The sequence below is a fragment of the Emys orbicularis genome, chromosome 19 (genome assembly GCF_028017835.1).
Source record: "Emys orbicularis isolate rEmyOrb1 chromosome 19, rEmyOrb1.hap1, whole genome shotgun sequence".
NCBI lineage: Eukaryota > Metazoa > Chordata > Testudines > Emydidae > Emys > Emys orbicularis.
In genome coordinates this window covers 19673154-19811007 of record NC_088701.1, presented here as the reverse complement: position 1 = coordinate 19811007, position 137854 = coordinate 19673154, and the positions used below count along the sequence as shown (strand labels likewise).

At 60.4% G+C, this 137854-nt stretch overlaps 4 protein-coding genes across 4 annotated transcripts; 3 read left to right on the top strand and 1 right to left on the bottom strand.

Moving 5' to 3' along the window:
- The first annotated feature begins 8995 nt into the window (after nt 1-8995).
- TNS2 (tensin 2) lies at nt 8996-65979 on the top strand. Its single transcript, XM_065419778.1, has 29 exons — nt 8996-9091; nt 30109-30220; nt 38196-38233; nt 44493-44531; nt 47830-47868; nt 49578-49627; nt 49899-50070; nt 50593-50643; nt 50804-50926; nt 51130-51194; nt 51557-51640; nt 51775-51887; nt 52572-52632; nt 52731-52806; nt 53488-53617; nt 54162-54227; nt 54600-54716; nt 56649-58079; nt 58381-58537; nt 59007-59851; nt 60496-60582; nt 61370-61501; nt 61932-62024; nt 62459-62536; nt 63212-63289; nt 63731-63899; nt 64239-64307; nt 64829-64858; nt 65838-65979. The coding sequence occupies exons 1-29, from the start codon at nt 8996-8998 to the stop codon at nt 65977-65979; spliced, it is 4743 nt and encodes a 1580-aa protein (XP_065275850.1).
- An 8420-nt stretch (nt 65980-74399) lies between these two features.
- On the bottom strand, nt 74400-105043 carry SPRYD3 (SPRY domain containing 3). Its single transcript, XM_065419610.1, has 10 exons — nt 104916-105043; nt 103737-103812; nt 102807-102931; nt 101393-101528; nt 100852-101040; nt 86904-87053; nt 82874-82931; nt 76441-76560; nt 75723-75880; nt 74400-74534 (listed from the first exon to the last, which is right to left on the bottom strand). Exons 1-10 carry the CDS (start codon nt 105041-105043, stop codon nt 74400-74402), a joined length of 1275 nt encoding a protein of 424 aa, XP_065275682.1.
- A 12926-nt stretch (nt 105044-117969) lies between these two features.
- Nucleotides 117970-122597, top strand: IGFBP6 (insulin like growth factor binding protein 6). The gene is made up of 4 exons (XM_065419065.1): nt 117970-118351; nt 120902-121053; nt 121505-121624; nt 122475-122597. Exons 1-4 carry the CDS (start codon nt 117970-117972, stop codon nt 122595-122597), a joined length of 777 nt encoding a protein of 258 aa, XP_065275137.1.
- A 3421-nt stretch (nt 122598-126018) lies between these two features.
- Nucleotides 126019-136163, top strand: SOAT2 (sterol O-acyltransferase 2). The gene is made up of 15 exons (XM_065419534.1): nt 126019-126112; nt 127084-127142; nt 127524-127651; nt 128624-128683; nt 129572-129679; nt 130868-131150; nt 131638-131713; nt 131868-131949; nt 132146-132191; nt 133492-133621; nt 134066-134163; nt 134603-134701; nt 135220-135355; nt 135622-135767; nt 136113-136163. Exons 1-15 carry the CDS (start codon nt 126019-126021, stop codon nt 136161-136163), a joined length of 1596 nt encoding a protein of 531 aa, XP_065275606.1.
- Nucleotides 136164-137854: the final 1691 nt, after the last annotated feature.

Genomic DNA, 137854 nt, shown 5'->3' with positions numbered 1-137854 from the left:
GGAACAAATGCTAGTAACAATAATAGGGCTCAGATTTTCCTAGACGTGCTAGCAGATGAATTCCTTCATCAAGTAGTAGCTGAACCGACGAGGGGGGATGCCATTTTAGATTTGGTGCTGGTGAGTAGTGAGGACCTCGTTGAGGAAATGGTTGTAGGGGACAACCTTGGCTCGAGTGACCATGAGCTAATTCGGTTTAAACTAAATGGAAGGATTAACACAAATAAAACTGTGACTAAGGTTTACGATTTCAAAAAGGCCAACTTTAATAAATTAAGGCGACTACTTAGGGAAGTGGATTGGGCTAACATACTTAGAGAGCTAAAGGCAGATGAGGCCTGGGATTATTTCAAGCTGAAGTTGCACGAGCTGTCCGAGGCCTGTATCCCGAGAAAGGGGAAACGGTTAGTAGGCAGGAGAATTAGACCTAGCTGGATGAGCGGGCGTCTCAAAGGGGCGATTAAGAAAAAACAGAAAGCGTACAAAGAATGGAAGAGAGGAGAGATCGGCAAGGAAACATACCTTATTGAGGTCAGAGCATGTAGGGATGCGGTGAGAAAGGCCAAAAGCCGTGTAGAGTTGGACCTCGCGAGGGGAATTAAATCCAATAGTAAGAGGTTTTATAGCCATATAAATAGGAAGAAAACAAAGAAAGAGGAAGTGGGACCGCTGAAGCATGTAGATGGAGTGGAGATTAAGGATAATCTAGGCATGGCACAATATCTAAATGAATATTTTGCGTCGGTGTTTAATAAGGCTAATGAAGGGCTTAGGAATAGAGGGAGCGGGACAGAGGGGAATAAAGGAGGGGCGATTGACATTACAGTATCTGAGGTGGAAGCCAAACTTGACCAGCTAAATGGGACTAAATCAGGCGGACCGGATGATCTTCATCCTAGAATATTGAAGGAGATGGCGCGAGAAATTGCAAGCCCCTTGGCGATAATTTTTAATAAATCTGTAAACTCGGGGGTGGTACCAATGGACTGGAAAATAGCTAATGTGGTTCCTATTTTTAAGAAGGGGAAAAAAAGTGACCCGGGTAACTACAGGCCTGTTAGTTTAACTTCTGTAGTATGCAAGGTCTTGGAAAAAATTTTGAAGGAAAAAGTAGTTGAGGACCTTGAGGTGAATGGCAATTGGGACAAATTACAACATGGGTTTACGAAAGGCAGATCGTGCCAAACCAACTTGATCTCCTTCTTTGAGAAAGTAACAGACCTTCTAGATAAAGGAAATGCGGTGGATCTAATTTACCTCGATTTTAGTAAAGCGTTTGATACTGTGCCACACGAGGAATTATTGGTTAAATTAGAAAAGATGGGGATCGATATGAAAATCCAGAGGTGGATAAAGAACTGGTTAAAGGGGAGAATGCAGCGGGTAGTACTGAAGGGTGAACTGTCGGGTTGGAGGGAGGTCACCAGTGGGGTTCCTCAAGGTTCGGTTTTGGGTCCGATTTTATTCAATCTATTCATTACTGACCTCGGAACCGAATGTAGGAGTGGGCTGATAAAGTTTGCGGATGACACAAAGTTGGGAGGTATTGCCAATTCGGAGAAAGATCGGGATATTCTGCAGGGAGACTTGGATGACCTTGTAAATTGGAGTAACAATAATAGGATGAGATTTAATAGTGAGAAGTGTAAGGTGATGCATTTAGGGATGACTAACAAGAATTTTAGTTATAAGTTAGGGACGCATAGGTTGGAAGTGACGGAGGAGGAGAAGGACCTCGGAGTCCTGGTTGATCGCAGGATGACTATGAGTCGGCAATGTGACGTGGCTGTGAAAAAAGCTAATGCGATTTTGGGATGCGTTAGGCGAGGTATTTCTAGTAGGGACAAGGAGGTGCTGCTTCTGTTATACAAGGCGCTGGTGAGACCTCATTTGGAGTACTGTGTGCAGTTCTGGTCTCCTATGTTTAAAAAGGATGAACTCAAACTGGAACGGGTACAGAGAAGGGCCACTAGGATGATCCGAGGAATGGAAAACCTTTCCTATGAAAGGAGACTCGAGGAGCTCGGTTTGTTTAGCCTAACCAAAAGAAGGCTGAGGGGGGATATGATTGCTCTCTTTAAATATATCAAAGGGATTAATACCAAGGAGGGAGAGGAATTATTTCAGCTCAGTAGTAATGTGGACACGAGAACGAATGGATATAAACTGGCCGTGGGGAAGTTTAGGCTTGAAATTAGACGAAGGTTTCTAACCGTCAGAGGGGTGAAATTTTGGAACAGCCTTCCGAGGGAAACGGTGGGGGCGAAAGACCTCTCTGGCTTCAAGATTAGGCTTGATAAGTTTATGGAGGGAATGGTTTGATGGGATAACGTGATTTTAGTCAATTAGGCATTAACGTGCCATCGCGGGTAAAATGAGGGTCCGGCTGTAGAATCTTGCCTGTATGCTCGGGGTTCTGCTGATCGCCATATTTGGGGTCGGGAAGGAATTTTCCTCCAGGGTAGATTGGCAGAGGCCCTGGAGGTTTTTCGCCTTCCTCCGCAGCATAGGGCAGGGGTCGCAGGCTGGAAGATTCTGTTGTGGGTGGGTCAGCTTTTGTGGCCTGCATCATGCGGGAGGTCAGACTAGATGACCATATTGGTCCCTTCTGACCTTAAAGTCTATGAGTCTATGAGCACCGGAGCAGCTCACAATCTTTAATAGCGTTGTTCTCACGCTCCTGCTGTGCGGTAGGGCAGTGCTGTTACCCTGGGGAACAGAGGTACAGGCTGTATCTACATTGTACTCACAGGGTGTGACCGCAGTACATGTAGATGTATCAGAGCTCGCTTAGCTTTAATCTTGCGACCAGCAGCAATGCCGCCAGCCACACAAGTCATCACCCAGGGTTCCCGGTGGGCACGTACAGCTCCCAATACTGCAGCTTCACCTCTTTAGTACTCGTGTGAGCTAGGATTACATCCTGTGACGGCAGTGTAGACATATCCCAAATCACATGGGCCGCCTGGAGCAGAGCAACCTGGGTCTCCTAAATCCTAAACTAACCCCTAGCCACGAAGCCATCCTGCAGTCAACCTACAGACTTGGAGCCAGGGGGCAGGAGCTCTTTGGAAGATCATGATCAGATACTGTGGAGGAATACCCAATTGCTAAAGTAGCTGATGCCTGGCCCGTTCCTGGCTTTGCAGATCAGGACCAACCCCCCTGACCTGCCAGCAGAAGCAGGTTGGGAGCTGGCGGAGGGAGCTAGATGTTGAGGGCTGATTTTTATCCTGACACCATTCCAAGCCCTTCCAGTCCTGAGTTCCTCCGAGACGCTTCGGGGCCTGCGGGATATTGAGTTTCTGTCTCTGTTATTAAAATGCCCCGGGATCCATTCGCCACTAACCGCGCATAGCTACCAGCTGGAACACAAGGCAGGGGCGGGCGCTGCGACCTTGCCAAATGCGTGGGCCTCTGTGACAAAGTGGGAATGTTCTTAATGTTTTCTCTGAATACTGTGTGGGTGCCTCAGTTTCCCCTATGCCTTTCTTAAGTATCTAGGTGGTGGGATAAGGGTGTGTGATTTTTGCAGAGCCCTGGACAGGTGTGATGCTGTCTGCACAGAGAACGGCCGACACCCTGTCTCCTGGCAACTGATGGCCTGGGCCCCTCCCCTGAAAAGGTGCCAACTGAGGGTGTTGGAGAACAAAGAGATCAGGTGGCCTCCTTGCCCGGGGGAAAGAGACAAAGGCCAGAGGAGGGGCTGGAGGGGGCTTCAGTTTGGAGCTGGCTGGGGAAACGGAGGGAGGCCCAGAACCAGGCTCTGGGCTCCCTATCCCCCAAGATGGACCTGACTGAGGGGTCCTGTTCTCTGTTCCTACAAGCTCTGGTTTAGACTGTGTTCCTGTCATCTAATAAACCTTCTGTGTTACTGGCTGGCTGAGAGTCACGTCTGACTGCAGAGTTGGGGTGCAGGTCCCTCTGGCTTTCCCAGGACCCCGCCTGGGCGGACTCACTGTGGGAAGCGCACGGAGGGGCAGAGGAAGCTGAATACTCCGAGGTCAGACCCAGGAAGGGCGAAGCTGTGTAAGCTGCTTGCCCTGGAGACAGTCTGCTCCGAGAGAGGAGGCTCCCCCAGAGTCCTGACCGGCTTCGTAGGGAGCAGTTCCAGAGCATTGCCCGGTGACTCCGTGACAGCCTGGTGGTGATTTTTGTCACTGCCCAGATACTGAGGGGATGGGCCCTTTGTAAAGACAGAGTGAGGTTAGCTGCAGGTAGGGAGTTGCGGAGAGATGAGTGGGTTAGCTAGGGATTCTGCTACATAGCCAGCCTGGGAGCTGAGATGGGAGGTGTCAGACCCCCGGTGACTCGCAGTGCTGGGGCCTGTTCTCAAGTCAGCGCTTTGACTAGGTGTAATTGCGTGTCTGTCCCACTAGCTGTGCCCCCCACCCGCCCCTCATCCCCACAGCAGAGATCTAAACCAGGGGGCCTGGCCAGTGGCCCACGGAGGGGGTCTCCCAATCAGCAGAGACGGTAGGGGCCGAGCCGAGCTCCTCTTAGCTTGATGGGGAAGAGTCCCGCAGGGGTTAGCGCCTTGATACACCTGGGTTCAATTCCCTGCTTTATCGTCTATGCCCTTCCGCAATCTGTGCCTCAGTTTCCCATCGATACGAGGGGAATAATAGCCCTGCCCTGTCTCACAGGGGGGTCGTGAGGGGAAATCCATTACTGATGGCGATGTGCTTTGAGAGCTAGTGAGGGAAGGTGCTGCCTGTTCTGATTTCTCTCCCTGGCCCTGCTTCCAACACCCCCCTCTCCGGTATATCTTCTTCCCCTGGGAAATCCCCAGGGGCAGCTCCATCAGTAGTTCAGACCCACGGTCTCCTCCCCCTCAGCCCTCAACATCTCCCCATCTCCCTTTTCCCAGTCATGGGAAGAGTCAAATCTCCAGAGAGAGACAGAGCTTGTTTAAGAGACTAGATAAGTTCATGGAGGATCGGTCCATCAATGGCGATTAGCCAGGATGGGCAGGGATGGTGTCCCTAGCCTCTGTTTGCCAGAAGCTGGGAATGGGCAACAGGAGATGGATCACTTGCTGATTCCCTGTTCTGTTCATTCCCTTTGGGGCACCTGGCATTGGCCAGGATACTGGGCTAGCTGGACCTTTGGTCTGACCCAGTCTGGCCGTTCTTAGAAAGAAACTCCTTAGAAAGAAGGAAGGAGTTAGTCTGGGGATTGGCAGGGGGCGGTTGGCTGGTTCAGAGCTTCTCCTGCAGAGACATTAAACCCCAGCCCTTGGTTAATTCTCTCTCTTTATGGCACCAGCTAACGTGATCAAGGGCCATGAAAGGGATGTTGCTGGGGTGGGGGGTTAGAGGATTCCATGGAAGGCTTAAAAGGGCTTTTGCTGACATTGATTTCAGCTGCTCCTTTGCCCTTGTTCCTAATGAATTAATCCCGGCTTGGCCAAGAAGAGGGAGTGGCTGACGGAACCCAGGTACAATGACGCAAAAAGGATTCCCGCGGTGCGCTCTGCTTGCCGAAGATAAGCTCCCACCGTTCCAGCTGTGACGCTGGGCCGGGCCCCTCACGGGCTGGGAGCTGGGCTCAAGCCCTCAGCCTACGTTACGCAAGGCACGAGGTGTTTTGGCAGGAGCTAGAAGGCTGGGCCACTGCATTAATGGCCCATTGGCCCAGCCACTAGACCGCACGGAAGAGCCGAGCGTTCCCAGGGCGGGTCTGGCGCCGCTCCAGCTGGGCATGACGTCACGACTGCAAAGTGAATCAACGAGGCCGATTCCAGCTGGGAAGAGTCAGCCGCAGCCTTGGAAGTGAAGGAAGAAGGCACCAGGTTCCCCAGGTGGCAGGAGAACCCCCCCCTCTTTGGGGAGGCTAACCTGCCAGCCCGCCCACCCACCAGAGCCCCGAGCGTGCCCCCCGCCACGACTGGAGGAGCCCCAGCCCTCCCGAGCACCGAGCCGGCCCCAGCTCCGGGCCAAGCTGCCGCCCCACCCCAGCCATGCACAGGGTCTGACGTGGGCCAGGAGGCTAAAGCCTCAGAGAGGGCGAAGCGACTGGCAGGGAAGAATCAGGCAGATAAATACGTAAGCGGTTTGTTTTGAAACAACCTCCATATCCAGCAGCCAAGAAATGTGCTATTTTTAAGGCTGAACTCTGGATAACCTTCAACCTGACCTCTTCCACCCAACCACGCAGGCTCCCAGCCCCTCCCCGCCTGCCACAGCCCCGGGCTCGGGGTGTTTTCAGCAGGCCCAAAAGGGGCACGTTGTGCCATCTTGTTTTGCTGGGACCGATCTCCCCAGATTCCCCCCCTCCCCGCCCCCACTGCGTCAATGAAACAAAGCAGCTGGAGGCTGGAATTCAGTGATGGTTTTCCATCCGTATTAGCAGCCTCTGCCCAGCCCGTCGCTAAGCCCAGTCATCGAACCGGGACTCACTTCCGCCCCCGGCAACGCTCAGCTTTGGACAATGCCTGGGAGCTGAGCGCCATTCAGATCGTCTCTTCCCGCAGCCTCGGAAGTGAGATCCGGAGGCTAGCACCGGGGATCCCTGACTGAGATCAGGGGCCGGGATGTTGTACAGATCCCGGCGGATTTGTGTGCATCAGGGAAATTCCCACCCGGGTAACTGGGATATTAATGCACGGTTGATTTCCCCGGACAAGGCCTGAGTGAGAAGCAGCCCCCGAGCCCTGAAGGAGCCTAGAATGGCTCAAGGTCACATAGCAGGTTGCGAGCAGAGCAGTGATTAGAACCCAGGTGTCCTGACCCCTAGGCCGGTACCTGAGCCACTAGCCAATACTGCCCCCCCTCTGCTGAAGACCCATCTTGTGAGGGCAGAGATGATGGACAGAAATGCCTCTGCCCCACACCCCGGGGGCGGGCACTAAGCGCCATCTGTTTGTCTCCCCCTTGGGCAGGTTTGGGGAGGCGGGTTAACCATGGATTTGCGACCCAGCAGCGTTGGCTTCAGAGTTCGGGATCAGCTGGGAAAGGAAACCCAGGGAAAACAGGTCCCAAAGAAGTCACTGAGAGATAGCTGAGGCCACGTCGGGTGCCTGGGCTGGGAGCTCGGGGGATCAGAATGAACGTAGGGTCTAGGGCCAGATGTGTTGCTGCCGCTGGCGGCAGATGTTGCTGCAGTGACTCATTGCCAATGTGCCCGCCTAGGCTCACCCATTGATTTCACCTGGAGTGGCACGCCCTCGGGCCAGAGGGGGCTCGGCGCTGGGAGAGTAACCCCCCCTCCGTGGAGTGTTGAGATGAGGATCCTGCGGTACTCCAAAGCCAGACATCAGAATCCTGGCCAGGGCATGGACCCTGCTCCACACAGTGCCCGGGAGCTGCCACGGCTGGGCTTGCAAACAGGCCTGGCCCCGAGCAGAGCGGCTGAAAACCCCGGCAGATCTTACAGCAAAGAAGCTGGTTGCAAAACGGGCCCGTCTTGCCCTGGAATATCTTCTCCAGAGGGCTCTGCCATTCCAGCATTCTGCCCCCCCTCCCCGGCCAGTGCTCCCAGTTCAGTCCTGGGAATGATCGCTGGACCCCACCCTCTGCCCATTGCCAGTGGGAGCTCTTTGATCACGGGAGCAGCCAGGGGCACAAGACACAAAGAGCTCCCAGTCCGACCAGGCAAGATGGATGCAGGGTGGGAGGGGGACTAGGGGCCCAGAGGGGACTGAGTGACTTGCCCCATCAGAGCAGGGAATAGCCCACACGTCTCCTGATCTCTGATCCAGAGCATCAGCCATGAGGCCACTGCCTAGAGCCGCGCACATCCCCTCCAGCCCGCCCCCCCGCCCCCCCGCCTCCTGGCCGTAACCCAGCCCTGTCACAGCTGCGCTGCCTAGTGGGACTCGGCTTCCTCCCGGCAGCAGGAAGGAATTTGTCACCCACCGGCTCTGGGATGCTCCGTGTCGACACTGGTCCTTCACATCGGGGCAACGGTTCTGACCCGCTGACCCCTAGGGACGGGGCGGGGACCCCGCGAGCTGCATCTGTGGTGCTGCTGGCACGCCGGCCCCCGACCCCAGCCCACGCCTTCCGCACGCAAGAGACTAAATCCACCTTCATCCCAGCCCTGGCTCCATCCACGTACAGCTGCTCCAGTGCCCCACCCCCCAGGCACAGCACGGAGGGGCACCTCCACACACCAGGCCCGGACTCCTGGGTTCTAGCCCCGGCTCTGTTGCCAGGAGGCCTCAGACCAGCCCCTTCCCCTCTGCTGACCCCTGTATGTGGAAAGCTCCATCAAGCCCTCGGCATCATTATCAGTTAATTAACGAGCACGTGGCTGGCAGAGGCAAGCTGCAGAGGCCCCTACCCACACCTACGACCTTGGGGGGGGGGGGGGGCTCTAAAACAGGGGACTGCCTCTAGCCCCCCTCCTGCCGGCTTTCCCAGACCTCCATCCGCACCGCGCAGCTAGTGCGGTGGCACAGGGGCGGGGCGGATGCCTTGTTCCTCCATTTCTCTCCTTATCTGATCTGATTCCTGGCCATGTGGGAGAGATGGGAACCAAAGTAATTCCTCCTCTTGTGAGCTGGGCTGAGGGTCGGAAGGCTGGAAGGAAGTAGACGCACACATAGACACACACACACATATATATATACACACAGCACATATATTTGCTCTGGAGGGGTTTCAGAGCAGGAATATGTTTCCAATTAGCCACTTCCACGGCTTGGAATCATGCACTGAAACTAGGATCCCTTCACCCTTAAAATCTATCTCCCCCACGCACATCATTAGCCCCAAAGGTTAAGACCCCTTCCCCGTCAGCTCCTGGCCTGGCTGCATCTCGGAGATCTTCCGTCTCCACCTGTTGACGGGCCCCAGCGGCGTGAGATCGCAGCTCACCCTGGCACGGCTGACTTTGCTTTGGCACCAGAAGGAATATTATTAAGCGACTGTGTGTCAGAGCAGGGGGGGAGAAGGGCAGGAGGTGGAGTTTTCAAGGCAGTTTCAAAGAGCCAGAGGAAGAAAACAGCAGCGTAGGCAGAGGAAAAGCCGGAGGGAGCGGTGGGGACCTCATGGGCTGGGGTAGTGGCTCCGAGTGCTGGGGACACGACTGCTGTCAGCCACCCCGGGGGAGCAAAGGCAGCAGAACAAGAATGCAACTGACCAAGGTGTGTTACCAAAATCTGCGCAGCAAGGGGAGGGGGGGCGGGGGGGAGAAGGGAAGGGTCAGATCATGTGACGAACAGCTTTTGGGAGGGAGGAAGCGCTGCAGGGGGGGGGGCAGAAGTGCGTGTGGCTGCGGGGGGTTCGCCGTCAGGAGATGGGAGCCGTTGTTTTGCAAAAGGTGAAGCGATCTAGTGGGTTAAATGGGAAACAGGAGCCGGGAACTCCCCGGATTGGCCTCCGATTCCCAGCATGAATCACTTCCCCTACGGTGCCTGGCCTCCCGTCTGCACAGTGAGGGTCCCAGCTCAGAAACCCCCCTCCAACAGCTCCTGAGGAGAGGGGACCCAGGGACCATCGTAATAGAGCAGAGCAGGGCCCAGCCAGTCCTGTGGCCAGCACCAGCTGATTCAAAGGCAGGGGCAGCACTCCCCAGTATGGACAATTATGCAATAACCATTGCACCAGGGAAGAGCCTTCGTGACCCCCTGGGACTGGCATGTGCCCTGAATTAAATCCGTGGATTAACATCCTTGCTAATAACAAATACCAGCTAGGGCTGGCGCACGTTCCCCCACAAACAGCCAATCCTTTTTTTTAACCCTAAATTTCATGAGGCGGTGAGTTCCGCAGGCAGATTAGGATGGAAGGATGCACTAGCCAATGTGCGGAGGACAAGAAGTGCTAAGTGTGTTCAAAGAGGAGAGGACCTTGCTTTCCTCCAGCCTCCTGGGCTGCCAGAGAGGTTTGAGCCACCCCTCCCACGGACCACGTGATGGGGGGGGCCGCCGTAGCAAGGAGGCAGCTGTGTCAGGGCTCCCCGTTTCACCCGACGTGATGGGTTTAAGCGCCGAGCTGCGTCAGGGAGGTGAGAGAGCTGCTGAACCAGGGACTTTTCCAGCTGGGAAAATAAAGCCCCTTTCTGTGCTGTTTGCTTGTTCCCCAGGCACGGGGCCTACCCAGGGTTTGTGTTCCCCTGCCTGCATATTTTAATTCCTCCCCAGGCTGGGAGCTCTCGCTTTCCCTTTCTCCAAGCCTCTTTCTCTGGCCTTCTTGGCGCCCTCTGATTTGGAGGACGTTCTTTGCATTTTTTGAGGTTAAAACCTGATTTGAGGGGATTTTGTGTGTTTGTGTTTGGCCGGAGCAAGGGGAGCGGAGTGCACATGGGTGAGATCCGGTCGGGGATCCTCACAGACGTCTAATTTACGATGAGGGGGGGAGCAGGGGTCGCTGATGGGGGGGCTAGGAGAGGGAGCGTGGAGAGAAGTGTGGACTCCAGGGCTGGTGGAACAAGTAGCTACTAGGAATCTACTCTGCTAGCAGGAAGCTACTGAATTCAGTGGGACCAGCTGATGGAATCAACGGGCCAGAACTGCCCCTGGAGATGACGGGGAAGCAGCGTGGGCTAGCAAAGGCGGTGTGATATATTGGCTAGGGCATTGCACTGGGAGTCAGAACCCTCTGGGTTCTCTTCCGAGCTTCGCCCCTCATGTTAGATGAGTCGCTTCCCTGCTCTGATTGCCTCAGTTTCCCCTCCCCTACTCTCTGTCTGCTTGGCTGGTAAGCTCTCTGGGGCAGGCACTGCCTCGTGGGCTGTGATCTCTGCTGAGCGGAATGCAAATCACGAGTGAACGGTGCTTTGGTTTACGCAGAAAGTTGACTAGATTTGCCGTCTGCAAATGGATCACGGAGCGTTGGGTATATGGACGGGAGATCCCTCAGTATAGCTGAAAATGTCACTGGCCTGAGCACAGCTGCTGGGCGGAACACGAGTTGCAACAATGTGTCATTTCATCTCTTCTAAGCCAATCGAAACAGCACCTGCCTGGGGTTCTAATGAAGTCACATCCCTTTGGGGGCAGGGATAGCTCAGTGGTTTGAGCATTGGCCTACTAAACTCAGGGTTGTGAGTTCAATCCTTGAGGGGGCCACTTAGGGATCTGGGGCCAAATCAGTACTTGGTCCTGCTAGTGAAGGCAGGGGGCTGGACTCGATGACCTTTAAGAGTCTCTTCCAGCTCTGTGAGATTGGAATATCTCCATATGTTTAGTGACTGGGCAGAAGTGGCAGCACGAGAGGAAAACAGCCCTTCCCTGCCTACTCTGTCCCCACTCTCTTGCGTCCTTGACGTGAGCTCCAGCTCTGTGATGTGGGGCAGAAAGCTGAGGAGACCTGTTCCCGGAGCTGCCGCTGGCCCGCTGGGTGACGTTAGCCAAATCGCTTGTGGTGTCTTCCCCTTTGCTACCCTGCGGGGCAGGGACTGTGTCTGTGGGGCCCTGATCTTGTCCCTGGGGCTACTGCCAGCAGCTTGTTCTCCCATTGCAGGGAGCTGGAGGGCAGGAGAGTGGGGCTTGTGGGGGTAGAAGCAGCGGCTCGGATGCCCAGGGAGCAGGCCGACCCGATCAGCAGGGAGTGGCTTTGCAGAGTCACCCTTCTGCAGAAGGGAAAGTTTGCAGGAGAATTTCAAAGGCCTTGTTTATACTTGGGACTAAGCCATCAGAGGCCAGGAACGACGCAGCAGACAATGGATCTCGCCTGCTGCACGGGGTTAGCCGCACCAGGGCAAGCCGCGGCTTGGTCTGCGTCGGGATCTGTCACACCCCATCCCTTACTGAGCACTTCCTGCAGCAGAGCCCTCCACCGGCCGTAAGGCGGGGCAGTACTATTAGCCCCATTGCACAAAAGGGGGAAACTGAGGCACGGCAAAGTGACTTGCCCAAGGGCACACAAGACGTCTGCGGCAGAGCAGGGAATGGAACCTGGGTCGCCCGAGTCGATGGCTGGTGCCCAGCCATAGCGCCTGCCCACGCTGGCTGCTGGCCACTGTCTAAATTGGGCTAATCCCCAGTCTAGACATGGATTTCGGGGGCAGCCTGGGGTGTGTGCGTCAAACCCAGGTGAGGTCTCCCAAAGCCCTGTTACCGTGGCGTAGCCCCATGTCATTTGATTTCATCTCACAGCAGACTTTGTCTAGCTGCCAGGCAGGGGCACGAGGCGGGAGCTGCCAGGGGAAAAGATCTCACGGATGTCGCAGCAGTCGTAGGGTAAGGCTGGCTGGCTAGGTGCTTTCCACGGGCCCATCACCACAGCATCTGGGCGTTTTACAATCATGAATGGATTTTATCTTCACAATCTACCCTGCGAGTAGGACAGGACGATTACCCCATTCAGAGTGGGTGAAACTGAGGCCCGGAGAGGGGAAGAGAGAGATCTTGAGATTTTTCCAAAAGCCTGACGGATAGAGCCCTCGGCTGGGACTCAGGAGACCCAGGTTCTACCCCTGGCTCTGCCAGTGATTGTGGGCAAGTCACTTTGCCGCTCTGTGCCTCAGTTTCCCCCTCTGAAAAAATGGACAGTAATTCTCTTTGCGCTCCCCTCCCGCCCACCTCTCAGCTGCAAGAGGCTGTCCATGCAAAGCAGTGTCGCCACGTGTCTTCTGTTTCTGAGAACGAGCTGCTGGTGTCGTGTCCCTCAGAGCCTGTCTGCCCGGAGGGCGGGAGGAGGCTTGAGGGAGGAAACTGCTTGGGGGGCAGAGGGACGTATAGGCCCAGCTCCTGTGTGCAGTGGCACATGCACTGAGTCCAAGCCAGAACTTTGCGCAAGGCAGCTGGGCCAGAGGGAACCGCAGGGTCTGTCTAGGCCAGTGGTGGGCAAACTATGGCCCACGGGCCACATCCGGCCCACGGGACCGTTCTGCCCGGCCCCTGAGCTCCTGTCCCGGGAGGCTCGCCCCCGGGCCCTCCCCTGCTGTCCCCCCTCCCCGGCAGCCTCAGCTCACTGCGGCGCCAGCGCAAGGCTCTGGGCTGTGGGCTGCAAGCTCCCGGGGTAGCACAGCTGCAGAGCCCGGCCTGACCCGGTGCTCTGTGCTGCGCGGTGTATGGCTGGCTCCAGCCGGGCAGCGCGGCAGCCTGTCCTGGTGCAGCCACGTCGCCAGCCACTGGTGCTCCAGGCAGCGCGGTAAGGGGGCAGGGAGCTGGGGGGGGAGGGATTGGATAGAGGGCAGGGGAGTTCTGGGGGTGGTCAGGGGCCGGGGGTGTGGATAGAGGTGGGGGTGGTCAGAGGGTGGGGAACAGGGGGGTTGAATGGGGGCAGGGGTTCGGGGGGCGGTCAGGGAGAAGGGGTGGTTGGATGGGGCGGTGGGGGGCAGTCAGGGGCAGGGGTTCCTGGGGCGGTCAGGGAGAAGAGGTGGTTGGATGGGGCAGGAGTCCCGGGGGGCAGTCAGGAAGGAGGGGGGGTTGGATCAGGCGGCAGTTAGGGGCAGTTAGGGGCGGGGGGTCCGGGGGCAGTCAGGGGACAGACAGCAGGGGGGGTAGATGGGGCAGGGGTCCCAGGGAGGCTGTCAGGGGGCGAGAAGCAGGGGGGTCAGATAGGGGGCACGGGCTGGGCCATGCCTGGCTGTTTGGGGAGGCACAGCCTCCCTTAACCGGCCCTCCATACAATTTCTAAAACCTGATGTGCCCCTCAGCCCAAAAAGTTTGCCCACCCCTGGTCTAGGCCCAGCAGCCTCCATAACAAATTATCCAGCCCAGCCGAGCCTCTGTCCCTTGCCTACAACCAGGGTCTCCGTAGGGCCGTGCCGGAGAGCTGTGTCTATCGAAGGGTTAATGCTGAGCCCCCGTTGGTTCCAACCCGGAGACTTAACCTCTCCTTGCCCCCATGGGAGCTGAGGGGCTGTGTGGGGGAGCCTACACCGTGGGCTGGACACAAGCTCAACTGGCTGCCCCCCAAGCCCAGCCAGGCCCCCAAGGCTGCGAAGCAGTCGGGGAGTTTTTTTTGGGGGGGGGTCAGGATTTTCCACCCCAGACGTTGTCATGGAGGAGGAGAAAGACAGAGCGTGGGTGGGGGGCAGGGGCCGTGCTGACGAGGGGGTGACGGGCTGGAGGCCGCGGGGGCTCCCCCGTACGGCTCCCGGGGTGGGCAAGGCAGCCTCTGAAGGGGGACAGACAGAGTCTGGGCCCAAGGGAGAGAGGAGACCCCTCGCAGCTGAAGAATGGGGGGGGGGTCCCCAGCCCATGCCCACCCCCTACCCCTAGACCCCACTCCACCCTCCCATCCCCGGCCCTGTCCTGCCCACCCCCAGGCCTTCCAGCTCCCTCCCCAACCCTTCCCCCTCCCAGCCCCACCTCGTTCCCAGGCATCGCCCTGCCCCCCATGGCTCCCAATGCCCCTGCCCCATTTCCACCCACAGCCCCCCTGCTCCATTCCCAGCTCCTCCAGTCCCACATGGAAGTGTATGCCTGGGGGTAAACCCAGCCGGTGCCCACCCTGCCGTGAGCCGGGCCGGGCCCAGCAGCTGCTCTGACAACGGCCTGGCGCTGCCAGCACGTCCTGGAGCCGGGCCACGGGCCTGGCAAAGCCAGAACCCCCTGCTCAGGTTACTGATCCCAGCCACCCCCTTCCTCTGCCCCTTGCCCCCCACCCAACCCTTCGGCACAGCCGTGTGGGCAGCGGAGTGAAGGGAGCCGGCAGGGACCCTCGTGAGTTGGACTCCACAGACGGCTGCACTGACAGGGCCGGCAAAGGGTTAATTAAGGACATTCCCCCCCCAGCTGCCCCCAGGCTCTCCATACAGGAGCAGAGAGGAGACTGGCTAGGAACTGGTACCCGGGGTCAAGGGCTCAGCGGGCAGATCCGGGGGCATCGTGCTAGCCCAGCTTCTGGGGCAGGTTGCACCAATTGCGGATGCCGGGACCGGTGGGCCTGGCTGGCCCCTTCACCGAGGGGCCTGGGGCAGGTTACAGCGGCCCGGGCAGGGGGGTTTAGAGCTTTCCCCCTGCAGCATTCACCTTGGGATCACCCCAGGCAACCAAGCAGCCATGAACCCTCCTCTCTCTCTCCACAAGCCCCTCATCCAGCCCTGCCCCCTGTGTGCCCAGCTGGCATGGAGGGCAGAGTCTAGGCCCAGGGGGGAGCAGAGACCCTCCCCCCCCAGCTGGAGAATGGGGTGGGGAGTCACCAGCCCGGGCCAACTACCATACCCCTAAGTCCCAGTGGGCCAGTTAGGGCCCAACTGAGACCCAGCAAACTCATCTCATCATGTCACACACACACCCCCTCCAGTGTTCCCAGTCTGCAGAGCAGACTCGGGGCACTGGGCTGCGACCCGGGCATGGATCTGTCTCTGTCTGCACTCCCCCAGCTGGGAACGTGAATTGGGAGAGGGTGGGGAAACCCCTTCCTAAGCCAGCCTCAATCCCTGGAGCCCGTGCCCTGCTCTCGGGCACTGCAGCCCCCTGGGCATGGCTCCTAACCCCCCCGGGCCCTGGGGAAGCTGGATCCAGGCCTGAATCCCAGCAGCCAGCACAGAAAGGCTGGCCCCGCTCCAGCTCTGATAACAGCCTTCCCCTCCTCGGAGCAGGAGCGTTACCCTGACAGGGAGCCTGGCGTGATGGAGTGACAGTGGCCAGGACACCGGATGCAGGCGGTTCAGCCAGGCCCTGCTCAGCGAGGGGGTTGGCCATGATAGGGCTAATCGCCTGTGATGAGCCCATGAAGGAGGCTGGGATCGGCAGCCAATTCCCGCCCCCCTCCCATTTCCTCTCCTCTGATATTTAGCCCCAAGGGAACTGCTGCCAAGATAATAAATAGGTTCAAAAATCCCCCTGAATTGGCAACCGGCCCTGCTCGATCACAGCAGCACAACAGCGACCGGGGCCCTGGTGTACCGGAGGCTACACAGCCCCAGCCCCAGCTGGTGAGTGGGGAAACTGAGGCACAGAGCGAGGCAGGGCCTTGCCCAAGGTCATGCTCTGGGGCTGTGGCAGACCCAAGCCCAGAGCCCGCATCCCCTCCGGTCTACTCCAGCGCTCTGCCCACTGCGCCACGCTGTCTTCCCCTCTGCTTGGCCGTTGCGCACATCTCTGAGCGCCCGGGCACCTTCCGAAGACGTGGCCTCCTGAATCGCAGGCGGGCAGCCTCTGGTTCCTGCCACCGATCGCCAAGCGCTTTGCGAACGGGAAGCCCCGCCCTGCCTTAGGGAGGGGTGGACACTAAGGCCCAAGCTTAGGTCGAGGACCTGGCCAAGGTCACGCAGTGAGGCATTTGCAGAGCATCAGAATCCTGAACTTCCAGTGTCCCCCGCTCCAATCACTAGACCCCACTCCCCTCCTCGATCTGGGATGAGAACCCAGGAGGCCTGACTTCCCGCCCCCTGCTCCAATCACTAGACCCCGCTCCCCTCCTTGAGCTGGGATAAGAACCCAGGCATCCTGATTCCCCACCCCCTGCTCCAATCACTAGACCTCTCTGCCCTCCTAGAGCTGGGATGAGAACCCAGGAGTCCTGACTCGAAGCCCCCTGCTCCAATCACTAGACCCCACTCCCCTCTCAGAGCCAGGAATAGAACCCAGGCGTCCTAATCCCCCACCCCCTGCTCTAATCACTAAAGCCCACTCGTCAGTGCCAAACCTGGTGAGACACAAACAGCTGATGTGCTCTGATGCTGTTCATTCACCTTTAGCCTTTGGCTGCATTCGGGGCAGCAGAACCAGACGGGGGTTGTTTCACGCCCTCTCCCGGCTAGCAGCCCCTGGTTAGAAAGGCAGGTACGGAGACTGGCAGCTCTTTGGGGCAGGAGCTGTGTTTGTGCAGCCCCTGGCGCACTGGGGTCTTAGGCCGAGACTGGGGGGCGCCGATAATCCGAATAATAATAATAAAACCTGAGCCCCTTTGCCAGCTGCGGCTCGCCCCATGCAGTTTGGTGCCTGCCCACAAGGTGGCGCCCCGTGACCTGCGCACAGATCCCAGGGGCTGCACGGAATTTGCTTCCCTGAGGACTTGCACGGGTGATGCCCTGGTGAGCCTGGCTCCGAGCCGTGGAGGTCACGGGAAGCCGGCAGAGTTCCTCCCAAGCCCGGCTCCTGAGTGCTCTGGGCCCTGCCTCCGCCTGGGGGAGCGGGTCAGCGTCAGGCCGGGCCTGGGAATGGGACGGCGTCTCTGGGGACGGGGCCGAGATTTGGGAGTCAGCAGGCAGAACGGGGCATGGGCGCAGCTCGAATGCCGACTTGGGGGCGTTAAAAGGGGGCGGGGGGCAGCACGGAGCACCTGGCTGCTCGGGCAACTGCAGCTACAGAACTATATCAGACCAAGTGACAGTGTGGTCTAGTGGGCAGAGCACTGGGGTCTATTTCTGGCTCTGTCGGTGACGTGGGCAAATCCCTTCCCCCCGCTCTGTGCCTCAGTTTCCCCTCCCATCCCATTTGGATGGCGAGCCCTTTGGGGCAGGGGCTGTCTATACAGCACCCAGCGCAAGGGGCCCCTGGCCTCAGCCCATAGTGCAGATGAAAGTGGGTAAAGGAGCGAGGCCCTAAATCTGTTATACGGCCTGGCCCCTCGCGTCCTTCGTTACCGTACTGCCCCCTAGCTGGGAGCGTTCTGGGGCCAGAAGAGGGACGGGGTCCCTGCCTCCCCACTGGAACAGAGATTTCATGAAATCTCCCCTGCAGGGAAGAAGCTGCCATTAGCACCTTGGTCCAGCGAAGACGCCCTGTTGCCCCTGCTCCCCGGCCAGACCTGCGTCCTCAGCCCTGTGGGGGCTGCCCCAGAGAGTGGATGGAATGAAAGGAAAACACGAGGCCGGGGAGGGTCGGAAACGTTCCCGGGTCTCGGACTCGAGTCTCTGGGGAGCAGCCGGGTTTCAAGGGGGCTTCAGGCGCCGTTTGGGGCCAGCTGTGGACTATGTTTGGACCCGGTCCGGCCCAGCAGGGGTATAGGGGCCATGTGCTGAGCACGGGGGGCAAGCATTGACCCCAGCCGAGCCACTCTGCCCAGCCTCTGACCCCCATAAATCCAGGGGCCACCAGCGCCAGGATTCCTTAGGGCTGAGAGGCCAAGCAATTGATCCCTTGACATTAACGCTTTCTGCGCCTTGCAAGGGAGGTCCCAGTGCTGAGCTGTGTGAGCCGTTATATTAACGCTCCCGCGGCTGCTGGGCTGCCTCTGTCCGAGGGCTAACACCCCCCCCCCACCCCCCCCCGGCCCGTAGATGATTTCATTTCTGTGGCAGGAAGCCAGCACGTTCAGCCTCCCTGCAAGGAGGGTGGGAAAGGGGGCCGGGAAAAGCGGCGGAGGGAGGAGAGGGTGTGTTTTCCTCGCTGCTGCTCCGGGTTAAGGGAAGCCGGGGCTGCATTCCGGAGGACTCGCTCTGACCCAGAGGCCCAGGAGTTTCCCCTAAGCAAGAGCGCGGCTGGAATAAGACAGAGGAGACGCCGCTGTGTCCGGTCAAGGGGGGACGGCTATGCCCGAGCCAGCGGCTGGGCAGCAAGATCAGCATGAAGGTAGGGACCGGCGGGCAGCTGGCAGCCCCGTCATGGGGCGACGGGGCGGGGAGGGTGGAGCGATGTTGGTTCTCTAGGCAGCCGTGCGGGTCCTGGGAATGGGACATAGGATTTAAGGCCGGACGGGATCACCAGGTCATCGGGTCTGACCTCCTGTGCCTCCCAGGCCAGGAAACCCTCTCCTCCCCGCATGCCACACCCCACAGCTGAGTGCAGACATTCCCTGGGGCAGTGGGAGTGGGGGTGGGGGAAGCCCCTGGCCCTCTCTGCTGGGGGAGGAAGGGTGTGTCCGATGCGAGCAGCTGGTCCTTAGCGTAGGGTTTAAATCAATGCAAGAGCTGCAGGGCGCTGGGATTCGTGGGGGAGAAACGGATCCCAGACTCGTCATTAGAGAGAGCTGGAGATTGGGGCAATCATTCATTCTTTCTTTCTTTCTTTCTCCTGAGCCCCAGTGCTGTATTCACTAGGCCACACGGCCTCCCTATAGTACTGCCAGATTCTGATCGTTGTTATCCCCAGTGTAAATGCAACGCAATGTGAATGGAGTGACTCCAGATTGACACCGGTCTAACTGAGACCGGAATCTGGGCCAAGGAGGAGAACTGAGCTCCAGTTTTATTAGAAAGCAGCGTCATTCAGGGGTTGAACGCTGCCGGCCGCGGCGTAGGGGTTTGCGGTCACTTCCGCTCTCTCTCCAACCGGCCGGCCTCTGTGTTTATTTAATCGGTGCAGCCTATTCTGCCCCTTCATCGTAAAAGGGAACGGGCCAAATTCACCACTGGCATAAACACAGGCAACTCCACTGTTACAGCAGGGAGGCCTTTGAGCCCAGACGTCTCTCTCCCAGACCAGGATGGGCCAGGTTTGCCAGCAGCAGGGCTGGGTTTGCCAGTGCCCCGCACGCTGCGCCTCTCTGCAGAGCTGGCGGTTTGTTTTGGTGCCTGGTCAGGAGCTGAGGGTGTGTGAAAATCTAGTCCGGAGTGGTCCGTTCCGTCGCCACAGCTTGCTGGGTTTGAGCTGGGCTGTGGCACCGCATGCCTCGGGCGTGTGTGCGTGTGAGACCACGTGCGAGGAGGCGCTGGCGGGTGAATCGATCGGCGTGCTGTTGCACGAAAGCCGCTGTGCCAGTTGCAACCCCTAGTGTGAACGTGCTGCATGAGCCCTCGTGCAAGGCCTCCGCACCAGGGTGTGCAGCTCCGCGCGTGCAAAAACACCCAGCGGGGGAAAGCCTTTAGGCTTGACTTTCGCCTCCCTAGGTCTTCACACCACACACAGTCAACCTGTGGAACTCATTGCCAGGTGATGTCGTGAAGGCCAAAAGTGTAACTGGGGCCCAAAAAGAATGAGATATGTTGATGGAGGATAGGTCCATCAATGGCTATTAGCCAAGATGCTCAGGGACACGATCCCCATGCTCTGGGTGCCTCATAACCTCCGCCTGGACACCAGGGGATGGGTCGCTTGATGGTTGCCCGTTCTGTTCACTCCCTCTGAAGCATCTGGCCCCGGCCACTGTCGGAAGACAGGATCCTGGGCTAGCTGGAGCCCAGTGTGGACTCAAGACCTGTCAGATCTCAGTATTTGCCTCCTTTTGCTCTACTTGACAGCTGGTTCCCCGGCCAGCTCTGGGCTGAGTCACTCCCCCCACGGCTGTTCCCAGTAGGAACAAGCAGGCAAAGAGAACCGTTTTCCAGCTCTGGAAACCACATGGGTGCTGTGGAGGCGAGGGGACGCCCACGCCCCCATCTTAAAGGGGCAGCTGCGCTCCGGCCGCAGATCACTTCCCTGGGCTGGGAGGAGCTGGAAGCCAGGCTGGGGGGATGACGCTGGGGGGGGGGGGGGGGGGATCCCTGCTGAAAACCACGCCCCTCCAGGCTTCGGTGGGAGACTGCAAGTGGAAAGACCCTTCCCCCCGCAAAGCCTCTCGCCCTGGCAATGCCACTTCAGCTCTGCAGACACAAGAGGAGTGGGATGGTTCTGTGGAGTGCTCCGGATGGCTGCAGCCCCCCGAAATCATGGTGCTCCCCCACACCTGGGCTCTGTGCATTCTTGGCCTCAGGGCGAAGCTTAACGGGTGCATGTTTCAATGCTGTCCTGCCCCCAGGGCAATGGGGAGCAAGGAGCCTGCCTGCAAAAGGGATGCCAGCAGCCCAGGGAGGAGTCAAGGCTGCTTGGATCTAACTAGTCTGGTAGTCAGAGCAGGAAATTGGCCGGCAGGACTCCTGGGTTCTATTCCTGGCTCTTCTGCGGGCAGGTTATTGCATAACCCACTGCAGGGTGTCGCACCCCTTCCTCCTCTGTGGCCAGGGCCGCTGTTGGAGGCAGAGTGGTGCCCCAGAGAGCTCACAGTCTAGCCTGAGGATGGGAGGGGAAACTGAGGCACAGAAAGGGGCCATGACTCGCCCCAGGTCACCCAGCGGGAGAGGTGGAGCCGGGCCTAGACCCCAGCTGTCCTGAGCCGCAGGCCAGTCCCCTGACCTCTAGAGCAGGCCGGTCTCAAAGCGCAGGGGGGTCCTGCAGGCCCCCGGAGCTCTTTGCAGGGCACGTGCAGGGGGTTCTCCAGGGGACGGGCAGCAGGACTGACCTGAGGGGAGCGTTGGAGAAACTCAGGGCCGGGGGAACTTGGGTCTGCACGAGAGCTCCACTCCCCCGCAGAGTAGTTAACCCAGGGCCAGGGCGGCAGGGAAGAGCAGCGGGAATTTGTCAGGGGCTGGTTAATTAGCAGGTCACAAGACTCCAGTGGCAGCCCCTTGGCACCCTCCCAAGGTGCCTGCGGCCCCGGCGAAGCGGAGAGACACAGCAGAGGCGTCAGGCCGGGAGCAGGGGGACAAGCGCGGAGCAGGGAAGGGGGAGGATGGCAGAGAGCAATTGGGGTCCGTCTCCAGGGAGGCAGGGCAGAATTGTGCCCTGCAATTCATTCTCCAGAGCTGTGTCCACTCTGGCTTGGAAGAGGGAGCCGTGCGGGGAGACGGTTCCCCCTGGGGGCCCTTCCCGGTCAGTTTGCCCCGAGATCGTCCTGGTTACCCAGGAAGGAGTCCCCCTTCCCGTGCTGCCTGCCACCCCTTTGCCGTGATCTGCCCCCGTCCCTCCTCTCTGCTTTGGCCTGTGCATTGGGCCATGTGGACTCTCAGCCTTGGGGGCAGGAGCCTGGTTTGTTCCATGTCTGTATAGCGCCTGGCACGCGGTGGGTGCTATCGGCCCAAACTTGCCTGATCCGCCCCCTTGCCCGAGCCAGGATCCCCAGCTCTGAGCCAGCACACGGTGACCAGAGGGGGATGCTTGTTTAGGAGCAGTGGAGGGCCCTGTGGCTGGTTGCCTCTTCCTCAGTGGCTCTGCATCCCTGGAGGGGCAACTGAATGGGTGAGAAAAGAAAACAGGGTGTTCAGGATTCACCCCCCACCCTCCCGTCCACTCTCGCAGGGCTGCGCCGTGCTCCTCGAGTGGGCCAACCCCCCCGAGGCTGAGGAACTGGCGATAGCCCCTGTGCTAGGAGAACTGTCCCATGAGCACGTGCAGTAGGATGGGCTACTTTGACATCCAGCGGCCCTGGGTTCGAATCCCACCATGATCCACCCACGGGTGTGTCCTTACAGGGGGCTGAATTCCACTTTCGGGTGGAAGGGAGAAGTGAAAGCGGGAATCCCAGGCCAGGGGGTCTCTGAGTGGGGCTGGGAGCTCTTGGCCTGGGGGGATGGGATCTGTTGCTGGGGGGAGGGGGGAGAGGAATGAATTATTCCTGTGCGTGGGGAGGGAGAAGGTGTCAGGCCCTGACTCTCAGGCTCTCTCTGCTGCCTTGAGCGGGAGTGAGAGAAAGTGGGGTCTGGGGGCTCCCGTCGATGCTTGGGGCCTGCCCGCCCCAGTTGACAGCCGCGTTGCCAACCCCTCTAGGCCTGACACTGAAAACCCTGGAGATAAAGCCCGGGGCGGGGCCAGAAGGCATTTCCTGGCTGCCTCTGGGAAGGGGCCAGCAGCGGCATGGGTGTCACAAGTGCATCGGCGCTCAGCCCTGCCTGGCCCACGGCGCCGCGTGCGAGCCTCGCCGATGACATGCTACGAGCCATGTGGGGTCGCCGGGCCAGAGCCAGGCCCAGCCGTGTCCTGGCGGGCAGGGCCCCGCCTGCGGTGGCCTTCGCCGTGACCTCAGCGCGAAGGGAAGCGGCTATTGTGAGTCAGGAAACACCAGCTCGTCCCTTCGTCCTGATCCCAGCCCCTGGGCCGGCTTCTGGCTCATTGTTTCCAGCCTCACATCCTATCCCACGCGCCCTGGCCCCCTCCGGCTCTGACCGGGCTGGGCTGCCGGGGGAGTTAGACCTCTGGGGCTGGGACGGGCTGAGCCCACCGTGCCGTCTGGTGCCACCCTGGATGGGGCTGCGTCGGCGCGGGCGGGCGCACTCTCCGGCCGGGCCGGGCCTCTGAGCCAAGAAGGGGACGGGGGCTCAGCCTCTCTGGCCAGCCCAACACCGCGCCTGCGGCCATGAAGCCCAGGCACACAGTGGAGATGCTGCTTAGGGCGCTGGGGAGGCGAGAGAGCACCCGGGTGCCAGGTTCCAGCAGGGTAGGTGTGACCCCCCCTTACCCCCACCCCCCCAACTCAGCTGACAGCCCCACCAGTCCATGGAAGGTGGGGGTGGCATGGGGTGGAGAAAGAAGGATCAGCTCCTCTGCAGTGGGGGTGGGGGGTGTCAGCAACATAGGGCTCACTTGGGGGTCAAGCCCCTCTCATAGGATCTAGGTAGGGTGACCAGATGTCCTGATTTTATAGGGACAGTCCTGATTTTTGGGTCTTTTTCTTAGATAGGCTCCTATTACCCCCCTACCCCGTCCCAATTTTTCATATTTGCTGTCTGGTCACCCTAGATCTAGGGGGGTTAGACATGGGGCTCACTTGGGGGTCAAGCCCCTCTCATAGGATCTAGGGGGGTTAGACATGGGGCTCACTTGGGGGTCAAGCCCCTCTCATAGGATCAGGGGGGATTAGACATGGGGTGCAGGTGTGGGGAGGTCTAGGTCTAGCCCCATGGGGGGCACCTGTGGGTCCGACTCTCCATTGGTAACCAGGGTAACATGGATATGGGGTGGGGGGGCGCTAAGGGAGGCCAAGCCCCAGCCAGCGGGAGGCGCTGTCCCCAGCCGGTGCAGCGGGAAGGATGTTGAGGGTGGGGGCCACAGGCAGGTCCCGGGGCCATCCGAAGGTCCCGCGTCCGGCTGACTCATAAATAGCTTCTAGGAGGGCCCGGCCTTGTGACGGGGCTGTCAGGGCGCCAGGGCTGTGCTAATCGGCGGGGCCCTGGAGCACGGCCCAGCCGGAGCCGTTCCAGGCTCGGAGCAGCAGGAGGAGAGGCTGGAATGTGGGGCCCCTGCTTCCCCGGGCACAGTCCGGCCCGGAGGCTCCAGCTAGTCCCCGGGGCCAGAGCGCGGCCCTTCAGTAAAGAGTGCGGCATGGCCCTGAGCCCTAACGGGCGGTGATGAGCAGAGATGGGGGGGGGTGTGTATAGCAGGGACGCTGGGCGGAAAGGGTTAACCAGGCAGGGCCCGGCACTGGCACTGGGAGGAAAGGATTAACCAGGAAAGGCCTGGCACTGGGAGGGAAGGGTTAACCGGCACTGGCACTGACTGGCACTGGGAGGGAAGGGTTAACCAGGAAAGGCCTGGCACTGGGAGGGAAGGGTTAACCGGCACTGGCACTGGTTGGCACTGGGAGGGAAGGGTTAACCAGGAAAGGCCTGGCACTGGGAGGGAAGGGTTAACCGGCACTGGCACTGACTGGCACTGGGAGGGAAGGGTTAACCGGCACTGGCACTGACTGGCACTGGGAGGGAAGGGTTAACCGGCACTGGCACTGGCTGGCACTGGGAGGGAAGGGTTAACCGGCACTGGCACTGGCTGGCACTGGGAGGGAAGGGTTAACTGGCACTGGCACTGGTTGGCACTGGGATGGAAGGGTTAACCAGGCAGGGCTCGGCACTAGCACTGGATGGCACTGGGAGGGAAGGGTTAACCAGGCAGGGCCCGACACTGGGACTAGGTGGCACTGGAGGGAAGGGTTAACTAGGCAGGGCTCGGCACTGGGACTGGATGGCACTGGAGGGAAGGGTTAACTAGACAAGGCCTGGCACTGGCTGGCACTGGGAGGGAAGGGTTAACCGGCACTGGCACTGGCACTGGATGGCACTGGGAGGGAAGGGTTAACTAGGCAGGGCTCGGCACTAGCACTGGATGGCACTGGGAGGGAAGGGTTAACCAGGCAAGGCCTGGCACTGGCACTGGCTGGCACTGGGAGGGAAGGGTTAATTAGGCAGGGCTCGGCACTAGCACTGGCTGGCACTGGGAGGGAAGGGTTAACTAGGCAGGGCTCGGCACTAGCACTGGATGGCACTGGGAGGGAAGGGTTAACCAGGCAAGGCCTGGCACTGGCACTGGCTGGCACTGGGAGGGAAGGGTTAACCGGCACTGGCACTGGCACTGGATGGCACTGGGAGGGAAGGGTTAACCAGGCAAGGCCTGGCACTGGCACTGGCTGGCACTGGGAGGGAAGGGTTAACCGGCACTGGCACTGGCACTGGCTGGCACTGGGAGGGAAGGGTTAACCGGCACTGGCACTGGCACTGGATGGCACTGGGAGGGAAGGGTTAACTAGGCAGGGCTCGGCACTAGCACTGGATGGCACTGGGAGGGAAGGGTTAACCGGCACTGGCACTGGCACTGGCTGGCACTGGGAGGGAAGGGTTAACCGGCACTGGCACTGGATGGCACTGGGAGGGAAGGGTTAACTAGGCAGGGCTCGGCACTAGCACTGGATGGCACTGGGAGGGAAGGGTTAACCAGGCAAGGCCTGGCACTGGCACTGGCTGGCACTGGGAGGGAAGGGTTAACCGGCACTGGCACTGGCTGGCACTGGGAGGGAAGGGTTAACTGGCACTGGCACTGGATGGCACTGGGAGGGACGGTTTCTCCTGGCCCATCCAGTGGCTTGTAGAGCTCGAAGTTCCCGTGCTGACCCCTCCAAGCCAAGCCTGGCAAAGGCGAGTGGTTAGGGTGCTTGGGAGGAGCTTGGCAGCTACCACCGACCCTTTGGCTGCTTCTCCGATCCCTTCCGCATGCTGGCGGGTCTAAAGCTGGGGTCTGGGTGCTGCTCCCCAGGCCCGGCCCTGCACATCTCTGGCCAGTGCACAGAGCACAGGGCACCGGCCTCCTCTCTGCCACCTTGCTGGGCGATGCCCACGGCTCTCCCACGTCCGCCCCGCCTGCCTCTCGGGGAATATTTGGGGGGCTGATCTGGAGCCAGTGCGCCCCCCTCCTGGAGCTGCATTTTCAGACAAGCTGCACTGGGGGAACCTCAAGCCTCTTTCTCTCACTGGCCGTCCCCATCCAGCGGGCCCCTGCGTGAAACGAGTTTGCTGGGTCTCAGCCCAGATCCTAGCCAGGGGGTGTTGCCAGGCTGCACAGCGGGCTGAGCCCATAGCCAGGGTCCGTGCCAGGTTTGCCCCCTTTCCTCCCCCCACGGCGCTGCGCTCGCTTCACGGCTGTGCTTACCCATGCCAGCTGGATTCCAGCGCGCTCGGGCCGGGCTAGCCTCAGGCACCGCTTTTGCTGTGCAGACAGACCCACCGTTTATACCCTCCCAGCCTGGGCGCTTCGGGGATTATAAAACACTCTCACGGGCGGTTCTGGCACCGGCGTGGGCGGCTGCGATCGGGCGACGGTGGCGCGGGCACCGGGGGATGGGAATTACAGAGACATTCTCGGGCTGGCCGGGGGCCGTGGCTGAGGCTTGGTGCACACAGAGGGTTTTACCAACCCGGTAATTTTCGTGGAATTGGTTTCCAAACGAGAAGCGAGATCCCCGGATTCCGGGCAAGACGTTCCCAGCTTCCCTCCCTCCTGGGGACCTGACCCCACATGGGAACCAGGAAGTGAAACTGACTATGCTGCGGGGAGGGGAGTGAAACTGACCAGCGTGGTTTTGGGATCCCGTGCAAAGGGATTGACTGGGAGGGAGGTCTCTTTGGACCGTTCAGTTCTGGCCTGATCCGTGGCCCAGGGGAAGAGAGGCTAGTTCTCACATTGATCGTTTGACAGGGCCTATTTTAAGGCCGGGCACCCTCCCTACCCGCTCCCTGCCAGCCATTCTCTGAGCACGGGCGTGTTTCCTGAGCAGGGAACACGGAGCTCAGCTTTAGGGGAACCTCCCATCCCGTGTATATCTAGACTGAACTGCAAGGGCCGGTGTCTCTGCTGTGGCCTGGTGTGGGTGCCCGTGGGCATCGGCACACGCTCTTAAGGGGTGCAACAGGGCATCCCCTGCCCGTCTACTGGACACCAGGAGCAACCGGAGAGGGGCGGCAGGGCAGAGACTGTCTATGGGACACCAGGAGCAGCCGTTCTCTGCCAGCACCCTGGGAGGGGGGGGTGAATCTCTAGAGGGAGGGGGGAACGCACACTCCTGCCCAAGGGACATAGCATGGCTCCTTTGCCTTTGATCCACCCTTAGGGTGGCACTAACAGGGGCGCTACACCGGAGGAGGTGCTGGGCACACCTGGCTGCTGCGTGTCTTGTCCCCCCCGCTAAGGGCAGGGCGAGGGGGGTAGAGCAGGGATGGGCCAGGGAGGGATGCCAGCTTGGGCAAGGGAGGGTGTCTCTCATGTTATAGGGAACCCTCCTCCCTCACCGCTCTGCCAGCTGCCCGGCCTCCCTCAGGCGACGGGGAAGTCAGCACTGCGTGGGCCCAGGCTGAGGAGGCCTGAATCTCCCCTTTCCCGAGTTGAGTGGGGGCTGGATCTGGGTCCTGACCCCTCCCTCTGCATTTCTCCTCATCCTTCCTCCCTCTAGCCTAGCTCACAACATCCCCCCTCAAACCACGGTGAACGGGCCCCGGGCACTGAACACTGCCTGCAAGTGGGTGCCCTGCTGGGGGCCAGCCTGGGGCATGTGGATGGGATGGGGTATGCCCATGCCCTGGGTGATGCCTAGAGGCCTGCTGGCCCGGGGACGAGGGCCCAGCCGCGGGTATGACCCAGAGATGCTGGTACGCTGCCCGAGGCGCGGGCACTCAGCAGGCAGCATCGTGACCCGAGCCAGTGAGTAAACATGTTGTTCTCCCGCCCGGTTCCTGGCCTCGGCTGGGAGCGGGGAAGGGCTGGCGGGGGGGGGAGCCTGGCTGTGTCGCAGCTCCCCACGGGCAACGATTGCGAAAGGCAGCCAGAGCCGAGCCAGATCCCTGCTGTCTTTCGCCGCCGGCCTGGGCAGAGAGCAGCCCGCCCCGAAGGGAAAGGACGCAGGGTGGGAGGGCCCTCTGCCCGCCCCCACGCCGGCGCGTCTTGAACAGGATGCCGGTAAGCGATGCCGGCGCGCTGTGGGTCAGCCTGGCTGGGCGGCACCGCCCACGGCCTACGCTGCCAGGGGTCGGGGCTGCAGGCTGGTGGGGCTTGAGGATGCGGGGGGGGGGGGCAGGGAGTGGTGCATGGGTGGGGGCTGCACCATGTGCGGGCCGGCAGGTGTTTCTGATCCTGCCCCGCTCAGCGCCCGCCACCGTGCAAAGACGCTGCCGTTCTCCTACGCCCGCCTGATGGCACGAGGAACGGGGGACAGGATACTCCAGCCAAGCGACCGGTCTACTCGGGTGTCCGTCGGAGACCTGGTGCACTAGAGCCGAGCCGGCTGCACAGCCGTGGTGCCCATCTAGCGCGGGGTCTGGTTTTGTACCGTGCCCATCGCTGGCGTATCTGAGCCCCTCCGAGCACCTGTCTGGAGCCAGAGGCTCGGCTGGGCGCTCTCTGTTGGACACGTGCCCGTGGGTGACTGCGGCGGGTCCTGTGCCAGGCATGCAGTTCAGAGTGAGGAGGGGGCATTTTAGCACTGCAGGGTTTACCCCCCACCACTTCCCCCGCCCCCCAGATCTTGCTGGGCCTTGTCCGCCTTCTCCACATCTCGCTGGGCCCACCCTCGATCCTGCCCTTGAAGAAAGAGCCTTGTTTTCGCAAAACACGCCGGGCAACAAAGCGGGCGATTCATGGCTATTTATAGCGCGGGCGGCCATGCCCGAGCCGGCGTGAATGGCCCATTCAGCGGGGTTTATACAGGCGCAGTCACCCCTTCCCTTCCCTTCCTCCCCAGGGACGAACTACATGTCCCAGGAGCCTCCTGCCCTGCTCGGGAGGGGCGGGGGGGAGTGGAGGATGCCTGGCTGATTTCAGGCATCATTAACCAGATGGAGGGGGAACCAGGCTGGAACCAGTTTGGTGCCGCTCCTGCCAGCCTGGATCGGGTGGCTTGGCTACCAGGGTGCAGGAGGGGGGGTAGTTGGCTCCAGTGTCCGCTGGATGGTGTGAGAGAAGAGAAAAAAGGGGGGGGGGCTTTGGGGGCACCCCTGTGTCTGTCCTGAACTGGTGACCACCCCCGGAGTGGGGTTAAAGGTGGGGTGAGGGTCTCAGCCCCCCCCCCCATCACTTTCATACGCAAAACCCAAAGGGGAGCGTGGCCAGACCATGCAATGGGGCAGGGAGGGTGGTTTGAGCATTGGCCTGCTAAACCCAGGGTTGTGAGTTCAATCCTTGAGGGGGCCATTTAGGGATCTAGGGCAAAAATCTGTCTGGGGATTGGTCCTGCTTTGAGTAGGGCGTTGGACTAGATGACCTCCTGAGATCCCTTCCAACCCTGATAGTCTATGACAGGGCTCTGGAAGCAGCAATAAACAGCCTCTACCCTTAGGGGGCAGCACTGGGGCACTGGCAGGGCTGTTCTCTCAGTGGGGCAGGGGCCGTCCCAGTTTTGAGGGCTTTCAGGGCTAGCCCCAACGAGGCCTGTTAACTCGGCCCGCCTTCTAAACCCACCCACCCCCCGCTGCAAAGGCGGGGGCATCGCTGCTGTTACTGCAGCAGGCCCTGAGAACAGTGCCCTGTTGCGCCAGACGCTGTACGTACGTACACAAAACAAAGCTGTCCTGCCCCGAAAAGCTCATGGGCCAAACAGACCAAGGGTCGGAGGGGAAACCGAGGCACAGGGTGAGTAAGTGACTTGCTCAAGACCACTGGTAGAACTGGGGGTAGAACCCAGGTGTCCTGGCTCCCAGTCTAACACTAGCAGGGAGCATTCCTACCCCTGGTGGTGGGCTCAGGCCAGTGGAATTTGGCCCTGTGTAACTGAGGCCTCCCCAGCAGAGGGCCGGTGCGTGGGGGCAGGGACAGAGACTCTGCGGGGAATCCATGGCATTTCAGACCAAGCCCCCCCCCACACACACACACATACCCCAGCCACACGGCTGGAATCCGGCCCCTCGAGAGGCTGCGTTTCCGGCCGGCCAGCTGTTGCGTTTCTGGCTAATTGGTGCTGCGCTGTGGGGCTGGGAAGCCAGGAGGGGGATGGGGGTCAGCGTGGGGGAGGCGGTTGGGAAAGGCCCCCCGCAGCTGGCAGGACACATTCCTGACACAGTCATTGGCCCTAACTGGCGCTCGGAGGGGCTGGGAGAGTGAAACTTGGCAGTAGTGCCCTGGGGCGTAGGGCCTGCTGTGCCCGGGGACTGGGGCATGGAGTGGGCTGTAGAGACCGAGCGCCCCCTGCAGGTGGGTGTCCAGTGCCCTGTCGCTCTCTCCAGAGAGGCAGCATGGTCTGGCTGAAGCACGGACCTAGCGCTCAGGAGACCTGGTGTCTCTCCCTGGGCCCGCCACTGCCCTGCTGGGTGAGCTACACACTGCTCTCCCCACGCTTTAGTGACCCCGGTACCAATTCTGCCCTGTGTTTGCCTCCGTAGCCGGAGAAGGGGCCCAAGCTGCACAGCTTCAAGGAGAAGGCCTTTAAGAAGAAGAAGAGAGCGTGTGTGGTGTGTAAGGAATCCATCGAGGCGCTGGGCCTCGTCTGCCAAGGTACCAGCCCCCATCGCCCTTGCCCTCCTCAAACCCGGGGCGGGGGCGGGCGGTCCGAGGGATCCCAGCCTGGCGACCCACAGCCTCAGCAGCACAGTACCCAGGGCACTAGCACCAGGACTCACACTCCCAGCCCTGGGGCTCACCAGGAGCCGAGCCCTAGTGCACTAGCACCAGGACTCACACTCCCAGCCCCGCGGCTCACCAGGAGCCAAGCCCTAGTGCACTAGCACCAGGAGTCACACTCCCAGCCCCGCGGCTCACCAGGAGCCAAGCCCTAGTGCACTAGCACCAGGACTCACACTCCCAGCCCCGGGGCTCACCAGGAGCCAAGCCCTAGTGCACTAGCACCAGGAGTCACACTCCCAGCCCCGCGGCTCACCAGGAGCCAAGCCCTAGTGCACTAGCACCAGGAGTCACACTCCCAGCCCCGCGGCTCACCAGGAGCCAAGCCCTAGTGCACTAGCACCAGGACTCACACTCCCAGCCCCGGGGCTCACCAGGAGCCAGGCCCTAGTGCACTAGCACCAGGACTCACACTCCCAGCCAGGGGCACACCAGGAGCCAGGCCCTAGTGCACTAGCACCAGGAGTCACACTCCCAGCCCGGGGCTCACCAGGAGCCAGGCCCTAGTGCACTAGCACCAGGAGTCACACTCCCAGCCCGGGGCTCACCAGGAGCCAAGCCCTAGTGCACTAGCACCAGGACTCACACTCCCAGCCCAGGGCACACCAAGAGCCAGGCCCTAGTGCACTAGCACCAGGAGTCACACTCCCAGCCTGGGGCACACCAAGAGCCAGGCCCTAGTGCACTAGCAACAGGACTCACACTCCCAGCCCGGGGCACACCAAGAGCCAGGCCCTAGTGCACTAGCACCAGGACTCACACTCCCAGCCCCGGGGCTCACCAGGAGCCAAGCCCTAGTGCACTAGCACCAGGACTCACACTCCCAGCCCTGGGGCTCACCAGGAGCCAAGCCCTAGTGCACTAGCACCAGGAGTCACACTCCCAGCCCGGGGCACACCAAGAGCCAGGCCCTAGTGCACTAGCACCAGGAGTCACACTCCCAGCCTGGGGCTCACCAGGAGCCAAGCCCTAGTGCACTAGCACCAGGAGTCACACTCCCAGCCCGGGGCACACCAAGAGCCAAGCCCTAGTGCACTAGCAACAGGACTCACACTCCCAGCCCGGGGCACACCAAGAGCCAGGCCCTAGTGCACTAGCACCAGGACTCACACTCCCAGCCCCGGGGCTCACCAGGAGCCAAGCCCTAGTGCACTAGCACCAGGACTCACACTCCCAGCCCTGGGGCTCACCAGGAGCCAAGCCCTAGTGCACTAGCACCAGGAGTCACACTCCCAGCCCGGGGCACACCAAGAGCCAGGCCCTAGTGCACTAGCACCAGGAGTCACACTCCCAGCCTGGGGCACACCAAGAGCCAGGCCCTAGTGCACTAGCACCAGGAGTCACACTCCCAGCCTGGGGCACACCAAGAGCCAGGCCCTAGTGCACTAGCAACAGGACTCACACTCCCAGCCCGGGGCACACCAAGAGCCAGGCCCTAGTGCACTAGCACCAGGACTCACACTCCCAGCCCCGGGGCTCACCAGGAGCCAAGCCCTAGTGCACTAGCACCAGGACTCACACTCCCAGCCCTGGGGCTCACCAGGAGCCAAGCCCTAGTGCACTAGCACCAGGAGTCACACTCCCAGCCCGGGGCACACCAAGAGCCAGGCCCTAGTGCACTAGCACCAGGAGTCACACTCCCAGCCTGGGGCTCACCAGGAGCCAAGCCCTAGTGCACTAGCACCAGGAGTCACACTCCCAGCCCGGGGCACACCAAGAGCCAAGCCCTAGTGCACTAGCAACAGGACTCACACTCCCAGCCCGGGGCACACCAAGAGCCAGGCCCTAGTGCACTAGCACCAGGACTCACACTCCCAGCCCCGGGGCTCACCAGGAGCCAAGCCCTAGTGCACTAGCACCAGGACTCACACTCCCAGCCCTGGGGCTCACCAGGAGCCAAGCCCTAGTGCACTAGCACCAGGAGTCACACTCCCAGCCCGGGGCACACCAAGAGCCAGGCCCTAGTGCACTAGCACCAGGAGTCACACTCCCAGCCTGGGGCACACCAAGAGCCAGGCCCTAGTGCACTAGCACCAGGACTCACACTCCCAGCCCGGGGCACACCAAGAGCCAGGCCCTAGTGCACTAGCACCAGGACTCACACTCCCAGCCCCGGGGCACACCAAGAGCTGAGCCCTAGTGCACTAGCACCAGGAGTCACACTCCCAGCCCGGGGCACACCAAGAGCCGAGCCCTAGTGCACTAGCAACAGGAGTCACACTCCCAGCCCGGGGCACACCAGGAGCCAGGCCCTAGTGCACTAGCACCAGGACTCACACTCCCAGCCCGGGGCTCACCAAGAGCCGAGCCCTAGTGCACTAGCACCAGAAGTCACACTCCCAGCCCGGGGCACACCAGGAGCCAGGCCCTAGTGCACTAGCACCAGGACTCACACTCCCAGCCCGGGGCTCACCAAGAGCCGAGCCCTAGTGCACTAGCACCAGAAGTCACACTCCCAGCCTGGGGCTCACCAGGAGCCAAGCCCTAGTGCACTAGCACCAGGACTCACACTCCCAGCCCGGGGCTCACCAAGAGCCGAGCCCTAGTGCACTAGCACCAGGACTCACACTCCCAGCCCTGGGGCTCACCAGGAGCCAAGCCCTAGTGCACTAGCACCAGGAGTCACACTCCCAGCCCGGGGCACACCAAGAGCCGAGCCCTAGTGCACTAGCACCAGGAGTCACACTCCCAGCCTGGGGCACACCAAGAGCCAGGCCCTAGTGCACTAGCACCAGGAGTCACACTCCCAGCCTGGGGCACACCAAGAGCCAGGCCCTAGTGCACTAGCACCAGGACTCACACTCCCAGCCCGGGGCACACCAAGAGCCAGGCCCTAGTGCACTAGCACCAGGAGTCACACTCCCAGCCCGGGGCACACCAAGAGCCGAGCCCTAGTGCACTAGCACCAGGAGTCACACTCCCAGCCTGGGGCACACCAAGAGCCAGGCCCTAGTGCACTAGCACCAGGAGTCACACTCCCAGCCCCGGGGCTCACCAAGAGCCAGGCCCTAGTGCACTAGCACCAGGAGTCACACTCCCAGCCCCGGGGCTCACCAAGAGCCAGGCCCTAGTGCACTAGCACCAGGAGTCACACTCCCAGCCTGGGGCACACCAGGAGCCGAGCCCTAGTGCACTAGCACCAGGAGTCACACTCCCAGCCTGGGGCACACCAGGAGCCGAGCCCTAGTGCACTAGCACCAGGAGTCACACTCCCAGCCCGGGGCACACCAAGAGCCGAGCCCTAGTGCACTAGCACCAGGAGTCACACTCCCAGCCTGGGGCACACCAAGAGCCAGGCCCTAGTGCACTAGCACCAGGAGTCACACTCCCAGCCCGGGGCACACCAAGAGCCGAGCCCTAGTGCACTAGCACCAGGAGTCACACTCCCAGCCTGGGGCACACCAGGAGCCGAGCCCTAGTGCACTAGCACCAGGAGTCACACTCCCAGCCCGGGGCACACCAAGAGCCAAGCCCTAGTGCACTAGCAACAGGACTCACACTCCCAGCCCGGGGCACACCAAGAGCCAGGCCCTAGTGCACTAGCACCAGGACTCACACTCCCAGCCCCGGGGCTCACCAGGAGCCAAGCCCTAGTGCACTAGCACCAGGACTCACACTCCCAGCCCTGGGGCTCACCAGGAGCCAAGCCCTAGTGCACTAGCACCAGGAGTCACACTCCCAGCCCGGGGCACACCAAGAGCCAGGCCCTAGTGCACTAGCACCAGGAGTCACACTCCCAGCCTGGGGCACACCAAGAGCCAGGCCCTAGTGCACTAGCACCAGGACTCACACTCCCAGCCCGGGGCACACCAAGAGCCAGGCCCTAGTGCACTAGCACCAGGACTCACACTCCCAGCCCCGGGGCACACCAAGAGCCGAGCCCTAGTGCACTAGCACCAGGAGTCACACTCCCAGCCCGGGGCACACCAAGAGCCGAGCCCTAGTGCACTAGCAACAGGAGTCACACTCCCAGCCCGGGGCACACCAGGAGCCAGGCCCTAGTGCACTAGCACCAGGACTCACACTCCCAGCCCGGGGCTCACCAAGAGCCGAGCCCTAGTGCACTAGCACCAGAAGTCACACTCCCAGCCCGGGGCACACCAGGAGCCAGGCCCTAGTGCACTAGCACCAGGACTCACACTCCCAGCCCGGGGCTCACCAAGAGCCGAGCCCTAGTGCACTAGCACCAGAAGTCACACTCCCAGCCTGGGGCTCACCAGGAGCCAAGCCCTAGTGCACTAGCACCAGGACTCACACTCCCAGCCCGGGGCTCACCAAGAGCCGAGCCCTAGTGCACTAGCACCAGGACTCACACTCCCAGCCCTGGGGCTCACCAGGAGCCAAGCCCTAGTGCACTAGCACCAGGAGTCACACTCCCAGCCCGGGGCACACCAAGAGCCGAGCCCTAGTGCACTAGCACCAGGAGTCACACTCCCAGCCTGGGGCACACCAAGAGCCAGGCCCTAGTGCACTAGCACCAGGAGTCACACTCCCAGCCTGGGGCACACCAAGAGCCAGGCCCTAGTGCACTAGCACCAGGACTCACACTCCCAGCCCGGGGCACACCAAGAGCCAGGCCCTAGTGCACTAGCACCAGGACTCACACTCCCAGCCCGGGGCACACCAAGAGCCGAGCCCTAGTGCACTAGCACCAGGAGTCACACTCCCAGCCTGGGGCACACCAAGAGCCAGGCCCTAGTGCACTAGCACCAGGAGTCACACTCCCAGCCCCGGGGCTCACCAAGAGCCAGGCCCTAGTGCACTAGCACCAGGAGTCACACTCCCAGCCCCGGGGCTCACCAAGAGCCAGGCCCTAGTGCACTAGCACCAGGAGTCACACTCCCAGCCTGGGGCACACCAGGAGCCGAGCCCTAGTGCACTAGCACCAGGAGTCACACTCCCAGCCTGGGGCACACCAGGAGCCGAGCCCTAGTGCACTAGCACCAGGAGTCACACTCCCAGCCCGGGGCACACCAAGAGCCGAGCCCTAGTGCACTAGCACCAGGAGTCACACTCCCAGCCTGGGGCACACCAAGAGCCAGGCCCTAGTGCACTAGCACCAGGAGTCACACTCCCAGCCCGGGGCACACCAAGAGCCGAGCCCTAGTGCACTAGCACCAGGAGTCACACTCCCAGCCTGGGGCACACCAAGAGCCGAGCCCTAGTGCACTAGCACCAGGAGTCACACTCCCAGCCCCGGGGCTCACCAAGAGCCGAGCCCTAGTGCACTAGCACCAGGAGTCACACTCCCAGCCCGGGGCTCACCAAGAGCCGAGCCCTAGTGCACTAGCACCAGGAGTCACACTCCCAGCCCGGGGCACACCAAGAGCCAGGCCCTAGTGCACTAGCACCAGGAGTCACACTCCCAGCCTGGGGCTCACCAGGAGCCAAGCCCTAGTGCACTAGCACCAGGAGTCACACTCCCAGCCCGGGGCACACCAAGAGCCAAGCCCTAGTGCACTAGCAACAGGACTCACACTCCCAGCCCGGGGCACACCAAGAGCCAGGCCCTAGTGCACTAGCACCAGGACTCACACTCCCAGCCCCGGGGCTCACCAGGAGCCAAGCCCTAGTGCACTAGCACCAGGACTCACACTCCCAGCCCTGGGGCTCACCAGGAGCCAAGCCCTAGTGCACTAGCACCAGGAGTCACACTCCCAGCCCGGGGCACACCAAGAGCCGAGCCCTAGTGCACTAGCAACAGGAGTCACACTCCCAGCCCGGGGCACACCAGGAGCCAGGCCCTAGTGCACTAGCACCAGGACTCACACTCCCAGCCCGGGGCTCACCAAGAGCCGAGCCCTAGTGCACTAGCACCAGAAGTCACACTCCCAGCCCGGGGCACACCAGGAGCCAGGCCCTAGTGCACTAGCACCAGGACTCACACTCCCAGCCCGGGGCTCACCAAGAGCCGAGCCCTAGTGCACTAGCACCAGAAGTCACACTCCCAGCCTGGGGCTCACCAGGAGCCAAGCCCTAGTGCACTAGCACCAGGAGTCACACTCCCAGCCTGGGGCTCACCAAGAGCCGAGCCCTAGTGCACTAGCACCAGGACTCACACTCCCAGCCCTGGGGCTCACCAGGAGCCAAGCCCTAGTGCACTAGCACCAGGACTCACACTCCCAGCCCGGGGCACACCAAGAGCCGAGCCCTAGTGCACTAGCACCAGGAGTCACACTCCCAGCCTGGGGCACACCAAGAGCCAGGCCCTAGTGCACTAGCACCAGGAGTCACACTCCCAGCCCCGGGGCTCACCAAGAGCCAGGCCCTAGTGCACTAGCACCAGGAGTCACACTCCCAGCCCCGGGGCTCACCAAGAGCCAGGCCCTAGTGCACTAGCACCAGGAGTCACACTCCCAGCCTGGGGCACACCAGGAGCCGAGCCCTAGTGCACTAGCACCAGGAGTCACACTCCCAGCCTGGGGCACACCAGGAGCCGAGCCCTAGTGCACTAGCACCAGGAGTCACACTCCCAGCCCGGGGCACACCAAGAGCCGAGCCCTAGTGCACTAGCACCAGGAGTCACACTCCCAGCCTGGGGCACACCAAGAGCCAGGCCCTAGTGCACTAGCACCAGGAGTCACACTCCCAGCCCGGGGCACACCAAGAGCCGAGCCCTAGTGCACTAGCACCAGGAGTCACACTCCCAGCCTGGGGCACACCAAGAGCCGAGCCCTAGTGCACTAGCACCAGGAGTCACACTCCCAGCCCCGGGGCTCACCAAGAGCCGAGCCCTAGTGCACTAGCACCAGGAGTCACACTCCCAGCCCGGGGCTCACCAAGAGCCGAGCCCTAGTGCACTAGCACCAGGAGTCACACTCCCAGCCCGGGGCTCACCAGGAGCCAAGCCCTAGTGCACTAGCACCAGGAGTCACACTCCCAGCCCCGGGGCTCACCAAGAGCCGAGCCCTAGTGCACTAGCACCAGGAGTCACACTCCCAGCCTGGGGCACACCAAGAGCCGAGCCCTAGTGCACTAGCACCAGGAGTCACACTCCCAGCCTGGGGCTCACCAAGAGCCGAGCCCTAGTGCACTAGCACCAGGAGTCACACTCCCAGCCTGGGGCACACCAAGAGCCGAGCCCTAGTGCACTAGCACCAGGAGTCACACTCCCAGCCTGGGGCACACCAAGAGCCGAGCCCTAGTGCACTAGCACCAGGAGTCACACTCCCAGCCTGGGGCACACCAAGAGACAGGCCCTAGTGCACTAGCACCAGGAGTCACACTCCCAGCCCGGGGCACACCAAGAGCCGAGCCCTAGTGCACTAGCACCAGGAGTCACACTCCCAGCCCGGGGCACACCAAGAGCCGAGCCCTAGTGCACTAGCACCAGGAGTCACACTCCCAGCCTGGGGCACACCAAGAGCCGAGCCCTAGTGCACTAGCACCAGAAGTCACACTCCCAGCCTGGGGCACACCAAGAGCCGAGCCCTAGTGCACTAGCACCAGAAGTCACACTCCCAGCCTGGGGCACACCAAGAGCCAGGCCCTAGTGCACTAGCACCAGGACTCACACTCCCAGCCCCCGGGCTCACCAGGAGCCAGGCCCCCGTGCACTAGCACCAGTATTCACACTCCCAGCCCCCGGGCTCACCAGAAGCTAGGCCCCAGTGCACAAGCGCCAGGACTAACAGTCCCAGCCCCCAAGCACACTAGAAGCCAGGCCGCAGCACATGAGCACCAGGACTCACACTCCCAGCCCCCGTGCACACTAGGAGCCAGGCCGCAGCACACGAGCACCGGTGTTCACATGCCCAGCCCCGGGGCTCACCAGGAGCCAGGCCCCAGTGCACTAGCCCTGGCCTGTGCAGGGATCTCCCCTTCACACCCCCTTTTCTCTCCCCTACAGCCTGCAAGATCGCCAGCCACAAGAAATGCGAAGCGAAGGTAGGAGAAGGCGCGATGCTGAATTGGGGGGTGGGGGGAGATGGCTGGAGCCCAGCCTTTGGGACCATGTCCCTTCCTGGCCACATGTGATGGGCAAACCCAGCTGATGGGCACCCAATGTGGCAGGCAGGGGTGTCTGTCCATAGAGGGTGACCCCAGTTCCACCCTGCACGGTCCAGCGGGCACATGGCTTGGAGCGCTCCCGCCCCTCCAGCTCCCAGGCCGTGCTCGGGGAGGGTGGCCGTGCCCATCGCCAGCTCTCAGGAATGGGCAGGGTTGCTCGCCCCCATGGGGCAGAAGGAGGATGGGGACCTGCCCCCCAGAGGGCAGGAAGAGACTCCTGGCGGCAGGGAATGGGGGAGCTCGGCCGGGGAAGGGAGCCACTGTGGGTGCCAGCTTCAGCACTGCAGGAACTGGTCCCTGCGGCCCTGCGGCGCCAGGGGTTGGGTGAGGGAGGGATGAAATTCAGCCTCAGTGACCCAGGATCCTGCCCTGTTTGCTGGGAGATCCAGGCCCTTATCTCTGCCTGGGCCAGCAAAGGGCAAGATAAGAGCCGAAGGGAGCACATCTGAAGAGCAGCAGGAACATGGGGCCGTGGGAAATGTCCTGAGCCGAGGGAGGGCAGAGTGGGGGCCAGCAGCGTGGCCGAGCAAACATTCCCCGGGGCTCTGGCATGAGATGTGGAGTCCTTCCCTCTCCGAGAGATGGACTGCGGCTGCTAATGCCGGAGCGGGTTTCCGGGGGCTTTGTGTGAGCTACGCTGGGAGAACTCAGATTTACTGGGGTTCTGGCAGGGCACTGCTGTGGGGAAGCTCACAGCACTGGGGTCCCGGCAGGGCACTGCTGTGAGGAAGCTCAAAGCGCTGGGGTCCTGGCAGGGCACTGCTGTGAGGAAGCTGACAGTGCTGGGGTCCTGGAAGGGCACTGCTGTGAGGAAGCTCAAAGCGCTGGGGTCCTGGCAGGGCACTGCTGTGAGCAGGGCACTGCTTTAGGGAAGCTCACAGCGCTGGGGTCCCAGCAGGGCACTGCTGTAGGGAAGCTCACAACGCTGGGGTCCCAGCAGGGCACTGCTGTAGGGAAGCTCACAATGCTGGGATCCCAGCAGGGCACTGCTTTAGGGAAGCTCACAACGCTGGGGTCCCAGCAGGGCACTGCTGTGAGGAAACTCACAACCCTGGAACACTGCTCCAAGCTTTCCTCTCATCCCCTCCTACCACACCTGGCTTGAGACCCAGTGCCAGGGACGGTTCCGCATGGCCCAGCACTCGGCTTTGAGCCCTCTCTGCCCCGTGCTGAGCCCCACGGCTATCTGCAGCCCTCGGAGCCCGCTCACCGTGCCGGAGCCCCCGACGGTGGCGTCTCTGGCCCTTTAAGCCTTGGTTGTGTAATTATGGTTGCGCGGAGCTGGGAGTTTTTCTTGGCCCTGGGCCAGCGTCTGCAGCTGGAGGCTGCTGGTTCTCCTCCGGGATTTTCCGGGGCTCTTTGCTCCGTCCGTCCGTCCAAGGGGCGGAGGGCTGCGCTGGAGTCAGAGGAGGGGAAGGCGGGGGGCGAAGGGAGAAGTGGCTGAGTGAGGGAGGAGAGGATAGAGGGAGCGGAGAAGATCCTGCACCGGAGGGGGAATTGGGGGCCTCCCCATGCGGGGAAGAGCTGGATGGAGAAACCCGGCATCCTAAAGACGAACGCCACCCTGCCCTGCTGACCCCCAGGTAAAGCTCCGCGGCTGACAGCCAGGGGGAGCTGCGGGCGAGGCGGGGACAGGACAGGACGCCCCTCTGATCGGCCCTCTCCGCCCCCTCCACCAGGGGGCAGCCTAGGGCAGAGGAGGACCTGATTGCTAAGAGGACTTCATCTGCCCCTGGGCTTTGCCCAAGGAGTGTCTGTCAGGGGCGTTTATCAGCTGGCAGGAGGTGCCCGGGGGGTCCGGAGCCTGCTACTGGGAAGGGTGGGCAGGGCTGGGCACCGTGCCCCAGCAAGTTATCTCCGTTCAGTGCTCTCCGGATGCCTGGGTCCCTTAGAGGTGAGGTTACGCTGAGATGACACCTTGCGAGAGGGGGGTTTATAGACTGAGGCATCATCTAGTGTTTAGAGGACTGGTAGCAGGACTCCTCTGTTCCTTGCTCTGAGAGGGAGTGGGGTCTAGTGGTTAGATGAAGGGGGCTGGGGGCCAGGACTCCTGGGTTCTATCCCAAGCTCTGGGAGGGAGTGTGCTCTAATGGTTGGAGAAAGGGGGGGGGGAATAGGGAGCCAGGACTCCTGGGTTCCGTCACTCCCTCTGCTACCGACACAGAGTGACTGTGGGCAAGTACCTGTGCCTGCTCTGTGCCTCAGTTTCCCCACCTCCAAGCTGACTTTCGGGGAGCGGGGGGTGAAGTGTGGTGGTTGGTAGAAGCAACATGCTCTTCAAACACTGATCCTGTTCATAGGTAGCGGCCCCAAGCGGGGCTGGGGGGGCAGCCAGGGGGACCCCTTTCCACATGGCCCTTGCTTCTCTCCCAGAGTTTCTGGTTACGGTGCTTTTCCCACCTCCCAGCCCCCTCTCCATCCCGCAGGCCGAGCCAGATGTTTTCCCAGGCCGAAGCTGAGCGGCAGAGCGGGGAGAGGGGGCAGGAAGTTTGCACTGAGGACGATTTGTGCGACACACTTTGCTCTGGACAGCAAATGTTGTTCAGACAGAAACTGCAGGAGGGGAGGGGAGGGGAGTTAACAGGCCAGGGGACAAGGGAGAGGATAGCAGAAGGGATGCAAGGTGGCTAGCAGGAGCCGCGGAGGAGATGGCTCTTGCGCCAAGGTGGGACGGGCACCAATTGCCTAGCCAGGAGGAGGGAGAGGAAAGGAGATCGGATGTGTGAGGGGCTCCTGGGGTGGGATGTGGGGAATGCAGGCTGGGGGGGTCGGATCAGTGAGGGATTTGGGGGGCAGTGAGGAGCACAGGCCGGGGGGTGTCAGATCAGTGTGGGGCTCGGGGGGTCAGAACAGTGAGGGATTTGGGGGGCAGTGGGGAGCACAGGCTGGGGGGTGTCAGATCAGTGTGGGGTTCAGAGGGTCAGATCAGTGAGGCATTTGGGGGAAGTGGGGAGCACAGGCCGGGGGGTGTCAGATCAGTGTGGGGTTCAGAGGGTCGGATCAGTGAGGGATTTGGGGGGCAGTGGGGAGCACAGAGTGGAGGGGTCAGATCAATGTGTGGCTTGGGGGGATGGGGAGCGCAGGCTGGGGGTGGGGGGGTCTGATCAGTGCGAAGCTCAGAGGGATGGGGAGTGTAGGCCAGGAGAGGGGGGCTCGAGGGGAGCTCAGTCCAGAGCAGGGGTGGCCAACCTGTGGCTCCGGAGTCACATGCGGCTCTTCAGACGTTAATATGCGGCTCCTTGTATAGGCACCGAGTCCGGGGCTGGAGCTACAGGCGCCAACTTTCCACTGTGCCGGGGGGTGCTCACTGGTCATCCCCTGGCTCTGCCACAGGCCCTGTCCCCACTCCACCCCTTCCCGCCCCCTCCCCTGAGTCTGCCGTGCCCTTGCTCCTCCCCCCCAGAGCCTCCTGCACGCCACGAAACAGCTGATGGGGAGGGAAGGGGAGGGAAGGAGAAGCACTGATTGGCGGGGTTGCGGGGTGGGGGAGCTGACGGGGGGCTGCTGACGTATTACTGTGGCTCTTTGGCAATGTCCATTGATAAATTCTGGCTCCTTCTCAGGCTCAGGTTGGCCACCCCTGGTCCAGAGGGTCAGCTCAGCGAGGGGCTCGGGCAGGGGGAGGCAGACGGCCTGGGGACGGCAGGCTGCTCTGGGGGGCTGGAGGGGTTTCAAAGCCTGGAGGCTGGGTGGGGCCAGGAGTGGGTGGGGAGAGCTGTTGGAAGGGGAGGGGTGGGGAGGGGGCGGGGGGACGTGGTCTCATTTCTTCTTATGCAAGGGGCAACCCATAGTCTTTCTCCTGCCTGTTCCTTCCTAAGTGCCCCACCCGCATGGCTCCGGGGGGAGCGTATAGGCCCAGCCGGGGGCGGGGGATGTACCTGGCCACTCAGCCCCACAGCTGCACGGGGAGGGCGGGCCGCGGGGTGGCACTCAGTTCAATCCCTCAGCTGGCTCGTTAAAAGGCCCATCTAATTTTATGACCATTGTTAACAGAGATCTATGGCCCCTGGCCATGAGATTCAGTCTCATTCTCCAGGGCGCGGGGCGGTCAGGAAGGAATCCCCTCTGCACGACGCGCCAGGTGTTTTATGGGGCTGGGGGGGAGCAGTGACACATCTGGTGTTGGCCACAGGACGTCGCCCCAGGGAGACCCTGGCTTGGCAGAACCCTCCTGCCTAATTCTACCTTCCCTGCCTGGCGGGACCTCTGCGTGCCTTGTAATTAGGGGCTTGTTGGTACTCGGTGCTGGCATGCGGGGCTGTGGCGCTGCCAAGGCTGGGATGCCTGGGGCTCTGCCCGGCCCCGGTCCCACTAGCTAGCGCCCAGCCAGCCGTGGCTTGTCCTCTCCCTGTGCTGGGGCCGGCTCCTCCGTCGGCTGATGTGCACCCAGCTGGCACGGGGAGCGAGAGGGGGGGTCTGGGGGTCTGGCTGCAAACCCGGGAGGGCGGGTTCATCCTGTAGCCATGCCCTGTCTCCCAGAGGGTGAGGGGCAGAGGTGTGGGGATGGAGCGCGGTTGGGGGTCCCTTTAGGTTCTTACAGTGCGTCCCTGCTGCAAAGACGTCCGGATCTGGTTCTTGGCCTGCGATCCCCATCCCACCTCTCCCCCCAAACCCCTCATTGATCCAACATGCCCCCCCAGCCCGTGTCCCCATCCCACCCCCTCTGATCCCTTCTGTGATCCAACATGCCCCCCCACCCTCCCGCATGCCCCATCCCACCTCCCCCCAATCCCCTCTATAATCCAACATTGCACCCCTGGCCTGCGCTCCCCACGCCACCTCCCCCCGAGTCCCTCGCTGATCCGACCCCCCTGGGTTGTCTCCCCGCCCCCTCCTCCGCCAGTTCCCAACCCAGCCCTCAGCCCGGGCACCAAGCGGAGTTGCTGGGGCGCTCGCGGTTGTTGGGTGAGCTCTGGCAGGGAGCCCCGTGTCTGGCCAGCTCCCAGGACGGTGCCCAGGGTGTCAAGGTGGCTTGGACAGAGACGTGCCAGGAGGCAGGGCAGGCGGGGAGCGGGGATGGATTGCCAGGCCCTGCTCCCTAAGCCAGGCCTGCTAGTGCCCCACGGCCCTTGGATACACAGCACCGCCCCTGGCTGTAAGGACCACGTGAGCGTGATAAAGATCTCCAGCACTTCCCGTTTCCTGGCTGCCAGGAGATAAATAAACTCTCCTGGATACTATAAGGGCTCGGGGCATGGAGCTGGGCCAAGGGGGAGCCGGGCAGGAGGGAGTGGGTGAAGGGCAGAGAGGCGTGGGCATGCAGGAGCTGACTCCGGCGGGGGCAGGCTGGCACTGGGGGGGCGGTGGACGGGAGGGCGCGGCGGACACTCAAGCATGGGCTTGGGAACACAGAGGCCACAAGCCCAGGACCCGGCCGCCGCCCCCGGTTTAGCATGGAGGTTAGATGTACCCATAGCAGGACGCGCAGATCTTCTGTAGCAGCTCCTTGCCCCACAAGGGGCTGGGGGTGGGTGGGGGGGATTGTACTCCCCTTAATACCAGCTCTGCCCCCAAGACTCCGGCATGGACCCCCCGCATCGACCCAGCGACCTCAGCTCGTCCTTTAGTCAAAGCCACCAAGGCATTATGGGAAAGGCAACCTTGGCACAGCAGGTGCCCCCCTGAGGTGGGGGTGTGGGGCAGGGGAGGGCTCACCGGCCCCCTCCGAGTCTGTTTCCTTCTCTCTGGCTGGAGCCAGGGCGGAGGGGGAGGGGTGGGGCCGGGGGGCAGGTGAGGTAGGGTCCGGGCTGAATGGGCTCACTGTGCGCCCCCAGCCCGGGGTGGGGCGCAGCCTGTTTATGTTTCTCTATATATAGCCTCCCCCCACCCCGGCCATTCCGGCCTCGCCGCCGCCCAGGCCCTGCCATGAATCGCGGCCTCTGTGTGTGCCCGAGCTGGAAAGGGCCAGCCCGGGCCAAGAAAAACACCCCTTCCCCACGGCCCAGGGGGGTCCAGCCTCCTCACTGCACAGAGCCCGCCTCACGGGCCCCCCCGCCCCCAACCCAGGGAAGGAGACGTCCCGTCCGGAGGGGGGTGGAGGAAGCGTCCCGGTGGCTGCCACCGCACAGATTTCCAGGGGACGCTGCCCGGCTGGGTTCCCCGCACCGCGCTGACCCCCTCTGGCTTCTTGTTTCAGGTGGCGTCATCCTGCCAGCCCCTTCCCCCGCCTGAACTGGTAAGTGCCGAGATCCGTCTGTCCCCATTCGCACCCCTCTGGCGATCTCTCACTGAGCCACTGGTGGCTAAAATGGGTAGGGGTGGGGGAGAGAGGCGGTTTCCATGGGCCAGCCACGGGAGCCGCCAGCCTTGCTACCCCTGAGTCCGTATCTCCTGGCGCTGGGTCCCTGGTCGATCTCGCCAGAGGCCTGGGTCGGGGCCCGGATGGGAGATGGCTCAGGAAAGCCCCAGAGCGACGGGCCGCAGCGTGGGACGCTCAGAAAGGAGCCCTTGGCCTCGGCGCTGACCCCAGTGCCGGGCACCACGCTGCTGGCGATGCCATCTTTCAGGCCAAAGGGAGAACTGAGCACCTGGTCACGCCTGCTCCTTCAAGAGCCGCTGGAACTTTTTTCAATAATGAGAGCCGCCTCCACCCGGTCCTGGCCAAATTCCAACCTGGATTGGGTAATGTCCGGCTCCCTGCTGGTGCGCTGGCAGCAGGAATTAAATCTGAGCCTTCGGGATCTTAATGCACAGGATCCAGTGCATGAGCTAACAGATCCACCTCGCCTCGCTGACCCCGTAGCAGGCTCATCAACCTCTCTGGCCTAGATCCCTGCAGAGGCTGCTGGAGATGCACAGCGCCACTGGCATGGAACACACTCGGATTCACTTCCTGTCCTAAACGGGATGCAGTGTAGCTGCTAACCAGCTGCCACGTCCCACCCCAGAGCTGGCTGCATTTCAGCACTGGGTGAGCCATTCGCCCATTCCATTGGGCGCTTCGACTTTCGGGTGCCCAGCTGGAGGCCTGATTTTCAGCAGCTAGAGCTCCTGATCGGAGTCCGTAGCGAGGCCGGGTAAATTCCAGGGGCTTCTTCTAAACCAGCGGGAAGTGGCGCAGATACCCATGTGCCGAGTCAGCCTTGGCGTCGGGGGGCATCCGGGCCTCAATGCCGGGGTGTATCCTGGTATGGAAAGCTGGGATACTCCCACTGGATGGAGCGTGGTGGCCGGCCTTCCTGGCCAGTGATGGGGGGGAATTGGAGAATAAAACAGCCAAGGGCTGGGTTGGCTGGATGGCTTGTGGGAGCGGGCTCAGGCTGGTGAGTAGGTCACTGGTTCAAAGCTGGGTTAGGACAGCAATGGCTACTATTTGTCACCAGCTGATGGTTGTTTGGTGGCCTTTGCCTTTGGTGCCTCAATGGGCAAGCGTCCCCTGTGGCTGGCAGGCTGGGTGGGAGGGAATAGAACTCATCTCCAGAGGGAGTCGTCGCCCTATGGCTGCCTGCAGCACGCCCGGGTGCGGCAGCGCGGAGGAAGCTCGATGCCGCTGTCTCTGCCTGGTGCACAAACAGCTGGTGTGGACGTCAGCCCTGGGACCTGCTGCCTGGTGAGCTCAGGCCTTGGCAGTGAAAAATCGTCCCACTCCACCCTGTCAGAGGAGATCCAGATGTAGCATCTCCCAGCCAGTGGCTTTGGCAGGAGGGTTCCTCTCTGGCCTGAAACAGGAAAGTTCCCTGGGAAACACTCCAGGGGCCTGATTCTCCATCATGCTGCGCCTTGAGTTGGCACAGGGCGGGCAAATGACGCCAGCGTGTGAAGGACAGTCAGGCGAGGAGCGTTCTGATGATGTTCAGAGTCACGGGGGGCTATAGTGGGACTCAGGGGGCCTGGGTTCAAATCCATGCTCTGCCACAAGCTTCAGGTGACCTTGGGCAAATCACTTAGTCTCTCCGTGCCTCAGTTTCCCCACGTGTACAACAGGGATAATAGCCCTGCCCTGCCTCATGGGGGCGCCTCAGGGAAGGTGAGGGAACTCACCTAGATACCTTAGCTAGAAGTTGTGGTGGCCCCAGCCCAGAATTTCTGGGCTGCCAGCCTATGGTCCCTCTAGCCTGATGCTGCCGATGCAACACTAACCCCCACAGGCAGCTTCCTGACCCCCTGACCCCCACAGCTGGTGTCGGGCCTGGAGCATGGAGACTGATCACCCAGATTTGCTTTCTTGGTGCAGTCAGGACATAGTCTAGGAGGCCCCTAGATCCATTCTTGGGCCCCTAAATAACTGCTGGATTTCCACCAACAGCCCCCATGGACCGCAACAGTCCCTTAATGGCCATGAAACATACGAGGATGGCAGCCCGCTAGGCACCCCTCCTCCATGCTTCATCTTCCATGGCCACATCCAACCCTGGCCACTGCTGGAGACGGGCTACGGGGCTGGATGGACCCTGGGTGGGTCTCTTCTAGGCCAGATGGACCATGAGTCTCCTCTGGGAGGATGGGCCATTGGTGTCTTCTGGACTGAACGGGCCACCGGGCTGTTCCCCTCGGCTGAATCCTGTATTGCCCTCTCCATCCCTGGAGTCAATCGTAGCCCTATGTGCCCATGGTCAGTGTCAGCGTTTGGGTGACTCCAGCACCCCACCCTGCTCTGTGCCCTAGCTCATGAGCACGGGGCCGAGAAGCTCCTGGAACTAAGAGCCCTCTGGCCAGCGTTAGCTTTCCCCACCTGCCCCCTTTGATCTGAGACGAGCAGGTGTATCCTTTCCCAAAGCGATTCGCTGGCAGACCTCCTCAGCCTGATGTCAATTTCACTTCCTGCTGCCCGCCAGTTGTGCCAGCTGGACTCCAGGTCACTTGGGAAGGAAATGGGGCCACGATTCAGCTGAATTACGTCACGAGGCCGCTTCAGTGAGGAGCTCCGTTCCCAACAGCCGGGGGGGGCGGGGGCACCCACTGGCTTCCCCTGAAAAATCTCAGCAGAGAGGCCCCCAGGCTCATCCCTCCTTATTACCTGCCTTAGAGGGCTCAGCTGAGATTGCGCTGGGTGCTGTACATGTGACAGCTGCCCCCGGGAACTAGAAGCATGAGCTGCTAAAGCACCAGGCTCCAAAGCTGTGAAAGACTCAGGGGCTTACATAACAGACAGAAGGCACGCACAATGTAACAAGGGGATAAGAGGCTGGAGGGGAAACTGAGGCATACAGGCTCACCCCAGGTCACACAGCAGCTTAGGGAGAGAGCTGGGACTAGAACTGGGGTCTTCAGTGTCCCTGGGCCACACCTGCTCACAAACAGGGAGCACCACCAGCTGAGCCTCTTGCCTGCTTCTTCCCCATTCCTGACGTCCTCCGCCCCCAGCTCCGGACCACATCACGCAATCGGTGGTTGTGGGACCGGGGGAGGTTTACAAACTCGAGCTGCTGACCTCAGGGCCGGCTGGCTCGGCGCCCAGGCCCGGCGTCTCAATCTCCTTCTCCTCTCGTCAACTCCCCTCGCTCTCTCTCTTTTCCCTTTTCCCCGTACTCCAGAGGCGGAACACTGCTCCGGCCCGGCGCATCGAGCACTTGGTGAGTCCCCGCCTCAATTTATCCCATCGGACCCCAGATCCTTGCCCCATTCCTGGCGGGAGCTGGCGTGAGACCTTCCCTCTGCCCCAGGGGAAGTGGGGAGAGATCCCATCCCTCTCCTCCCCAAAGCTTGGGGGATGGCTGGATGCTGGGATTTTTGATAGGGAGGGCTACAGAAATGACACCGCCCCAAAAAAAATCCAGGGGTGCTTCAGTGGGGGTGGTGCCTAGTGGGATCTGCGTATAAAGAGCTGAGGCAGGGATCCCTCCCGCGCTGGCCTGCTCCCCCAGCCCTTTCCCAGAGGAAATAGAAGAGAAGTGGCTCCCAGACCGAACAAATGAGGTGCCAACAGAACTGATTTTCCACACACCCCCCACCCCTGCCCTGCCTGCTCCCACCACATGGGGTACAGGGTGAATGAACTTCCCCACCCTCACTTGAGACCTGCCCTCGCCAGTCCCAGGCATAACCCCCCAGCGTCGTTACTCTTTGCAGGCTCGCGTGAGACGAGTGTGGGAGGCCTCAACTCTGTCCCCCAGGGATGCACCCCCCCATAGCTGGCTGCCGGCGGCACCGCCCGCCCTCCTGAGCGGAGAGGCCAACGGCCCAATAGGCCAACGGGACTGGGCTCATCCCAAAGGGGAGTGCAGGGGGGGCAGGGATGCTTGCCCCAGTCCTGTGCTGTCCCCGCTCAGCCTTTGGTCCCCAGGACTGTCAGCCCAGGCCCTTTCCTTGGGGAGAAGGCAGATCTGGGAAGCAGCCCTGGGGGTTGCTGACCCATAGCGCCTGGGGAATTCAGCCCTGGGGAGCCCTCTTCCTGCTTCGTGGACTCTGCCCCGTCCATTTCAGTGCGGGGCTGGGGGCAGGCTGGCCTGTGATGGGAGAGGAGTGGCACTGCATGGGGCATTCTGTGTGAATGGGGGACAGCCTCCCAAACCCTCCCCTCGAGACGTCCCCGATGCCCGATGGGGGGAGCTTGCGAAGGGATCTGGATTTCCCTGCCAGGACCCTGCATGGTTATTCCCACACCGGCCAGGCATGGAAGGGAACTGGGCCGTGGGGGACGGGGACGGGGGTGAATGGGGTGATGGTGGGAAGGGGGTTGTTTGCCCATCCCCAGCCCTGCCCATTCATTAGGCCCTGCGGGGCGTTGCCGTAGGACCCGGGGTTGGGCCAAAGCTCCGTTGTGCTGACCTGTCTCACCCACGCCCTCTGACGGGGCCCGATGCCCCCACCCGACCCCTCCCCCTGCTCTGTGTGCACCCGGGCTGCCCCCACCCGGTGTCACTGTGCAGCCTGGGGCAGAAGAGGGGCAGCCGGGGGGCAAGGGGTTAGCCTGCCGGTGCAGATCTAACAAGGTGGGGAGAAGCGAGTGGAGAGCTCCGCCCATCCTCTGGGCTGGGAGCTGGGGCCCCCGCTCACAGCCAATTCCATTAGGTCAGCGGGATTCTGGGAACAGAGCGAGGGCAGCTTGGAGCCTGGCCTCTGACATCCCCCCGGGGGATCGCGAGTTGCAGGCTGGGCGCGGGCGGGACCCGTCCCAGGCCCTCCCAGCTCTCCCAGGCCGTTCCCACCCTGCTGCCCGTCCCCGCCCCCCAGCAGCCTGGGCCCGGGGCTGTGGTTCGGTGCCAAGGAGTTGACGGGGGGCCACGTGGGCCCCAGATTTCCCCACGCTGACCAGCATCCCCCCTCCCCTCTCGTCCCCCAGGGCTCCACCAAATCCCTCCACACCTCGAAGCAACGGAGCACGCTGCCCAGGTGAGTGGGTGGGGCCAGCAGGGCTGGGGAGGGTATGGCTCGCAGCCTGCTCCTTGTCCGCCGCCCCCCCATGGAAAGGGGTGTTGGCTCAGACACCGAGTGGGGGGATCCACTGCTGGTCTGGGGGTCCATCAATGGGGTGCATGAGGTGGGCTAAAGCCAGGCACCCTGCTAGTTGGGGGCGATACCCCAGGGAGCTGCCCGCCCTGCAGGGGTGGGGTACCCCCAGGAGCTGGCACATCCCGACACTCAACCCCCTACCCCCCCCCAGGAGCTTCAGCCTGGACCACGTGATGGAGCGCAAGTACGACTTCGACCTGACCTACATCACCGAGCGCATCATCTCCGTCTTCTTCCCCTCCGCCCTGGAGGAGCAGCGTTATCGCGGCAACCTGCGGGAGGTGGCACAGATGCTGAAGTCCAAGCACGAGGATAAGTACACGGTAGGGGCCGGGGAAAGGCAGCTGGGGCTAGTGGTTAGAGCAAGGGGGCTGGGAGCCAGGACTCCTGGGTTCTATCCCTATCTCTGTGGGGAGAGGAGTCTAGTGGTTAGCGCTTGGCGGACTGGGAGTCAGGTTTCTGCCACTGACTTGTCCTGTGACCTTGAGTGAGTCTCAAGCACCTATCTGTGCCTCAGTTTCCCCCCGTGTGGCTGCACAGGGATAACAATGTCAATCGCCCTGCCCCTGGCAGGGCTGTGAGGTTTCCTCAGAGTTCACATGGGATTCGTGCTCCGGCCAGCCGCCGGGGCCCTCCCAGCCGGGCAGCAGGGCGGGGGGTGCTGCAGCCGGGGGGGGATTTGGGCATTTGTGTCTGAGGGGCTGCGGGTTGGAGGCTCAGCCCTGGGCGTGGGTCTCACACCAAGGCCCGTCGGGGCTGGAGGGTTTGGGGGTCGCGGGATGGGGCAGGGCCCCTGAGCTACAGTCGCCGTCCCGCAGCCAACGAGCTCGCTCTCTGCCTTGCAGCTTTTCAACCTGTCCGAGAAGCGCCATGACATCAGCAGGCTGAACCCCAAGGTGAGAGGGGAGGGGTACCCCACATCCTCCGGGGGATCCCTGGGTTCTCCCAGGGCGGGAGCAGCGGGACCCCACTCTCTAGCTCTGAGCTGGCCCTTCCCAGCTGGCTGTGTTGGGGGCGGGGGAGGAATCTAACCGCTTGCACCCCAATGTGGCGCAGGTTCAGGATTTCGGCTGGCCGGACTTGCACGCGCCCCCCCTGGACAAGATCTGCTCCATCTGCAAAGCCATGGAGACCTGGCTGAACTCGGACCCCCAGCACGTCGTGGTGCTGCATTGCAAGGTGAGGGGGCAGGGCGGAGCTGGGGGGCTGGCGGTGGGCGAGGAATGGGGGGAGGTTGGGGGGGGCAGAGCCCCTGCCCCACGGCGGGGTCATGCTGGGTCGGGGATTGGGCTGCAGCAGGCACTCCCCCCACACCCAAGGGGCCCTGACAGTGCTGGGGGGGCTAGGGGGGCGCCGGCCCTGACACTCTCACTCCTCTGCAGGGCAACAAGGGCAAGACGGGCGTCATCGTGGCCGCCTATATGCACTACAGCAAGATCTCTGCCAGGTACGGGGTGGAGAGGGCGGGGAGCTCCCCTCCCGGCTGACCCCCCTCCCTCGGCGTGTGCTTGGCCCCTTCCCCTATTTCCTCCCCACCCCTCCCGGCTGCTTCCCTTCAGCCCAGCTCCACTGCCCCAGGACAGTTCCCCCGGCTGTTTCCATCCCCACTCCCACTCCCACCCCCTCACCCCAGCCTCTCCCCCCACCCAGGCTGTTCCTCCCACACCCCAGGGCTGTTCCCCCCACCTTTCTTCCTTCCCTCGCCCTCCTCTGCTCCCCGCTCCCCTGGAGCAGAGTCAGGCCCCAAGCCCAGGGGTTACTCTGGCGGCCGGGGGCTCCCGCGCTGACCCCTGACCTCTCCCCCCCCAGCGCGGACCAGGCGCTCGGCACCCTGACCATGCGGAAGTTCTGCGAGGACAAAGTAGCCGCGTCCCTGCAGCCATCCCAGCAAAGGTGAGGGGGGGCGGAGGGGGATGTGATGACCCTTAAGGGACAGGGGAGGGTCCCCACTGGCTGGCCCCTCCCCCCCAGCTTCACGGGGGGGGGGGCAGGACCCTGGGGCTGAGCTGTCCCCCCTGAACTCCCAGGTACATCAGTTACTTCAGCGGGCTGCTGTCGGGCACCATCAAGATGAACAGCAACACCCTGTTCCTGCACCACGTCCTCATTCCCGCCATCCCCAACTTCGAGGCCAGCGGAGGTGAGTGCCGACGATCACACGTGCAAAATGTGGGCGCCCACGCAGGTGAACCAGCCATTGTGCGCAAAACAAGTGCGCCCACCTGGGTGAGCCTGCCATCGTGTGCAGAATGGGCACACTCGCACGGGCATGAACCTGCCAGCGTCAGCAAGATGTGCACACTCACACTCACACACAAATGAGCACGCATGTGTGAACCGGCAGACCCGTGCAAAACGTGTCTGTTTGCGTGCACACCAACCCAACGGTGCGTGCAAGCGAGCACTCGTGAACATGCTGATGTGTGCAAAATGGGCACACGTCCACACACACTAGCCCATCGGCATGTGCAAAATGGGCACGCTCACACGTGCGAATTTGCTGGGGTGTGCAAACTGGGCGCGTTCCCAGGCACAAACCTGCAGGCGTGTGTGAAGTGGGCACGCGTCGCGTCGCGCACCCCCAGGCATCCCAGGGCACACACGCGTGTGAACCGGCAGTGCTCTCCTGGGTGTGCAGGCACACACCCAAACGGGCCTGCACGCATGGGTGTGGCATTGCATCCTCGCCAGGGAGCTCACGCCCCTGTGTTCTGAGCCAATCACGAGGGCTCCCTGCCAGCTTGGCTCAGCCCTTGGCTGGAGCAGCCTGTCCCCTTACCCTCTGCCCCTCTCCCCATCCCTTAACCCGTCCCTCCCGCCCTAGGCTACCAGCCCTTCCTGAAGATCTACCAGTCCATGCAGCTCGTCTACACCTCGGGGATCTAGTGAGTATGAGGCGCCTGCTGCATGGGAGCTGCTGGGCCGTGAGCCCGTCCCCCAACGCTCTGACCCCAGCCCCGTGTTTCTCTGCCCTCCCTTACAGCAGTGTCCCGGGCCCCGGCCCCCAGAAGCTGGGTGTCACCCTGGAGCCAGCCCTGCTGCTGAAAGGGGACGTGATGGTGAGTACGGCCAGCTCCAGGAAGGGGCTTCCCGGGGGGGGCTCTGCCAGGTAAGGAGTGGGCACAAAGTCCAGAGCCCCCCCCCGCCCCCCGGCTCTGAGCCCGGCAGGGAAGGGGGCAGCTATCAACAGAGCAGGAGGAGAGCTGAGGCTCTGCGAGGCAGGCAGTGGGTATGAGCATGGGGTTGTGCACACCCAGGATGGGGGGGTGCAAATGGGTGTACACGTGGGGGGTGCCAGTGTGCACAAATGGCGGGTGAGTGTGCCCATGTGTGTGTGCATGGGGGTATCGGTGTGCACAATGGGTGTGTACGAGCATGTGCGCATGGGGGTCTGAGGGGGTGTGCGCAAGAGGGGGTGTCACTGTGCACAATGGGTGTGTACGAGCATGTGCGCATGGGGGTCTGAGGGGGTGTGCGCAAGAGGGGGTGTCACGGTGCACAATGGGTGTGTACGAGCATGTGCGCGTGGGGGTCTGAGGGGGTGTGCGCAAGAGGAGGTGTCATGTGCACAATGGGTGTGTACGAGCGTGCCTCTGTGTGCACATGGGGCGATCCACGTGTGTGGGCGTGCACAGACGTGGGCGTGCAGGGGGGCCTGTGGACGTGTCCATGGGTTTGCATGTCCCTGGGGGGGCTGGGGGCCCCCGTGTCAGTGCTGACTCCACCTCCCCCCCCCCCAGGTGAAGTGCTACCACAAGCAGACCTGCAACTCTGACCGGGACGTGGTTTTCCGCGTCCAATTCCACACGTGCACCATCCACGGTGCCCAGCTCTGGTTCGGGAAGGACGAGCTGGACGAGGCCTGGCAAGGTGAGCAGGGCAGGGGGCGGTGCCATGGGCAGCCTCCAAATGGGGCAGCCACCTCCCCGGGGGGCCGACCACTCCCGGCCCTGGGCTGCTCCTGGGGCACCTGCATGCGGCTCAGCACCCCTGTATGCACCTCGTGGTAGTGACCGGTCCTGCCCCGGTGCCTGGGACCCCTATGCTCCCCCTGCCCCCCAGTGCCTGGGACCTCTCTGCTCCTCCTGTCCCAGTGACTGGGACCCCTCTGCTCCCCCTGCCCCCCAGTGCCTGGGACCCCTCTGCTCCCCCTGGTCCTCTAGTACCCAGGACCCCTATGCTCCCCCTGACCCCTCATACATGGGTCTCCCCTGCCCCCTCGTACCCAGGAACCCTGGGCTCCCCCCTGCCCCCTCGTACCTGGGACTCCTCTACTCCCCCTGCCCCCTCATACCTGGGACCCCTGTGCTCCCCCCCTGCCCCCTTGTGCCAGACCCGCCACCCCCTCTTGCTGCACCCTCAGCCAGTAGCTCCTCTGTTCACAGCGCGGTACCCTCTCCTTTCCTCTCCCCAGATGAGCGCTTCCCCTTCGAAGCCAGCGTGGAGTTCGTCTTCTCTGCCGGCCCCGAGAAGATGAAAGGTGAGGGGCTGGCAGGCGAGGAGGAGGGAGAGTCCCCCCCACAGTGGTAGCACCCCCTAAGCCCTCCCCCACCCCGCTGCGCTGAGCCAAGCTCGCCCAGGAATCCCCCACCCCCTGGGCCAAGGCGGTAGGACCCCCCCCCCCCACCGAGCCAGGATCGACACCTCCAAGCCAGAAGTCCCATTGCCCTGGGCCAGGCTGGGAGGACCCCCCCCCCGAGCCAGGAGACCTCCCCCAGCTGGTGGGAGCCCCCCCAATAGCCAGGTGTCTCCCCCCAGGCTAGGCTGGTCTCAGCCCAGTCCCTGGCTGAGGGAGCAGCCCACACAGGGGGGCTGCCCCAGCCCGTGGCCCTCACCGGTTCTCTCCCCTCAGGCCTGGAGACCTTACGGAACAGCCCGTCCATCACCGTGGATTATAACATCTCCGATCCCATGGTGCGCTGGGACTCCTACGAGAACTTCAACCTGCATCACGAAGACAGCCTGGAAGGTACGGCCAGGCACCGGCAGGGCCTGGGCACAGCCACCCCCAGCCACCCGCTCCCTCATGCCACAGGAACTACTGGCCAGGGCTGTGAGGCCGCTCAGACAGAACAATGTGACTACGGGGTTGGGTGGAAGTCAGGACACCTGGCTTCTCTTCTCAGCTCAGCCGCTGCCCCAGGGCCTTGGCCAAGCTGCTGCCCCTCGCTCTGCCTCAGTTTCCCCTCCCGCCCTTTGTCTGTTCAGACTGTGAGGCGGGAAATGGTTTTCCTGTCCCACGAATATTTTCCAGAGTTTCAAAAATGTTCCTCTCTCAAATCAGGATGAAAAGTCAAAACCTCGAAAAATTTTGTGAACCGAAAAACCGGGGGGAAAATGTCGGTTTGGGCCAATGGACCCAATGGGCCAATGTTTTGTTTCGATCACTCGGAACCGTTTTGGTTCAATTTTGCCCTTTCTTCCCCCCCCCCCCATGTTTTTTCACTCTAATGAGCCAAAATTCCAGCACAAAAAGTCATTTCAAACCGGAAAACTGGAACGTTTTCTTTCGAAATTGTCAAAACTTTTTTCCAGACACGGCTCGAGCCAGGAGATCTGCTGCCTTCACAAACCGTTTCCGCTAAATCAGCATTTGTCTACCGAATTCCCCCCACACGCCATTTTGTCAGTAAATCCCCGACTGGCTCTAACGGCGATCGCTTTGGGGCTAGCTGCTTGTGGCATATGTACAGCACCTAGCGCGGGGAGAGAAGGGGCGGCAGCAAAACCCACCCCTGAAGCAAGAGCCAGTGTTTGTGTAGGACCTACAGTTTTGTAGAGAGAGATTCCAAACCAAGGGGAGTGAATTGACAAAGGGATTGACGTGGGGGTCTGTGATGGCTCCTCTGATTGGGGGGAGGATTTGGGGGCTGGGTTGGGAGGCGGGACATGAATGGTCTTAAGCCACCAGGAGATTTGTGGGAATGTAATCGTTCCGGGATACACCTCTACCCCGATATAATGCGACCCGATATAACACGAATTCGGATATAACGCGGTAAAGCAGTGCTCTGGGGGGGCGGGGCTGCGCACTCCAATGGATCAAAGCAAGTTCGATATAACGCGGTTTTACCTATAACGCGGTAAGATTTTTTGGCTCCCGAGGACAGCGTTATATCGGGGTAGAGGTGTATTTGGTCATTGGCAGGAAGGGTTTTTCCTGGGGTCTAGCACCCCCTGGTGGAAAGAGTCTAAGTGAATTTCTGAAGTCATAGAATCATAGAATATTAATTAGGGTTGGAAGGGACCTCAGGAGGTCATCTAGTCCAACCCCCTGCTCAAAGCAGGACCAATCCCCAGACAGTCGTGCGTGTGTGTCTGTGAGTACACGTGTGTGTTCATGGCTGTATGTGCCTCTTTGGGTTGTGTCTCTATATGTGTGTGTGTGTGTGTGTGTGTGTGTGTGTGTGTGTGTGTGTGTGTAACTTTATGTGTGTGTAACTTTTTTTTGTGGGGGAGGGTCTCTGTGTTCATGAGGTTGTGGGTTTCGGTTTGTGGCTGTCGGGGAGATTTTCAAAGGTATGAATGGGAGTTAGGATGTGTGTGTGTGTGTGTGTGTGTGTCCCTGCTGCCCCCTGCTGGAGGGGATGAGTCCTGCAGAGTGAGTGAGTAAGTGTGTATGTGTGTGTGTATCCCCGCTGCCCCCTGCTGGAGGGAATGAGACCTGCTCTCTGTGTGCATGTGTGAGTGTATCTCTGCTGCCCCATGCTGGCGAGGATGAGCCCTCCTCTGTGTGTGTGTGTGTGAGTGTGTGTGTGTGTCTCTCTCTCTGCTGCCCCCTGCTGGCAGGGACGAACCCCACTCTGCGAGCATGTGCAGGTCCCTGTGGCTGATCACACGTGTTGGCATCCCTGTGCCCAAGGAGAGCCCTGACTGGGCCCTGCTGTCTGCTCCCCCACAGACATGTCCCACACCCGCGGCCCCATCGATGGCAGCCTCTACGCCAAGATCAAGAAGAAGCGGAACCTGAGCGGCTTCTCCGGCGGCGGCGGGAGCCCGGCCAGCGCGGACTCCACCCAGCAGGGCAGCCGCTTCCTCTCCGTCAGCAGCGACTCGGGCCACTCCTCCATGCTGGCCGAACCCTCCCCTCCCGCCAAGCTGCTGCCCACGCCGGCCGAGAGGGAGGAGCTGGACAGGCTGCTCGGGGGCTTCGGGGTCAAGGCCAGGCCGGAGACCCCCAAGCAGCCGAGGGGGGCATCCCCACACCAGGAGCTGGGGGGATGCCCGCACAGCAACGGGGCCAGGGACAGGGAGACGGCCATCTTGGAAGACGAGCTGGTGGAGATGAGCCCCTTCGGGCCCCTGGCATACCCCAGCCGGCGCCCCGGCCTAACCCGCCACTGCTCCTGCCGCCTGGGCTACCGCTCACAGAGCTGCCCGGGCGCCCACAGCCCCGAGAGGCTGCCCAATGGCGCCTACTACAGGCCAGAGGGCACCTTGGAGCGCCAGCGGCTGGTCTACAGCACCAACGGGGTCCACTTGCACCCCGCCGAGGGCTACCCCTGCCTGCCGCAGGAGGCCGGGCCAGGGGAGAAACGGCGGGTGTATCGCTCCCTCTCCGAGGGCCTGCAGCCCCTCGCCCACCCCTATGCCTACGAGCTGCCCCACAGCCCCAGTAAGCGGGAGGACCTGGCCTACAAGCCACCCAGCTACCGGGAGGTGCTAATCCTGGAGGAGGAGCCCGTGTGCGGCTTGGAGCTGTGCCCATGCCAGGACTGCCAGGAGAAGGCTCACGAGGAAGCCGGCCTGCCCCCCACCGCCGCCTTCTACGGCCTGCGCCTGAGCAGCCGCGAGCCCGAGGAGTGGGCCCACGAGAGTGCCAAGTCCCCCCTGTCCCGGGCAGGGCACCCCGGCCAGCCCGGGCCGTTGCTGATGCCGGCCGCCTACAGCCAGCGCCCCCGGGGGCATCACGAGGTGTTTGACTTCGAGCCCGCCCATGCCAAGATGCCGGCGCACTTCGGCCACGGCTACCCGGCACAGCCCATGCCCGGCGCCCATCAGAAGGGCCACAAGGGCATGGAGCAGAGCCTGGAGCCCTTCCACTACCGCTATGGCCCACCCTACCCCGCCCTGCTGCCCCACGGCGCCTACGCCTGCGGCCCCCCAGCCCAGTGCCCCCAGCCGCCCTTCTACGGCCGGTCCCCGGCCAGGCCCTGCGCCTCCCCGCCGGACATGCGGCCGTACGCACCGGGCTACCACTCGCCCCCGTCCGGCTCGGTGTCCCCCGTCAGCTCGGCCTACCCGGCCTCCAGGAACCAAAGCTACGAGCCCCAGTCCCCGGAGACAGGCCAGGGCTACCCACACCCGGGGCACCAGGACCGGACACCTGCTGGTGAGTGCCTAATATGGCATGGCACCGGCTACCAGGCCTGGGGGAGGGGGCTAATGCTGGGAACTGGCTAATGGCCCTGGGGGGGAAAGGGCTGGTGTGCGGCTAATGGGGGGAGGGGTAATCTCGCCAACAGCCAAGCAGGGGAGGGGGTTGGTGGTGGCTAAAAGGGGATGGTGGGTGGCTAATAGCTGTGGGGGGAGGGGGCTGGTATGTGGCTGATGGGGAGGGGGGGAAAACTGGCTGACAGCCAGGAGGGTGCGGGGTATGGCCTGCCTTTCACTCCAGCTGCTCTCCCCCACAGAGATGCAGGGCCCCGGGGAGGAGGCGCCCTGGCGAGACGTCCCTGGCTCCCTGCGCCAGCTCCACCGGGAGGCTCCCGCCGCCTGCCCTGCGCCCCCCGAGCTGTCGGGCCCGCCGACTCCTCTGCACACCAGCAGCCCGGTGCAGAGCAAAGACAGGTGCGTGCCGCCCCGTGCGCAGGGCGGGGGGTGGTTATGGAGTCACCCATGGGACAGAGCTGGCTCCGGCCTGCCCAGCCAGGACCCAGAGATCCCAGGGTGGGCCCAGCGAGGCCCAGTGGGGAGGGGTCTAAGGGCCAGTAGCAGTCTCCCCCCCAACACACACACACTCAAAGGAGACCAGCTCCCCTGCCAGCTCCCCCCCACACCCCTTAATGATGCCCCCGGTGCCAGGGCACTGCTCCCCCTGCACCAGGTGTGCCAGGGTCGAAGCTCCCAGCCCCTGGCCAGGGGACAGTCATCCCCACTAGAAACAGCCTCCTAGGGGTCCCTGCCGCCCTGGCACAAGCTTCTATCTGCCCCCTGTGGGCTCTTGGCCCCAGTGCTGTGGGTTGTACTGTGCCCTGCCCCCCATGTGCTGGCTGGTGCCTAGGGTGATACTGAGTGTGCCCCCTCTGTGATTCCACAGCCCCGCGCTGCCCGAAGGCGGCACCCCGGCTGCCAGCCTGCAGGAGAGCTCGGCGTGCTCCAGCCCCGAGGACACGGCCCCACCCAGCGCCAAGAGGACCCCAGAGATGAGCTCAGCCCGGCCAGGGGCCGCGCCCAGCCCCACGCAGCCCCCTTCTCCGACACAGGCCTGTGCCCACGGAGCCACCTCCAGGGCCCAGGCCAATGGGCCGGCCCCAAGGCAGCCCTGTCCCCGAGCCCACAGCCCCGCCAGCCCGCCCCAGGGCACCGGCCTATCCAGGGTGATCCTGGGAGACGCCCCAAGTCACCTGAATGGCCCCAGCTGCCCAGCTGTCTCCCCCGATTCACCCCCCAGCAATGGGACCCCAGCGCATCTGCTGCCCCCTGGCATGGACAGGCTGGCCCAGCGCAGCCCCCCGGGCGCGCCTGTCCACAGCCCGGCCTGCACCAGCTGCAGAGCGACAGCTACGCTCAGGAACCCAGCCCCCTACAACGGGCACCTGCCCAGTGACAGAGCCGAGCTGGCCCCGGGCCCCCTGGCCCGCTGCCCCAATGGCAGCCCCCTCCCAAGCCCCATCACCTCCTACTGCCCCTCCGACCTGCAGTGCTCCCCGACCCCTGCCTTCCCCATCGCTACAGCCTACTACCCGGGCGGGGAGAGGAGCCCGCCGCCCCCGGGCTCCCCCAGCCAGTGCCATGCCCGCGATTCGCCGCAGCAGCCGCCGTTGCCCGAGAAGCGCCACACGCCAGCGGCTGGCAACTGGGAGAGGAGCTCGCCCCCAGGACGGGGCACCGGGACGGGCCACCACGTCACCTTCGCGCCCGACACCGCTAGGCCAGACCCAGGTAGGAGATCGGCTCCGCTGTGGGGATGGGAGGACGGCGCCAGGGTCCTTTCGTAATCTGCCAGCCCAGGGAGTGAGGGTCTGAGCTGCCCCACAGCCAGCACTTCTGCCCCGCTCCCTACAGCGCCACCTACTGGGAGAGTCCGGGCAGAATAGCTGGGAACTCCCGCTATGCCAGTGCTCCTGCCCCGCTCCCTACAGCGCCACCTACTGGGAGAGTCCGGGCAGAATAGCTGGGAACTCCCGCTATGCCAGTGCTCCTGCCCCGATCCCTACAGACCCCCCTTCTGGGAGGGGCTGGGCTGTAAGCCAGGAGCTCCCCCTATGGCCAGCGCTCCTGCCCCGCTCCCTACAGCGCCCCCTGCTGGAAGAAGCTGGGCTGGAAGGCAGGAGCCATTGTGGCGAATGTCCCGCCCCTCCCCGTAGCACATGAAGGAAATTAGCTAAGCCAGCGGCTAGGGATGGGGCATTTGCTTTTCATCCTGTTTTCCCCGGTCGTATGCAAAGCAGTCAGGGAAGAAAATACAAAGCAATGCCGGAAGGCGAGAGACCCCCAGTTAATAGGTTCCCGCTTGAGACGTGAGCATGGTTTTCTTTCACCAGCCTCCCCGTCCGGCTCACCGGGGGCCCGCTGTTCCCTTTCAGACACGCAGCCGGAGAGCCACAGCAACGTCAAATTTGTCCAGGATACGTCCAAGTTTTGGTATAAACCCAACCTGTCCCGGGACCAAGGTACAGTGGGCTGGGGGCGGGGCTTACCTTGAGTCAGTTCACACACGGGTTGGTTAGAATTTAGCAGCAGCCGTTTTATATATTTTTAAGTAGGAAAAATCTTTCCCTGGCCCTCCACTCCTGCTCCAGGCTGCACTCAGCTTCCAGAGGTGGGACTAGAACCTAGAGGGCCAAATCCGACCTGCTCTAACCAATAGACAGGACTCCCATCAGAACCCAGGAGTCCTGACAGCTGCCACCCCTGCTCCAGCCGCTAGATCCCAGTACCTCCCAGAGCTGGGGATAGAACCCAGGAGTCCTAACAGCTGTCACCCCCCCTGCTCTAACCACTAGACCCCACTCCCATCCCACAGTTGGGGATAGAACCCAGGAGTCCTGGCTCTCAGCCCCTCCCCCACTTAACTAGTAGGCCACACACCCCTCCCATGGGGCTAGAGACCCCGACATACAGAACCATCCAGGCCACCAGGAGCATCCTCAGAGCTCGGCTGTCCGGTCACCCCAGTCAGTCTGTATGGAGGGGCAGGCTGGGACGTGGAGCCTGAATTCCATCCCAGCCAGGGCCAGGCAGCAGGCACCGTCTGGGCATGAGCTGAACCCCTGTGGGGCAGGAGGCAGCGTGCCCCCCAGAATGGCACCACGCCTGCAGCACTGGGCTTGTCTGCTAGGGGAGCCATGGGAGGGAGCCGTGGTTCTCTGCACAGATCCGCCCTCGTGGGGGGCGTAGGCAGGGGGTGACGGCTGGCACAGGAGGCTCAAACAGGCTCTTCCCTTCCCTGCCGAGCAGCCATCGCCCTGCTGAAGGACAAGGAGCCCGGCTGCTTCCTCATCCGTGACAGCAACTCCTTCCAAGGCGCCTACGGGCTGGCTCTCAAGGTGGCGACGCCCCCGGCCAACTGCCTCACCCTCCCTTCGAAAGGTAAGAACATGCCCAGGCAGCCACCGGCCGGGGCACGCTGGGCACGCTGCACAGACACCCCCGGCTGAGCCCCGCAGCAGGAACCGATCACCATTACCCCCAGGTTGTAGGTGGGGAAACTGAGGCACAGAGCGGGGCAGGAATCTGCCCAATGAGCCTGTGCCAGAGCTGGGAAGAAAACCCAGGAGTCCTGGCTCCCAGTTCCCCCGCCCCAGCTCTAGCGACTAGACCCCGTTCCCATCCCAGAGCCAGAAACAGAACCCAGGAGTCCTGACTGCCAGCCCCCTCCCCTGCTCTACTAGCCCTTCCATTGCCCTTTGGGAGCTTGTGCCCACCCCATTGCCAGGGCACCAAGGAGGAGGCATGGGGCTCGGGGAGGGGCGGCGGGGCAGCAGCGACGATCTCTCACCCGGCTGGGTCCCTGCCCCAGGTGACCCCATGGAGCAGCTGGTGCGTCACTTCCTGATCGAGACGGGCCCCAAGGGGGTGAAGATCAAGGGCTGCCAGAACGAACCCTATTTCGGTGAGTGATGGGGGCGGGGGGGGGACCCCCACTCCTGTCCATCAACTCCCCAGCCCTTGGCATGTCGACCACAGAGCGATCGGCACCCGCAGCAGGGGGCATCTCACCACCCCAGCCTGTCCCAGGCATGGAGCTTTGCCTTGGGACTTCTGCGAAGACGCCAGCTCATCCCTTACCCCGCCTCTTAGGGCTTCTGCCCCCCACCCCCTCGCTGCCAGCAGGGGGGAGCCTGGGGTGCATTGGCGGGGGGAGGGGCAGCAGGCTGGACCTGCTTCGGGGTCTTGGAGGGGGTGAAAGCAGAAGGATATCAGAGGGGGGGCGTTGGGGAAGGGCATCGAGGAAGGGGGCCAGGGTGGGTGCCCGGGGATGAGGGTTGTGTGGGGGCAGCTGATTGTGGGCATGGGGCAGGGGCTGATTGTGCGTGTGCCCTGCAGGAAGCCTGCCCGCCCTGGTCTCGCAGCACTCCATCACCCCCATCTCTCTGCCCTGCAAGCTCCGGGTCCCCAGCAGAGGTACGTCCCTGGGGGAGGGGGCACCCCCCAGCCCAGGCTCCGAGGACCTCTCAGCCCCAGGGGCCTGTGGCGATGGGCTCATCTGACACTGCTGCAGAACATGGGCTGCACACAGCCACTCTTGCCCCCAGGGAGGGGGCAGCACCCTCTCCTCCCCCTCCCCCCCGCCCCGCACACCCCTGACAGAATAGAGGGAGGCCCTGCCCTGACTGCGCTTTCCCACAAGAGAGCGCTACCCGCAGGTTTGAATCCCGCCTGCAACCCTCAGCCCTGGCCCTGCTGGAGGGGTGGGGGGCATGCACTGGGGCCCACGGCGGTTCCCGGCTGCTTGGACTAGGCCACAGGCCCAGGGCCCCTCTGCTCCGTGAGGGCGGCACACAGATCCCTCCCAAACAAGGGCTTGCTTTGCTGTTAGCAGGCCAGATCCCCCACCCCCACACTGACACGAACTCAGGCCGCACAGACATGTGAACCCAGGAGTCCTGGGCCCCAGGGTGTGCCCCTGGCAGAGCTGGGAATGGAACCCAGGAGTCCTGACTCCCAGCACTCGCCCCTTCCCCTGCTCTAACCACTAGCCCCCCCACGCCCTTCCCGGCGCTGGGAATGGAACCCAGGAGTCCTGGTTGCTTGCTGCAGCCACGGGCCACACGGCCTCAGCATCCCTCTCTCACTCAGATCCCATGGAGGAGACCCCGGACGTGACCATCCCCACCAACGTGAGCACGGCGGCTGATTTGCTGAAGCAGGGAGCGGGTAGGTCGGGCGGGCCGAGCAGGGTGGGCTGTCCCAGCATCCCCTTGGGGCTGGGAGCCGGCTGCGGTGGCACGGGGGCGGTAGGGATCACATGGGTAGTTGTGGGGTCCTGGGAGACGCCCACCCACTGGCCACTTAGCACAGAGCCAGCCCAGGTGGGGACAGGGGCATGGTACAGCGGGCCAGGCCCAGCCTGGTGCCCACCCACCCTGGCAGCGCAGGGGGGGCCTGGCTGGGAGATCCGGACTGGGGTGGGAGAGCCTCTCCCTTGGGGTCTGCAGAGGGGGACCTGGGGGGGGTGACAGAGAGTTGGGGGTGGGGGTTGGGGCCCGCTGGCTCCCCAGTCAGACCTGCGGGGGGCAGAGGAGGCCGGGGGTTGGGGGCGGGGGGAATGAGGCCCCTGGGGCTGCCCCCGGCGCTGACGGCTCGTCCCTCGCCCAGCCTGTAGCGTGCTCTACCTCAGCTCGGTGGAGACGGAGTCGCTGACGGGCCCCCAGGCCGTGGCCAAGGCGGCCGCCAGCACCCTGAGCTGCAGCCCCCGCCCGCTCGCCTGCCTCGTGCACTTCAAGGTTTCGGCCCAGGGCATCACCCTGACGGACAATCAGAGGAAGTAAGTGACACCCGTGCCGCGTGGGCACATGCCGTGCCCCCCTCCTAGGGGGGCAACCCCATTGGGCATGCGCATGCTGCCCCCCTCCTGCCCTGATCTAAAAGGGGAGACCCCAGGCTCTGCCCGGGCCCCAACCCTGCCCTCTCTGGGGCATCCCTTCCACTCTCTGCCTACCACGGGCATCCCCTGTCTTGGCACCACCCCCTCCTGCAGCACAAATGCCCCTCCTCATCCCCTCGCTGCCCCTGCTCCCGTCCTCTTGCTGGGGGTCTGGCCCTGCCCCGGGCGGCCTGCCCCAGCGCCCTGCACTGACCCCCAGCCATTGGCTTGATCCAACAGGCTGTTCTTCCGGCGCCATTACCCCGTGAACAGCATCACCTTCTGCAGCACGGACCCGCAGGACAGGAGGTAACGGACAGTTCCACACCCAAACAGTGGGAGCTGGGAGCGCCCCCATAGCCTGTGCTCCTGCCCCGCTCCCCACAGCGCCCCCTGCTGGGAGAGGCTGGATCTGGCGTAGCCGGGGGCTCCCCCCACAGCTAGTGCTCCTGCCCCGCTCCCCACAGCGCCCCCTGCTGGGAGAGGCTGGATCTGGCGTAGCCGGGGGCTCCCCCCACAGCCAGTGCTCCTGCCCCGCTCCCCACAGCGCCCCCTGCTGGGAGAGGCTGGATCTGGCGTAGACGGGGGCTCCCCCCACAGCCAGTGCTCCTGCCCCGCTCCCCACAGCGCCCCCTGCTGGGAGAGGCTGGATCTGGCGTAGACGGGGGCTCCCCCCACAGCCAGTGCTCCTGCCCCGCTCCCCACAGCGCCCCCTGCTGGGAGAGGCTGGATCTGGCGTAGACGGGAGCTCCCCCCAGTATCGCTGTCACTTAGAGCAAATATAAGTTTACCTACTGAGAGACAAAGGCCATTTGTTTGTTTAACCGCAGATGGACGAATCCGGACGGCACCACCTCCAAGTGAGTGCGGGGAGGGGCCGGGCCAACGCTCCAGCCACAGCCCACTGGGGGCCAGGGGCCAGCACCAGAGCGCTGCTCTCTCACCTGGCCCAGCCCCGGGGCTGCCCTGGTGTAGAGTCAGAAACCCTGTGACCTGCACAGCCCTTCCCCAGGGACCCCTGCACGGCTGGGACGGACAGACCCTCCCCCAGGGACCCCTGCACGGCCGGGACAGTGACCCTCCCCCAGGGACCCCTGCACGGCCGGGACGGACAGACCCTCCCCCAGGGACCCCTGCACGGCCGGGACAGTGACCCTCCCCCAGGGACCCCTGCACGGCCGGGACAGACAGACCCTCCCCCAGGGACCCCTGCACGGCCGGGACAGAGACCCTCCCCCAGGGACCCCTGCACGGCCGGGACAGACAGACCCTCCCCCAGGGACCCCTGCACGGCCGGGACAGAGACCCTCCCGCAGGGACCCCTGCACGGCCGGGACGGACAGACCCTCCCCCAGGGACCCCTGCACGGCCGGGACGGACAGACCCTCCCCCAGGGACCCCTGCACGGCCAGGACAGTGACCCTCCCCCAGGGACCCCTGCACGGCTGAGATAAAAACCCTTCCCCAGGGAACTCCTCCACCCTGCCCAGTAACTTGCATGGCTCTGCTCTGTTTGTCCCATGGATACGCTTGCTTGTAGCATCCTTATGATTTCACCCTGTTTCACACCCAGGTGGACATGGCAGGGCTGGGGTGGGCGCAGCAGGGCTGGGGTGGGCGCAGCGGGGCTGGGGTGGGTGCAGCAGGGCTGGGATGGGTGCAGCGGGGCTGGGGTGGGTGCAGCAGGGCTGGAGTGGCACCATGTGGTCAAGTTTGACCCAGTGGGACCAGGTCAGCGCCGGGGAGCCAGGTCAGCACCATGGGGCCAGGTCAGCGCTGGGGGTGGGTGGGTGGCGTCTCGCCGGCCGTCTCGCTCCAGTCTCGTCTCCTCCCTCGCAGGCTCTTCGGCTTTGTGGCTAAGAAACAGGGCAGCCCCTGCGAGAACGTCTGCCACCTCTTCGCCGAGCTCGACCCCGAGCAGCCGGCCTTGGCCATCGTCAACTTCGTCACCAAGGTCATGCTGGGGACGCACAGGAAATGAGCGAGGCCGGGAGAGACGTGGGCGCTGGCCTTTGCCCACGGCCCACAGAGAGACGCCAGCCCTGCCCCTTTCCCCCGGCCAGCACCCAGCCACGCAGGGGGCAGGGGCTGGGCTGCGGGGGCAACCCACTCATCTCACTGACCCTCACACAGGCCTGATCCCGCTCGCCCTTCAGTCAGGATGGGGAAGGGGGTTTCTCATCTGGCCCTTCTCCTCCCTGCCCCCCCCCCCCCAGCTCGAAGCTTTAACCCTGTCAGAGACACCAAAAACCAAAGGCACCTTCCTAACGGGGGGCCCAGTTCGGTCACACACCCTGTGGTGGCACAGCAGGGGTTAATGCTCAGGGCTCTGGAAGGAGGCGGCCTTGGGGCTGGTGATCTCAGGGGTGCGGGGTCACTGGAGACGGCGGGGGGCATGGAAGAGGGGGGCAGCCAGGGGCTGGGCCGTTGCCGAGGGGATGAAGGCTCCTAGAGGGGGAAGCGTCAGAGAAGCTGTACGTGCCGAAGGAGCAGGGGGCAGGAGCGTGCGACATTTAGCAAGGCCAGGGCCCACCCCAGGGTGCCCGGCCCTGCCTGGGGTTGCCAGGAGCCGAGGGAGCGGGAGGGACAAGTTCACACTCCCGGCATGATCAGTGCAGGCCCTTGGCTCTCAGCCTGCCAAGGCCTGGTCACGGGATTCAAGAGCAGAGCCAGTGTGGTCTAGGGGGTTAAAGCAGGGGTGGGGCTGGTGATCAGGACTCCTGGGTTCTCGCCCCTGCTCATGGACAGGTGTGGGATCTAGTATGCTAGAGCGGGGGCGGGGCTGGGAGCTAGGACTCCTGGGTTCTACCCCCAGCTCTCCCCCTACTGGGCTGTGTCTTAGCAAGTGCAATGTCAGTACTCATGCGAGGGGCCGGTTGTTTCGCGGAAGGCCTGTGGAGGCGGGCTGCACACAGCCGAGATCCTGCCAGCGCAGGCAGGGGCCGACTCAGGCCCTGCTGCCCGAGAGCAACAGCGCCTTGTGGGGAGAGGGCGCCGGGGCCCAGCCAACGCCCCACAGCAGCTTCTTCTCCCGTGCAGAGGAAGGGCTGCATCCGGCCGAGGCTGAAGGCCGCGGGTGGGATTTAATAAAGAGAAGAGATCTATTTTTGTCTAATAAAGAATTTATATGAGCTCCAGGCAGAGGCGTCTCTCTAGCGTCTAATGGGGGAGTGGAGCATGGGGCTTTAGCCAGCCGGGTATTTTTTATCTCCTCAGCAGAAGCTCTCGGATCCCACTTGTAACTGCCCTATAACAACCTGCAGGGAAAAATACCCACCCCCCCTCCCCGCCCCAGTGCCTCGCAGCCGGCGCCAGGCATCTGCACCGCTGCGTAGCCCGGTTCACTGCTCTGGGCACGCTGCCTCCAGGCCCATCTTCGCGCCTACCGGGCTGAGCCGGGGCCCGAGCCTGGGATTTGGGAAGGGGCCAAGGGGCCCAGCCTCCTATCGGATTGGAGCAGCAAGGGAGAACTCAGCCAGCAAGCAGGGAGGGAGGAAGAGAGAAGGAGCTCCCGTGGGGTCTGGGTCCGGACGGGGCAACGAACTCTCGGGATCAAAGGACCAGCCCCCTCCCAGTGCCAGGTTTGCTGCTCTGACCAGACATTTAAAAACCAAACCAAACTGCTCCCCGGCTCCACCCCAGGGGAGGGCGGGGGGAGAACGAGCCACCCGTGACAGATGTTAGCCCCGCTGCGTAATGCAGGCCTGCAAGATACTAGCCGGGTGAGCCGTGATGGAGAATAGAATAGCCCCCTTCCTCCTTGCCCCCGTCCATCCAGAGCTGCCGGAGGGCTTTGCTAAAAGTTAACTGTGAGGAAACCAGCAGCATGGATATAAGAGAGAGCAGCCACGCTTGCCAGCCAACCCCGTGGGAATGCACCGACCAGGCAGTCAGCGAGCCGTCTGGCCCCTGTCATCCACTCCCAGCTTCTGACAGCGAGAGGTTTAGGGACTCCCAGAACACGGGGCTGTGTTCCTCATAGCCACTGATGGACCCATCCGCCATCAACTTATCTCATTCCGTTTTGAACCGTGTTATAGTTTTGGCCTTCACGACGTCCCCTGGCAAGGAGTTCCACAGGTTGACTGTGTATTGTGTGAAGAAGTACTTCCTTATGTTTGTGTTAAACCTGCTGCCAGTTAAATCTCATTGGACGAGCCCTTGTTCTTGTATTATGGGGAGGGGTAAATAATACTTCCTTAGACACAGGCTCCTCACCAGGCATGATTTTATAGCTTTCTACCATAGCCCACCCCCTGCCCCCACTCAGCTCTTTTCTCAACAGTCCCAGCCTTTTGAACCTCTTCTCCTCCGGAAGCTGTTCCATCCCCCTAACCATTTTTGTTACCCTTCTCTGCACCTTTTCCAATTCTAACATCTCTTTTTTGAGCCCAGGCAAGCAGACCTGCACGCAGTATTCAAGGTGTGGGTGAACCATGGATTTCTATAGTGGCATTAGGATATTTCCTGTCTTACGATTTATTATTTCCATTTAACTAGCCTCTTTGTTTTGGTGTAGTTTCCGCTTTGGAAGTTAAATGCTACCGTGGTGGGCTTCTTTGGCATTTCCCCCGCCACAAGGATGTTAAATTGAATGATTGTCGCTATTACCAAGCAGTTCAGCTACACTCGCCTCCTGGGCGAGACCCTGGGCTCGCTTAGGACAAAATCAAGAAGCGTCTCTTCCCTTGTGGATTCCAGAACTAGCCGCTCCAAGAAGCGGCCATTAGCCCTGCCTAGAAATTTTATCCCCGCCATAGGCACTGACTTCTGCTGGCGCCGTTGGGTGCTCAACCCCCCTCTCCACCCCCGCCCCAACTCCACCCCATCCTGCCCCCATTCCAACCCCTTCCCCAAATCCCTGCCCCGGCCCCGCCTCTTCCCCTGAGCGCGCCACGTTCCCGCTCCTCTCCCCTCCCTCCCAGAGCTTGTTACACCGCGAAACAGCTGTTTTGCGGCGGCAAGCGCTAGGAGGTAGGCGGAGGAGTGGGGATGCGGCACGCTCAGGGGAGGAGGCAGAGGCAAGGTGGGGTGGGGAGGTGAGGTGAGGGGAGTTTGGCCGCCAGTAGGTGCAGAGCACCCACTAATTTTTCTCCATGGGTGCTCCAGCCCCAGAGCACCCACAGAGTCGGCACCTATGATCCCCGCCTCCCATTGTGAGGTGAGGTTCCCAGTCAGTGTGAGTTGAAATCCCCCGTTATTACTGGGTTTTCTAATCGCTCTGAGCATTTCATAATCACCTTCACCCTCCTGGGCTGGTGGTCAGGAGGATATTCCTCCTCCTCTACTCTTATTATTCAAGCAGGGAATTTCGAGCCGGAGATATTCTACGGTACAGTTTGATTCAGTCAACATTCTTCCTATCTTTGACTCTGCTTTTTCCACATACTGCCGCCCCAGCACGCCCCACTCCGTCATTCCTATTTATTCCTTACCCGGGTATTACCATGTCCCATTTCTTAGCATTGTTCCACCTGGTTTTCCCAGTGCCTGTTCTATCAATAGCCCCAGCTACGGCCAGGCATTCTAGTTCCCCCATCAGCATTTGTATATAAGCACTGGCACGTTTTATCAATAGTCCGTCGCTTGCCTTCATGGGTCAGATTTAAATGGGAGTCTTATTTTTAAATGTCCTACCTGTACTTTACTAACTTCTTTCCTAGCCTCTTTATAGACTATGCAGCGGTTCTCAAACTTCACTGGATCGTGACCCCCCTTTCTGACAACAAAAACTACTACCCGACCCCAGGAGGGGAGACCGAAGCCTGAGCCCCGCCCCCCTGGGCGAGGGGGCCAAAGCTGAAGGCCAAGGGCTTCTGCCCTGGGTGGGGGCATGTAATCTTATCCCTGGCCAGTGGGGCTTGTGCTTGGGCTTCAGACTTGCTGGGGCCCAGAGCCAACACCAGCCTTGGTGACCCCATTAAAATGGGGTCGCAACTCACTTTGGGGTCCAGACCCACAGTTTGAGAACCCCTGGATTATTGCATTCCCTCTTTAATAAATTCATCCCTCAGAGCTGTCTCTGCTCCTGTCAGCTTTCCCCCAGCCCTTAGTTTAAAAAAAATCCTCTACAACCTTTTTGATTTTCCATGCCAGCAGTCTGGTTCTGTCCTGGTTTGGGTGGGGCCCATCCCTCTTGTATGGACTCTTCCTTTCCCGAAAGGTTCCCCAAGTGCCTGATAAATCTAATCTCTCCTGCCTACACCATCCACGCATTAAGACTTACCGTTCTGCCTGTCTTCCTCGCCCTGCCCGGGGAACTGGAAGCATTACAGATGAATGGTCATCAGTAAGGTTCAGAGTTAACGTGGTGAGCAGACAGACGAGGGCCTGAGTCTGGAAGGAGCCCAGACGTCCTCAGCCACCCCCCTCCACTGAATGAAAACACCGGCGCAAGCCGACGGTATGGGCCGTGTCCCGCTCAGCATCAGCCGGAGGGCTCTTCTTTCAGTCAGCAGCACAGCGCCTCCTGCTGCATCCCTGGCTATTGCACCTAGTCGGGCTCCCCAGCAGGAACTAGCGTTGGCCAGGCCCTGGCTCCTGTTCCTGACAAACAGCATTAAGGAGCCACAGCTGGTGACAAGCAGGCAGCTGCCTGGGTGCAGGGGAGCGGCAGCCACCCCGCAACAAGGCAGGGCCCGCTCAGAGCGGCCCACGCGGCAGATGAACTCCCCCGCGTCGGGCATTCGCAACCCAGGCTGGAGGGTCCACATTGCCCACCGTGGGGTGGTAAAAATCAGGGCAGCCGCCCGGCTGGCAGCGGTTCCCCGTACCCATCGCTGGCACTGCCCCCGGCAGCTGCTCAGCCTTGGGGAAATCCAGTCACTTCTGCAGCTGCTGCTACGGCTGTAGCGGGGAACGGGACGATGCCCCACTCAGGGTCATTGTTCCTCACGAGGGTCTCTACTGGGTGGTTACACTGCGGGGTGCAGCAATTACAGGGGTGTGTGTCTTGGATCAGCCCGATTTGGACGGGACCCTGGTTTAGGCCGTGTCCTAGTAGCCTGGGGAAGGAGGAGAAGCCCAAGAGGCAGCCGGCCTGGCTCCAAGGCCTGGGCAACGTGCCCCCCAGTCCAGCTGGCACTGGGAATGCCAGCTGTGGGGGCAGCGGCAAAGGCAGGACCAGGCAGGGCAGCGAATCAGCCACACTCAGCAGGATCCTCAACAGGGCAGGGAAAAAACAAATTTTTTTTTATGTAAATCCACTTGATTTTATAATGCCGAGTACGTTTTGTCTTCTTAAAAGGATCCCTGAAGTGAATACAAAACATGTGACGGCCTAACCGACTTATAAGCCCTTAAAACACTGAAATAAAAAAATAAATATGCTGAATCCATGCACCTCTTGCAAAAACGGGGGGGGGGGGGGGGTCAAAGGCAGCTTGTCTACACAGAGAAAGGATGTAACTTTGGAGGGGAAGCTTTATAAATGTGGCACAACAGGTCCTGGATGCACAGGCGTAAGGGCTTGTTTGGTTTAACGAAAATCAATTTGCTCCGCAGCGTGGTGTGCTTAATGAAATCCCAGTGCCCATTCTACTGCAGCTTGACACCCAAAGTGAAGAAGCAATAGATCGTTCCCCATTTTCTAACACACTCAAAACGTGGTTAATAAATCGGACAATATTAAGCGATACACCTGCTAAAATCACATGCATATAGTGTCCCCTCCTAGCTTGCCAAAAGATGGACCAAATGAAGTGTCAAGGCTCCATTCAGCTGTAACTCAACCTGTTTTAAGGGTTATACAAACCAGTGCGAATGCACCTTTCTTTAGCAAGTAACCAAAGCACACAAGGAGAAGCTGATTCAAATTGATGGTTTACACTGAGGCTTGGTGATTTAAATCAGGATTTCAACTGCTGATTTAAATCGATCCACCCTGATCCTCAACCCGCCATCCCAAGGGGCAGCTGCCTGCCACGGGTCCCTGCTGCCCATCGGGCGTCAACAGCACGAGGCCAGGCACAGGGCGGCACCAACCAGGATAAAAGATGCCAGGAGCCGGATACAGATAAATATGGAAACTCCATCTTTATTGAGTGTGTATAAAGATCTCAGTATGTACAGACGTGTAGGTCGGAGGGTGGAGAGCGCAGACCGGGGGTGGGGATTGGGGGATCTCGACCTGGCTGGGTCAAAACACTCGGTTCCCCGTAGGCGCAAAGTCCGGGTTTCTCAGCCAGCAGCAACCTCAGCAATGGTGAGATCCCCATCTCGGGGGTGGGGGATGGGCTCCATGCAGATGGGACCCGGGCAGGGTCCCAGCCCAGGGGATCACGCCCTCCCAGCAGCAGCCCGGCTGCTTCTCTCAGGTGGAGGCGGGCAAGGCTGGCAGGGGAAGAGTCCCACAATCGGAGCTCTCCCCAGGCTGGCCGACTTCCCGCTAGCAGCTAAGGGCTGTGCCCAGACCTGGGCTGGGGGGATACACAAGGGGGGGGGGGGGAGATTTTTACATTCACAAGATCTGATAACAATTAAGCAAAGAAACAGCAGCACAAGCCCCAGTGGCACCTTGACCGCGTGAGCTCCCGGCACCTGGCCCCCGGCCATCTCGGACACGACCCCGTAGGCCCAGGGAGCTTTCGGCAGCGCAGGGCTGGGGCAGCCCAGACGGGGGGCGGGGGGAAGGCCCCTCCCAGCGGCTCAGCTCTCATTGGCTAGCAGCCACCTGGCCGCGGTTGGCAGCCGGCACAGCCCGGGCCCCAGGTGTCCCATCAAGAGAGCCGTGGAGAGGAGCGAAGGAACCTGCCCCATAGTTAACTCTGCCCCCTAGCTCCCTGCAGCCTCGCCAGCTCTGGGGCAGGTGCTGAAGTCCCCAGCAGCAGAAACAGGCCTCCCCGCCGTGACACCCCCCTCCCACGAGGATCACGCTCTCCAGCCCAGCCCAGCCAGGGGAACCCCCGCCACGGGCTAGGGAGCTACCCCCCTAAGGAGGGCGGGGGTGAGAGCGGGAGCCACAGGCAGACTCGGAACTGGGGGGCAGCCCGGACCCGGTTCACGTGGACTCCGGGAAGCGGAAGGCTGAACCGGCCCGCAGGGAACAGCGGGTGGAGCAGTGAGGGCTGGGCCGCCCCGGAGCCTGGCTACAAGCCCAAGCCAGGGGGATGGGCCGATGGGGCACAGTCCAATCGACACCAGGCTGGGGGGAACGAGACAGTTTCCAAGCTTGCTCGGAGGGCTGTTTAATGGGGGAAGCCCCAGTTACCCCAAAGAAACCCACCCATCTGCCCTGCCCCTTACAGACCTCCTGGTGATCCCTAGGAGGGGAGACGGGGGTGGGGTCTAGGGGGCTGCAAGCTCAGGGGGCTGGGTGAGGGGCAGCTGAGATCACCCCGTGGAGGGCCAGGGTTTGCTGACTGCAGCCCCCCACGAAGGGGCCCTGGGCTGCAGCACTGTCCCCTCGAGGCCAAGCCCCAGCCTGACGCTACGCCAGGGCCCACAGCAGCCAGTGTTCGCTCGCCCTGACACCCCCAGCCCCTGACCTCAGAGGGCGGAACGAGACACTGGTCAGGGACAAAACCCTGGCCTGCCCCCCTGGCCTGTGCCCTGCCCCCTGGGAGCCTGGATGATGCCCTTGGGACTTGGCACCATGGGTCAGGCCATCCCAGCCCCCGAGGGGCAGCACGACGCTGTCATAAGGCAACCAGCATGGGCGCGAGAGCCATCGTCAGCTGCAGCGAGGGGCAGAGGAGGATGCCGAGGGCACCGGTTCTTTAGCAAGTGGGGCAGGGCTTGGGCACCCCAGGACAGCAGGGAGAGGCTTCGAGGCAGCCCAGGCCCCCATCCGCGGGGTGCCTGATTCCCCACCAACTCCAGGGCAGGCCGAGCTGGGTCAGGCAGGAGGCCACAGTGCCGTAACACCATCTATGGTAATGGGAGAGGCACCAATGGGCACAGATCTCGCGCGTGCTCAGGTGGGAGCAGGAGCCCAGGGGAGCAGCAGCCAGACAGGAAATTAAAGCGAAGAGGAATCTCGCCAGCTGGGGGGAAGGGACCAGCCCCAGACAGGGGGGTGGGAATTGGGCCTCAGGAGGCATCTCCGTCTCCGCATGTCACACCCCACACTGAGACGGACAGGCTGGGCGCAAGGCTTGGCACGTTGCTACAAACAGGAGGCTGCCCCGTGCTCTGGCTGGCGCTGGACAGAGCTGGGGGGCCGCACCAGGCACATCCAGAGCTCTCTCCAGCCACCCAACGTCCCGCCTGCAGACTGCCGGGCGCCAGGGCACGTGCGGAACCAGCTGGGATAATACTTCGGCCGCCGGCGACAAAGCGCTGCCCCCTGCAGGCAGAGGCTCAAAGCGCGAGGGATTGAAGGGATGGAGAACGTCCCCGGGGTGCCCCATGGGGAGGGCGCTGACCCCGAGAGAGGGCGGCGGATGGGATATGGCCCGTCTCCTAGCCGCTGAGCGGGTGGAGGTCCACCTTGACTTTCTCCCCGCTGCTCAGCATGCCGATGGTGGGGAAGAAGCCGCCGACCGGCACCACCGCGTCCTTCTTGCCGATGATCTTCCCGTTGCGTGTGAAGAACACCTGAGGGGACAGGATGGTGCCGCGGGCTGTTAACCCCTTCACTGCCACAACGTGGCCCCTTCCCCCCCCCGCCCAGGCCAAACTCAGTACAGCCACGGCGTCCGGCTCCATGCGGAGAGATGCCCAGTCAAGGGCCACAGCAGCTCCTTGCTGGGAGTAACCCAATCTGCAATGACCGCAGGTGCCCGCCCCTTTGCCTGCAAAGACGCTTCCCAGCATGCACTGCAGCTGGACGGGTACTCTCTGTAGCCCGGGCCTCTGTTAAACCCAGGCTCTACAAGCCCCTGGGCTGCCCCAGCCACCCCCTGCCCCTGGGCTCAGGAGCTGTAAAGCCCGAGGGGAACCTCCCCACGGGACGCAGTCTGTGCACACCCTGCCGGATGTGTACAGCTGCGGGTGTCAGCTCAGCACAAGCCGCGGGTGCAGGCCTGCCAGCCGGGAGGACTCCAATACAGCCACTCTCAGCCCCAGCCAGCGGGCGCAGAGCCCGGCGTTGGGGTGGGGTTAGTGCGCAGTTCTCCAGCACTGCTAAGAAAGCCAGTTCCTTGGAGCACCACCTGGAACAGGGGCGCATTGCTGGCAACAGCCGCTAGGGGGCGCCTCAGGCCAGGGAAATCCAGCCAGCTCGTACCCACGCCCGGCCTGGGCCAAGGTCACAGCGGGGCAGGGGGAAGAACAGGCCGGTCGGCCCCTGGGTTAGGGGCTGCAGTTTGCTGGGGGCTGGGCACTGCCCAGTCGGCTCTGATCGATGCGAGCTGTGCCAATGTGCGTCACGCCAGCGGGGTTCCAGGCGTCCCTGGGACAAGGGACCCCAGACAGAGCCACCCCGTCACTCTCAGCGGGGCCTCCGGTTCCTACCAGCCTGGATCCAAAGCAGCCACCCCCCCCCCAAGCCACCCCAGCCCCATGACACATCCTCTGTGACCCCCCCCAAATCACCCCCTCCCCCGAGTCATCCGCCCAGCGTATCCCCCACCATGCCCCAGCCCCCCGGTGCATTCCCCCTCCCGACCCCCACTGATCCCATAGCACATCCCCCAACCACGCCCCTGGCCTGTCCCCCCAGTCCCACCACATCCCTCCCTCGAGGCACCCCAGACCCCCTCTTGCTAAGCCTCCCTCCCGAAGAGCCACCCCCCCAGCCCAACGGCACAGTCCCAGCCCCACGGCACAGCCCCCAGCTCTTACCACCACTTTCTTCCCTTCGTGCTCCTGCTCCATCTCTTCCCCGTCCTCTTCCTCTTCCTCCTCCTCCTCCTCCACCTCCTGGTGCAGGTACATGACATTCCGCACGCCTCGCAGCTTGGGCTTCAGGTCTGTGGTGTCGCAGCTGTCGTCGCTGTCACCTGGGGGGGGGCGGAGGGGGGGGAGCCTGGTCACCCCGGGGCTGGGTTGTACCCCACGCAGGGAGCACCCGCTGGGGTCTCTGCAACAGGCTCGGCCCTTCGTCTCACGTCGCAGCGGCTCCAGGTTCAAGTCCCACTAAGGACACACCCCGCCCCCCCGGATCCAGATTCATTCCCGACAGGCCCCCCGGGAGCTACTACCACATGTCCTCCGCTCAGCACCGTCCAGCCACCGCAGTGAAGGCACTGCCTAGTGCCCAGGATGCCCCGCGACCGCCAGCCCCTGCCCTCACGAGGCCTGAGCCAGGGGGCGAAGCAACTCGGCCGGGTCAGCGGCACAGCCAGAAACACCATCCCGGCTTCCTGCCTTTAGCCACTAGACCGCGCTGCCTTGCTCCACATCCCCCCTGCTTTTCCGAGTCTTGTTTCACTGGCAGGGGCAAAGGTGGGGGGGGGGGGGACTGGCTGCAGCCCTCAGCACTACACTCATTGCTACAGGAGTGGATCTCAGGTCCCCGGGGGCCAGCCACGCCTTCCCCCAGCCACGTGTGGTCACGCACCTTCGCTGTCAAGGATGTAATCCCGCGGGAACATGATCCCGCAGCCCATAATGTCGCCCTTGTAGCACCGGGGCCCGAAGGGGTCGCCCACGCCGCTCCCGTGGAAGATCTTCCCGTCATCTGGAAGGAAGAAGCAGAGGAGAGGCCGCTAAGCATGGCGGGCCTGGCAGGGCGGCCCGGGAAGGGGAGCGATGCCCAGGCCCGTGGCCGCTCTTTGGGGGAGATTTCCAGCCTGGTGGCACCACCACTCTGCACCGACTGGCGTGGTCTCTGCCCGTGGGGCAGGTGGATCGGAACACTACATCCGCCAGTGGGAGATGGCACCAGACACCCGGGCCACACAGCGGCCAGCCGCACCGCTGCACTGGCGCCATGGGACCCAGGCTGGGATAGGAGAGAGCACGGGCCGGGCAGCGTGGGTGGGGGTGGACCCTGCCCAGAGTGCGGCTCTCTGCCCCCCTCTAGTGGCTGGGCCACACGGAGGTTTGGGAGCAGGCTTGCCGAGAGGAATCCTAGCTCATCAGGCTTTCGGCTGCAGGGGTTCCGGGTCAGCCCCCACTTAGGGGCTACGGGGGGAAGACGCTCCAGGTTAACAGCTGCTCTTAGGGGCTGGGATACAGGAGTAAGGGACGGGGAGGTCAGGTGATTGTCCAGGGAATCTGGGCCTTTTGCTGCATGGAGGAGAGGACAGACCTAGACGTGCAGGGTTCCCGCTGCACCGCTCCACAGCTGGACCTGCGCCAGTTGCCGGTTATGAGAGATCCCGGCATGGGTGCGTGAGGGGCTGCGCTGACCTTGCCCACCGAGGTGGTTTGCTTGTCATCTCCAGCAGCTAGGGGGGATGGGTGTATTCGGGGGGGATGGGCTGCATGCACCCCCACCCCGGTCTATACCAGGGTCTGCCTCTGTGCAGATTGTGAATTGCAGAGCGAGCGCCCACGTTACCGCAGGCCGGGGAGAGAGATCGCTCAAAGGGCACTGTGCCAGCGGCCCAGGCCTCACCCTGCCCTATCTCGGCTCCCTTGCCAGCCCTAACCCGCCCATCTCCTCAGCCCCCGCTGCTGGCTGTTCTATCAGCTGGCCCCCAAGCCCTGGACCGGACCCAGGGGGCTGCCCACCCGCCAAGCAGCACCAGGCCCTCCTCTTCGCCCTAGGAGACCCCAGCGCCCAGCCGGCCATGGCGTGCACCCAGGGGTGCTGCAAGAAAGCTGATGCACTGGGGTGAGCTCCGGGCTGGGGCCACACGCTGAACGGGCTCTCGTGTACCAGAGAACAGCCGGGGGTAGAAGCCGAGCGTGGGAGCCCACGTGAAAGGAGCCGGGGGGGGGCCGGCTGTGCAGCTGGTTCGTGGACGTGGGCCGAGGAGCCACAAGGCACGTGGGCCAGGCAGAGGGCGGAGGCCGGGGGGGAAGAGGGGGGGGTTGTTTTGGCAAACAAGGGAGATGCACCCAGCGAAGGGGCGGTAAATATTTCTCCCCGTTGCCAGGGCAACCCAAGCTGGGAATAATACTGTGTAAACATTCCTGTGTGCCGCCAGCGGAGAGCGAGCGCGCCTTGTAGGGGATCCCCTGGCTCCTGCCACAGGCGGGGGCGGGCACCAGGGCCCATGCGGGATAACTGGAGGGAAACAGACCCCTGGAGGCCCGGGGGAGCAGGGCTTGCCGGCGTACGGTACTCAGGGGGTCTAGGGAAGGCTTAACCCAGCCCCTCCAAGGGATCCCATGAGAAACTCATCCCCTGCACCAAGTCACTGGAGATTTTCCAACCTCCCAGCGTCTCAGGGCACCAGCAGGGTGCAGCGAGGGGGCCAGGGCTGGGTACTGCCCCCATGCAGAGGGAAGACCCCCAGTAGATCTCAGCCCCTTGCCCTCTGCAGCTGCCCAGCTCACCACCTCCCCACAGGGTCCCATGCACCCGCTCCTCAGTGCCCCCGCATTCCCATACATCCCACCACACCCCCACCCTCCTCTCCTCTAGCCTCTCGGAGCTAGGCTGGAATCCTTTCTTCCTTGCCCCTTCTCCCCCGCCAGCATCACAGAGCTCCCACGCCGGGGGGCTCCGCCCCACCCCCTTTGCTGAGCTGGGGCCAGAGCGACGTCAGGTGGTGCGTTCTACCCATGCCTGTGTCTGGTCAAGGGAGGCCAAGAGCTCGACCCTCACCCACCACGATGAGGCCCTGATAGTGACTGGCACCAGAACCATGCTGCGAGCGTGGGGAGCGTCCCTCGGTCTAACCCCGGAGAGACGAAGGCCAGCGGCTGCATGGGACAGCAGGAGACATAGGTGCGCTGGGCCCCGGCTAGACTCCGTGCTCCACTCACGCCCAAAAGTCCTAGTTTGGAAGGAGACGGGCTCCTTGACGTTTGTTTTTCTATTAGCCCCAAGGGAGAGCAAGGCCCCATTGGGCCAGGCCCAGCTCCTCTACCCCAAAGAGCTTCCAGGCTAAACAGACAAAGAGTGGGAGGGGAAACTGAGGCACAGCCAGGGGAAGCGGTTTCTCCAGGTTCACCGAGGCAGAGCCGGGACTAGACCATGCTTCCCAGCACCCTAGACCATGCCGCAACCTCAGTCAGCTATTAAGGCCCAGGCACCCAGCCATCAGGCTCGCCAAACCCAACTCAGACTGTGCTGGGGCTGCCGGCCAGGCAGCTGAGCTCCAGCGACATGGCAAGCTCCAAACGGGGGGTGGGGGAGGCCGGGCTGGAGCCACGAGCGACTGGCTGGGGCAGCCGGGGAAAGGATGACGCGGACAAAGGGAGCTGGGAAACCTGGATGCAAGTGGGTCACAGCAGCTGCCTCCGCCCACCCCCCCCATGCAGCCCCCTGCACACCAGGCTCGACTGTTTGAGAGCTGGCCTGGCACTGGGGCATCTAGGCACCCCCCAGGCACCCGGCTGCAATGCCCACCATGGGCAGCAATGTTCAGCTGCCCTCAGCTAGCCAGCCCACCGGGGGGGGCGGGGGGGGGGGGAAGGGACGATGGGCAAGGAAGGCCCCAGGCCTCCGCAAAGACCCACTGGCCCAAGAGAGCAAGCCGGGCACTGCAGGCCGAAGATCTCCGCTTGTGAGCGAGCCACGGGGGTGGCTGGGCTCCACTGAGGCCTCCCACACTCCTCACAGATGCCTTCAGCTCACGCCAGCCACAGGCCTGGCAGAGATGGGGAGGGGAGCGTCCGAGATAGGAGGGTGATGAGAGCCAGAGCCAGAGCCGGACACTCAGAGGCAGCAAAACAAGAGAGATTCCCCCCGACTTGCCAGCCAGCCACAAACCAGGGAGCTGGCAGGAGCGAGGGATGGAGGGAGAGGGCCACGTAACGAACAGGAGCGCACAAGGGAGTTTAGGGCCGGGTTACCGCCCCTCGCTTCTTCAGACTCCCCCCCACACCCCCCGTGGGACTTCTTCCAATCGCCCGCAGCACGAGCGGATCAGAGATGCTCTCGCCCGTGTGCATCGCTACCTCCCAGCCTGGGCTCTATTGCCCGGACATTCCCCCGGTGTGGGGCTGATTGAGTGGCTTTGTTGTGGTTCCGTGGAGCGCCCGTGTCTGCCAGAGGTTATGGCAGCTCAGAGCAGCAGCTGGCACCGCGAGGCTGGGTAACACGAAGGGAAAAAAGGTGGGAGGAGATTTTTTTCCAGGAAGAGGAGGAGGAGGAAGGTGAAGTGGCCAGCGAAGGGAAGTGGGAGGCAGCAGATCGAATACTTGGATGGGAATTTGAATGTTCCCCTGGCGCCGAGCACTGGAAAGAAACCGCCAGGAACCAAAAGCGTTTACAGCTTTTCCTTCAGAGAGACAAGTCAGACAGTGAAAATAAAATCCTTAATCAGGCAGAAAGTGAGCCCAGGAGGTCGGATTGCCCATGGAGGGGAGGGAGGGAACGCGGAACGGGGGGGGAGACGGCTCTCAACAGCTTCAATCCCAAGGGAAGGGCCCCAGGGCTACCAGCCCTGCTGTCTTGGAGCCAGAGGACCCGGTAGGATCATGGTGACCAGGCCTCCATCGTCCATCGAGGGTTGAGACTGCCTCTGCCACTAAGAGCCGAGACTGAAGGGCTGACCTAGGCCAGGGAAAGCAAGAGGGCAGGCTGCCCCCACGGCACCCGCAGACAAACCCCCATCACCACTAGATGGTGGCAATGGGGCTCCTGAACCAGGCATTGGGAGCCCAGAACTGGGTGGCTCAAGCAGAGATGTTGACACCACCCAGGCACTGATGGATGTAAACATCCTGCCCTCAGCAGCTTGTGGCCTAGTGTGTAGAGACCTGGGCTCTATCCCCAGCTCTGCCGCTGGAGGACCTAGGGAAATCTACTTCCCCGCCCCGTGCCTCAGTTTCCCCATCTGTCCTACAGGGATAAGGCTACTGCCCTCCTCTGTAAAACGCTTTGAGCTCTGCTGCACCCAGCTCTTTTCAAGCCCCTTCCCGAAAGCATGGCTGAGCCTTGGCAGCAGCAGATGCAGGTGGCGCGGCGTGCGCTCCAAAGCCACCCCCCGAGCCAAGCAGCCCCCTGGCTCCAGTGCAAGCGGCTCCTTGGAGATTGGGTTGTGTGGTTCCACGCACCTGGCCCGATGCCCAGCTGGTGTAGCACGACAGGGATCAGGCCCGGGGGCCCCTAGGGAGAGGTACAGCACGGACACTTAAAGCCCAGAACGATCAGCGCAGGAGCTGGTCTTCGCAGCGAGCATCTCCAGAAGCTCTCCAGCCGCAGAGGCAGCAGGTCACAGAAACAAGCCCCCAAGACAGACCCTGCACTCAGCAGCTGTTCAGCTCCCAGCTGGTGGAGCGTGCTGGGCGGGAGCAGCCACAGTGGGACAGCTGGCTCAACATGCTCGTAGCTAATTCTCAGCTGATGGGGATCAGCCGGAAGCCAGCAATACAGTCCAAGGCAGGGGAGAGAACCCCCGTCTTCAGCTAGCCAGACCTGCCAGCTCCTTCTGGCCTAGTGGAGCAGACACGGCGCCAAGAGGGAAACCCCGGATCTCGCTGTTCTCGTCGATTTTAAAGGTCAGAAGGGACCATCATGATCATTTATTCTGACCTCCTGGACATCGCAGGCCACAGAACCTCATCCGACCCTCTAAGGAAAGGCAGCTGGAGGCTCCAGGGAGTCCAACCTCCAGATCCCTGGCCGATTGCTCTGCCTAAGAGCCTGATGCTGCGAGGTGCCGAGCACCTGCTAGTCCCCTGGGCTTTCACAGCGAGCAACGCAAGAGCCAGCCTCGACTCAACTGCTTATCATGAGCCCCAGGAGGGGGAACGTGTCCATACCTGGGCCTGCAGCCCTCAGTGTTTGAGCCCAGATTCCATACAGGGGCTGGGGGAGAACCACCCTTCACGCGGCTCTGTGAGCAGAGGCAGTAGTGGGGATGTTACTGGAACCCCGCTGGCTGGCTCACACAGAAGCAGAGGAGACTATTACAGAGGAGACTGTTAGCTCAGGCAGGAGAGGCTCACGATTTTAGACCAAGAGTCGCCGGTTCAACCCCTGCTACAGATAACCCACAGAGGGCGGCTGCATGTTTGGGTACTTCGCAAATTAAGAATGGTTCGCTGTTCTCCTTGGGGTGCAGACTAACGTGGGCTAAATTCAAAGCAGGCGGAAACGAGCATCAGGGACCCAGAGGAGAGTCCGGCAGCCGAAAGGGGTCAGGACAGCTTTGATGTAAGAAGATTGGAAGGCACCAGCCAGATGAACTGAGCCCCTAGTGGAAATAACTGATCCCCCAGCCCTGCTGGAGTGCAGTGGGTCTGACCGGATCCAGCTCACGGAGCAAGAGGACTCACAGCTAAGAGAGAACCACTATCATCCAACACAAGCCGGAGACAGGCAGATATGGCAGCAGTCACCAGCGGGGTTGTAAGTAACTGGAGCTACCTGTGATTAACCAGCTTTCCCGGCTGATAAAACTTGTGACCCAACCCCGGGCCTGCAGTTTGCTGCCCTGGCTAAGACACTGAGATATTAAAGAGCATCAGGCCTCCAAGCCCCTCAGGTAGCTTGGAAACATGCAGCATTGATGGTCTGAGACAGCAGCGACCCAGCTGTTCTGGTGGGCTGCCAACTCCCTGGACTTCTGCACTCACGATCCAGACCCCACGGCGGAGAGGCTGCCCCCAGAGCAGAACGAACCCCGGACCCTTTGCCATTAAAGACATTTTCAAGTGTTCCGGCAAACGTTCAGCGCACGAAGCCCTGTGACATTTAAGCACCTAACTCCCTTACCTGCTTTTGAACACTCCCCCACTAAACACTTGGTGTCCGGTGTTGGGAGTGTGACACTTCCCCCGTCCCCCAAGTGGTGTGCCCTGGGCTGACTGCCCGTGGGTGATGCTTCTGCATTCGGGAAGTGCATGGTTAAACTGGGAAGGGACAGCTTCCTTGGGGTCTGGCCAGAGACTTAGATCCCTCCCCATTCCAGTCCTGCCTCGCTCACCTGCATGGTAGGCCACAGATCCTCTGCTCCAGCCGGGATGGCGGTTTTTCGGGTAGTCCTAGGGCAGAGAGAGGAGGGAGGGAGGGTGGGTCTCATGACTTCACCGGTTATCACCTAGAGTCCCAGCGGCGGGAATTGCTAAAATATTTCCCTATAAATTGGGAGATTGCCTTTGGCCTTGGGCTGAGATGGAAAATCCAGCTGTAAAAGCACAGCAGACACATCCCCCACCCCTGGCGCCACGGCATGCCCCTTCCCGCCATCCCCGACCGAGGCGAGGGGGGCCTGACAGCAGCTGCTGTGACTCGCTTGGCTTCGGGAAGGGGAGGGGAACCGGACCCTGTGCAATCAGAGCGCTTGGCCCATGCGAGAGTTAATTGGGAGGCCGGGGCATGGCCTGCCTCGGGTGCGTGACTCACCGGCAGGTAAATCCCTTGGGATTAGACGGCTGCGGTGCAGTGAATGAGGACGCACTGCACCGAGACCAATCCCAAACCACCGGGGATGAGGGAAGCCTGCCCGAAGGCTGCCAAGGCACCGGCATGAGTCAGGGGTGACTCAGAGCTACCTGCTCCCCAGCGCTTTCTGGCGCCCGTTTGAAAGATGCTCCCGGGACCTACGCAGCAACTTGCTCCACCGCGGCCCAGCCCTGTGCAGAGCGTGGGTTGGCTAGCGCCGCAGCGGGAACGCAACGGGGCCGGGGACCCAGTATAGAGATGGTCCCGTTGCATCCCTCAGAGGGGCTGTGGTGCTGCCAGTGCCGGCAATATTATGCGGCGATCGGACAGGAAGGATGGTCCAGTGGTTAGGAGGCAAACCTGGAACGGAATCAAGGGGCTGCTCCTTGGACAAGTCACCAGGGCATGTCTACACTGCATACTGAACCTGGGCTCTGAAGCCCCCCCCTTCCGTCCACACACAAATCGGTCCGACTCAGGACACCAAGCCTGCAGGATCCGGCTCCTAGGACCCTGCTAGGACAGTGGGTCAGAGCCAGAGTCCCACGGAGCCTCGGCTCCGAGCCCCGGCATTCAGCAGTGTGGATGCCTGCCAAGCTGCAGCCCCGAGTCAGGTCAGCGCAGATACGTTAGCACGGCTGAGACCCGGGTCCAGCAGCTGCAAAACCAGGTTCACAATGCAGTGCGGACACTCGACTCCACCAGCCCCGGTCCCACACGTCCGGGTTTAGGGAACAGTTTAGACGGATTCCGAGTCTCTCTGTGCTTGTTCCCCACCTGTACAATGGGGATAAGAGAACCGCCCTGCCTCACAGGGGCGTGTGGGGTTAAATACACAGAAGGTCGTGACGTGCTCAGGGTAGATGGAATTTAGGGTTTCCAGCTGACAATGCTGTGACCCAGCGTGGCCTTATCACACTCAACCTGGCCTGTCCCCAGGAGACCGCTGGACCCAAGCATCCATTTCCACCTGTTTGCCGCACTCCAGCTCCAGCAAAAGCAGGCAAGGAACAGCGGGATTAGACGGGGTCGCTTCTGGCTCGTTCCCAGCCCGGGTTCTAGGGCCACTTCCTGCCTGTTGTGGGCCATTCACCCCTGGCAAGTTGTTGCCCTGTTAACGATTTTGAGTCCTCCCTTCTGAGTGGAAGGGCAGCTTCCTTAGGGGTCTGGCGATGGACAGGCTCCCCCCTTCATTCCCGAGCTCAACACCGCCAACCAACTCATGTGAAAACTACCAACAGTGTGGTCTTTCCTCAGCGCTTACCTCTCATCAAGTCATCTTAATCACCAGTCATCAGCCCTAGATCTTATCCCAAAGTGCTTTCCAAAGAGGTATCATTGTCCCCATATTACAGATGGAGAAACTGAGGCATGGAGGGGAGAGGGGAAGTACCTTGCAGGCAGACCTGGGAACACAAAACACCTTCTCTCTTAGGGAAGAAAGTGCCTAAGAGGGGCTGCGTTGGTCTCATTCGTTAGGCCAAGTCTGCTCTTAGAAGTTTGAGCAGCAGAGCTATCGCCGTCAGGGTAGGTTTTTGCCAATGCGGCTATGCTGGCGAAAGCCCTAGTGTAGAGAGTTATCCCGGTATAAAACTGCTTATGCCGGTATCGCTTATTTCACTTCCCCAAACCGGAATAAGCCGGTGGGAAAAGCCGGCAGAGTTAACACAGCAAAACCTAAGTGCAGACCTAGTTTTACATGGTCTCTGCGGAGAATGCCAGCAGAGGTGCCCGTTGCGATGGTGGCCTTACGATGCAGACGCTCCCCCGCTAGGAACTGAACTGAGAGCCCACCCCCTCGTTTCATGCAGTGCCCGCAGAGCAGTTTCCAATCACTCACTGTCCCAGATTAGGGCAGTAGGTTGTCATCAGACAAGGCACAGCTGGGTAACAAGCAGACCCCTGTAGACAGGAGCTGACCTGGCAGGAGCAGGGAACCTGGCAGCGTGGATACAGCCACCCCCAGGGCCGGCGCTCACATGGCACGGACCTGGCAAGCCTGCCGTGCCGCGAGGAACGCTAGCCGCAGCAGGGGCCAGGAATGCGCTGCATCGCCCGGGAGGCGAACGTGCGTGCGTGAATCCAGATCACATGTCGGGACAAACACAGAAACAGATGGCTGCGTTTGACAGGAAAGGGGCAGGGGGTGGTTTGCATTCTCAAAGGGGAGGCAGCACAGCCTAGAGGGTGGCGCCCATGCCACAATCAAGTGAGACCTCGCAAAGAGAAATGGGCCTGGCTAGATAATTCACCTGCCGGGGTGGTGGGTGCCTGAGAAGGGGCTTTTAATAAACAGGCACAATAATAAAACATGCAGCTTGAATAGAGATCGGGGCACCTCTTAGAAGCTAAACAGGGTCAGGCTGGGTCATCCCATGATGGGAGATCTCCTCAGAACAACCATGGAAGGTCTAGGAAGCACCTAGGTTCTATTCTTGGCTCTGGCCTGCTGGAGACCTCAGACAAGTCACTTCCCCGCTCAGTGCCTCAGTTTCCCCATGTATACAATGGGGATAATGATACTGACTTCCTTTGTAAAGCACTCTGAGATGTGCTGCTGAGAAGAGCTAGGGGTTATTCACAATGACAGAGCCAGGAGGGACCTGGGCACCTAGTCTGTAACCATCTGAGAGTAAAAAAACATCCACACTTGGATCCATGCTCCTCAATTACCCAACTTCTCAACAATGCTGCCATGGGGGGGAGGATTATGCCATCACAGCCTCTGGCCTTGGGTACCCAGCCTTGGCAGTGGAAGGAGCTGGAGATGGCAGGGGACGGAGGGTGATGAGAACAAATGGAAGCCCCCACAACTGAGACCCAAGCATCTTTGCTCATTAGCTGAAGCCGCAGCCACAGGTTGAAGGCAAAGCAACGTCTCCATGTCTGGCGTTACAGACCCTTTGCAGAGATGTAGTGCTACCGTGCTGGATTGGACATCTGGGCACATTAGAAAGATCTAAACCAAGTGCTGACAGCCAACGGCGCCAATCAACCCTCCCACCCCACCCCACCACCATCTCTGGCCCTCCTGCCCACAGCTACCCATCCCCAGGCTCTGTAACTCCGGCCAGAGAGCCTGCACGTCGCAGACATTAACCTTCTCACACCGCTAAGTGGGAGCTCCCTCCTACTGAAACTGAGGTGTGGCAAAGCGAAGAGTCTGTAGACGAGATGGGAAAGGAACCCAGGCGAGTGGGTCTGCTCCCCACTCTCCCTAAACATGGGAACGAGTGCTAACAGCCCTAGGAAGGTCTAGGTGACCAGAGACATTACCTAGGACTTGATCTGGCCTTAATCACCCTTGTATCCGAGCCCCAAAACACTCACTTGCAGATTTGATCCTCCCACCCATCCTGGGAGGTAGGGGAGCATTATCCCTATTGGACAGGTGGGAAACTGAGACACGGGTCAGATTAAGTGACTTGCTCAAGGTCACGCTGGACGTCGGGGGCTAGGCCAGGAATTGCAGCCGGGTCTCCCGAGCCCCAGCTCAACCCACTCTTGCTATCAGCAGGCTCGCGGACAGACACAAATCGGACGGATGTGTGGGATCCACCCAGTGGCTTTACCTTCCGGGCCAGGCCTAGCGCGATATAGCACTTCTCCCCGGGGTCTACGATCTCCACCTCAAAGTAGTGGCTCCTGGTACTCAGGGGGTGCCTTGCCTGGGCCAGCCCAACGTCGATGATGCTCTTTCCCTTGCCCACGTACTCCAGGAGCTGCAGAGAACAGGAGAACGGAGTCAGCCCCTGAGAGCAGACGCGGCACCAGAGACCCACAAGGCAGGGACTCCCATGGCAGCGGTTCTCACCTTTCCCATGCCAAGACATTCCCAGCTCCTCACCCCCCAGGTGCCTGTTCACAATTCATAGGTAGCGAACCCCTGACCTGCAGAATGACCGATTGTCTGCCCCGGAAAGGTCCCCTGCACGGCCACAGAGCAGGCCCTGCTGCTGTCTGCATTGCTCAAGTGACCCAGAGGGGAGCCTGGGCTGCAGGTCCCATCTGTCCCCAGCCTGGGAGCGTTTCGTAGCCCAGCGGGGAGCAAAGAAGAATGTCACTCAGCTCTTCGGCCCACTTTAAAGCGATGGCGCTAGCACCAGGTGAAGTGAATGGCTTATGGAACAGCCTGTATGGAAGGAGACCGGCTGCATCTCTACAGCCCTTTGGGTGGGGTCACTCAGTCTGGCTCAGTTATATAGCGCTCTAGCTCCGCCCAGTGGGAGGGGCTTATGCCCCCAACACTGGGCGGGGATGGGGGCTCAGACAGATTTCAGAACTGAAGGTCGGTAAGTTTCAGCAGAAGAGGGAAAGGAAGTGACAGAAGCCAGCCAACCTGCTCGCTTTGGGATTGGGATACAGAGAGGCATCTTCTAGGAAGCAGAATGAGACCACTCAGCCCTTTCAAACAAGCCAGGGACAACCCAGCGACGACAGCTGTTTTAGGCTACCCCCTCCCTCCCACCACATCACCCAGAATGCCCCATAGCCAGCTCCCCAAAAGAGGCAGCCGTCCCCGAAAAGCCCTGGGGTTGGGGAGGAAAGGGGAGTCATAAGAAACAGCTTCTGTTGGAGAGAAAAACTAGATCGTGTCCCAGTGGTATAGACTGAGTTAAACTGATCTCACTTGGGATCTGGCTAACTTTGGGAGGGCAGTGGGGGTGGGGAAGAGAGATAAGAAAGCTGCACTTTCTGTCCCAGTTGCTCTGGGGATCCAGAGGGAATTGCAAAATCTGGGTTTTTCAGGAGGAGAAGGGGATGTTTACAAGGCCGGGAGCTTTGCAGATTCATGAGGCAAGCCCTATGTCACGAGGTTTTCTTTGGACAGCGCCCGACATTCCAATTGTTGCGTCACAGACATCAGCTTTTGTTTCCTGCCTCTAGCAAGCCGGGCCCTTGTCCCACCTAACGCAGCTGCGTGGAAAAATATCCCTTCAGGGATCATGAACGAGACAACCTCACACCCTCCTTTGCTCCCCAGGGCTGCCTGGGCTCATCCCTTAGGAAGAGCCTTATTCACACGCACGAGATGAGAGTGGCAAGAGCCGATCCACGACGTCAAAGGCCTGGCGATCAAGAAAACAACACACCAACTGGCTGACAGCTGGAGCTGACAGATTAGTTTGCACCAGGCCCAAAGCATCTTGTCCATTTTAGCTCCCCGACCCCACCCCGCGTCTCGGAGCCCGGCTGCATGTTGAACCAATATTTGCTGGCTCCTGCCAAGCCATGGAAAGGGTCAGTGGTTTACATTTTTCCACTCAGTCGCTGCATTGCCACGGGATTCTGAGAACTGCTCATCCATCTAAGCACCAAAATAAAATCAGCACGAGGCTCTGGAAGACGAAGTCAGCTCGGGTCACTTCTTGACAAGGAACAACACTGGAAAGAGACTGTGAATGTTCCCCTGCTGGAAGAAAGCAAGCTTAGAAGAGGAGGATACCTACGTAGGATTGCATAAAAGAGCATGTCAGCTCTGTCGATTAGGACAGCAGATAACACACGTGGCTGCACACTATGCATGCAGGTGGCGTCCAGACAGGGCCGGGGCCAATGACAGCACCAGACCAGGAGCTGGTTCTACAGGTTGATGGGAAGGAGCCTGCTCACCATCACATGAAGAGTTTCATGAGCACAGCAACTGCTCTAAAACACCGTGAGGGGGTGAGGGGGGGATGCAGAATGCCCAGGGATTTGTGGGGGCCCCCAGCTGTGCAGAGCCAGGAGCTTGCTCAGAGCCAGGGAAGTTTTTTCCATGCTCTTATCAATCCACTGTAGGTACGAACATGGCGCCCATCACCGCAGCATCTGGGCATATCACACTTGTCAGTGTGTTTATCCTCCTACGCCTGCTGCGAGGCAGGGCCGTTATCCCCAATAGCCCCGAACTGGGACACAGACACACCAAGTGACCTGCCCACAGTAACACAGGAAGTGTGGGGCAAAGCCAGGAATTGAAGCTGGGTGTCCCAGTCCCCAGGCTACAGCCCTCACCTCTGCTAGCTCGCGGCAATACACAACCAGAGCACGTGCTCCAGGCCAGAGCACGGCATTCAAACCGGAGCACGTGTGGAGAAGAGCCACTAGGCTGACCAGGGGAACGGAGCCAATCTCGCAAGAGGAGACAGGAGGGGCCTGGCCTGCTCAGCCAGACAAAGGCTGAGGGGGATCCGATTGCTCTCGGTAAATGACACTGGGAAGGGGGAAGCGATTTAGGAGCCAAAGGACAATGCTGGCACAAGAACAAATGGGAATAAACTGGCCAGGGAGCAGCTGAGGCTGGAGAGGAGGAGGAAGTTTGCAGCCTCAGTAGGAAGGGTGGGGGCAAGCGCCCTACGGAGTCTGAAGATGGAACCTGATCCATTTCTGGGCAGGATGATGTGATGGGGCTCCCACAAAACCGGGCATGACCTCAGCGACCACCCACTCCAGTCCTATGGCTCCACACTTCGTGCAGGACAGCTGGCATCTTGCAGAGCAACTCCAAAGCCCTCGAGGCGGGGAGCATCAAGACATTTGGGGGGAACTTTGGCTCCCCTGAAGTCAATGGCGGACCCCCCTTTCGGTGGGGGGGGGGGCGGACCCCCCCCCCCCCCCAGCCAGTGGGGGAGGATTTCCTCATATGGTTTTCAATTCCCATCCCCTGGAAACTTCTCCGGACCTAATCCAAGCTGCATTTGGGGGGCGACATTTCCAGGGGCTTCCCAGGTTGGGGGCCACAGGCTGAGACCCTTTGGTGGCTCCCCCTCCCCACCCCATTCCCTAAAACCTGGGGAAGGAAATAGGCTCCGGGGATGCTCACAACACAAAAGCCACCAGCAGGGCTCCCCCTGCCCCACAAGCTGGCAGCCCCCAGCTGAACAGCCACGGAGCCCACGGGTTGTAGGATCCTGACCTCTGACCCCTAGCATGGGAAGATGCCTTCAGACCCCAGTGCTGGCATTCCAGAGCCTGCTTGGGTACCCCCTTTCTAGGGGCAGGCTTGGCACCCACCAGTGGGGCCCCCTGGCCCTGGCAACCTTCCCACCGGCAGCTCATGCCCCTCGGCTGCGACTTGCCCCAGCGAAGGCGCTGGCATGCACGCTCCTCCCGGAGACATGACGGGGGCATTGTTTACCCAGCGCCATGGCAGCACTCACAGCAGTGGCGGTGATTCACCCAGCGGTGCTGCCCACAAAACACCTTAATCCCCCTTTAATTAGCTGCTTTAAAACTAGTAAGGCATCGGCTGAATAACAGACTCTCCGAGTAGCGGCTGCCCGCCTACGCCATCCAGCCCCGCCCTGTGCCGTCCATCAACAGGGACTCCCCCCCAGCCCTACACAATCCCTCCCCCACTGCGTTCCAGCTCAGTGCAGCACCCTCCCTCGTGCCCCATTCCATGGCCGTACACCCATACACCACCAGGTTTGCCTCGCCCGCGGCAGAGCTCGGAACGCTCTCTGTGCTAACTGACGACGACAGCCCCCTCCATAAGGGTTGCCCCCGTGTCTTCCGTGAGGTTCAGAAGCAAACAACTCAGAGAGCGAGCGACAGGACCCTCAATAGCTCGGTTGCGGCTGGGGCTCAAGTAGATGATCGCACACAGACACTTCAGGCCTTAAGCAGCTGTAATCTGGAAGCCTCGCGTTGCAGGGCACAACGGAGCGGATCCCAAGCCGCGATGGGCATGCACAGCTCCTATCTGTTTTGACGGGGGGGGGCGGCGCTGAGCCCCTCTCAGGAGCTGGCTCTGTGGTGGTGCCGTGGGCAGCCCCTGTGCCAGGAAAAACACACCGCAAGGATCGAGGACAAGATGGAGAAGGCTCCCGTGCGGGGAACAAGGCACAGAGCCGGAGAGTGGCTCAGGCAGCCCATTGAGTGTATAGTGCCCTTCTGGAAAGGCGGACCATGCTGGCTGGTCCCCTAGGCATGAGTTCTCAACCGGGGGGGGTAGGACCTGGTGTCAGGAGGGGGCACACACGCCCACCTTGCCTTTCTCATATTGCTGAATGGAGTCTTGACTTGATGGATGAAGGTCCCAGGGGGTCCCTGTATGGACAAGCCTAAGAATCCTTTGCCATGGGCAGGAAGGGAGGCAAGGGGGCGGATGGGGAAAAAAAATCAGCCCATAATCCCAGTAGGGCTTCTCAAGGGGGCATCTGTGCCACCCTTGCCAGCTCCCCTTCAGCTGATGCTTCCTAGCAGGCAGCAGGATTTGGAAAAAGCAAGAGGCCCGTGCAATTCCCCAGGACGGGGAGCGTGTGCGGGGAGACGGCCCGGGGCGATTGTGGCGCAGACTACGAAAATTCCAAGACAACCAGCTTTTTGGGAGCAGACAGACACATGGTAAAACTGCCCTCTACCTCCCCCCTCCCAGCCAGCCGGAGCGCCCAAACCCAAAGCAGGCCTTTCATCAAGGGCCGTCAGTAATAAGATTGTCCGAGAGAAGAATGTGAATTATGTGCATTATCATTTCCTGACAGTCTGGAGCTAAAACGGAAAAGCCCTGGCTAGAGATTCAAGGGATTGGGGGAGGGGGAATTTAGCACGGGCAGTTATTCAGCACTAAGGGTGGCAAGATGGAAAGGAACAATCTGCAGTCTCCCCTTCTAGGCTGGCCCAAGGGCGGAGGTGGTTTTCACCAATTGTTCTTTCCCGGTGGTTGGAATCAGAGAGCTAGCGTCAGTCCGAGATGATTAAAATCTCTGCATGGTGCAGTGGGCAGAACACAGGGAATTTGAAAATCATGTCCCAGGCTTTCAAGTGATTGTGATTCGGAGGCCCCCACCTCAATGTGGTACCCTCTTAGAGGGACCTAATTCTCAGAAAGTCCCGAGCACCCGCGTTCTGGAAACCAGGCCATTTGATCGGTGGTTCGGACATGCAAAAAAAAATCACTAGTCGCTTTCAAAGACATCGGCTCTGCTATTGCCTTGCTGGGTGGCATGGGGCAAGTCCTCACCCCCTACCCTGCTCTGTGCCTCAGTTTCCCCATCTATTACACGACAACGACACTAACCCTCCTTTATAAAGAGCTGAAATATCAGGCTCTTAAGTACATAAATCTGGGCCCCGTCCCCACAGTGTCTGAGCCCCTCACAATCCTTAGTGTATTTATCTGCCCAACCCCGCTATTATCCCCATTACACATGGGGAAACTGAGTCACAAAGAGGTTAAGGAGGAATTTTGTTGTCAAAGGCTCAAATGGCAGCTGGGTGCCTAACTCGCCCTGAAAATCAGTGTCCCCCTAAATGACTTGCCCAAGGTCACAGTCAAAGTGGGGACCTGAACCTGGGCCTCTCAAGCCCCAGGCTAGCACCTTAACCACTAGGCCATCCTTCCCCTACAGGCCGCTTAGTCTCCCCGTTGAAAAACTTGGCCGTACTCTCCATCGCAGCGTCAAGCTGCAGCGTAGAATGCGCAGCCTCGTCTTTGGATTCTAACGAAGCAGGGCTGAGACCAGCATCGGAACACTGAGTACAGTTCTGGGGTCCCCCTTTTTAAAAGGGGGGTTAAAAATTGGAGAGGGAGCCACAAAAGTGAGCAAAGAGCTAGAAAAAAAATGCCTGACGGTGAATTCAATCTGTTCAGTTGACCGAAAAAAAGACAGAGACCTGATTACCGGGAACAGTGCTAGGAAGGGGTGCTGACTGTATATACTCCTGGCCAGAGACGCTCAGATCACCTCGAACGCCGCCTCTTGCCCTCCCGCTGCTTGGGGATGGTTACTCACTCCTGCCCACTGATCGGCAGCACTGCTCTGCATCTCACCTCAGCCCTAGTCACTGATGCCTTCCAGGCAGCGAGGTGCCTGTACATGCACCTGGGAGCCTGGGCTGGTTCTAGGCATGCTGGATGGACATCTAATACCTCTCTGATCTGTAACACAGGTGCAGCCAAATTAACATGGCCCCCTACTGCACTGCAAACTCTCAGCCAATTCGCTGCCCACCGTCACCCCCAGCATCTCCCTTGGAGCCCCTGCCCACCGAATAGCCACAGACTGGGTTTGGGCGTAGTATTTGCAACAGCCAGCTAGCTCCATGAAGGCACCATGCACTTGCAGCAGTAAGCGCTACAAGAAAAAAAGGTTTGGATCCAGCATCGCCAGCCCCAAGCATCCAAAAATTCGGAGTCAGGCTCCAAAAGTCGTGAGATTATTTTTAAGCCAATCACGAGGTTTAAAAAATACATTTGTGATTCTTTATTTGTTTTCCAGTTTCTGAACAGTTGGGGTCATGTTTTCTAGCTTTTCTCCACAGCCACAAGGGCTAGAAACTTTCAATAATTAAAAAAAAAAAAAAAAAACGCAAGCTGAGGATGCTGTCACATGACTCCAGGAGATGGTGCTTTAAGGAGTAAAGAGACATCAAATAGTGAGAGAGTCATGAGAGAAATCACAGCAGCTGGCAACATGGCTATTTCCTGCCCAGATCCACAACCTTCCTAGCTCCCTTTGCCTTAGCGGCGCTGGCGTCTGCCACCCCCGATTTCAGGCGGGCAGTTAATTTTGCAAACTCTTCCCGGCTGTTATATAAAAGGCCGAATGCCAGCAGCCGCATGGCACCCCAGCCTCATCCCAACGCCACACGGGTCTGCTCCAACCCAGGAAGGTAATTGGATTCGCGTGCACTGAAGCTAGCCCCACAGGACAGGAGCGTGAGACGATCTCAAACGCTTTGCTGATGCCCCTCCAGCATGCTCTCTGCCTCCTCTAACGCCAGCCAATGAAAATAAAAAGCCATCGAGTTTGCCTGGCATAACGTGTCCCCCATTGTTGCCTCAGCCCCCAGGTGCAGGGAAATTCTCACGATCCAGTCCGTTCTTTCGCTAGGGCCCGAAGCTAAAAATCCCTAGATGTGCCACAGAGATGGCTCACCGAGTTCATCTCTCTGGCAGCACAGCAGTGCCAGAGCCCACCCACTAGAGGGAGGCAGTGTGGCCTCGTGGACAGAGCACCGGCTATTCTGGGTGCTATTCCCAGCTCTGCCACTGTCCTGGGGCAGGTCATGTCACCGCTGTGCCTCAGTTTCCCCATCAGGAAAATGGAGATAATGACACGTTGAAATCTACTGATGAAAAGCACGGTATAAGAGGACCCAAGCTAAGAGCCTTTATTGAGATTCCACTGTCAGTACAGGGAATCTCACGCCATGCTGCTTAAAGCCACGCAGGCTCACTCCACCCCCACACGCTGTGGGACAGGGCCACCCACGGACCCCCTTTCCCAGCAGGGATCAGGGTTAGTTATGCACTCCAGTCGCTAGCGGGATGGAGCAGGCAAGAGAAAGGGGTCGGATCAGGCCTGAATTATACCGAGGATTAGAGGAAAAGACACTTTCATGCTCCTGGAGTGGCTGTGTAATAACATGACTGCCAGGCCTCCTTCCTTCCCAGAACCCACTGCTTCAACCTCCCTTCCCGCAGTCTGGCTGAGCCACCAACATGTTCTTAAGGAGAGAAAATACACAGGAGGCAGCAAGGTCTAGCAGTTAGGGCACGGGAAAGATTTAGGACACCCGGGGTCTATTCCCGGCTCTACCACCAACCTGCTGCGCGACTTCCGGCAGGTGTCTGTGGCTTTGTCTAGATTAGGATTTAGAGGGGTGGTGGTGGACCACGGCGGCTAACTCGAGCTAAGACAGGTCTTCTCGGGCTGAGTAAAGAGAAAGCAGAGTGTCCTTCGGCACATGCTGGAAAGCCTAGGCTACCCCACGACATCCCATCTTTAAATCACAGGCCTTGTCCACACGCGCACACAGACGCTGCAACGCTTTAACTGTACCCAACTTGTGAAAGCAGCACAAGCCCCTGATGGGAATGCAGATTTACCAGTATAAAGGTGACTTATTCTTGTAGGGGAAACGGAACAAGCTACACTGGTCAAAGGCACCTCTACACCAACATACATGTGCCCACACTAGGGGTTGTACTGGTATAACCGGATGGGTTAAAAAAAAAAAAAAAAAATCACCCTGACCACCAGTTACACCAGGGCAAAGGTCTAGTCCAGGCCTTGTTTCCCTCCAGCGCTTCACTGGCCTTTTGTTTATTTAATTTGCAGGCTCTCCAGGGCAGGGATCATCTCTCACTGTATGTGCAGGGCCCAGAACGACGGGACCCCCTATCTCAGTTGGGGCCCAAAGGTGCCACCCTAGTGCAGATAACAGAAGTTCCATGAACATCGTGATGCTAAAAGGAGCCAAAGAACAAGCGACTTCTGAAAGATGCCAGAACCACAGCTGCTGGGGATTGGAGAATGGAGAGCCAGCTTTGCCCTGAGAGTAGCAGTCAGAGGGACCTCTGTCCAGGTCAGCAACTGGGGGTAGATACCCACGCTCTACCCTCTGTTTTAGAGAGAGGGAAACTGAGGCACAAAGAGTGGCTGCAACTTGGCTAAGGTCATCCACTGACCCAGGACTCCCAGCTCCTAGTCTTGGCTTTAAAAGCCTGCTCTTGCCTCATGCACAATTTCCCCACTGGGGACAACAGGCCAGGTAGCTTTGTCCAAGCCTAAGTCATCTCAGTGAGACGACCACACTGATGCCAAGCTGCCATGCAGGACTACGGCTTCGCTGGCATGCCACAGCTGGGTGCTGATCCACTCCCCAGAAGAACCCAATACCAACTTGTCAGGGGAGCCCCACTCCCCAGCTGCCAACAGCACAGGGAGTTCCCAAAAAGCTCATCTGATGTTTGCATTCGAGACCCCTCTCATCTGAGACAGTGTTTGGGGGGACAGGTGATTTAGAAATGAAGGGACAAAACTGGTCTGTGTCTGTAAGAAGCTCTGTCCCAGGCAATCTCCCGCCTTGTGTGTCCAATGCCCTTCTCCAAGCAGTCTGTCTCTTTCGGGAAACGGAAGGTCTCTAGATCAGTGGACCAGGAAATGAGCCTATTTAACAGTAACACTCTGCACTCATAAGGTGCTGCTGATTTGAGGATCTCTTTACAGACATTAAGCCTTCACACCAAGATTAGGAAGTTGTAGGGAGGGGAAACTGAGGCACAAGGAGGCGATGTGACATGGCTACGGTCACGTGCTGCATCAGTGGCAGAGCCAGAAGAACCAAGGAGGAGTCCCAGTAACCCCAGCCACCGCACCCTGCTGCTTTGGAGATGGGAGAGTTCAGCACCTGCGTGGGAATCCCTCTGCCCGAGAGGGTAACAGTGGCTTCTGCTGGGGCTGACGGAAACCAAAGGAGTAAAGACGGGGTGCCGCCCCACACAGGAGCCAGCTGTACCGTGAAAGAATGCAAAAGCCTATTTATAAAGCTCCTAATTCGGTGTTCACGCCACACCCTGCCAACCCTCCCGCGTCAATTAGCACCGTGCATTGTTTGAACGTTTGTGGTAGTGCGGCTGAGCTGGCCGGTATTTACACATGGCAAGAGGGAAGGGGTGGGAGGCGGAGAACCAAAGAGACTTGCCCAGGCAGGCAGAAGCGATGGCAAAACCCCACGCAGCCGTTCCAGGGAGCCGACGAGAAACACTCGCTCCGTCTAAAGGTCAGCGAGGGCCTTGGAATGTCTCTCTTGGCCCTGCCTCAAAATTCAACTTCACAGATGTTGTCTGCAATGAAATGTCAGAGGAGAATCGGGGAGGAGGGTGGGAGGGGGGCAGTTAATAAAGGTTGAGACGGAAAAGGATGCAGCCCAAGACGGCGGATTCTTCCCCGCCGCGGCGCCTTGATCAAATGGTCCGGCCCGGCTCCATCCGGCATACACGAGCGGCCATCACGTGTGCTGCGACGTGGGGCCTGCATTCACAGCTGGAGAAAGTTTGGGTCCCGAGTTTGTTTTTGAAAAAGACTCTGGTGAGAGGGTAGAAATGCTCCGAGAGCTCCAGCTGGGAAGAGGAGGCAGCAGCAGCTAGTGATTAGCACAAGGTTCTAGCTTCCAACCCCACTGACAGCTCCACTTTGGGCAAGTCACGTCCACACCCGCCCCGCACTCCGTGCCTCAGTTTCCCCATCTGTGAATGAAGGATTGCCTTTGTCTTCCTCTACCAGAGGGCTTTGGGATCCCCAGAGGAAAGAGGAGATGAAAGTACAAGGGCAAAAGGGGAGCACGGGGTATCTTCCGGGGGGACATTTCCCCTAGTAACCAACAAGCAATGAGTGCCTGTGCTCGAACTGATGCCTTCCATCCTGGCCGGACCAGGGAGGAGAAGGAGATGGTATGCTTGGCGTTGGGAAGAGCCCTCTCACGAACGGGCTCCAGACACGGCTTTGCACTGCATTACAGCGCCAGTCACCCCAATCCCCCAGACTAAGCCGGCCTCATAAGCCCCGCTGTGATGTGGGCAGATATTATTGGCCCTAATTTTACAGGGCAGGTAAGAGGGGCAGTCAGGGCAGAGCCTTGCCCGTGGTCACAGGCAGGGATAGAACCCAGGAGTCCTGACTCCCAGCCCCCTGCTCTAACCACAGCTCTCCCATTGCCGTGGGACAGCGTGCGTCGGAGCTGTTTGAACATGCGGGACTCGGGGTGCGCCGGAAGCATCTGGGGTAATGCAGCAGCCACAGGCTCTACCCCCACTAGAAGAGCAGCGAGCATCCAGACCCAGCGACAAAGAAAGCGTGAGATTCAGATGCCCAAGGTATGATCCACCGTCACGTTCAGCAGTTTCCTTTCTCACCCTACCGAACGCAGCAGGGTGCCGGAAGCAAGGATAAGCGCTAGGCCATATAGCTACGCCAACATGGCAGCTACCGCCAGCCCCGCCGCTGGGTTCGCCTGTGATGCCGGGTGATGAACCGACCTGCTGCCAGAGCACAGAGATCCCTGCAGAGATCCCTGCTCCCCAAAGGCAAGGAGGGGAGCGAAGCAGTGTTTGCGGGGGGGGGGGGGGGGGGGGCGTGCTGGCCAAAAACAGAGCCAGGAGAGCCCACTCAACCGGAGGCGCTCACAGCCTGTGGCAATGACCCATGTTGAGGGGTCAATGCTGCAGAGCACGGGCAGAGAACGTCCTGAGGAGCCGGCTTCTGCTGGGAAGCCTGCACAGATGCCCGGCAAGGCCAAAGAGGTGGGCTCGTTTCGGCCCACATCCCTTTGGGCCCATCCCCCCCTTTGATCGTCAGCCTTGTACCCTTGCAGGTAGGGAAAGGGGCTGAACAAGGCCTAGTGCTGGACCTTGCCCACACCAGCAAGAAGCACGTCCACAGGCTGGGCTTGTGGGACCAAGGCCCGGAAGCTACGTGACAACCCAGCCATGCGGCGAGATCGTCACGTGGCCGCCTGAGATTTGTCCCCAACCAATGAGGGATTTGCTCCTCACCCTCCCCCAGCCAGGGCAAAACCCACCCGATAATTATAGGGACCACGCTCCAGGTAACCATGGCAGCTGGGAAACAGAAACCGAGACCTGGGCTGTCACCCCCACTCCAGGCCAGCATCCCCAGCAAGGATGGAGACGCATGGTCCTGGATTACTCAGCTAGCTTCAGCAGCAAGCGAACCAGCCTGTGGGACTCCACCTGCAGCGTCGCTCTCAGGAGCACCCTACAGTGGGGATTTTACTGGGTGGCGCTGCAGGGAGAAGGATGCCATTGCCAAGCTCACTGTATTACAGCAGCCCCGATGACAGACGGGCATCCCACGCACGCGTTCATACCCTTCCACAGGCTCACGCTGAAACAGAGCCGACTGGCTCGTTAGCTTTGCAGCCCTCTTCATGACAGAGCGAGGCTTTGCACCTGGCGGGATCAGTAAAGAGAGGCCTTGCCAACTCTAAGGGCGGGGCCGCCCATGGGTGAGAGCAGAGGAAAGGGAGTGAGGACTCCTGGGTTCTATCCCCAGCTCTGGGAGGGCGCAGAGCCCTGTAGCTAAAGGCAGGGATTGGGAGTCAGGACTCCCAGATTTTATACTGCCCTAGAGATCGCAGCTGGTCAATTTCCCCATTTGTAAAAACGGGGCTAATAACACTTATCCACAGATCTCACCGTGCTTTGCAAAGATGGCTGAAGCGTGGCGTTGGAGCGATTGCAAAGCCCTGTGGTTCACAGCCGGCCAGGGCTAGAAGCACTTGGTGCATCGGTATAAATGCTTTCAGGACTAGGGCGCATCTTCAGAATTGATCTTGGTAGAAAGCAGCTCCCAGTTATAGATAGTTAATAAAGATGCCCCAAATCTGTGAGGCAGAATGGCAGGCATGAGTCCTGAGAGACCTCAAGGCTTTCATCCCTAGGCCGAGTGGGACGGAGCGAGTGTCTGGCCTGTAACACAGCAGAGCCCAAACCAGTGACTTCTGCACTCCCAAGCTAAGCACAGATCATACACAGCTAGTCCCCAAATTTTTAGCTCCTGCTGCTTCCCAGTGCCGAGCGGAAAGGAGGCACTGAGAGACCTTGGCAAAGACTTCAAGGCTCTACCCTCTAACTGGGCGGTGATCACTTCCAAGGCACCTATGAGATCATGCATCGCTGCCAGGGGTGCCCAAAAAGCAAAGCCAAGCAAGGTTTTCAAAGGAGCTGCTTGGAACAATTCCACTTCTTTGATGAATTTCCAGGGAGTAGGGGGAAATCCCCAGCACTACCCCCACCTGGAGCTTGGCTAAAAATAAATAAGCATCTGTGCGTTTGTGAAATTACCAGCGCCAGCAATCTCGCTTTGGAGGAAAAGATCACACAAGCCTGCACATTCTTGGGTAATGCTAATTCTATCTAACAATTAGCCAGCACTTCCCCCCCACAGATCACAAAGCACTGTGTGCAGGCAGATCAGCATCACTGTCCCTGTTTCACACAAGGGGAAACTGAGGTACTGGAAAGAGAACCAACGGTTCCAGATTCCTAGTGCACAACCACGTTCACTAGACCATGCTACCTCTCTGAGTAGCAGCTGGGGAGAAAAGATGTTTGGGCTCTTTGGTTCCTTAGGCTCCCCTATTATTGTATCCGCTTGTTGTCTCTCGTTTTAGACTTAGCTTGTCAGCAACTCAGGGCAGATCTGTTCTGGGTTTGTCCAGCGCTGGACATTGGGGCACCTAGAGGCTATCGCGGTACAAACAGCAGCAGCCACTGTAGCTTACAAGGCAGAGAAGGAGAATCTTTAAAACCTTATTCCTAGCTCCAACCTGTGCCCTGCCTGCCAGAGACCCTTAGTCTGGCCTCTTGGATTCAGAGGAATTTCCCTGTTTGACATCACAGCCCCTGGTAACCCCGGTAAGAACCCAAACTAACGCAAGCACAAAGCCAACCCCCCAAGCTCAGACCACTCCTCCCCCCAGCGCAGAGCCCAACACCTGCTGTAGACAGAGGCCCATCTCTCAAGGGGACCCTGATCACTTGCCAGCTGGGCCTATAGCCAACACCCTGCACAGCACGTGCTCTGTAGATCCCGGCCCGCAGCACCTGCGGCACAGGGTTAAGAAGCTCTCTTTGGAATCCAGAGGGGCAGGAGACCGCGGGCAGGGGGAATGGCAGGAACTGGGTTATCTTAGCTCTAAGGAAGGACCAGGTTCAAAGCCTGCGCCCAAGCTGAAGGCCGACGTTGCCCCGGGTCGCCCCTGCAGGGAGCCAATCAGCTCGCTCACCGTGCCGCAGACCTTCACGTCGTGAAGCCGGCCCCACTCGTCCTCATAGCTGTCCACCATCATGATACTGTCGTCCTCCTCGTTGCCCAGCTCGGCGTGAAGGTGGAGCCGAACCTCTTCTCCCAGCGAGTGCATCCCCACGGCAGGAAAGAGCCCGTCCGGGGACAGCGGCATTATGGTGGAGCCAACCTGCGGGATACAGCCAGCAAGACCCTCCTGTACCTCTGGTGTCACCTGCTCACAGCACGACAGGGCCCTGGTATCTCAGCCGATCCTGCCAGCAGTAGCAGAGTTAGCCATGGGAGCTGAACCTATGGGGTTAGGGGGTCTCTGCGGGTCCCAGCTGAGTCACGTCACTGGAGGAAGCCTGCTCTGCTGCTAATCTAGAGGATCTAGCCCCAGGAAGAGCAGCTCACACATTCTGCCCATCTCTGCAGATGGGAGAGTTCCACCGGCAACTTGGTTTTCGTCAGATCCCTCCCCCCATAAGCAGTAAGAAACCCAGCCGGATCTGCAACCGTTTCTACCGAGCGGCTCTCACCCTCTTTCCGTTCTTGGTGAAGAATATCTGGGCCGTCTGGACCTCAAAAGAAACCGGCTCAATCCCGCAGCCGATCCGATCCCCCGAGCTGCACTTCGTCCCAAACTGCCGGCCCTTCGCTCTGCCATTGTAGAGCCTGCGGGCGTGAAGAGCAAGGAATGACCTCGGAAAGCATCGTAGGGAGACTCGCTCGCACCCCGGCTCGGCACAAAGGGCAAAATGAACACGCAGGGGAGGGAGGAACACTTCACGACTATAGGCCCCTGGGCCTCCGCAGAGACATACAGCACTGTCAGGGCATCGTCGATGGAGTAACCCTCCCATTCGCATAGTAAGTGTCGAGGTGATCCCAGGCAGCACTCAGCTAACCTCAGTGCAGTTGCACCGACCCCTGCAAGAAGCCGCCTGGACACCGGACAGCTTGGTATCCAGCTAATTCAGCCTGGCCGTCTATCCATCTTAGGTACTTATCTGGCCCCCATCAGCAGGGCTCTGAGCACTCCACAATCTTTAACGTATGGTATGTGTGAGGCAGGGCTGGGCTGTCATCCTTACGTACTGATGGGGAACCAAGGCCCAGCGTGGCGACATGACTTGCCCAAGATCACCCCGGAAGTCTGAGAGGCTTGAGCCCAGGTCTCCCAAGTGCCAGCCTGGCGCCCTAAGCCCTGGCCGTCCTTCCTCTCTGGACATGAGGGGATGAGCACAGAGGATACAGACCTCACCACAGATGTGGTGCTGCCTCGGAAGGGAAGCAGATGGCGCAGCTCAGTGGAGCGCCCAGCAGGGTGCTGATGCCTGCTTAAGAAACTAGGGCTGACAGCACCAGACATGCCACGGCAGTAGCAGCGTGGCACGTTTTCCAGGTTTACACAGTCCTTTTGACCAGAGATAAGGAACACGCAGCTCCAGCCCAAGGTGGGACGTCTGCGTGTCGAGCGAGCTATGTGTCGTCTCCCCACTAAACCTCTGACTGCCTGAAGTTGGGATTGGACGACGGGGGATGGATCACTCAATAAACTGCCCTGTTCTGTTCATTCCCTTTGAAGCAGCTGGCACTGGCCACTGTGGGAAGACAGGACACGGGGCTAGCTGGGCCATTGGTCTGACCCAGTATGCCCATTCTTTTGTTCTTATGATGATTGTCAGCTCAGGGCTTTTACTGCTGATCAAATTAATTCCTGCATCCACCCAACCCCCCATTCACCCCACACAAGAGTCACAGCCCCACTGACAGCATCCAGCACCTAAAGCCCCCTCAGCCAAAGCAATCTGTGCCCCCCCCCCCCCACTCCTTCCAGCCCTTTTGAATCAGCAGCTCAGGAAATGCCACAGGAGACACCTGCACCAATGTGCTCCCCAGCCACGCCTCAACGCTACGCTAATCTGGCCAGCAGGGCGGGACCCAACTCACTTGCCGTCATCAGCATGGTAGGCCACGGAATCAGGCAGCCACCCCGGCTGATGGTCCAGGCTGTAATACTGCGGCACGAGGCCCACGGCGATGGTCCCCCGCACACCACTGTCCACAATCGACACCTGCAAGTAATTACGAGAACAATCCTTTTCCATTCCAACAGCAGCACTTCCTCACTGGCACCTGCTCACGCCAACACAGTGGCTTGGGTGATCAGCTAGGGCACCGCCACGCTGCACAATGACAAGTTGGCTGCACCTCCCGGAACAGGGGTGGCGAGAGAGTTTAGACTCAAGTGAGGGAGAATGGAGAAAATACCAACAGCATAGGCCAGGCTCCATCTCCGAGAACAGAGCTTGAGCTGTTTGGCTTATCAAAGAGAAGATCGAGAGGTGATTTGATCATGGTCTCCAAGTACCTTCATGGGAAGAAAACACCGGATACTAAAGGGCTCTATCATCTAGCAGAGAAAGGCAGAGCAAGAACCCATGGCTGGAAGTTAGAGCCAGACACAGTCCGACCAGACACAGGACACCAATTTGTTACAGTGTTAGGGTCATTAACCACCAGCATAAATCACCAGTGGAAGTGGTGGATTCCATCTCTTAAGGACTCAGATCCAGACTGGATGGCTCTCTGGAAGGGAAGCTTTAGTCAGTTACTGGGCTCATTACAGGGGTAACTGGGGGAAATTCTCTGGCTGGTGTTACGCAGGAGGCCCCTTCCAGTCTTAGCATCCAAGAATCTCAGTACAGAAATCCCTGGCTGAACATATGGCGAACCCAGCAGAGCTCCGAGACCCAGCACGCTGGGCTAGCAAGAGAGGACAAAAGATGGTGTCACCAGGAGAGAACAACAAGCACACGGAAGGATCTTTAGATCAGCTCCGACCCAGGGAGTTCACCCAGCCCCAGCAGGCGAGATTACCTCAAAGTAGTTGTTGTCTTTGGTCAGTGGGCGGGGGGCAACGTAACAGCCAACCTCCCCAGAGTTCCCATGGTAACTGCAGACAAGAAATAAGAGGCCGGGTTACTTAAACATCGTGATCTGGGCCCTTTAAACGACAAGGGATGGCAGGGTCTGGGTAGGCGACCACACCCATCTGGCGAAGGTGCCAGTCATGCTCACCTGCCAGCTGAGATAGCGAATGGAACAATCCTTACCCAATTCATCGCCAAGTGCCCCCGGGGCAGGAGACCAAGGCCTGGAGTTTCAGAAGCAACTGGCAATTTTGGGTGCCCCATTTGAGATGCCGTGGAGGGGGCCAATTCTCAGACAGACCTGAGCACCTGCACTCTGGAAATCAGGCCCCTTGGAGGGGTCTCAAGTTAGGCCCCCAAAAATCACAAGTCACTCTGGAACATTTAGGCCCAAGGGCTCAGAAAGCAGATTGGACAGCTGCCCTTACTTATGGGATTTGCAGCTCAGTCCAATCAGCCACCTGCCAGGCCTTGGAAACACCACGTCTGCAAATAACATTCTGCAGCTCTAGAGCATTTCAAAGCACGTTACACACACTTATGCCTTACGGCGAGGTGGGTCAGTAGCCTTCCCCCCATCCCAATGTACAGATGGGGAAACTGAGGCACGGAGCGGGGAAAGGGATTGCCTAAGGTAGATGCCAGGAAAAGAATCTATCTCCTCTAGGGAAGCCTTGTTGCTTGGGACATTAATTAGTCAGGACAAAGCACAGGAGAATATACTGTACGTCACAACCACGGCCTAACCAGCAACACTGGATGGAGGAGGGGATGGATACAATGAGCCAATTCTAGCTCTAATCTTTGTGAATCTCAACTCACTGGCATAACCCCAGGATGCATCATTGTTCAGTGAAGATGTTCAAGTTAAAGCATCCATCCGACACCTTTGGGTGCAACCCCCAGTGCAGAGAAAGGATCAGACTGGAGCTCTCAAGCCAGGCCTTCAGAGACCTCATCAATTTCACTTTATTGCTCCATTCCCTAGCTGCAGAGGCAGAGTGAGACGGTAGCCAGCCACAGTGGACCCCTTCCCCGTGCCAGGCGAGAAGGCTGCAGGCCATCCCCTGCTATGGCTGCTCCTTGCTCTGCACCCACTTTCCAGTTTGCCAGTCCCACCAGTCACCTCAGTGTGTCCCCGTCGACGAGAATGTGTTTGAATCTCTCCTGATAGCGGACAGCCCGCACCTCCCGGATCTCCCGGATCCTCCTCCTCCAGTTCAGGAACCGGTAGTGCAGATTCAAGTCATCCATTACGGCTGTGAGAGTCAACCTATTGAAAGGAAGGGGGTAAGAAGTTAGCTACCAAGCACATACAACAGGTGGCATGAGACCCTGGAGTCCCCCAGCCAAGATACCGTCTCTGCCCCTGAAAAGTCAAGACAGCCATAAGGCATTAGCCAGACATCAGAGGAGACACGGGCCTTGGAAGCCTGGCTCTTTGAATCACTGAAAGACAGCAACAGCACGTACTTCCTACACTGGCCCTCCTACATCCCACACTGTGTGAACTGTTACATTACTCTGAGGGACTGGGAGCCAGACAGGCGCTGCTGTTCTCCTACGTCAGGCTATGATCGAATGCTAGAGCATGCGTAATGCACCTGATAAACCAGTCAGAAAGGCTTGCACCACTCATGTTAAGTATTATCCCTGTTCTAAAGGGGCAAACTGAGGCACAGATAGAGGCAGTGACTTGCCCAAGGATACACAAGTCAGCAGCAGAAAAGGGGAGAAAATCCAGGAGTTCTGACTCCCAGCCCCTGCTTCAACCTCTAAGCTCCCACTCCCAGCCAATGAGTAGAACCCAGGAGTCTTGACTCCCAGTCCTAGCTCTAACCACAAGAAAACACTTCCTCTATTACTCTCCACTAAGACAGAAACCTACAAAGAGATAACGGCCAAGACTACATGCCAGTGGCAAGATAGCATCCAGAGGGTCAAATGAAAACTAACACTACTCTCTGATGCTAATACGCCAGCCGAGGGAAAGCTGTACAGAGACACCAGGAACTGGAAACAGACGCACTCTTCAAAGCTCAGAGGGGGTACAGAGGAGAAGAAGAGAGAAAGCAGCACTTGGTTACAACAGAATGCTGGCCTCACCCCCCAGGCCACACTGTGTCCACACACACACAGTTATTCCTCCCCGAGCCCTCAAAGAAACCTTGCCTCCTCTAACCCATGCAATCAAACCCAGCTGGACTGATCCACCCTGCAGCTGTTTCCAGCTCTCTTAGCCCCACCATCCCTCGCACAACACTGAGACCTTTCTGACCCCCCCCGGCTCCAAAAACGGCCCCTTGCCACCACCCATTCCCAAAGCTAACCCCTTGTGCTGGAAGTCACACGTTGAGTGTCTGGGATTTGGCAGGTCCCACAGAGTAGGAAAGATGCTGGAGACAAGGTCTAACAGGGATTTTGCTCCCAGACCAGAGATGGCAACATGAGCGTCACTGACTGTCTGCTCAGCTAGAACAGCACTACATTATTATTATTTGTATTCTGTAGCACTTAGGAGGCCCAGTCATGGACCAAGAGCCCACTGTGCTAGGTGCCACACAAATGACAATCACTTGCCCCAAAGAGCTTACCATCTAAGAGACAACAGATGGATACAGACAGATGGGCGAGCCCAAGGAAACAATGTTGGTCTAGACGACGGGCAGTGTTTTGTGTAGGCCCCACAGCAAAGCAGAGCTTTAAGGAGAATCTTGGAGGAGGATAACGAGGTAGCGTTGTGGATGTTTACAGGGAGCGCCTCCCAAACATGAAAGGCAGGATGGGACAAAGCACGAAGGCACTTGTTTGAAAATGCAACAAGAGGACGACAGAGGCTGGCATCACGGACTGGTCGGAGGAGGGAGTCAACATCTCAATAGTGACTGAGATGACAGGTAGGGCAGGGAGAACTTCCAAGACAGCTGGAAGAGCTGCAACCCCAGCTCAGAAGCAGAGACCATCAGGGTGAACCTGCCCAGCCTCCCCAAAAGGGGGTGGTTTCTGACCAATCCCTAAACACAATAGAAGCTCACAGGGACTTGGACCCACCATAAATCCCTTTAAGAGTTTTAGCAAAGGATGTGACCCGTGTGTTGGGGAAAGGGAGAAGGGTTATTGCCTTTGAGGTTTTAAGTACAACAGGAGTTCATTCACTCGAGACAGCAAAATTAGTGCGATCAGAGCACCAGTAAGACAAGCCTGGTATTTATTCAAGGCCACTGGCATTAGTGCAACACAAAAGCAAGGCTGGAAAACCCACACTCCCGGGATGAGCAGGGAGCTTCCAGAGGCTAGAAGGAGCAGAGCTGAAGGGTGACTAGGCCATTTATTTCTACAGAGATCCAAGCTTCCTGTTTTTTTAAAAAAGGAAGTTCCATTTCTAGCTCTTACAGTTGGGCAGACAACCATTCAAACGTGACCAGAGCCCTGTGCAGCACAATGCTGCCTAAGGCTATGCCTACACTACAGAGCCTATGCCGGCACAAGTGCATCAGCACAGCAGCATACACCACCAGAAGGAGAAGTTCTATTGGCACCACCTCCCCAAACGACATTAGCTATGCTGGTGTAGACCAGGCCTCAGTTTGCAGACAGACACAGCCCCAGTGCCTCTGCTGCTGCTCAGATCTTCCCCAAGAAGCCACGAAACTGATCAGCCTCACATCAGTTTCATTTTGCCTGTTGGGAAAAATCACTAGCAGCACTAGTTACTGGAGTTTTTTTCACTGTGGAGTAGCCTGGAAGAGAGGCAGAGAAGGAAATAGCCTCCACGCACAAAGCACAAGGCTCGGCAGTAGGGTAAAGCACCTTGTCTTTTCCTGAAGTCAGAAGAAAGCCAAATGGGGCACAGGTGGTGTCAGATTAGTGGTGTCTGACTTTACAGACCCCATCTGCTCCATTCACCTCAGGTTTGATCAAGCAATACCTACACCTTTAATGAGCACAGCACAACTGAAAAAAGGGCCTTTCACAGTCATTCAGGCTAATGTTTTCAAATGATGCCCGTGGTTTCAGGAGTCTCAACTGGAGTGCAGCACCTCAGTCCTGATTTTTAGGGATTTTCAGCGTTCACATCTGCAATCAAAGTCACCAGGATTTGGGGCTGTTCAACGCCTCTGAAAATCAGGACCAAGATGCAGGCAAGCCAAGCAAATTAAGGTCCCCCAAATCACTGACCCCCCCTTTGGGGAAGCTGGCCTTCGAACCTAAGCTGTTCCCACCCAAACCACAGACTTCGCTCTGGTCTGGAAAGCACCCAGCAGGCTCCTGGTGCGATATGAAGAATTATTAATAATGTCAGTATACTAGCTCTGACGGCCAGTGCTACAGGGACAGGCGTTTTAGAAACGAGGACAGATAAAATAGGTTACTAACCTATTTTATGGGGGATCTGGCCTCTTCCAGATGCTTGGGAGTGACAGGGCCCATAAGAGCATGAGCAGCAGTGAAGAAAATGCAGACATACAGCGATAACCAAGGGACTCCTGATGCCAAAAAGCCATCATGAGAAGCACCCCCGACAAAGCAAAGCCCCCATTCCCTCAGCACTTGCCTAGTCCTAGGACAGGTCCCCAGACTCTCTTAGTGCCCAACCACCTCTCCTCCCATGATCTCTGGGCCCCTACCTGCCACCACACACACGCACTGCCTAGGGGACCCAGGCAGATACCCAAGTAGAGCATCCATGGCTACCACCACCACCTCATCCATTTCCCTCCTACAATTAGGCACCCGCTGCCATCTGCCCACTCACCTTCCACAACAGGGCACTCAGCTATACCAGGGCACCAGCTCATGAAGCACCTGCCACACTCACCTCCCCTCAGCCAGGGGAACATAGGCATCCTCCCTCCCCTCTCTGGAACACCCTTCGTACCTAGGCAATTCCTCTCCCCTTCCCTGCCTAAACCACCGCAGGCGTCCCCTTACATCCCACTGGGCACCCCCTCCCTTTAACTTACCCAGACCCCAGGGCACTCTTCCCCCCTTTCACTTACCCACCCTGGACACCTACTTCCTTCCCACAACTGGGCAGTCTCTCCCTTCACCCACCCTGGGTATCTCCTCCCCCTCAGCTACCCTAGGCCCAGGGCATCCCCCTTCCCCTATCCTCCTGCATCCCACCTGCCCTGGGCATCTCACCCCAGGTATCCCTCCCACAACCCACCCTGGGCTTAGCGCATCCCCCTTCCCTGGCCCTTACCCTCCCCCTCACAGGCATCCCCTCCTCCCTGGTATTTCTCCTTCCCTCGCCCCCGGTAACCCCTCCCCCAGGGCATCCCTTCCCACTGTCCTTCTCCTTACCTGCCCTGGGTATCCCCGCCCCCACAACCCACCCTGGGCTTAGAGCATCCCTTCCCCTTCCCCTCGTCCTCCACCCCATCTGCCCGAGTATCCCCACCCCCCAGGATCCCCCCTTCTCAGGTATCCCCTCCCCCACAACCCACCAGGGCATCCCTTCCCCCGTCCTCCTCCTCCTCCTCCCCGCCCTGGGCACCCCCCTTCCCGGGTACCTCCTGCTCCTGCCCCTGTCCTCATCCCCCCGCCCCCGGGTACCCCCTTACCCAGCCAGGCCCGTCCTCTCCCGCCATGGACCCCTCCCCACTCTTCTCTCCCGACCGGCTCCGGTTCTGCCGCCACCGCCCGCCTCAGGTCACATCCGGGTGCCCCCCCCCACACCCAGCCGGCTCTCCCCTCCCGCCCCCCGATAGCCGATCCGGCCAATCGCCGAGCGCTCCGCTTTGACGGGCAGTGCTACGGACCAATCGGAGGCTTGGACGGGAGAGCGCGGGGCGGGGGCTGAGCGGGAGGCCCGGCCTGGGGCTGGTCATGTGACGCTGGCGGCTCTGGAAGATGCGCTGCTGGTGATGACGCCCCGCGCTCGGGGCGCGCGCTTATGACGTAAAAAGCGGGGTGGGGCTAAACGCAGTCCTGGGGCTGCAGACAGCCTGGGGGAGGGGGAGAGGCACCTCGGCCCCTAGCCTGGGGGAACCTGACCCCTGGACTGGGGAATGGGGGACCCCTGGGCACTGGACTTGGGGGGCCATAGACTGGGGGAGCCTGACCCCTGGACTGGGGAATGGGGGACCCCTGGGCACTGGACTTGGGGGGCTACAGACTGGGGGATCCCTGGATGCTAAAATGGGGGTGGGCAACTAGAGCCCTTTAATGGGGGGCCCCTGGGCATTAGACTTGGGGGGCCCTAGAATGGGGGAACCTGTGGGTGCTAGACTGGGGGGCCCTATAATTGGGGAGCCCAGGGCACTAGGATGGGGGACCCCTGGGGACTAGAATGGGGGTGCCACCTAGAGCCCCTTATTGGGGACTTCCACAGGGGGCTATGAAAGGTTCCAGCTTGGGGCCCTTTAAAGGGCACCCCTCCTCAGGGTCCTAGAATGGAGGAGGTGCCACCTAAGGCCCATACAATAGAGGGGCCACCCAAGTCTTATAAGGGGATGATACCCCAGGGTTTTATGATGGGGGATCCCCTGGGCATTGTAAGTGAGAGGGAATCCACTGAGCCTTATAAAGGGGGGTACCCCCCTGGCCCTAGAATGGTGGGTGACTAGGAAGGCTGTGTAAGGGAAGGGGTCCTCCAGGACACTGTTAATCATGTCATGGAAAATAGCCCCTATCCCCAGGGCCTAGGCCTGTCATACTGTTTAGGTGCTGGTTGATATGGGGGGAGGAGGGGCCACCCGTCAACCCGCCAGTCGGAGTCCCAGCCCCCTCCCCATTCTCACCAGTTGCCCCTGGACTTTACTTGTGGGCGCATCCACCCACCCAGTCTCACATATCAACCTCTGCCTAGTAGGCTGGTTTGTCTAGCCCAATGGCTCTCAAACTTTTTTACTGGTGACCCGTTTCACATAGCAAGCCTCTGAGTGAGACCCCCCTTATAAATTAAAAACACTTTTTAATATATTTAACACCATTATAAATGCTGGAGGCAAAGCGGGGTTTGGGGTGGAGGCTGACAGCTCATGACCCCCCCATGTAATAACCTTGTGACCCCCAGTTTGAGAACCCCTAGCCTCTAGCTCATCAACATCATACATTTTCCAAGCCCTGGTTACTATTAGTTTGCATGAGAAGGAGATACACAAAATTGCAAGCGATGGTATTCATACATTATTCTTCCGCTCAATCTTTGGCTCTGGTGTTGGAAGGGTGGGCTAGTGGGTAGAGCCCTGGCCTGGAACTCAGAAAACCTAGGTTAAATTCCCAGTTAGTCACAAACTCCCCCGGCTAACCTTGGGCAAGTCCCTTAATCCACTTTGTGTCCTAGTTCCCCATCTGTAAAATGGGACTAATGCCTGAGAGCTGTGAGAGTGAACTCCATCAGTGAGTGGGGGAGGGCTCAACTCATACAGTGAGGAGGGCCCTAGAAGGAACTGCAGGTTGTTAGCAGCTTGGCAGGCAGTTGAAAAGCCTGCCACTGCCCGGGCTGTACTTGTGAGACTTCAGGCCCTGAGCTGAGCTCCTGCACTGAAATCGCTATGGCCCCTGCTGGTGGGTAGCTCACCTCTCTGCACTGCGGGTATCTCTGGGATGCTCCTTCCTGCTTATTGTGTGGCAGCTCAGAGCTCCTGGCCTCTTGCAGCTCAGACACCTTCCAGGTTTCTAAGCAAGCAGGACATTTCCCTTGCTTCCCTACCCCATCGCTTATGATCTGTTTTGTGAGCCTGGGCAATGTGCCCAAGGTAACCCCACCTGGGCTCCTAGCAGCTTCATGCATTGCTAGCAGGCTCTAGGCTATGGGCTCTGTGACCAATCCGTTTCCTTCTCCCTGCCCTCCTCCCCCAGCCGAGCCAGGACTCAGGAGAACTAGCAGGTTCAGGCCCCGCTCTCTCCTGCTTTGCCCCCTTGATGCCCAATTCAGAGGGCTTTAGAGTGGCCAGACTTTACATGAGCCTGAGCCAGCCTAAAAAGGACTTGAGCATTTTACCCAGGAGGGGCCAACTCTTCCCCTTGCACCTCCAGAGCTCCCCTGCCCCACCCCGGGAGGGGCTATCTCTGCCCCTCTCAGCCCCAGAACCCTCTCACCCTGCCTTGTGAGGGGTGGTCTCTGCCCCTCTCATGCCCACAGCTCCCCATCCCACCCTGAACAGGGCCATCTCTGCTAGGGTGACCAGATGTCCCGATTTTATAGGGACAGTCCCGATTTTGGGGTCCTTTTCTTATATAGTCTCCTATTACCCCCCACCCCCTGTCCTGATTTTTCACACTTGCTGTCTGGTCACCCTAATCTCTGCCCCTCTAACCCCAAATCCCCCCTGCCTCATGCTGGGAGGGATCATCTTGGTCATCCCCCCCCCCCCATAGCAGAGCTCCCTCTGCCCCACCCTGGGAGGGAGCTGCCTCTATTCGTCATCCTAGACACGCCTGCATTTGAACTCCACCTGCTTCTGTTTTTACACCACGGGCCAAATTCCTTCCTGGAGTAACCCCCCCCCCTTGGGGCCGGGCCTGAGGTTCCTCTCTCCTCTGATCCGTGGTTCTTGGCTCCGCGCATGTTCCCTTCCCCCGTTAGCTCAAGCATTGCTTGGCTGACGTCCAGCCTAGCCCTCCAGCGAGCAGTGCCCGTCCAGTCACTGGCTCTGCCGCAGGATGAAGGGGATGGTGTCCAGATTGCTGGAGCAGCCTCATGTCCTTCAGAGCACTGCGGTGAGTCCTCTGGGCTGAGGAGCAGCCGGGGCACCCGAGCAAAAAACCTTCTGCATTGGCAAGAGCAGGCGGGTCACCTGGTGGCCTGCAATAGCTACTGGGGAGGATGATGCAAAACCAGGGCCTCTGATACACACACACACCCACAGCGCTGCTCTGAGCCAGGACTTCCTCATTGCTAGGCAGCATGGGGGAGATCTGGCTAGCAAGGGAAATGCAAATTCCCTGCTCCCCGGCTAGGGGAATCGCTGTTTTTCTGTGGGTTGCATCCCCCGTTACTAAATGATTGCCCCCAGTCTAGGGCTCTGTGGTTGTCGCTGCCTCACACACAGAAGGCATCCAGAGCTTCCCAGCGTTAGCAGGGACAGAACTCGGATGCACCTGCTCCAACAGCCCAGCCCTTGGAGTTAAAGGAGAATCTCCATCGGCAGCAGAGGGCCTATGACACACAGTGGAGTAGCTCTGATTCCCATCCAGCAGGGGGCAGTGGTGCACATCCACCCAGTGAGTGGAGGCAAAATGACGTGCTGAATGACTTCCTGAATCCTGTGGAAGAGCTGGCAAAACCCAGGAGTCCCAGCTCCCACTTTGTTGTTCTAACCCCTCAACCACACTGCCAAGAACAGAGCCTGAGGGTTCTGGCACCGGTTTCCCTAACCCCTGGAGCCTCCCCTGCTTGGCACCTTGCGTTAGTCAGTTACACCTGTGCAGAGCGGGTTTAAAATGCTGCCACAGAGTGAGGGGTGAATTCTGGTCAGGGAACACTTGACAACCAACTGTGCACAGGTACCAGCAGGGGAACGCTGTCCGGGCCCACTGGGCATAGCTGAGATCACCAGACTCCTGCAAACTGCATTCTTAGGGTCAGATTTTCCCAAGCACCTGGCACTACTGAGGCCAGGTTGTCAAAAGAGATCAGCTCCCCCCCCCCACCCCCCCACCCCCGCCTCCCTAAACTAAATGGCCTGGTTTGAAAATCTGCCTTTCTCTTCAGGTGCCCAGATAGGAGCTGCTGGGGGGGGGGGGGGCTGAGCTCTTGTGAAGAGCTGGTTCTCATCTCACGTGGTATAAACCTGAGGCCTCTCCATTGAACTCAGTAGAGTCCATTTGGATTTCATAGAGACATCAAGGCCAAAAGGAACCATTGGCATAATCTCGTCTAGACCATCCGAATCATATTCTACACCATTGTGGCTTGCTAGAGGGGGCTGGGATGGTCTAGTAGTTAAGGCCAGCAGATTAGCCACTGGGCCAATGGGGCCCGTTCCCGGGGGCTCTGGAAAAATGGGCACCCCACACCCCAACCCCGCTCCCCGGCAGGAGTGCTGGGCTGAGGGGGCAAGTGAGGGCAACTGCAAGTGGAAGGGGTGGGGGGGGGGGCCCACTTGCTCTGGGCCAGGGCCACACAAAATCGTAATCTGCCTCCGATTAAGGTGCTAGCCTACAAATCCTCTGCTCTGCCACAGATTCTCCGTGTGTCCTTTGGCAAGTCACTTAGGCTCAGATCCCCAAAGGTATTGATTACCCGTGGGAGTCAGGCACCTCAATACCTTTGTGGATCTGGGCCTTTCACTCTCTGTGCCTCAATTTCCCCACCTGTAACATGGGGATAGTAGCACTGCTCTGCCCCAAGGGGTTGTGTGGAGCTAAATCCATTAAAGATTAGGAAGCACTCAGATGTATGGTAATCGGGTGCTGTAAGTGCCAAAGACAGACAGTCGGACCTTCAGCATAGCACACGCCATGTAAGTCACCCGCTAATTCCTCCATTGAGCCCAAAAGCGCATGGCTGAGTCAGGGGCTCAGCCCTTTGGGAAGCTATCCAGGCTTGGTTCATAGATTCCAAGGGACGGAGCTCCACATCCCTTGGGAAGCTGTTCCCATGGCTGATTTCATTCCCAGCTACAAATCCGCCTCTTTTTTCCTGTTGGAACATCATGGACAAACGTAAACAGAGATCAGGCCCTAGGGGTTAAAATCCTGCCCTGGTGCAGTGCGCAGGGGCATGCTGGGTGGAAATTGGGGAAATGCAAAGAGGGTGAGGGGTGGATCTCAGGAAAAGCAAGAGGCATGTTCCGCTCAGGGCAGAAGAACGCCTTGTTTATGGGAAATGGACTGTGGCTGCCTCCCAGGGCTGCTTGATTGTGTTCCAGGGGACGGAGCTGCACTTGGGAGTCCTGCTCAGAAATCATCACCTCTTGGATGGCCTGGAACAATATCAGAGCCCCCCGCCCTGAGCGGGGGGTCCCCCCTCTGTCCCCACAGCTCCAGGCCGGAGAAAGCAGAGAGGCCGGTCCATTGCTAGCCCCGCTTTGCTTGCAGCTCTGGGTTGCATTTCTAAGGTGGCTCCGCTGCCCTGCACCCAGTTAGTCCTCCGAAAGCGAAGGGTTAAGGGGCGCCATCCAGTGGCAAGCATCTGCAACAGTCGCTTCTTACCAGGTAGAGGTCCTGCCCCTGGGATATGATTGGTACAAATTCGAGTTCAACAGCTACTTGGACAGTTAATTAACTGCACCTCTTTCCTCGGCCCTTTGGAGACTGGAGCCCCTGCAAGTGGAGCTCCTTAATGACAACACTTCACTCTTCTCAGCCAAAGGAGGGTCACGATCCCCCTTTTCCCAGTGGATAAACGGAGACACCAGCAGGTCGAGGGACTCGCCAAGATCACCCAGCAGCTGGGACTAGAACCGGGGTCCCAGCCCACTGCTCGATCCACTAGGCCCAGTGCATCTTCAGGGGTGTGTGTGTGTGTGTGTACTGCTACTGATGTAAAGGAAAATGAAGCATGCAATATTCTCAAGCACCTCGCCATCCATCCAGGCTCCAGGGACAACCATTTGCTAAAGGCACAGTGTTTTGCTGAGGGTGATGCTGAGTTCGGCACCTTGCTCTATCCCAGACTTGTGACCTTGGGTGAGTCCCTTTAAGGGCTCTGTGCCTCAGTTTCCCCATCTGTAAAATAGGGCCAATAATACTGACCTGCCTACATCCCAGGAGGGTTTTGAGGATTAACCAGTTGCCGGTTGTAAAGGGATTTGGCTGGAAAGCACTGGGTGGGAAAGCCGTGTAACACTGATTTCTGTCCGCTCTTCTTACCCCCCTGCTCTTGGACTCTATAAGAATTTGCAGGAGCAGAATCCAACAGAAAACTGAATTTTGTTATTTTTAAAACATGTAAGAAAAGCTGAGTAGTGAAAACGAGAAGCAAGGAAAGAAAAACGCTGGAAGCAATGGGGGAAGTAGCCAGAACAGAAACCTTGGAGGGGAGCAGTTAAAATTTCCAAGAAATACTAACAACATCCAAAGATCTTTACTGACGTTAATAAAGCCCCACGAGAGAGATAGGAAAGTAATATCATCTGCACTCTCCAGACATGGCAACAGAGGCACAGGCAAGGAAAGTGACTTGGCCAAGGTCACGCAGTCAGTGGCAGGGCTGTTCATAGAACCCAGGAGTCCTAATGCCCAGTCCCCTGTTCTAACCACTAGACAACACTTGCCCCCAGAGCCAAAAACTCAAACTGGGAGTCCTGACCCTCAGCCCTCTGCTGCCACCACTGTAACACACTCCCTTCCAGAGCAAGAAATCCGAGAGACCTGACCCTCCCTAGGGCCCTGCTCTAACCGCTAGTCAAGAACCCAGGAGGCCTGACTCCCATGCCCCGCTCTAATCAGTAGACCTAGCCTGCCAAATAAGCACATTGTTTTAAGACTCACAAAGGCCAGCAGTAAAAATGATGTGTTATGTTTTAGGAAAGAATTAGACAGGGGAAGGGAAATAGCTCGGCGATTGGATTACACAACAGAGATGGGCTGGAAGCATGAAATATTCCAGGCATTTAGGCTCCATGCAAAGGCAACAATATTCATTCAGACCCTGAAAAAAAATGTACTTTTGAGGGAAGAAGAGGGGGGGGGGAAACCCATGCTCTTAGCCCAGTGCCCCCAGGGAAAGGAGGGGAAATCAGGGATTGGGCACCAGGAAATTGTTTGTTCTTCACTTCTTTGGGGTTGGGTTAAATGAAAGTGGTTTCTGTTTGGTTGCGGGGGGGGGGGGGGGGAGCGTTGTTTGGTTTTTCAAAAAAGATGCTCAGAGAATTAGACCCAAATCACTGGAAGAAAAATTGCTGGGCGGGGGGGGGGATGGGAGCTCCCACGTGGGAATGGGGGCGATGGAGATGGGAGCTGATCCCTTGGGAATGGGGAGGGGTGGAGATGGGCTCTCCCACTTGGGAATGGGGGTGTGTGGAGATGGGCTCTCCCACTTGGGAATGCGGGGAAGGAGATGCGAGCTGATCCTTTGGGACTGGGGGGGGGGATGGAGATGGGCTCCCCCACTTGGTAATGGGCCTAGGCGGGATGGAGATGGGCTCTCCCACTTTGGAATGGGGGGGTGTGGAGATGGGAGCCAGCTGACCCCTTGGGAATGGGGAGGATGGAGATGGGCTCTCCCACTTGGGAATGGTGGGGGGATGGAGATGGGATCTGATCCCTTGGAAATGGGGGGATGGAGATGGGCTCTCCCACTTGGGAATGGAGGGATGGAGATGGGATCTGATCCCTTGGAAATGGGGGGATGGAGATGGGCTCTCCCACTTGGGAATGGTGGGGGGATGGAGATGGGGTCTGATCCCTTGGAAATGGGGGGATGGAGATGGGCTCTCCCACTTGGGAATGGAGGGATGGAGATGGGATCTGATCCCTTGGAAATGGGGGGATGGAGATGGGCTCTCCCACTTGGGAATGGAGGGGGATGGAGATGGGCTCTCCCACTTGGGAATGGGGGAGGGATGGAGATGGGAGCTGATCCCTTGGGAATTAAGGGATAGAATAATAGAAGATTAGGGTTGGAAGGGACCTCAGGAGGTATCTAGTCCAACCCCCTGCTCAGAGCAGAACCAACCCCCACTAAATCAGATAGGATAGGCGGGAGCTACCTCTTGGGATGGGGGGGGATCAGGATTGGAACTGAGGACCCCTTGGGAAGGGGGGTAAGGCCGGGAGCTCCCTCTTGGGACCATGCGTCTGGGGGGGCGGGGGGAGAGCATGTTTTCTTTCCACCTCCCCCGGCCTGTCTCATTTCCTCCCTCAGCCTCTGCAGCTCAGAGGGGCTCGGGCGACCCCCCCTCCAGCCGCCCCCAGAATCCCAGGAATGTCCGAGATGGAGAGAAGGGGGAAATTGAATTTGGAAATGAACATGGGGTCGGGGGGTGAGAACAGAGAGTGGCCAGGGGGAGGAGCCGGGGGGAGCCTGGAAGGGGGGCAAGAGGAGAGAGTTTTGGGGGGGGCCGGAGCGCAGCGGGGGTGGGAGCGGAGCCGGGCAGCGCTCAGCCCCCGCCCCCCCCTCGCTCGGGGGGGTCCCAGCGCTGCAGACACCTGGCGCTCCGGGGCCAGCGCTGGAGGCAGGTTGTGGGCTGGGCAGGGTATTTAAGGGCTGAGGCCGTGGGGAGGGAGCCCAGAGCAGTCGGGGCGCAGCACGGTCCGGCTCCTCCCCTGCCCAGCCGGCCAAGATGCTCCCGGGCTGCTGGCTGGTGTCTGCGCTGCTGCTGGCTCCGGGCTCCTGGGGCGCCCTGGGCCAGTGTCCCAGCTGCGAGGACGGGGACCCCCCGGCCTGCGCCCCCCGAGCCGGCTGCCGGGCCCCCGAGAGGGCAGCGGCGGCGCCCCCCGACAGCGCCAAGGCGCCCCGGGAAGCCTGCGGGGAGAAGGGCTGCGCCCGGGCGCTGGGGGAGCCGTGCGGGGTCTACTCGCCCAGCTGCGCCCGGGGACTGCGCTGCATCCCCCGGGCCGGGGAGCGGACCCCCCTGCACGCCCTGCTGCACGGCAAGGGGGTGTGCCGGGCCGTGGGGGGCAGGAAGGGCAGCCGCAACCACACGGAGCCCGAGCCCCCGGCAGGTGAGTGCGGGGCGGGCTGGGGGGAGCGGCCGCGCTGGGGTTCGGGGCTGAGCCCAGATCGGGGGGGATCCTTGGAGACCCCCCTCCCCAAGCTGGGCTTCGGGGTAAGGGCACAGGGCAGCCCTCGCCGAGGTGCTGAGCCCAGATCGGGGGGCTCCCTGGTGCCACTTAGCAGCACCCCCAGGAGTTGGGGGGCATCTCCCTGGTTTCTAAGGGCAAAGGCTGCAGCTTTCTCCCCCCCCCCCCCCCCACTCCCGGACCTGAGTCTCTTTCCTCCCCCTGGAGGGGCAGGAGAAGATGGGTCCTTCCACTCGGGGGTTGCCATAGTGGGGTTCCCTGGCCAGGGGGCGCACCCCCAAGGGAGTGGCTGGGCATTTTCGCTCTCCGGCTCAGGGGTGGGGAGGGTTCGGACCCCGGGGTGCTGCTGTAGGAGACCTGGGGGGCGATGGGGAGGCTGGGGGGCTCCTTGTCTGTGGCCCAGTGCAATTTGGAAAGGAGGGTGGAGAGGCTCCAAGGGGTCGGGTCCCGCTTGATGCTAGGGGTGGGGGGGGGCGTCAGGTGGAAGAGGGGGCTGGGAGCTGCCTGAGAAGTGGGGGGGGGGTTCTCTCCTCTGAGCTGTGAGGGTGGGAGACGGGCCAGGGCCCCGTGGCGCTAGGCGCTGTACAAACACAGACAACCCCTGCCCCCAGAGAGCTCCCAGTCTAGCTACCAGCAGGCCGGCCCCCAGGAGGCTGCTGCCTTGAGCCAAGCCTGGGAATGCGGCGAAGCAGGGGGGAGCCAAGCAAAGGTTCCAGCCGGCAGTAGCTAAAATTTGCCAGCAGAGGTTGGTCTCTGAGGGCCAAAGGCAGCTAGATGGAGGGCGGCACCATTGCATGGGAGACTGGGACTGAACTTCCCCCAAGGTGCCTGGCTCAAAGCTCAGCGTTCTCAGCAGGCACCGGTCTGGGGGCGAGCCCCCTGTCCTTGGCCGGAGAGAGAGGAGCTGGCATGGGAGTGTCAGATGGCAACAGACAGGCTGCAGGGAGCTACCCAGAGCTAATCCTCCATCAGGATTCAGTCGAGTCTTGCAGACCCCCACACCGGCTGGGGGAGCTCGGAGGAATGCAATGGAGGAACACCATTGCCTTGTAACAAACTCCATCAGTGGGAGAGGGCTGTGTATCAGGGATGGGGGGGTCCTGGCTGGGAGACCAGGGCAGATCTGAGCCATCCAGCCAAGCAATGGCATGAAACACAGGGGCAAATCCCTTCCAGAGGGGGTATTCAGAGGAACCTCAACTTCTTCCCCCCCATCCCCTTTCAAGAATGGTGCAGCCTAAATTCTCTCCTGCTGCTTGCACCCCCCACCCCCCAAACTTCATGCCTGGCTCTTCCATAATAAGAGAGCCAGTAAAAAATCCCCCCCACTCTTGGAGAAAAGCCTAAATCCTGAGCCTACCTTAAACTGACCGTGTCTTAGCACGTGGGAGCCTTAGTCCTAGACCCAGGCCCCGTGGTGCTAGGCGCTGTACAAACACAGGACAAAAATGTTTAATAATCCAGGCTGGGAGGGTGAGGGGGTGAGACCCGGCCATGGTGCGGCTGCAGAATCCAGCGGTTTGCTCCACACCGCTATAAAGCAAAGTTTTTTCTCCAGCAGAGCAGAGATGCCTTGAGCAATTCCACCCAGGGCTCAGGCAGCCGGAGGCCGCTGCAGATGCAGAGGTGGTGGTGGGAGGGGAGGTCCACGGCCATTCAATGACTGCGTGACATCCAAAGCTGCTTCCTGGCATGTGCCACCCACCCTGTAGCAGCTGCTGTAATGAAGGACCCCGTCTCTTTGGGGGAGGGCGGCTAGATCTGGGGGGGTTGTTCAGGCCCATCTGTGGGTTTGTTGTCAGTCACCCATTCCTCTGTCCTGCTCACCAATCCAAGGAGCGCTGGCTCCCCCCGGTGTCGGAACATGGGAGTGCAGGATGGGACGCTCGATATTGGGCACTGCGAGAACAACTTTGTTGGGGCGCTTGGCGAACAGCAATTTGGGGCAAGATTCCCTCCCCTCCCCCGGGAGAGTTCAGGGCTGGATTTTCAAGCACTCAGCACCCAGCCTGCACAACTTTCGGTGAACCTGGGCACTGCTGCGGGGTTCTGGGCCCCGGGCCCCAACGGGCTAAGGCCCACCCAGCTCCTGGGTGCATGGAGCTGCAGGTGCTCCGTGGTGCCAGGGCCTGTGTGTCTCCAAGGGGACTGTGACACCCAGAGTTAGTGGTAGCTCCTGAAAGCAATGGGCTAACTGCACCCCCGCTCAGCCTGGGCTGGGGGTGGGGGGGCTGCATCTGCCATGGGCACCCGGCAATTGGAAAGGGTGCAGCAAACTCACTTCACCCAAGCGACCAGGTTGGTGCAGCTCAGGTGACCCCTTTGCAGCCTTGAGGGGCCTGACCCCAGCAGAAGCCGCAGGGCCCTGTGTTGCACAGGACACTGGCTGCAGACTGGGGCGGGGAAGGGCAGGGGAGGGTGCGTGGCAGGCTGAGGCCTAAGCCCCAGGCTCTGTCTCCCTTTCCTCCGCAGGGGAGAGCCGGAAGGAGAGTCGCAGGGTGAGCCACCCCACGCTGGCGCCTCTGGCCCCCCAGCACCACGGCCCCCTGACGGAGGCGAACGGCGGCAAGGACCGGCTGCACCAGATCTCGCTGAGCAGCGACGGCAAGCCGGACTTGGAGACGGTGCGTTGCGGGAGGGGGCAGGGACAGGGCAAGCACGTGCCTGTGGAAGTCTGACGTGAGGCGTCTCCTGCACAGGCACCCAGCGCCGGTAGAGAAAACACCTGGGTTCCCCTGGCAGCGCTCCCGCAGCACCTCCGGCTGGCAATGGAGTAGCTGGGAGCTGCTGCCCTGCACCCCACAGCGCCCCTTGCTGGGAGAGGCTGGGACTGAGTTTGTAGCCTACAAACAGCTGTCCCGGGCTCTGCAGTCACTGGGCTGGAGTGCTCCTTCTGCAGGGAGATGAGCTCCTTGGCATGCTGGTTGCCCCTGTCGGCAAAGAGGAGGGCAGAGCCCAATGCGTAGGCTGGCTGGGGCATGGGGGTGGGGGAGAAGAGGCAGCTGTGGGAGCTGGAGGGGAAGCCCAGCGAGTCCCGTGCCTCCTGAGTTTGCAATCTGTCCTGTCCCCTGGCAGGCTCCGTGCCGCATGCACCTGGCAGCCGTCATGCTGGAGCTCAAGGCCCCGCTGTACCTGAGCGGAGAGGACATCTTCATTCCCAACTGCGACACTAAAGGCTTCTACCGGAAAAAACAGGTAGGGTAGGGGCCAGGGCGGGTTCCCCTGGGCTGGGGCACCATGAGTCAGCCGTGAGCCCTCCAGGTGCAGCGCATTGGCGGGGAGCCAGTGAGTGGCTGCCGAGACACAGTATTGGTCTGGCTGGTGATCAGCCCAATGGGGCACTGACCTAGGGTGACCAGATGTCCCGATTTTATAGAGACAGTCCCAATTTTGGGGGGCTTTGTCTTATATAGGTGCCTATTACCCCCCCCCATCCCGAATTTTCACACTTGCTGTCTGGTTACCCTACACTGACCTCTGTGTCCAGCCACTGGCCCAGCCAGACCTATGTCCTGTCGGCTGCCCTAGCAGATCAGTGCATGTGTCTTCTACCGCCCCCTGCCATACCGGGCTAGTGCCTGGGACCATCTGGCTGTTACCCCAGAACAGGCACCGCCAGCTCCAAACAGCCAGAGATTTTAAACCAGGTCCCCGCAACTCCTGAGTCAGGCTCTTTTTGCCCATCTGGGTTCTCATCCTTTACGGGACAGCACAGTCTCGTGGATACAGTACCGTTGCTGCCCTTCCCAGTGCCTCAGTTTCCCCATCCATATGTAAAGCACTTGGCGATGGAGGGGTGCCAAGTGCTAGAAGAAAAGCTAGAAGATACCAATCTCTAGCTCTTCTCTGGAGCCATGAGGGATAGAAACATACTCCCAGTCTCTGGAAGGATCTCAGCTTTCATTTAATGGTCCCATGACTCCAGGAGCTGGGGCTTCATTGCAGGGGGTGGGGGTGGAAATGCCTCAGATTACATGACTGTCGATCAGCTCATTGGTATGTCCTCTCTCACAGCCTCCTTCCCCCTTGTCTTTTCCTCTTCCAGTGCCGGGCATCCAAAGGACAGAGGCGAGGCCAGTGCTGGTGTGTGGATAAGAAGGGCCACCCACTGGCCAGCTCGGGGGGGCTGGAGGGCAACCCCCATTGCCTGCCCAACGGGAGTGACTGAGAGGGGTGGGCTGGGCTCGAGCGGGGCTGGAGGAGGCTCAGCCTCATAGACACTGCGGGAAGAAGAGCTCGAGGATGCAGAAGCATTTGCCTTTAATTTATTACCTGGCACCGTGGCTGTTGGGAGGAGCTGGCCTGAAGGCAGCTTGGGGGCGCTGCCCTCCCTGGGGGATCAGCCTCTCCCCCCTTCCCCATTCACACCCAGGACTGGCTGGGCACAGGTGGCAGAGAACAGCCCTGCACCTGGCCCCTGGGGAGGGGTGGGGCTGGGCTAGCAGGGCTCCCTCCACTCCATGGCTCTGGGGTAGCAGCCTGGGGCCCATGCCGCTGCTTTGGGGGTCTGCTAGTGCAGGTGTTTGTTCAATAAGCTATTGGGAGTGGGGGGCGGAGGGGGGTCTGCAGCATCCCCTGGTGCTTCCAACCCCCCACCCACAGCTGCATTTCCTTCAATGGGGAGTTTCCCCCTTGGACTGGGGTGGGGGGGTGAACTGCTTTTCTGGGTGGGGAACAATGAAGGCTGGTATTGGAAGAGTGCTATTAATGTTGGATCTTGGTGGGGGGGATACTCTGGGAAGGGCAGCATGGTTTTGGGGGACAGGCTGGAAACAGCCAGCAAGAGCTCACCCCTGCACCCCCAAATCTCAGGATCCCAACCCCCACCCGTCCACACACCCTGAGCTGCAGTCAGATGCCAATTAAGAAGCTGGGAGAGGGGCAGGGGGAATGGGAGGGGAGCAAGGGATGGGGGGGTCGGATGTGGGACAAGCAACCTTTCACTTTCTGACCTTCCTCCTGAGAGCCCCCCCTCAGGAAAACTGCTGGCTGGGGAGAGTCCTGCAGCCAGCCGGATGTGGGGGGCACTGGGGCAGAGGCAGCTGGAGCGGGAGTCAGGGCCAGGCTGCGCCACCCCCCTCCTCCGTCCCACAGCTCTGCTTTTGCTGTCACCTTTACCTTAATGCGCTCTCCTGAGGATTTTTGGATGCTTCTGGGATATTTTTATTTTCAATAAAGCTGAGTTTGGTTTTTGGAGGGCCTGGCGCTCGCCTTCTTTCTGCTGTGCTGCCCTCCTGGTGCCCTCCAGACCCCACCTTCGAGCTTGTCTAGCTGGGGAAATAGGCTGTACCAGAAAACTAACCGGCCCTTAGTCCAGTTAGATTTCCTGGCGCCTATGGCCAGTCCACGCTACACCCAGGCTCTGACAGCGTCACCCCTGGTAGAGACACAGTTATGCCACCCCGACGAATGACAGACAGCATCCACGTGGGTTCTTTTGCTGGCACAGCAATGCTGGATAGGGGAACGTCACCACACCTTTGTCCCGCAGACCTGGCCTATTTCAGTGTTGACTCTCCACCTGTCTTTGGAACAGGGTCCTCTCTTAGGGCCACGTGTCGTGATGCTCAGCCATCCCTTTGGTCAGCTTGGTACTGATGAATGTAGCAGCTACGTGCTTTTCTTCGGTCGCACTCAGTTCCATTGGTGGAAGGAGCATCCGTCATGCTTATGTGGCCCTATCTGCTTCCTGGAGTCCGTCAGCGGCCCTCTGTTTAATGAATGCTATTGAGAACGCGGATGAGATCCGCCCGAAGTGGCTGAGGCCAGTTGGAAGAGAATCAGAGCCATCACTTGAGCCCCAGTGCGCGCGCGCACGCACACACACACACACACACACAAGGGTATCTTTTATATCCTGGGCTCCTGGGCTGGACCACATCTCCCATGGTGCACCACGGTTCCCCTCTTGGAGAGAGGAGGCAGTGCCTCATGGGAGATAGAGTCCAGCTGAGGAGTCTGGCCTGTAGAAGAGAGTGAGGGAATGAGGCATCTGAACTACAACTCTCATGAGGCCCCATGGCAGCATCGCAAAGAACATTTTGTTGGCTTTCACATGTTCGCTTGTTTTACCAAAAAAAATATCAGCCATTCCTGCAGGAGCAAGGCCGGACCGTGACTAGATTTACTTAGTGGAAAACCTAATGTTCCCTCAGGAAACAGTTCAACAGATAATTTTCAACCAGCCCGGATGAGATCTCTGTCCCCCGCCTTGGGGGTTCCCTCCAGGGGCAGATGGGGGGCAGGGGAGAGTTTCCAGGTCTGGCCCTGCCCCAGAGTTGGCTGGAGGCCTCTGGCTAGGGGGCTGCCAACTGGGGATCTGGCATCAGCACTAAATTGGGTTCAAAAATTTCTTTAAGTGCGGGCAGGGCCGTAAAATGTAGCTTCTTCCAAGCCAGCCCCAGCCCTGCGGCTGGAGGGCCTGAGAGCTCAGCCCTGCAGAGGTATCGCCTCGGTAACCCTTCATCAGTTGCCGATAAGAGCCCGGGGCGGTTGGCTCAAAGTTCCCCCTCAGCCCCAAGAGGCCTTAGCCCTGCTGGGAAGTCCAAGGCTGCCAGACAGGCTGAATGCCAGCAGGGTGCTGCCTTGTACAGCCAACGGGTCCGTTTGGCTCCCCCCCCCCACTGCAGAGTGGGAGAAAAAGGGGCAGAGATGCTTCTTCATGGAGGGGGGTGGGTTGTTCTGGGGCATGAAGGGAACGTGGTGTGGGGCAGAGACAGCCCCTTGTGAGGGGGGGCAGAGGGCGGAGGAAGAGTGGTGGTCCCTAAGCAGCAGTGCCTAGAAAGAAGATGTTTGAATCGTCACTCTGGAACTTTGCAAGGCTGCGGGCCAAATGACTCACTGGTATAAGCAGGTGTGACACCCTCTCCCCTCCTGGGAGCTTCCTTAGACCTAATGCTGATCCCTTTCCCTTCCCCGACTGAGATGCAGCCAGCTCTGGGGCAGAGCATAGCAGCTGTTCAGTCACGGTGTAGGGCAGGGAGCAGAGATGAGCGCCGTGCCCCAATGAGATCACAGGGGGAACAGAGATCAGCAGGGGATGGGCTAACCGGGAGCCCAGCCTGGCACCCATCCTGCTCTTTCTTGCTGCAACTCCCCTGCGCAAAGCATGCTGGGAATATCCAAGAGCCAGCGGTACCCACAATCAGCAAGAGACAGGGATGCGGCTCTGAGTGTCTCCACACCGGCCCATAGGGGACCAAAGGTACCAGTCTAGGTGCCCGCTCCACCTCTGCCCAGGCCCATCCCATGTGGCGGGGACCTGATGATTATGTGCCCAAAGGCAAAGTTTTAAAGTGTGTGTGTGTGTGGGGGGGTGACCCCGGCTGGGGGCAGAGGTTGGAGCCACAGGCCCTGCTATCTCTGCCCTGATAAGGGCTTTATCTTATCACCCCTGCGAGGAGGGTCCAAGGCTCCCATCTCCAGCCTGGATCCCAGAGTGGAAAAATTCCTCCAAGGACTTTACTCCCCTTGCCAATCAGCTGACCGGGCAGGGCCCAGCGCTGGGAGGGAGGCAGCCCCGGGGGAGGAAGAGGATGGTAGCTCTGGGGCGGCCGCTCTGACCCAGTTCCATTCCCTCTGGGACCGACATGGAGCAAGGCCAGAGGGCCCCTGGCGGAGCCAGGCAGAGGAAGAGAGAGGGGCGAAGGCAGGAGGAAGAGGAGGAGACTCAGGGGCTGGATGGTGAGGAGCAGGGGCAGAGCGGGGGCGGGGGGATAGGAAGGAGGAGGAGGAAGGGGAGGTGGGGTGCAGCATTTCAGGAGCTCTGGGCAGGCGCCCAAGTATAGATGGGACCTGCCAGGGCATCAGAGCTGGGGGGGGGTGGTGCCTGGGTCCAGAGCAGGGACTGCCCAGCATGCAGGTGTTGGGGACGGCGCAGCCTGGGGCATGTCACTGGTGCCTGGGGCTGGAGGAGCGTGTGCCCGAGAGGCATGTGCCAGGTCACAGCCATGTGCGGGTGCCTGGTTGTGGCATGTTACAGCCATGTGGGTTGCCAGGTACCTTGTGGTGAGCATCTGGCATTTCAGACCCATGTGCCCATGCCCAGGTAGCGGGGGGGGGGGGGGGGGGGGCGGGACTGTATATTACCCAGCTGGGGTGGACAGGCAGGGAGCTTGCCAGGTGGGGCTGGCAGCTCAGGCGTTTCCCCTCATCCTTTTACGACCCAGCAGCTGCAACCCTGGGAGCTCCAGGCTCAGGGGTGGCACCGGCCTGCACTGGGGCTGGCACGTCAATGCCCCACCAGTCCCTGTGAGCCAGCAGGCTGGGCTGGCATCCAACCCCTCCTGCAGCGGTGCCGGCTCGGTGGGCTGGTTTCCATGGGCCCATCCCACTCCAATTCGCCTCTGTCACCCAATACGAGATGGCACCAAGTCGTGGCGGAAATGGGGTGGGGGGGATCCCCAAACCTCCAGGCAAATGGGGATCTTTCCGGCCCTGCCACGTGGCCATGTTGCGGTGCCGGTGGGTTTGGGTTGCCAGGGCATCAGGCCCTCAGAGAGCTGCCGACCCCTCTGGCGTGGACATGAGGGGCCCCCAATGCACCCCTGGCTCTGACAGGAGCTGCGCTATTCAGCACCTCCCCTCCAGGGGGCACCACCCAGCGGGTGACACGTGACTGACCCGCTGCCCCCTGCTCCCCGCTCCCCCCCCAGGGAACATCGAGCAACCGGACAGTATCACCAGCCTCATCCAATGGAGGAGACGCATGGAGGTAAGGCAGGGCTCTGGGGAGGGCTGGGGGGATGGGATGGAGTGGGCATTGGGGGCTACGTGGATGGTTGCTGGGGAAGGAGCAATGGGGGGGGGCCCATGGGAGAGCCCTTCCCCCCAGGCAGCTTGTCTCCTGGGCGGGTGGTGGGGGATCAGGGCCAGGGGAGGATGCTGATGGCTCCGGAGCAGGGCGCTGGGAGGAGCTGGCCCCCCGAGGCCCTGGCACCAGCTGGCAGAGCTGGTTGGGGGCTGAAGGGAGGCAGCTGGGATGAGGGTGTGAGAAATCGAGGGGAGGGGGGAGGCACCTCCCAGGTGCATGCTGGGATACGCTCTGGGGAGACCAGTCACCACCTTGTCCCCCCCCACCCCCACCCCGGGGCAGGTGGTGAAGTCAGACCTGCTGGAGCACATGCAGGCGCAGCTCGGGGACCTGCTGGACAAGGCCGCGGAGGAGGCTGCGCGGTGCTACCTGCAGCCCCACAGAAAGGCCCGGCTGGAGAGAGAGGACAGGTGAGAGCAGGGGGCGGGGATCCACCCACCCAGCACCCCACTCCTCCCCCCGGCTCTGGGGCTCCTCCCCCTGCCGCCACGAGGCACCTCCACGGGGAGTCCCCTGCTTTGGGGATCTCCTTCCTGGCCACCAGCCAACCAGGGATTCTCCCACCTAACCCAGAAGGGGGTGTCTGGGGTGTGACACGGGGGATGGGGGCACTGACATGGCAGCGGTGCTGAAAGCCGGTGCCCCACCCCCTCCTGCCCAGGCCCCCCTGCTGAGTAGGTAGAGTCATCCACAGCCTGGTCTGGTAGTGAGGGTGCTGGGCTGAGACTCAGGACACCTGGGTTCAAGTCCCGTTCCTGCTGCGTTACTGTGGGCAAGTCATTGCCCCCCTCTGTGCCTCAGTTTCCCCTCCTACCCCATGTCCAGTTAGCCCGTGAGCCCGTTAGGGTACAGGCTGTGTTGGCGTCACAGGGTCCGAAAGGCAGCTGGAACGCCAGCATCTATTGGTCTGTTAACCAGCGCTCTAAGCATCAGACTGGAGACCCCCATGTGCTGATCCCCGTCGGGGGACACCTTCCGCCCACTCACCTTGCAGCTGGTGGGGATGGTGACTGGCTGCTCGCTATCCTAGAAGTGCAGTGGGTGTGGGGAGGTGGGGAGGTGGCTGTGACAAGCCCCTTCCCCAGTCTGTGGTTACTGCTTGGAACTTCGTGGTGCCAGTGGACATGAACCTGGCTACTCCAGAAGCCCAGTCCCATGCAGCGTGAGCGGCAGGAGAATCCCCGTTAGCCATTAGCAGTGTAGGGCCTGTGAAACACAGCTGAGCTCTGCTGGTTCCACCCAGCAGCGGTGAGCATGCACCGGCTCATTAGAAAGGGGGGGCCATTGTCCTGGGCTGGAAGGTGCACTAGGAAAGCAGCGCCGATTCGGGGGTGGGAGTTGCTCCCCCAGGTCTAACCCCGATCCCCGCTGGAATCCTTTAGGGGGAGAGGCTCCCTGCTGGAGAAGCGGAAGGTGTTCGTCGACCGGCAGTCGCTGCTCGAGTGAGTACGGCGCAGGGAGCTGCACCGCAATGCCCAGGTGTGCCAGCCTGATGCAGGGTGGCAAGGGGGCAGGGCCTGACATTGCAACACATCCAGCTGGGATGGACCCAACACCCACCCAGAGCCCTGAATGCCCAGCACAGGGCACCTGACAGGGTGGACTCATCGCAGTAAGAAGCTATCCTGGGGCTGCTTAGGGGAGACTGGAGGGCTGCTCAGTGACCCTAGAGGCAACCAAGGAGTAGCTGGGGTGAGGGACTTCCCCTCCCACATCCAGAACTGCCCCCCCCCCCCCCCCCACACACACACCCGACATGCCCTGGAATGTCCCCTGTGCTGTTGGATCTTACAGAATGGGAGGTGGGGGAGAACAGAGCTGGGGGGGAAGCTGTGTGCGCCCCTAGGGCGGGGCCCTTGTGCTGGAGCTTCCATAAGTTGGGTCATTTAGTCAGGACACCTGGGTTCTCTGCCTTCTCTGCCTGGCAGTGGGAGGGGAATAGGATCTACTGGTTAGAGTGGTGGGGCTGGGAGTCAGGACTCCTGGGTTCCATTGACTCAACTCTGGAAGTGGAGTGGGGCCTAGTGGCTAGAGCTCGGGAGTCAGGAGTCCTGGCTGTGCCACAATCTCAGACGAGTCTCTTTGCCGCTCTGTGCCTCAGTTTATCCACTTGTAAAATGGGGATGACGATCTGCCTGCAGCTTTGTTATTGAAGGTTGGAGGTGGAGCACTTCCGAACCATCTACCACATGTTCATCGCCGTGCTCTGTGTCTTCCCTCCCCCCCTCCCAGCCAGGAAGAGGCTGTGGACACAGGGAGGGTGGGTCAGTCCTTGCCCTTCCCCTAGTTCTGGGCGGGTAGCATGACTTCCCTGCCCGGCTCTTTTCCAGCGAGCTGCTGGAGGTGGAGCACTTCCGAACCATCTACCACATGTTCATCGCCGTGCTCTGTGTCTTCATTGTCAGCACTGTCGTGGTGGACTTCATCGACCAAGGGAGGTATGGCAGGAGGATCCCCGCTTCGACCAATCACGGTTTTTTTTGCCTGGGGGTGTGGCCTGGGGGGATCCCTGCCCTGACCAATCAGAGCACAGTGTTCCTGGGGGAGGGTGGCAGGAGGATCCCCACCCCCAACCAATCACAGCCTTGTATGCCTGGGGATGTGGCAGATCCCCAGGGCTCCACAGCCCAGCCTGAGGGACCACAGCTTGCACTAAAGAGGAGGAAGTGGCATTTTCTCCAGCCCCTCCCTCTCCCCGCTCCGGGGAGACTCCTTCTGGGGTCGCCCCCTTCCTCTCTGCCCATCCAGCGATGACACCAGCAGGGCGTGTGGGAGGGGGGTTTAACCACAAGAACATGAGTTGGGCCCCTTCCCCTACACCACATGCGGCTCTTCAGAAGTTAATATGCGGCTCCTTGTATAGGCACCGACTCCGGTGCTGGAGCTACAGGCACCAACTTTCCAATGTGCCGGGGGTGGGGGGGGCTCACTGCTCAACCCCTGGCTCTGCCACAGGCCCTGCCCCCACTCTACCCCTTCCTGCCCCCTCCCCTGAGCCTGCCCTGCCCTCGCTCCTCCCCCCTCTCCCCCAGAGCCTCCTGCACCCCACGAAACAGCTGATCGGGAGGTGCTGATCGGCAGGGCTGCTGGTGGGTGGGAGGCGCTGTGAGGGGGGTGGAGGAACTGATTGGGGGCTGCTGACGTATTACTGTGGCTCTTTGACAATTTACACTGGTAAATTCTGGCTCCTTCTCAGGCTCAGGTTGGCCACCCCTGCCCTACACGGTGAGAATACGCGGCCCGAGGGCTTCCCAAGGGAGCACTGGCAGAAAGCCTGGGGCAGCCTTCGCCAGTGTTTGTAGGGTCAGGAAGGTCTGTAGTGTTTGCCATAGGGCAGTGAAGGTTCATTGGAGGGCTTTAGGGACACAAAGATCCCTAGTGAAGGTTCATGGAGCCATGAACACCCCTAGTGGAATGCCATTGGGCCCTGAGGGTCCGTAGGGCCACGAACAACCCCTAGTGGAATGCCATAGGGCCCTGAGGGTCCGTAGGGCCACAAACACCCCTAGAGGAATGTGATAGGGCCCTGAGGGTCCGTAGGGCCATGAGTGTCCCTAGGGCCCATGATACATGGCGGGTCCATGGTGCAGCTCTGAGTCCTGTGTCGCCCTCCTCTCCCCCTGCAGCTTAGTCCTGGACTTTGACCTCTTCATCTTTGCCTTCGGGCGTCTCCCCACGGTGCTGGCCACCTGGCTGGTCATGTTCCTCCATACCCTGCTGGTCCCCTACAAAGCCCTGCAGCTGTGGGCTGGCTCCTACCACACCGTACGCTTCCCCCGCCTCTTCACTGCCATCCTCTGGGGGGCGCTGCTGGCCTGCCACGCCGCCGTGCTTGGCTTCTACCCCATCTACATGGTGATCCAGCACCAGCTCCCACCCGCATCCAGGTTCATCGTCATCCTCGAGCAGGTGAGTGCCATGGGGCAGGGCACAGAGGGGAAGGACCAGGCACAGGCAGGGCAGGAGGTCCCCATGGCTCAGCAGGACCAGTTGTCCTGTAGTCACCATCCAGCTGTCCCGTACTCCTGCTGTCCCCACTGTAGATGTCTTCAACCAGATGTTTCTCTAGGCAAGTTCCTGGAGTCTCCTTGAGCATCTGGCTCCTCACACAGCCCCACAAAGCTAGGGTCATCCTACCTTCCGGGATGGGGGGCCCAGCTTCCACTGGGGGGTCCACATGGGATGCAGGTAGAAGAGGGAAGGTTGGAGCTGTGACGGGAGCTAGCCAGATTCTTTGCACGGTGTCCATGCATCACTGTCTTCCAGGGAACCGGGGACTCTCCCAGCCCTGCTGCAGCTCTGGCTGGGGTGGGGGTGGGGGTATGGCTTTCTGGGGACAGGCCAGGTCAGGAGCATGAGCTGGGTTTTGCAAAGTTCCCTGTTCCCTCCTCTCCAGATCCGGTTCCTGATGAAAAGCCATTCGTTCCTGCGGGAGGCCGTGCCCGGCATCATCCATGCCAAGCCGCCGGACGGTGAGTACTGATCGCAGGGCCCCTCTCTGCTGGTACCCAGTGCCAGCCAGGGCTGCTCTCTGCCAGGGCCCAGTGCCAGCCAATGCCCCTCTGCCTCTCCCCCGGCACTCCCAACAGACATTTCCTAGCCACACGTTTGTTTTTCTCCTTCCAGGGGAGGTGAAGCCGCCTGCGTTGTCAACGTACTTGTATTTTCTGTTCTGCCCCACGCTGATCTACAGGGAGAGCTACCCCAGGTGAGCCTGCTGCATGCCACGGCAGAGGGGGAGGTGGGGCTGTGCTGAGGGCAGAGAGATCCACACCTGGGGGCAGCCCCACTCCTCCCAGGCATGACCTGCTTCCCATGAGCATGCTGGGTCTGTGAGCAAGGGCGCAGGATGGGGGGAGGGCATAGTCTGAAGCTCCAGCCACTGACCGACTCCCTTCCCCCAGGACCCCCTATGTCCGGTGGAAATACGTCGCTCAGAACTTCGCCAAGGTGAGAACAGCTGCTTTCCTCTGAAATCTTTTCATAGCATTCGAGGCCAGAAGGGGCCCTGACCTTCCGGTCTGACCCCCTGCCTAAGCCAGGCCGTTGCATTTCACCCAGATACCCCTATGTGGAGCCCAATCGGGCTAAAGCATTTCAGTCCCCGGGGGAGCTGAACTGATGTGTGCCACTGGCAAAGAACAGGAGAGACCGTGGTGCCACCAATGCCCGAGGCCCCCAGAGACAGGGGATTGATTAGGTGAGACGTACCCAGACGTTCCCATGCTGCAGAGAATGTCGAAAAACCCCTAAGGTCCTTCCCAGCCCTGATCCCTCGATCAATTAGACCCTGAACATGTGAGGGTTGATCTACGCGGACATCAGTCTCAGGGATCAAATCCACACCCCGGAGAGGTGCAGCTATCCCAGGCTAACCTTCGGTGTAGACAGCACTAGGCGGACGGAAGAATCCTTCCGTTCACCTAGCTACCGCCTCTTGGGGAGGTAGATTCACCACGTGGCTACCCTGAAGCGCTGTAGCAAGGGACGACGCTGCAGAGTTTTAAGAGTAGACGTGGCCTTCCCACCAGCCAGAAATCTACAGAGAGGAGAACCGTCACTCAGGCCTTTTCTAGAGAGGGCCATGCGCGATGCCAGCTGGCAGAAGGGAAGGATGACTGTGTGGTTTCAATCCCCTCCTGCCCTGTGACACACTCCCCTGTGACCCCAGGCGAGTCACTCAGTCCCTTGGTTCCTCAGTTTCCCATCTGTAAAATGAGGATAATCGACCTTTCCCAGCAAACCTGTTTTTTGCTGGAAAATCAGGGGTGGGGGAGCGGGGGTTGACAAAACGTTTTCCGGCAGAAGTGTCTGCTTCCAGCGGAGAGTTTTGACTTGGGGGGGGGGGTGTCAAAAAATGCCCGAAAGTGGAAATGTTTTGGCGGAAAATTGTCGATTTTCAAATTTCCAACGAAAGACTGAAATTGGACCCTGGGGGGGAAAAAATCCAGCCTCTAGCCCTTGTGGTTGCAAAAAGCCCACGTGGCCTGAGTGCGAGCAGCGCCGAGACGTCTGCCTGAGTCTGCAGAGAGCCTGAGGCAATCGCTCGAGGAGGTGTGAACTGCTCCGGGCCTCTCAACTCCGATGCCCAGTGACAAGCATTTCAGTCTCGCTGAGGGAGGCTTCTGGGAGGAGCTGGAGTGGGGAGTGTCCCCAGATCTAACCCTGCGCTCCAGCAGAGCGTGCTCCGTCCAGGGGCCCTTTGTGAGGTGCGGGGGGAGCAGCATCCCTGACTGGGTCCCCCCGGCAGTTCCTGGGCTGCCTGTTCTATAGCTATTTCATCCTGGAGCGCCTCTGCATCCCCGTCTTCACCAACATGAGCAAGCAGCCCTTCAGCATCAAGACGCTGGTGCTGTCCATCTTCAACGCCACCCTGCCAGGTACCCGGCCCCCCGTCGCTCCCCTCCTGGGGTGGGGCTGGGGAGAGGGGGGCGGAGCTGTGCAGAGCTGGGAGGGGTCATGTGGGGCCGGGTGCATGGGGGGGCTGTGTGGGGAGGAGGTGGTTGGAGCTGGGTGTGTGGTATGGGCTGTGGGGGGAGGGGTCGTATGGGAGTGGGGGGGTGATAATTGCTGTAATTAACCAGCGGGCAAGGGTAGCTGGGCTAGGTGGCAGTGCCCCCTAAGGGTCGGGGCAATTGCCTGTGGAACAGCAGGCGTGGAGGTTGGCGAGGCTTCGGCGATGGGAATTGGCAAGCGGTCCCAGGGCGTAGGGTGGGGGAGGAGGAGGCCCCGGGGGTGACAGGCTGCACTGGGGTGGCGGGGGGGAGCCGTCCGGCCCAACCCAGACCTCTCCCCTAGCCAGACGCCCCCTCTCGCCACTGCAGGGACCTTCCTGCTGTTGCTGTCGTTCTTCGCCTTCCTGCATTGCTGGCTCAACGCCTTCGCCGAGATGCTGCGCTTTGCCGACCGGACCTTCTACAAGGTGAGCGGAGGGGGGGGGGGCACTCTGGGGCCAACCCTGTCCCCACCCACCCTGACTTGGGTTGGGACCCATGGAAAGCCCGAGGGCCTCACCTCCCCACACCCCTGAAATCTCAGCCAGGGTGCCCCGTGCCAGGGCTCTGCCTGCCCTCTGCTGGGAGCTCCTGAGCTGGCTTGCAGTGCCCAGGCCCAGCTGGGCTCCCCTGTGCCACGGAGCTGGGAGGGGAAGGGGTGGCAGTTCTGTCTGGGGGCTACAAGCTGGGCAGAGGGCACTACCTTTGGAGCAGAGCTGCAGGGGCAAGGGCTGGGGGACACCAGAGCGCCAGGTGGGCACCACGGGTGCTGCAGATGGGCGTGCACACGTGGGTGGGCGCTGCGGCACACTCGGCCCGGGCTCACTCCCGTCTCTCCCTCGTCCCTCTCCCCGCGTGCACGCCCAGGACTGGTGGAACTCCACGTCCTTTGCCACCTACTACCGGACGTGGAACGTGGTGGTTCACGACTGGCTCTACTACTACCTCTACCAGGACCTGTTCTGGGTACGTGGCCCTGGCGCCGGTCGGACGTTGCGGCCGTCACTGCAGAACCTGGCAGGGGTGGGGGTGGGGGCGTTTGGAGCCTTGTTCGCCAGCCCAGGTGGTGAGGATGGTGCCCTTGGACTCAATGAAACGGGAACTGCTGATGATGCAAGGTGGCTTTGGGTTCTGAAAGGATCTCTGCTGCTCTCCGTCCAACTCAGGGTGCCAGGCGAGCAGCCAGAGATGGTCCTGGGCTGGGGCAGTAGACACCGGGAGGGGCACTTAGTGAGGCTCCCGCCTCTGGATCCAGCTCCCTGCTGCGGGGTGGTCTCGTGCAGCAGAAGGGATCTATGCAGTGATGGTGCGGAGCTGGGGGAAGGACAAGGAGGGGGTCTCACCATAAGGGTGGCGTGGCACAAGACACATTCCTGGCAGGGCGAGGGTTAATAATAGGATGGCCCATCGGCCTGAGGGGAGCTGGGGTCTGGGACCCTGCTCCTTGTGGCTCCTTGGTTCAGTGCCTTCTCCCTGCCTTCCAGCTCTTCAGAGGGAGGTCCCGGGTCGCAGCCATGCTGTCTGTCTTCATCACGTCCGCCATCGTCCACGAATACGTCATCACCCTCTGCTTCGGCTTCTTCTACCCCGTCATGTTCACCCTCTTTGCCATCATCGGAGGTGAGCGCCGCCTAGTGCCTGGCTCCTCGGCCCCCAGGGCAAAAAGGGGGCAAACGGAGAGCACCTTAGCCAGCCCCACACCAGCCCCCGGTAGTGGCCGATGAAGCACCGGCCGCATAGATGGGAGAGGATTGGGTGGGTCTTGGCCCAGTTCACACGGCTACAGGGTCACTCAGCAGAGATGGGGGGACCCCAGTGGGGTGGGGACAGGAGGCGCGTGAGATGGGGCAGTCGCTGACCAGCCTCCCCCTCGGCTCTCCCCTCAGTGACCTTCAACTTCCTGCTGAATGACAAGCGGAAGAGCCCGATCTGGAACATCATCATGTGGACCTGCCTCTTCATCGGCCAGGGCATCCAGGTGTGCCTGTACTGCCAGGAGTGGTACGCCCAGATCCACTGCCCGCTCGAGCAGGTGAGGGCACCCGGGCTGGAGGCTGGTCTCGGGCAGATCTTACCCGGCTGCCATACCAGACACCCCCGGCCTCATCGCGGGTCACTTATCTCCCTAATGCACTAGGGCAGCCTTCTCGTCTAGGCCCCTGGGTCAGAGCCTGTCGCTCTCGCCCAGTAGCCGGGGCCCTCTCCTCGAGGCCGTGGCCATGGGCCTGTGCCTCTAGCGAGGGGTGTTGGCCCTCCCTGCAGCTCAGTCAGTTGGTTGTGTCCCCCTCCCTCTGGCCTGGCCCCGAGTCCATCACCCCCCAGGGCAGCAAGGGCCCGGTTCTGTCACTAACTGGATTTCCGGGGGGGTTCTCAACAGAAGACGTTCTGGGGGCTGGTGACACCGCGCTCCTGGTCCTGCCGCAGCTAGGGGTCCCTGTGGGTGCCGCCTTCCCCATCGCACCAGGAGGACGCTCAGCTACGCCCAGGCCCACCGGACACCCCAGCTACCAAGAGCTCCTACTGCCAGGATGCATGGAGGAGTGGCACATATCCTTCTCCGCCGCTTTGGCTCCTTTCTTGCTCAGCGTGGCCAAAGCAGATCGGGCTGGACCACGTTTCCCCCGCGAGGCCGGGCCTTCAGTCGCTTCCCCAGGGAGGCTGTGGGCAAGAGGGCATTGCCAGTGGGCCTGGCTCTCTGGAGAGACCTGGGGTGGGGTGAGGAGCAGCTGCCACCCCAGCCATGCACCAGCGAGCCATACTGGACATTCTTGTACTGAGACAGCCCTGTGCACTGTGTGGACGGGCCAGAGCAACAGCAGGGGCCGTCCCGTGCCTCAGCCCCGGGTTCAAGCCCTGCAACTGGACTGTCTTTTCCATCCACTCCCATGGGGGAAAAGGCCACACAAGAGAATTCTGCACTCACACAAATGTGCCTGGTTCAACAGGATACTGCTCCACCTCTGGATAAGACCCGGACTCTGGCATTGTCTCACCCTACAAATCATCGGGTGCCCATCCTGACACCAGGCACGGTTCCTCCATTCACACTCCCCTCCCCAGGCAATGGACACGATCCTCTAGGCCAGCAGGTTCATTGACAGGGCAGTGTAGATCGAGGGGTCCGTGAGCAAGCGGTGTTCCCGCCCTGCCCCCGAAACCCCATCGGCACACGCCGTGAAAGGGCAGAGCCCAGCCCTTTGGCTTCACTAACAGGGCAAGTCGCTGTAAACCCAGGTGCACTCCAGCCCCAGCTACCTGCCAGTAGGGACCTGTCTGCCTGGGATGGCACCTCCTACTGAGCAGTTTTAGCACTACCTCGGCATCAGCTGGGCCCTGCGGCCATCGTCTCACTCCCAGGGCCAGGCTTTGCTAACAGCAGCTCCCAGCCCTGCAAATGAAATTGAATGTGGCTAAATGTCAAGTAATGCACATTGGAAAAAATAACCCCAACGATACACACAATATGATGGGGGCTAATTTAGCTACAACTAATCAGGAACGAGATCTTGGAGTCATCGTGGATAGTTCTCTGAAGACGTCCACGCAGTGTGCAGCAGCAGTCAAAAAAGCAAAGAGGATGTTAGGAATCATTCAAAAAGAAATAGATAATAGGACGGAGAATATCTTATTGCCCTTATATAAATCCATGGTGCGCCCACATCTTGAATTCTGCATACAGATGTGGTCTCCTCATCTCAAAAAAGATATACTGGCATTAGAAAAGGTTCAGAGAAGGGTAACTAAAATGATTAGGGGGTTTGGAACGGGTCCCATATGAGGAGAGATTAAAGAGGCTAGGACTTTTCAGCTTGGAAAAGAGGAGACTAAGGGGGGATATGATAGAGGTATATTAAATCATGAATGGTGTGGCGAAAGTGAATAAGGAAAAGTTATTTACTTGTTCCCATAATATAAGAACGAGGGGCCACCAAATGAAATTAATGGGCAGCAGATTTAAAACAAATAAAAGGAAGTTCTTCTTCACACAGCGCACAGTCAACTTGTGGAACTCCTTGCCTGAGGAGGTTGTGAAGGCTAGGACTATAACAGGATTTAAAAGAGAGCTAGATAAATTCATGGCGGTTAAGTCTATTAATGGCTAGTAGCCAGGATGGGTAA

What these genes read in the sequence shown, in the direction of transcription:
- TNS2 (XM_065419778.1), top strand. Translation starts at nt 8,996, where the DNA reads ATGGGCTGGGGTAGTGGCTCCGAGTGCTGGGGACACGACTGCTGTCAG. An exon ending in TGCTGAAAGGGGACGTGATG is followed by an intron (nt 52,807 to 53,487) that starts GTGAGTACGGCC and finishes CCCCCCCCCCAG; the next exon opens with GTGAAGTGCTACCACAAGCA. An exon ending in GCTGGACGAGGCCTGGCAAG is followed by an intron (nt 53,618 to 54,161) that starts GTGAGCAGGGCA and finishes TCCTCTCCCCAG; the next exon opens with ATGAGCGCTTCCCCTTCGAA.
- SPRYD3 (XM_065419610.1), bottom strand. Translation starts at nt 105,043, where the DNA reads ATGGATGACTTGAATCTGCACTACCGGTTCCTGAACTGGAGGAGGAGG. An exon ending in TACCATGCTGATGACGGCAA is followed by an intron (nt 101,529 to 102,806) that starts GTGAGTTGGGTC and finishes TCACGCCCGCAG; the next exon opens with GCTCTACAATGGCAGAGCGA. An exon ending in TCACCAAGAACGGAAAGAGG is followed by an intron (nt 101,041 to 101,392) that starts GTGAGAGCCGCT and finishes TGTATCCCGCAG; the next exon opens with GTTGGCTCCACCATAATGCC.
- IGFBP6 (XM_065419065.1), top strand. Translation starts at nt 117,970, where the DNA reads ATGCTCCCGGGCTGCTGGCTGGTGTCTGCGCTGCTGCTGGCTCCGGGC. An exon ending in GGAGCCCGAGCCCCCGGCAG is followed by an intron (nt 118,352 to 120,901) that starts GTGAGTGCGGGG and finishes TTTCCTCCGCAG; the next exon opens with GGGAGAGCCGGAAGGAGAGT. An exon ending in GCTTCTACCGGAAAAAACAG is followed by an intron (nt 121,625 to 122,474) that starts GTAGGGTAGGGG and finishes TTCCTCTTCCAG; the next exon opens with TGCCGGGCATCCAAAGGACA.
- SOAT2 (XM_065419534.1), top strand. Translation starts at nt 126,019, where the DNA reads ATGGAGCAAGGCCAGAGGGCCCCTGGCGGAGCCAGGCAGAGGAAGAGA. An exon ending in TCGCTCAGAACTTCGCCAAG is followed by an intron (nt 132,192 to 133,491) that starts GTGAGAACAGCT and finishes TCCCCCCGGCAG; the next exon opens with TTCCTGGGCTGCCTGTTCTA. An exon ending in CTTCAACGCCACCCTGCCAG is followed by an intron (nt 133,622 to 134,065) that starts GTACCCGGCCCC and finishes TCGCCACTGCAG; the next exon opens with GGACCTTCCTGCTGTTGCTG.